The 143527-nt window shown below is 41.2% G+C and overlaps 4 protein-coding genes, 2 long non-coding RNA genes and 1 other non-coding gene across 18 annotated transcripts in view; 4 read left to right on the forward strand and 3 right to left on the reverse strand.

Moving 5' to 3' along the window:
* Positions 1 to 12013: 12013 nt before the first annotated feature.
* LOC141553800 (uncharacterized) lies at positions 12014 to 14634 on the forward strand. The gene is made up of 3 exons (XR_012485646.1): positions 12014 to 12197; positions 13130 to 13232; positions 13515 to 14634. It is a non-coding gene; the product is annotated as an uncharacterized LOC141553800 (long non-coding RNA).
* A 2395-nt stretch (positions 14635 to 17029) lies between these two features.
* On the reverse strand, positions 17030 to 63507 carry CHUK (component of inhibitor of nuclear factor kappa B kinase complex). 5 transcript variants are annotated; one of them, XM_074296300.1, is made up of 21 exons: positions 63405 to 63507; positions 51037 to 51131; positions 49488 to 49602; positions 48616 to 48685; positions 47882 to 47970; positions 43494 to 43583; positions 43218 to 43342; positions 42956 to 43063; positions 42459 to 42594; positions 37999 to 38193; positions 37371 to 37473; positions 29029 to 29152; positions 28234 to 28385; positions 26789 to 26850; positions 25989 to 26098; positions 25177 to 25226; positions 22359 to 22455; positions 22040 to 22187; positions 21403 to 21539; positions 18669 to 18768; positions 17030 to 18102 (listed from the first exon to the last, which is right to left on the reverse strand). In XM_074296300.1, exons 1-21 carry the CDS (start codon positions 63471 to 63473, stop codon positions 18076 to 18078), a joined length of 2202 nt encoding a protein of 733 aa, XP_074152401.1. In that variant the 5' UTR covers positions 63474 to 63507; the 3' UTR covers positions 17030 to 18075. The 5 variants fall into 5 exon arrangements, 4 of the variants coding, with proteins under 4 accessions (XP_074152401.1, XP_074152402.1, XP_074152399.1 ...); XM_074296301.1 differs by lacking the exon at positions 63405 to 63507 and adding an exon at positions 55066 to 55185; XM_074296298.1 differs by lacking the exon at positions 63405 to 63507 and adding an exon at positions 54704 to 54905.
* A 1752-nt stretch (positions 63508 to 65259) lies between these two features.
* Positions 65260 to 69600, forward strand: BLOC1S2 (biogenesis of lysosomal organelles complex 1 subunit 2). The gene is made up of 5 exons (XM_074296305.1): positions 65260 to 65405; positions 65813 to 65929; positions 66227 to 66346; positions 67027 to 67131; positions 69183 to 69600. The coding sequence occupies exons 1-5, from the start codon at positions 65351 to 65353 to the stop codon at positions 69212 to 69214; spliced, it is 429 nt and encodes a 142-aa protein (XP_074152406.1). The 5' UTR covers positions 65260 to 65350; the 3' UTR covers positions 69215 to 69600.
* A 239-nt stretch (positions 69601 to 69839) lies between these two features.
* On the forward strand, positions 69840 to 97311 carry CWF19L1 (CWF19 like cell cycle control factor 1). Of its 3 annotated transcripts, none has more exons than XM_074296303.1 (14): positions 69840 to 69978; positions 70908 to 70992; positions 72229 to 72307; positions 72940 to 73041; positions 76130 to 76344; positions 78567 to 78685; positions 80758 to 80842; positions 86666 to 86806; positions 88588 to 88696; positions 89108 to 89187; positions 89776 to 89985; positions 90919 to 91038; positions 93553 to 93650; positions 96824 to 97311. In XM_074296303.1, exons 1-14 carry the CDS (start codon positions 69956 to 69958, stop codon positions 96966 to 96968), a joined length of 1611 nt encoding a protein of 536 aa, XP_074152404.1. In that variant the 5' UTR covers positions 69840 to 69955; the 3' UTR covers positions 96969 to 97311. The 3 variants fall into 3 exon arrangements, with proteins under 3 accessions (XP_074152404.1, XP_074152403.1, XP_074152405.1); XM_074296302.1 differs by lacking the exon at positions 69840 to 69978 and adding an exon at positions 70010 to 70143; XM_074296304.1 differs by lacking the exons at positions 69840 to 69978; positions 93553 to 93650 and adding an exon at positions 70012 to 70143 and having other exon boundaries at positions 96824 to 96981.
* Positions 90609 to 90753, forward strand: LOC141559278 (small nucleolar RNA SNORA12). The gene has a single exon (XR_012487340.1). It is a non-coding gene; the product is annotated as a small nucleolar RNA SNORA12 (small nucleolar RNA).
* Positions 97312 to 104416: 7105 nt separating the features above from the next.
* LOC141558710 (uncharacterized) lies at positions 104417 to 105467 on the reverse strand. Its single transcript, XR_012487118.1, has 3 exons — positions 105382 to 105467; positions 105161 to 105211; positions 104417 to 104520 (listed from the first exon to the last, which is right to left on the reverse strand). It is a non-coding gene; the product is annotated as an uncharacterized LOC141558710 (long non-coding RNA).
* A 19451-nt stretch (positions 105468 to 124918) lies between these two features.
* The window catches only part of PKD2L1 (polycystin 2 like 1, transient receptor potential cation channel), an 81318-nt gene continuing 62709 nt past the window's right edge, over positions 124919 to 143527 (reverse strand). For 5 of the 6 annotated variants that reach the window (XM_074296311.1, XM_074296307.1, XM_074296306.1 and 2 more), the window contains 13 exons: positions 140950 to 141077; positions 140267 to 140520; positions 138483 to 138707; positions 138058 to 138286; positions 134320 to 134490; positions 133823 to 134004; positions 132830 to 132950; positions 131715 to 131813; positions 131435 to 131556; positions 129108 to 129234; positions 128883 to 128983; positions 125577 to 125700; positions 124919 to 125345 (listed from right to left, as the gene is read on the reverse strand). In XM_074296311.1, the coding sequence (XP_074152412.1) occupies positions 125136 to 125345; positions 125577 to 125700; positions 128883 to 128983; positions 129108 to 129234; positions 131435 to 131556; positions 131715 to 131813; positions 132830 to 132950; positions 133823 to 134004; positions 134320 to 134490; positions 138058 to 138286; positions 138483 to 138707; positions 140267 to 140520; positions 140950 to 141066 (2082 nt within the window). In that variant the 5' untranslated portion in view covers positions 141067 to 141077 and the 3' untranslated portion in view covers positions 124919 to 125135. Of the gene's footprint in view, positions 125346 to 125576; positions 125701 to 127383; positions 127682 to 128882; positions 128984 to 129107; positions 129235 to 131434; positions 131557 to 131714; positions 131814 to 132829; positions 132951 to 133822; positions 134005 to 134319; positions 134491 to 138057; positions 138287 to 138482; positions 138708 to 140266; positions 140521 to 140949; positions 141078 to 143527 lie in introns of those variants that run through there. The other variant, XM_074296310.1, reaches the window with a different exon arrangement.

A 143527-nucleotide genomic window follows, 5' to 3' on the forward strand; every position in this document is an offset into this window, starting at 1 on the left:
CCCTGCTCCCCTGCAGCTGCAAATTCTAGCACTCCTGTTGGCCTTGGATCTTTGACTACGGCCCCTATTCCCTTGTGAATAATCCTGGAACTGCAACTCAGACATAAAGTTGTAAAACAGTGCCAGAAGTACCCACAAACAAAGGATCCCCTATAATCTCTTCACCAGTTGCCTGACCCCCTTACTGTTTCTGGGCTGAAAGCTCTCAAAACTGCTGTTGCTACTTCCACCACTGTCATACTTTCAAGGCTCACTGCCTCAGCTCCTACCTTACCATCCCATTGTCACAAACTTTTCCTGTCAGTGTTCTAAATTGTCTTTGGTTAGTAAAAAGTCTCACACTGACTTTTTATTGTCTCTGCCATTTTAGAATTTGAATTAAGGAATTACTTTTTTTAATGCAGGAAAGATTTATTTTACATGCTTACCGGAATAGGTACTTAAGATTAGTAGACACACCTTTGAAACTGCTAAGGCTGTATTTTATTTCCTATCCTGAAGAAAATTAATCCCTCCCCTGATTTCCCATTAATTGACTGTTACTTCAAGATAAGAGTTAATGTTTGTTTTGCTTTCTTGCCCCGGGGTAAATGATGAGAACTGTCCCTTTGGGTGGAAAGGTCTCCCAGCCTGTATGGGTGGAGTCTCTGGAGACTCCTCAAGATAAAAGTCAAGGATCCTTAAAAGTGCTGAAGTTAAGATAAGAGTTACTTAAAAGTTGTTTGAAGGGAAATGTTGGATGTATTCTGCCGGGCTGCTGCCAATACTCTTCCATCTTGGCTCTGCTTCCACCTTCCTTGGCTTCTTTCCAGACTCAGTTCAAATCTGACCTGCTTCAGGAAGATTTTTCCGTCTTTCTTCCAGATTACATTCCATTTACTTTGTATATATTTTATATATACACAGTTATTTGCATGTTATTCTTTCCATTTGAATATGAGCAAAGACTGAGGTTTGGTTGGTTGGTTTGGGGGTTGAGGTTTGTTGTTGTTTTTGTTTGTTTTTGCCTTTCCTTATATCCCAAGAATGAGCTAAGTACAGTGTGTAAACATAGTAGGTGCTTAATAAAATGCTTGTTGACTGCCAGTGTCAAGCATACATAGGTGCTTAATAAATGAAACTAGAACTCATTTACAAAAAGATTCAATAAAGGAAAAATAAACAGCCTCTAATGCATTTCAAGGCCATCTACCTGCTCAGGAAAGTTTTCTATGATTAGCTTCAAGAAATCATAACTATTCCTTAAGTCCTCTTCAAAGAATGTTTCCAAACACCCTGCAATTTTTTCTGGAAATTATTATTCCATATGTATAAAGCACTAAAGAATAGGAACATACAGTTTCTGCCTCATTGGAACGTGCAAGAAGCTGCCTTTATTCTCCACAAATCCCTGCAGGTCAGCTCTACTAAGAGCAATGGGCTTACTCTGGCTAACCTAACTATGGAATCAACCACTAGCTTTGACCCTTCCCTACTTTGCAATTTGTCCTGTCACCTTGAAAGCCAAAAGAGATCCATAGCATGCATTTAATTAGTTAGTTCAACAATAAATAGGATAATATTGAAAGAATAAATTCTTGAACTAATTCTTTTTTAAAATTATATTGATAGCATTTGTTTTTATATCATCATTTTCATTTCCAAATATATCCTTCCCTTCCCCTTTCTAAGCTATCCTTTGAAACAATTAATTTTTTAAAAGAAAGAGAGAGGGAGAAGCAGATTAGCAAAACTAATCAATTTGAAATTTCACAGCACAAAGAGTCTTTCACACCAATGGTCCCCCACAGCTGTGAAAAAGAAAAGATGTATTTTTTCAACTCTTTCAGAGAGCCAAGTTTAAACTTTGTAATTAAAGTCTTAAATTTCTTTTTTTTTTTTTTTTGGTTCTTGCTTGTTGTAACCTTTTAAAATTCTGTTTATCTAGTTCTGTGGCCTTTTTTCCCCTTCATCCATTTACCTAAATTGGATTTACTTAAATTAAATCAATGTCTCTCTGAATTCTTCATACTGATTAAATTCAAGTATAACTGGTGTAAGTAATATATTGTATCACAGGTACTAGTAGTGCTGAAAAGCAGGATAAAGAACTATATCTGTGAAGAAAAGTGGATTTTTCTAGAATATTTACTGAGTAGTTTAAGGATTATAAAGCATATACTTGTCTTCCAATAACCTTATGAAATAGTGCAATTATCATCTCCATTTTACAGATGAGCAGAAGTGAGGGGTTTCAGAGATGTTCAAAGGCTTTTCAGGGCTCATAAACAAATGTCATGAGACATTTAGCCTCGAATCATACTCTTTAAGTTTTCTTTCACTGTACTCCAAAAGAAATTCCCATATTGAGACATATATGATAATCTTGGATTAAAATTTCTCATGAGGCATCTCAATATAATGATAATATTAAAACTATGTTGATATAAATTATGTTTTTCCTCCATTTTCTCCTGCTTCAGCACTCTTAAGGATCCATGACTTATCTTAAGCAGTCTCCAGAGACTCCACCCATACAAGCTGAGAGACCTTTCCAACCAAAGGGACAGTTCTCATGATTTACCCTGGGCAGGAAAGCAAAACAAACATCAAAACAAAGCAATTCATCACCTACTGACCACCCTTCTACTTATTTATCTCTGCTAAGGTCTTCAATTTGAATTCTTTCCAGTTGGGTAGAACCTGGCAGATTTTATACTTTGCTCGTATAGACTTTTGGGGTCACCACTACACCAAGGATTTTCAGTGGAACAATCAAAAGAAAACAAACAAACAAAAAAATCTTTTGGTCTCTGAAAGGAAGGGACCATGTGCTTAAGAAAAAGATGCTTAGGATGGAGACCAGGTGATATAAGTTTCATGTCTTTTCTATTATAAATGGTAAATTTTGGCACTCATATATAAAATACACTTTGCTTTAGAAAATGCTGTGTTCTGGAACTATAAACCAATAATCTGGTTGACACAAGTAAATAAATTGGTATTTCCCCATTTTTATCTTAAAATCCAGCTGAAATCTAACCACAATATGTTAACATCTGAATATAATTACACAAGATAAAGAATACAGAAAACATTGATTTAAAAGTTTACTTGCCTACTTTTAATTCAGTCCAATTCAACATGCATTTATTTTTTTAAGAGTTTTAGGATTGTTCTTTTTGTTTCTTCCCATTACTGGGCCTTTGACATCATTGAATAAGAATCTTCCAATGAAAAAGTTATTTCAATTAGTGCTGATCTACATCTGTTTTCTGCAACTTTCTAGTCTTAGTGGGTAACCTGGGGCATTGAGAAATTGTGACTTGTGTGGGCAGCTAGGTGGCACAGTGAATAGAGCACCAGCCTTGAATTCAGGAGGACCCGAGTTCAAATGTGATCTCAGACACTTAACACGTCCTAGCTGTGTGACCCTGGGCAAGTCACTTGACCTCAAAAAAAAAAAAAAGATTTGAGAAATTGGGACTTGTCATCAGGAGCCAAATGTTTCAATCCTTGAGGTTCCTTCTTGATTGACTGACTCTCAATTTTTATTGTTTTTTTGTTTTTGTTTTTACATATCCTTCCTTCCCAGATATATTCTTTCTCTTTCCTGAACAAAATAATTCATCTTTGTGACAGAGAAAGAGACAAACACAGAGAGAAAGAGAGAGGAAGTGAGATGGGGGGAGGAAGGAACAGAGGGAGGGAGAAAAAGTGAAAGAGGGAGGGAGGGAGAGAGAGAGAATGTTTAGATTTGTATTCATACATTCAAATTATTAAGAATCAGAGGTGGGATTTGAACTCAGATTCTCTTTCTTCAAAGCCAGTGTTCTTTCCAGCTCCCTCATTTCATTTCACAAATTCCTAATTCATATTCTATTGAAGCCTTTTTATGTATTGGAATGTGTTCCCAATATTCCTCTATTCCACTATTGAATCCCCTCCTTGTAACAAAGAATTTAACCAAAAAAAAAAAAAATTAACAAAATATGGATAAGTGTATCCATCATTCTGAATTCATCAATATATATCCTTGTGCCTTATACATGGTAAACAATCAAGGTATAATTGCTGAAGATTTACTGATATTCCATATACATAATTCAAAGCATATACTCCAGGGAGATCTTTGACAAAAAGAAAGGTCTCATTTGTAACAAAATGGTCATATTAGTAGCTAAAAACAGGAAACAAGATGCATATCCTTTTTTTGGATAGTAACTGAATAAATTGAAGAATTGTATATAATGATGTATTAGTGTACTTTAAGAAACAATGAATATGAAGAATCTAGAGAAGCATTGGAAGGCCCTAAAGGATCATGGGAAGACCTTCACAAACCAAAGTTGAGTGAAGAAAATAGAATCAAGAGAAAAATATGAACACAGAGAAGCATAAGATATAATCCTGTGCAGAAGGAAAAGATTTATAATCTAGCCTGGAAAATTAAACTAGTAATTGTTCTTTAATTCCATGTAAGAGCTAAAAATGTGTGTCATGAAAAGAATTCAGGAAAGAAAAGGATGTGTGTGGGCTAGAATAGTTGGAAGAGATGAGATTTAGCTACTCTAGTTTCACAAAGTGAAACAGATGGAAGCAAGAAAAACCTTTATCAGAGACTGAAAAGGCTAGTCTGACTCTAGCAGAGCTGATTTGGGAGTATAAGAAGCAAGATTCCAGGGGGAAAATGTAGTCGGATTTTGAATACTATATTATAAATAGTCAGTGCAATAATGACTTTATGACAGGTGGTCTCAATTTTCACACCTGCTTCTTTCACCATATCACTAGTATAGAAATAGAGTTCACATGATTGCACAAATATAACTTATATCAAATTACTTACCATCTCAGAGAGAGGCTGGGAAGGGAGGGAGACAATTTGGAACTCAACATTTTAAAAAATTAATGTTAAAATTTGTTTTTATATGGAATTAGAAAAAATAAAATATTATTCAAAAAAAATCTTGCTACCTCGACCCAATCCACTGCTTTGAAATCATCCAGTATCTATAAAGGGTATTTGAACTCATTCAAGAAAGAGGAATTAGCAAGGAATTAAAATTTGTCTCTTTTTAATAGTATCAGAAACATGAAGTCTCTGTAAGATCCAAATTCTTATTCTAGTGGTATGAAGAGCAACTTCTCTGAGTCTTGTAGAATAGAGTGGCTTACTCTGTCCCTAATTACTTTGTAATTAACCCATCTGTCTGCATGTTTTGTTTACCAATGCAAGGTAAGATTCTATAGGACAGGAACATCTTGTGTGGGTACTCTATGCTCCATGGGACCTCCTAGCTGTCCCTTTTGATATACATCAGATTTCTTTTTCACTCTTTGGCCTCCTGGGGTCTATACCCAATAGCAGTAATGTCAGTGGGTCAAAGTCTATGAACAACTCGGCCACTTTTCCTGGTGTTTTCAAGATCCCCAAGTTCAACACAGTTTACACATTATCATCTGCAAACAGGATATTGGAAGGATATAACAATAAACCATAAATCTTTCTTTCTTTCACTTGGCTGCTTGCAACAGTCTTCCATGATGCTGGCAAGTTGTGAGAAAAAAATAAATCAAACTCCACTTTATAAGCAAGAACAATGAGCCACGAAATTGAAAGCAATGCATAGCTCTTTATGGGAAAGTATTGTGTAGTCTAGGGCCTGTGTCCAGTGATTCTCATTCTCCACTTTTAGACAATAGCTTTAATAGCTTAAAACTACACTGAGAATTTTGGGACACTATGTCTGTGTTGGAGAAAATGAGTTCACATAAAAACATAGCCCAGAGTATTTGGCCTGCTGGGTATTTCTTTAAAAGGGATTCTCATTTTTAAGTGAAGGATTAAAAAGCCTTATGGTTCTGGAAAAAACATTTGGGTAATTCTTTCCTTAGTTTATCAGATAACAGAAGACAGGATGTACCTAAGAAGCATCCTAGGAAAACATGAGATTTATTAAAGGGTCTAAATGGGAGACAGTTCCCCAGGCAAAGTAATCATAGATGCTTTTTCATTAGGAAGCTAAGATTCTTGCTGACCTTGTAAGATGAAAAATACATTTGAATGTGTCCAATTGGAGTGTCATACATGGGCCTGTTTCTAACACCTGGATCTTCTGCTCTCCTAAAACTTATCAGAAGGCCTCTCACAGACTGCATATTTATGGGAGAAAAAAAAAGTTTTTAAAATTCTCAGGGGTGGGGAGGAGAGTGGTCTTGTTACCTACGCTTCCTTTCCCAAGACTTTTGTTTAGGCTTTCAGAAAGCAAAAGAAAAAACACAAGGGTCAGACTTCTATATAAACACAATTATAAATCAACAATTGCATATTTGGCCCTAGGTGAACAAAGATTGAACACTTGCAAATCATAAAGGACAGAAGGGTGATGTTTTTTGAGGGATCAGCTAGTGAGATACACAGAAATAAGCAAAAGATCAATTGAGATTTAGGGTGCAAACGTGTTTTTTAAATTGAAAGACCCTGTGAAATGTAAGAATCTTGAGGGTTAACTTGCTAGAAAAATTCTAGAATGCATTTTTAAAGGAATGATTATAGGTACTTGGAGAGTCCTAAAAAAACTCATTACTGTGATGATGGAATAGACTACTAGTATCATATTGAAACATGATCTAAACTTGAATCTTTTTGTTTGTTTGTTTAACTGCCATTTTTAAACCCACTCCCAATATTTTTGTAAATAATTTGTCAAATCTCTTTTATTTTAGCTTTGGTTGAATATTTTTTTTCCTCAAATGCTTTGTAGAAAAACATAATTCATTTCTTATTCCCATTCAAGCAACCTCAACTGTGCAAAGTCACCCAAATTGGAAACTTCTGAATCAATGTCCCTTTACTCCATATATTCAGTTGAGCATGAATTTTATCCATTGTACCTTCCCAATAGAGCCCCTAATGAGCACCATAGCGCACAGTGCTGGACCTGGAATCAGATTCCTCTTGATGAGTTCAAATGTGACTACAGACACTAGTTGTGTGATCCTGGACAAGTGACAAAATGAGCCATCTGAGTCCAGTGGCAAAATATCAATCAGGATAACTGAATATGGCCCTGGATGCAGCGGGAGATCTGAATCTTTTTAAAGTCCTGTATATAGATTGTTTTCCCAATCAAGTAACAAATTCTTAATAATTAGTTATTAAATTTTTATTTAAGATTTTTTATTTTCAAAACATATGCAAATATAATTTCTCACCATTGACCCTTGCAATACCTTGTATTCCAATTTCCCTCTTTCCTACCTGGTAAGTAATCCAATATATGTTAAACATGGTAAAAAAAATTATGTAAATACAATATAGACATATGTATTTATACAGTTCAGTTTTGACTGTTTGTATCTGACTCTTCAAGACCCAATTTGGGCTTTTCTTGGCAAAGATACTGGAGTGATTTGCTATTTTTCTTCTCCAGGTCATTTTTCTAATGAGGAAACTGAGGCAAACAGCATTAAATGGCTTGAGATCACATTCGAACTCAGGTTTTCCTGACTCTGAGCCTGGAGCTGTGGCACCTCAATGCCCAAAAATATTACTTACTATTCTTATAATCATTATACTATTATTACAAAAAGTACTTGCTAAATAAAAGAAGTCCATCAAGGTAAATCACAGCACAAGAGATGGGCACCTGAATTAAGTAGCAACAGCAACGGAAATGAGTCAGATGCAAGAGATTTTGCAGCTAATAGGGTAGATTGTGCAGAAGGCATGATGACATGGCCAGCTTTGCTCTGTGGCTTTGGATTTGTATGGAACACAGATTTAGAACAACCATATCTGGTGCTCAGAATCTAAATGCTTCCAATTACTATTAAAAACAGCCATTTGCCTTACATTTGCAATCTTAATACTCTCAGGGTTTTAAGGAAAAAAGAGCTAAGTTAAAGTAAGTCCTGAATCTTATCTTGCACGAAAGAAAAGTAAATGTAACCAATAGCACTGAGAGGGGACTGTTTCTTTACTTAGTGTCATGGCTTTTGGGGGAATCAGAGCATCTTAGCCCAGGTGATTTCAAGGTCCAGGTCCCAAAAGCTATGAAGTTGTTAGAAAATGAGTCAGATTACTAAGCATTACCCACAGAAATGGATGTAATAGAAAGAGCTACATGTACTGACCTGTCACCTCATCCTACTAAAGAACTGGGTCATGATGTTCTGTTCTTGAAGAATCAGTAATCATTATGAAGTCTGATGATAAAGGCAGCCATTCTTGTGTAGCTGGTGGAAACAAGAGCCATGCTCATTCATATATAGGAGGGAGTCACAAAATGTTCATGATGGGGCAGCGAGGTAGCACAGTGGATAGAGTATAGGTCCTGGAACTAGGAGGAATTGAGTTCAAACTCAGTCTCAGACACTTAACTAGCTATGTGACCTTGGGCAAATTACTTAACCCCAATTACCTCAAAAAAAATTTCTGACAGGGACTTTATAGATTATTTATTCCAAACCCTTTATTGGAGATGACAATCAGAAAGTCCTGAGTTCAATGATCTCAGACATTTACTAGCTTTATAGCCCTGGGCCTCAGTTCCCTCATCTATAAAATGGGAATAATAATAACACCACCCCAAGGTTGCTATAAGGATATAATAATCTTTATAAAGTGCTTTATACACCTTAAAATGCTATATAAATGTCAACTATTAGAATTGTCATTATTATTATTACAGAGGGGAAACTGAGGCCCCAAGAGCTAGGTTAAGGTAAAACACAAATCTTGGCCTTCTAACTCTGTTCTTTGCAAAATATCTTACAAGTAACTTTTTCAATTTTTTTGCAGCAATTATTCTCTCAATATTAGCCAGTTCCCTCTGGTGAAGAGCAGTACGAACTATCCCTTGGAATCACAGAATCTCCAATTTGAAAGGGACCTCAGGGGTCAGCTAGTTCAAACCATCCCTTTATTGGGAATTTCTCTACAATATCCCAATAAGTGGTGATCCAGTCCTGCCTTCCCCCTCCTAAACTTGAATAATTGAAAAAAAATTTAAATCCAAGAAGAGAACTTTCCATCTCTTCAATTTCATCTTCTTAGATGGCTTCAGCTGGTTTGCATCTTTTTTGGATCCTAATTCTATAATCCAGTGTAATAGCTCCCCCACGTCAGTTTCATGCAGACCAAAAATTTGTTAAGATTGTCTTTTATTCTCTCATCCAAGTCGCTGATTAAAATGTTCAATAGAGTGCAGTCAAGAACGGAACCCTGGGGCGTGCTACCAGATACTATCTTCTAGGTTTACAACATAATCACCACTCTCTGAGTCCAGACATTTAATAAATTCAGAATCCAATCAGTGAACTTACTATATTTGTTAAATTTAATTCTATTGACTATATATACTCTTTTCAATTAGTCTTCTGGCAAATGCTTTGCCAAAATACAAGTTTACTGTGTCTACAGAATGGCGTACGGTATGGGGTCAAAACTTTGCTCAGCCAAGCTCAAAATGTGTTTTATGAATGTTATAATTCCCAGGGGAGCTCAGAGGGTGTTCTAGCTGTATTACGATATTATTATATATACTATATGTTATATAATAGAGCTCAGTCCTATTGAGGAGCGTTGGAAAACACGCTAATTTTTTTTTTTTTAAATTTCCACAGCCCTTCTTAAAATGACATACCTTTCAAAGGGCACAGAATTCTCCATTAGGTGGTTCCAAGTGCACCTTCCTAATTTTGCTCAAACAACATAACAGAGATATTTAACCTGGGGTCTATGGATTTATTATTTTTCAAAATATTTTGATAATTTTATTTCAATGTAATTGATTTTCTTTATATTCTGATATATTTTATGCATTTAAAAACATTATTCTTAGAAGGGATCCAATGGTTTCACCATTGAGACTACTGTCTTTCCTTATCAAGTATAAGTGGGCCTATTAAAACTTAGAGGGTATTACAAAATATTATTTCTAAATAAAATTACAAAGACATTTCAAGGCCATAGTTTTCTCCTGTGGGATTTTTCAAGGACATGTTTCCCTGGTTATTCTCAGGGAAGCTTTTGGAGGTCTGGCCTTCCCTAGAAGGGTACAGTTGATTTCAAAGACCACAATTTCTTTAGTCTGGATTAGAGAGACTGCTAGGGACATAATCTTAACCTAGTAATATTGGGATCTCAGGGATAAAACCTTGGGGTCAGTCTCTGAGTCTCATTTGTAAAATATGAGTAATAATAATATCTATAATAGTATTTCTCTTACTGAGTTGTTGTGAGGACCCCAGGATATCATGTCATAAAGCCCTTTTACAAACCTCCCGGTGCTACCTAGGCACATGTTATGTATGGCTTGTACGGTGAGGGCCATGACTTTCCTCAATGGGGCCAGCACCTTCTGTTCTCAATGAACTGTCCCAGAGTCACAAGCTGAAGGCTACCTGAAAGACCATCAGTCATCATCCACCCTGGAATAAGAATGTTGCCCCCAACAAGCCCATCAAATTCCCTACTCTTCCAAGGGACTGGGTTTTTATTTTTTTGTCTTTGTTTTTTTAATGAAACTTTATTAACCAAACAAGCATCGATTAAGAGCCAACATGGAATGTTTTTTTGGTGTTTTTTTTTGGGGGGGGGCCAAATAAGTTCTTAGAATTTTTATTGATAGCTCTTGGTTCTGCCTCTGGGGTTAAACAATGACCAAAACCTTTGACAGTCTTTCAAATACTTGAAGATACTTCCATTCTCTTCCCAAGCCTTATTTTCTCTAAGCTAAGAAATCTTATTTTCTCCTATTGATCCTCATTCATTATGACTTCTTTAGCTGAACTCAAGAGGTTTTCCTCAGGACCACAATATTCCACCTTAGTACCCAAAGGGAGCTCCCCTCTTCAGAGGTTCTGAAATTAGACTCAGAAGGCATTCTAAGGGCACAGAGCAGGCTAGGTACTATGGGACTAGCGTTCCTGAGTGATGAGGAAGGGGTAAGACAGATTTCAGGGTCCCAGCCTCTCCCACTGAGTTCTAGTCTTCTCCAGTTGGGCTCACAGGTCACGTCAAGGGCACAGCCTCTCTCAGTTGGTCTAGGAAGGTCAGTGGAGACAATGAGCACCCCAATAAAATGAGGGTGTGAAGACATGAGTTAAAGGTGCACTAAGGACCCAATGAGGATGCAAGAATTCATTCACGGAGGTGACAGGCCAAAGAGGGAGGTACTTTGAATAAGCACTGAGGACAGAGACAGCTATGCTCCAAATAACAGTATTTTTTGGAAGGAACTCCACTACCAGATTCATTTCTGACTCTCTCTCGACTTTATCACCATGCCTCAGCTGCCTTCTTACCATAGAAGATACTTCAACTTATTCTGTGTCTGTCTCTCTCTCTCTGTCTTTTCCCCACCCTCACCCTTTCTCCCTCCCCCCTCCCTCTCTTTTCCCTTCTCCCTCCTCCTCCCCTTTTCTCCCCCACTTCCCCCTCTCCTCTCTTTCCCCTCTCTCTTTCTCTCTCTCTCTCTGTGTCTCTCTCTCTGTCTGTCTCTCTGTCTCTGTCTCTCTGTCTTTGTCTCTCTCTCCTGTCTCTGTCTCTCCCTCTTCCCCCCCTTTCTTCCTTCCTCCCTCTTTATTCTCTCCTCCTCTTCCTCCTCATGTGTCTGTTTCTCTGAATCTGACTCTGAATGTTTTTCTCTCGGTCTGTCTCTCCATCACTGCCTCTGTCTCCATCTGTTTCTCTGTCTTTTTGTCATATGACCCTGTGTGCCTCAGTTTCTTTATCTGTACAATGAGCTGTCATGGAAATGGCAAACCACTCCAATACCCTTGCCAAGGAAACACAAAAAAAGGCATTCCCTAAGAGTCTGAAACGACTAAATAGTTATAAATTTACATACTTATACATGAGCATATCTACTTATGCAATTCCCTTTTCCTCCCTTTAAAATTCAAAATCCTTCTGATTAGATTTGTGAGACTCTAGCCAATTTATTAAGTGTACTCTGTCCAATGCAGGCCTGTCTCTGAAATTTTAAGCCTCGGTCCAGAAAACAAATCCCACCCACAGAAATCACAGTTTAACTTCTCAAATCTCATTTTCTCTTCTGAATCCCTTGTTTCCTCTGCACTGCAGGGATGAAGAGAGCATCTTAAGGTCTCCAGCTTCCTAAGACTGCAGAAGCAGCATATATGCTACCTGCCCAAGATCTTCCTCGAATCCCTGTCTAGCCCTGTTTTTGTCCTCAAGGCTTCTCGGGGTACCCGACTTTATTTATCAATGTCCTCGCTGTTACGTTTCCATGGTCTTCACTGGTTCCTGAGACTTACCAACTTAGTCTTCACCCTGTACCCTCAGCAACCTGACTTTATCTTCACTGCCTGCTCCAAGTTCTCCACGTTGGCTTTTCTCAATGTTTTCTTACCCAGTGTCCACTGCCTTCTATTCATACCCCCCTATGTCTTTACCAGACCTCCTTGTCTTCCCCCAATCCTCAATTACGCTTATCTTCAACATATAATGGTAAACTCAAGGTACCTGCCTATATGTGTGTGTATATGTGTATACATACACACATATGTGTATATGTCTGTGTGTATACATACATCCGTGTACATGTATATACATGCATTGTGTGTATGTAATTGGCATGTCTGTATAAACCTATGTGTGTGCATGCATGCATGCATGAGTATGTATATGCAAGTGTGTGCAGCTTACTGACCTGCCTTCCCTTTGCCTTCAGTGTGTTTCTCGTTTTCCAAGTATCCCCCTCTATTTGTTTTCAGGGTACCTATGGTCTCAGTGGGGCTATAAGTGTCTATGTTTTTTAAGAGAAAGGATGCCTTATTATCCATGCTCTTCTGTGGGCAATTATCTCTCCCTATCTTCAGTGTGCCCGTCTATAGCCACAAAATGCCCTATATTCAATTAAATACTTTATACAAAGCATCCATCTGGGTTGGGGGGCCCAAAGTTCCTGGGCTCAGGGAGACCCCAGGGCATGCTCTCCCACAAGCACACACAAAGTGCATTACAGGAAGCAGACCACAGTAATAGCTGGTGGTGAGGGGCAGGAGGGACACGAGCTAAGGCAGGAGGAGGGAAGTTAGGGCCTTCTGGGTGTGAGGGAGAGCCAGGGTAAAAACATGGAGAGGAAAGGAATGTTTTCTCCTCCTCCTCCCCCCCCAGGTCACTTTGGCTGGAGCCCAGTAACCAAGGGTGAATTTTGTAAAACAAGTCTGGAAAGTCAGATTGGACCCAGATTATGAGAGCCTGAACTGCCTTCCTGGAGGTAATGGGAACTGCTGAAGCTCAGGGCCCTGGGGGGCAGTGGGTGCAAGTCTGGGAGTCAGGAAGGTCAATTCTGCCCTGGTGTGGAGGGTGGGCTAGAGAGGGGGAGCAGGTCAGGAAGTAGTGAAAGCCTAAACCAGGAGTGGCTCTGCGGGCAGAAAAAGGGATGGGCTGCTTCTGTAGGAGTCAAGCAGACTCCAAGGCTGGTGGACAGGGACAGGGACGGGTTTAGAGCGGGGGGCTCCTAATGTGGTGCTATGAACTTTTTCTTTTACTGTCTCAGTAACTGGGGAGAGCTGCTTCAGTGAGATCCCTGGTCCTAGAGTCAGGACCCAAGTTCAAATCCAGCCTCATGAACTTGAAGCTTGTGTGATCCTGGGCAAGTGGCTCAGCCCCTGTGGCTCCTCTACCCATCCCCCAAATTCTGATAACTGTACCTTACTACAATTTGGTTCCTTTTGTAATCCTTTATTTTACACATTTAAAAACATTATTCTGATAAGTGATTCTATAAGCTCCTCCAGAACGCCGAAGGAACACGACCCAGACCCAAAGAACTTAAGATCCTTTAGGGGATATTGATCAGAGAATTGCAAATGAAGACAACTCTGAGATACCACTACACACCTGTCAGATAGGCTGAGATGACAGGACCAGATAATGATGAATGTGAATGTTGGAGGGGAGGTGGGAAAACTGGGACACTGATGCATTGTGGGTGATTTTGTAAACTGAACCATTCTGGAGAGCAATCTGCAATTATGTTCAAAGGGCATAAAACTGCATTCCCTTTGATCCATCAGTGTCTCATCTGTGTCTGTATTCCAAAGAAATCATTAAAATAGGGAAAAGGACCCAAATGTGCCAAAATGTTTGTAGCAGCTCTTTTTGTAGTAACAACGAACTGGAAATTGAGGAGATAACCCTCAGCTGGGGAATGGCTGAATAAGTTATGGTATATGCATATTATGGAATATTATTGTTCTGTAAGAAATGAACAGAATGAATACAGAGGCCTGGAGAGACTGACATGAACTGACGCCGAGTGAAATGAACAGTCAGGAGGTCGTTGTATATTTCAACAAGAAGATTATGTGATGAACTGATGGACGTGGCTTTCCAACAAGGCCAGTTCCGATGACCTTGTGATGGAGAGAGCCGCGTATACCCAGAGAGGACCGTGGGGGCTGAGGGTGGATCACAACATGACCTTCTCACTCCTTTTGTTCTTGTTTACTTACGTTTTCTTTTCTCGTTTTTCCCTCTTTGATCGGATTTTTCTTGTGCAGCGCCATCATTGTGGAAAAGTGTGCATTAGAATTGCGAGTGTTTAAGGTATACTGGGTATCTAGGGGAGGAGGTGGGGGGAAGGGAGGAAACAAATTTGGAACACAAGGTTTTGCAAGGTGAATGTTGAAAATTATCCATGTTTTGAAAATAAAAAGCTTTAATAAATAAAAGCTCCCTTGGGGGAAGAGTTTATCTCCCCTGGGCTGATCCATGAATGTTCACCAGTTTCCGTTCGGTGTTCTCATCCCCCCTCAGGGTTATGTCCCAGTCTCCCAGCCGAGGCCGCCCACCACCCCCCCCTCCTCGCTGCTCCTTCGAAGGCGATGGCAGACTTGCTCTCCCTGGCCTCCCACGTGTTGTCAGCCCCTCCCTTGGTCCATGGCCGAGCTTCAGCCCGAGGGGCGCCCCTCGTGCCCACCGGTTCCATACTGCCCTCAGCGGCCCGAGGAGGGCGCCCCCTGCCTCCTCCGCGGTCGCCTTTTCCCAGCAGTCGCGGGCGCCTTCACGGTAGCGGCGGTGCTGTCCGCGCGCTCTCCTACTGCGCTCTCGGCCCGTCTGCCGCTCCTCCCCCCCCCCCCCCGTCTTTGCCCGATGGATCCCGCCTATCTCGGGGTGCACGTCCCGCCCCGTGTGGGTGTACCTCCGTGGGCCCCTGGCCTCGGCCTTCACCCCCACCTCCATTTTCCGGGCTCCCTCCCGCTCCCCGCCCGCCCTCACTGCGCCCCGCGTTCTCTCCACATCCCTGCCTCCCTCCGGCTGCCCCGCGCCCACGCCGCCGTGCGCCAGGAGGGGGCAGCATCAGCTGTGTGCTCCGGCTCTTCAGCTCCCTCACCGTGAGTTCTGAAGGCTCGCATTGCCCGCCCCCCCGGGGTGACCCATCTCCCCCGATCCCAGTTTCCCCGGGGCCTTGGGGTACAGTTCCGCATTCTCTGCTCTGAGCCGCCTTCGGGGCTCCTTCGTCCTCCTCTCAAGGCTGCCCACACCGTCACGACCGCGGAGCGCCACCGCCGGCCGCCGGGTCCTGGCCCGTCCTCCACGCCCCTCCAGCGCGCGCACCCGCCCCGCCCACGCGCTCCCCGGCTCCCCTTTTTCTCCTGCACCCTCAATGGCTGTGGCGGGGCCGCTTTCCAGGCCCAAGGGAATCTTCGCTTTGGGAGAACTCTTCGCTGCTCATCGGCCCCTCGGCTCCTTGCTCCCCGACTGTACCTCTTTACCTTTCCCCCACGAGCCCCAGGAAGCCGCCTCCTGCCATCATTACCCATTCTCTCCCCCGCGATAATTCCCTAAGGCTCCCCGCTCTCCCCTTTCTGGGCCCCCTTCCAAACACGGGCTGTGCATCATTCCTGGCCCTTGAAGGGCATAGAGCACAAGCCGACCCATCAGGAGGCGTCAGAGTCCACACTGGCCACCAGGAGGCGTCAGAGACACAGGGGAGTCCACACTGGCCACCAGGAGGCGTCAGAGACACCGGGGAGATCACACTGGCCACCAGGTGGCGTCAGAGGCACCGGGGAATCCACGCGGGCCACCAGGAGGCGTCAGAGACACAGGGGAGTCCACACTGGCCACCAAGAGGCCTCAGAGATACCGGGGAGTCCACACTGGCCATCAGGAGACACCGGGGAGTCCACATGGGCCACCAGGAGGCCTCAGAGACACAGGGGAGTCCATACTGGCCACCAGGAGGGGTCAGAGACACCAGGGAGTCTACACTGGCCACCAGGAGGGGTCAGAGACACGGGGGAGTCCACACTGGCCACCAGAAGGCCTCAGAGACACAGGGGAGTCCACACTGGCCACCAGGAAGGGTCAAAGATACCAGGGAGTCCACACTGGCCACCAGGAGGAGTCAGACACACAGGGCAGTCCATACTGGCCACCAGGAGGAGTCAGAGACATCAGGGAGTCCACACTGGCCACCAGGAGGGGTCAGAGACACAAAGAAGTCCACATTGGCCACCAGGGGGCATCAGAGATACCACACTGGCCACCAGGAGGTATCAGAGACACAGGGGAGTCCACACTGGCCACCAGGAGGGGTCAGAGATACCAGGGAGTCCACAATGGTCACCAGGAGTCAGACACACAGGGCAGTCCATACTGGCCACCAGGAGGGGTCAGAGACACAGGGGAGTCCACACTGGCCACCAGGAGGGGTCAGAAACACTACACTGGCCACCAGGTGGCATCAGAGACATTGGGGAGTCCACACTGGCCACCAGAGGGGGTCAGAGACACCGCGGAGTCCACACTGGCCACAGAAGGGGTCAGAGACACCGGGGAGTCCACACTGGCCACCAGGAAGGGTCAGAAACACCAGAGAGTCTACACTGGTCACCAGGATGGGTCACTCCATTGGCTCACCAATGGCTGACAGAATCACCCCTCCACTTCTAGGGGATCAGTCACCAAAGAGATCTCACCTTCTCTAGCAGAACTTAGTTTGCTGACCTTGGCAAGCAAAATTTCAAAGGGCAATTGCTTATACCAACACAAGAACTTGACTACTGAGACTAAAAATCATTTAATTCACAAAACATCATTTAGTTCACACGTAATAAAAAACATCTGTCTTCTTTGTACAACCATACTCTCTAGATTTCTGAAATACTGTATGGAATTTATACAATAAAACCTATTAAGACTCTTGAAAACATTGCTGCTTACCCAATGACATTTGTAGGAACTGAAAAAACACATCTCCAAATTCCACATAAATTACAGCAGAATATGACATCATTAATGTACATTTTAAACACATATACATGTCAGTGTACACAATACATTTACACCACCAGTCCCACTCTTTGGAAAGGTTGCCAACTCTCCCGGGTACCAAAGGTATTGGTAAAGGAATGGGAATAAACCTATGCCCAGCTCACTCTGAAAGAACTTGTGTGCTTCAACATGTGTTTATTCTCACTCCTGTGGCAGTGTCTTTGGTGCCGGCGCACATGTGAACAAAATCTGTATTTCTCGGCCAAAATAAATTGTCTAAATTTCCTGGAAAATATTCTGAAGTCAGGAAAAATTAATACAGTCAAAGGACAATGTGAAAAAGAATTGGGGCTTCACCTCCATAGACTGCATTTGCTCCAGTCAAATCTCTCATCAGCTGCCGCTGAATCACCTATAATTGGCACCCAAAGCCCCAAAAGATCCTATTCTCAAAGGAAAGCCAGTTTATGAAGGTTATTGGAAAATTCTTATTCCCAATCCCCCTTCTGCCTTTTTCCACTTCCAGAAGGCTGCCCTTGACCTGTATCTTTCTGTAGTAAAAATGCCTAAAAGAGAGGACAGTTGGCTAAGGAAGGAAAAAAAAGAGAGTGAGCTTTAAAGCATTAAAAGGATGGTTCACAGTGCTCCCAAGTATCTACTTGGTAAATGGTATTATGCATTTTTGTTTTTTAAAGCCAATGACCTTCAGATAATTTAACACAGGTTAAAATGAGTGGAAACCAAATCCCCATAGACATAACCCTAGAGCAGATTCTGGTCTGTAGGATACATGAGAACAATATCTTCATGGGTTTTAGGAAAGTCAGAGGTCATCATTACTTCAGCCAACTCCAATCAAGACTCTAAAGCCAGACATAAAAAAGAAAGAAAAGACAAATGAAGTCAGAAACGTCTATTTTTTTGTTGTAGTGCTACAACAATTCAAAAGAATTTGCCAATGATCTCCTGCATTTTGCAAATGAAAAAATGAAATGCCAACAAGTATTTAGGGGGGAAGTTAACTGAAGGCTCAAGTGTAGCAAAATTGGGGCAATTAGGGTTACTTCAGGCTTTCTAAATTTTATCATCACAGTATTTTTCACACTAACCTAATATCAGAATATGTAAAGCAACAACTGCTTTTCAAGCATCCCTCCCAAACACAAATGTTAACTGCTGTGTTAGGGGATATAATCTACCCAGCAGAAAGGCCAAAAGGAACAAAGAAAAACCAGAGAGAAGCAAGTAAACGATCACCCAAGTATTCCAATCAAAAATAGTCATGAAAGAATGCTCAAGAATCCCACATACCAGACTACAGAGAGCTAAGTAATTAGCTACAGAAGTCTCCTACCTCTCTCTCTCTCTCTCCAATACACTGACTGCTCTAGCCCAGGTAGGGCAAAGAAGAGAAAGCATGAAGACTTACCATCAGACTCTTACCCTGTTCCTCTGTTGCTTCACGAATAACAGTACTCAAACAGCCAAGATAATTCAGATTTTCCTCTACTATTTGTGTAAAAGTTTCTCTGTAGAATGAAATAGACAATAATTTAAACTTTGACTTGGGAACATGATGTTTTCTTCTATTTTACCTGTCTGATATCAAATTGCAGATCAGATGTGTGCTAACCAAGTGTCTTTTTGTTTTGTCCTTTACAAGGACACTGGCAAATCAGTAAAAAGACATACAGTCATCCCTCAATATTCACAGGGGTCAGAAGGGCAGGGCCCCTGCAAGTATGAAAAACTGCAAATAACTGTAGACCCCACCCCAAACCTCTATTTTTGATAATTCTAATATTTTACACACAAAACAAGACATACACCCATTAAAAAGTTGCAATTTCTATATGAGAGATTAGTATCTCACACACCATATAGTCTTTGCAGCCACAGGTGTAGTTGCAATTTTCTTCTACAAAAATCACAACATACAATGATCACTGAGAAAATTTCATGCTCGAGTCTGAATGGTAGACAGAGATGTTCCCAAAGAGAATGTTTACACTGTAGTTCTTTAACACAATGAAATATTTAACAAAATTTAACTGCTTGGAATAAATTCACATGTGTGTGCTTAATGGTAGTAAATGACAAAAACATATTAATAACATGCAGCATTTATGACATTTTTTTCTAGTTTTCTTTACATACAAGTATTTTCTGTGATATTCTGCAGTACACTGCAAATCTCCAAAAATTCCCATTTAATTATAGACAATGAAGCCATGAAAAACCCAAACTGTGACCTTCTCTTGCTTGACATGTTGAAGACTTGAATTTGATTTGAAGGAAAAAAAATGATTAAACTAATATATGAAATAAAAACATGGGAAATGCCAGCCAATTGAATGCAACAATGAAATAATTTTTAGTCTGCAAAAGTACCAGTTACCTTCAATAAATCTGAGGAATGAAATGCCCTAACTACATCTCTCCATACAATGAGCCACGGGTCCCTGTGCTATTTACACTGTCATTCTCTTCTACTTAAAGATCACAGACCAAAATAGGATTGGGAGGGATCTTAAGAGACCATCTAGTCCCACCTTCTAGATTTATAGATGAGAAAAATGAGGCTAAGAGATTAGGCGTCTTGTCCAGGGTCATACAGCCTTTAAGTATCTAAGGTAGAATTTGAACCTAGAGCTCCCTGACTCCAGCTCATCCCACTTCCCATTCCTCCCTGACCACATGCACCTCAAAAGTGCTTCACTTGGCATGAATCCTGCTAATCAGGCCTCAGAGAGAACACAACAGAGAACTTCCTTCATAAAGCCTTCCCAGATAAACCCCACCTGCTCTGGTCAATTCACAGTTTATTTTTTATACAGATAATCAAATGACAAGTTAATTAATTTGGATTCTGTCTACACTTGCAACTCCAATTCTAACTGTCTGCTTGCACTAAAATGTCTCATTCCCAACTATATGGAGAACTGTAGTGCATCCCATCACTTGTGGCCAATCATTACCAAGCAGACTGACCACAAAAATGACCTTAATTTGCCACCTGTCTTTGTCCAATGGCTCAAGAAGCCATTTAAGGAAGGCCCTGCATGGATCCTGAGCCTCAATCCTTGTCATGCTCCAAACACCCGAAGAAGTGCTGACTAGGAGTGACCCTGGGAGGCAGCGGCAGGGGCCAGACAGAATCTCACCCAGGAAGTGATCGATCCTCTGAAAGGGACCCCACTGTGAAGCATGAAGCGCCAGCTTGGACATGTAGGTCAAGGAGGATATTATGAAGGATAAGCAAGACTGCTCAGTGGTCTGCTTATATAGTTCTACTTGGAAGAATAAATGAAATTAGGCCTATTCTTCAGTATTTCAAAAGCTCCAGCAGTGGAAATAAGTTGCCCCACTATGCAGACTTCACCCTTTCATGCCCTACTAGTTACTGTGGTCAAAAGAATAAAATCAGGACTTTCTTGTAAAGGACTTTCTCCACCTCAGTTAGAGCCATAATTCATCACCAGGACTGAGAAAGCGAAGATTTCCTCTGATAATATAGTCTTGGGAGCTTTTTATATAGTAGTGTGTATTTCAAGTGCTAAATATGAAGAACCACAGAATCTGAGCTGGAAGAATCCCCACAGATCAGCTAGTTCATCTCCTTGTTTCATGAACCTAAAAAGCACCTTTAATGAAGGCAGAAGAGGCTATTCAGCCTTTAAGCACCATAAGTTTCTTGTTCAACTTGTCTAGATAGACATTTTCCTATACCAGCTCTGATCAATTATTCTACTGTACTACAGAATTAACAGTGGGATTTGATGCTGAATATTTACTGAATCCAGAATGAACTGCAGAAATTGCTTTCTTTAAAAAAAAATTTTTTTATCAGTTTTCTTTCTTATAATATGACTCTCATAAGAGTAAGATGCAACTCTCTGGTTATATGTGATGTGGCTCCACCCTTTTCCCTGATTAACTATGGGTTGGGCCTCTGATTGGTACCATTGAGTTTTCTAAAAATTTGCATTCTGGAACTGGCTGGGGTAGGGGAGGGGGTAGGGGGGAGCAAGAGAGGAAGAAATTCAAAAAGAAATGAGGACACAATAAATTAAAAGAGAGAAGAATTCTTGATTTCATATGAAGAGCAAATATAAAATATATTTGTATTTTTCATTCTACAATTATGTAAAAAGGAAACCTACCCATCCTGAGCATTTAGTACACATGCCAGAGAACGGGGTACAGGAGCTGTCAAAGTTGAAGGTAGACCTGCAGGAGTTGGAGTAGTGACTGCACCTTCTAGACTGGTTCCAACAAGGGATCGAGCAGAACTCTGAGTCTGAAAAGATGAGGAAGAAATGGCAAATATCATTACCTACTCCTAATTTTGCTACTTTAACTTCTAAAACTTATCATGTGGATAACATCTGAGAGTCTCTAGGTCTTTAAGTGTCTTTGGCCCACTGATTCACTGAGTCTAAAGCCAACATCCTCCCCCAGTACTCCGAGGGCCCTTTGGATTTTCCTGCTGGGCAGAGCAGACACCTACACAAAGAGCATCTACTGGGACAAATATGGCAGCACAAAAGGAGCAGGTTAAACATCTTTGTGGGACCTTCAGCGCTCTCTCAAGTTTCACATACTACAATGGACTTCGGGATAAGCAGCAGGACAGCGGAGGAAAGATGATGAGAGGGGAGGACTTTCAAAGATTGTGAGCCAAGAATCAAAGAGCAGTTTTAAAGCCTATTAGGAAACACACTTAAAAAAAAGGCCTAGCTCATCCCACCCTTACTCACCCTTCAACAGGGACATCTGTCACTACAAAGCATGACTTACACAAGCAATTTTTAATAGATGCCAAATTTCCCTCTGCCTCTTTCCCTGCATCAACATGACCGTGTTGTCAGCTTCTTTGATGTTATTGAGGGCCACTTCAATCTTGGGGAGCAGGTCGATAATCTTCTGCTTACAGCCCAACAACTTGCTGGAGAGAAGAGCCAGGGTCAATGTCAGAAGGAAGGCCCATTCCCCTGAAGAACATGAACAGATACAAGCACAGCACCATGCTGCTCTCTGCTGAGCATATGTGCCATTTTGGAAGGGACTGGCTTGGAACTCCTTGGGTTTAAAATAGGGAGATAAAGAGAATTTCTACCTAAGGTGACCAAACAACTCTTTGAGAACACGATCCTGGTTCTGCACGGTCAGCACAATGATCTTCACCATTTCAGAGCTATCACTGTAGGAATGATCTGTAACAAATCACAAAGAGCAGGACCAATTACTCTTCAGCAATAGCCTTGAGAAAGAATTTTTCCTCAAACTTTGAAAGCACTACCATTTAAATTCAAAATCTGATTTGGTAAATGAATGACTATTAGAATAGGCCAAATAATAAATGCAACAGTAATTCAAATTAATATTGCACTTCAAGGTTTACAAAATGTTTTCTTCACATCAATCTGGAAGATCTGGATAATAAATTTAAAAGAAGTGGAAACTGGACAGGAGAGAAGTTTGGTGACCTACTTGTGGTAAACTGGTGTCAGGTTTGGGACTAAAATGCACATTTCTCAATTCCCAAGGTAAAGGTCCTTTTCACTGCATCATGCTGCTTCAATAGACATTATTGTTATTTAGTCATTTTTCAGTCGTGTCCAATTCTTTGTGACCCCATTCGGGGTTTTCTTAACAGACACTGCACTGGTTTGCCATTTCATTCTCCAGATCATTTTTCATAGATGAGGAAACCAAAGCAAACAGGGTGAAATAACTTGCCCAGGGTCACACAAGTACTAAGTATCAGAGGCCAAATTTGAACTCAGAGTCTTCCTGACTCCAGCCCAGCACGCTTATCCACAAAGCCACCTAGATGTGCCTTCAGGAGAAATTAATTAATCTATATCTAAATCTGGAAATCTGCCACACCTGGGTAGCCCAGATAAATGGATCCAAGGTTCAGGGGCTCTGATCCTGTGAGTCTGCATTTCCATACTTGGACGTGACAGAGAAATTCAATTAAATACAGCAATGTTACTGAAATGCTTATCATGTACAAGGCATAATTGCAAAGACAAAAATCCTAACAGTTCTTGTCTTTAAGGAGCTTACATTCAACTTAGTATAGAAGAACACAAAAGATATATGTAGCTAAGCATATGTGGCAGCTCTGCTTCTCGAGCATGGGGGCTGTTTCATTCTCTTTCAGTGTATACCAGTGACTGTGACATGGTAAGTTCTTTAAAAATGTTTGTGAAGGCAGAGTGCATTAAAAGCACTTGAGGAAGGAACAAACACTGCTGGCTCAGGAGCTTGGGAAAGGGGAAATATGCCAATTTAGCAGGACAGCCGATGCTCCAAAGGCAGCGGCCCTAGCTTTAGTTTGGCTGCTCAGAATGCCATCTGTACATTCCATGATTTTCTAAGTTGGAAAAATCTCACCCAATGTGGTAAACTCATCAAGGGCACAAGATATGCCTTAAGTTTTAAGGGATCCACACAGCTCTGCTATACTGCTATCAAAGAGCAAGTATTTTTCAAATCCCATTTCACTTCAAACATCCCAATCACTTCATGTCTCAAACTCTTTCTGTTATAGTCATCAGTTCTGAAAATTCCATAAACCAAGGCTTCTTGATTATATGTTTTACATAAATAAATATGTTCATAAATGTTTTCTAGAAACAGATTACATTTTGGACTACCTGTGGGAATGGGAGAAAAGTGATTGAACAGTGGATGAAATGAGAGAAACAGCAGATAAATGATGCCTGTAAATGAAAAAGTGGCAGCAAGAAAATGTGAAACAGAATTATACCAAGTCATGAGTCATATCAACTTCATCTCAAAAATCTGACCTATTAACTAATCAAACCGGTAGGAAGAGCTTCAGCAGACTGACTGGCCTGGTCTGCTAGGAGCCTCACAGTGAGAGTTGATTTGTCCTGGGCCAGAAGGAGAGCAGGGGGACAAAGAGGAGGCCCAGAAGGACCAGCATGGAATGTGGTTCCATGGCCAGAGTTTTCTATATAAACTGTACAAAACTGGAACTGCACAGATCATCTATGTCACACAGAAACAGCTTACTGAACTTAAAACAAGTGGGCCTAAGTAGGGCAAGGTTCTGCCAACTTGTCACTAAGAAGGGGTACAGAGCAAGAGAAAAACCCCAAACGCGGGGACAGGGGCAGCTGAAGAACCATCAAAACCAGACAGTGTAAGAGGCTGGCGCACCATCACCTCCCAAGCCCCTCTATACGCCCACGCCACAAAGCAGCGTCATTAACCAAACATTCAGAGGCCCAGAGGAAGGAAGCAGGGCAGTGAGTACATGGGATCCTCTTTCCTTCTGGTTTCCATTTACTGCTGTTCTCTCTGTTAACTACCTACAGGCCATTGGCTCTTAGTAGTTTCAGTTGATGAGAATGTGATTCTCAGTACCACACTAATCACTATAAAACCTTCTATAACCAAAATCAGTTTAGAGTCAGATGTGTAGCGATTTGCCCTTTCCCATTGTAATGTTATGTGCTATCTAGTTTGTAGCAAACGTTGTCTGGTTGGCCAAACAAGCAGCGAACAGCAGATGTAGTCACACGTGAGCAGCTTTCAATGTCCTGCCCTGTCCCATCTGAATGTGTATCTCCACTCTCTAGAGACATAAAGTTTCTGCCAATGTCCCTAAACAGACAATAGATTTTAGTGCTTTCTAAAAATTCTTGCTCCCATCTTCCTTCTAAGACCTCATCACTTCATGTTTCCTGTTCGTCTTCCGTCCCTAACTTAGCTCGAGTTCCCCAAGATAGGAAACTTGTGACAAGTCCTCTGCATTGTAAACCTTACGTAACCCCAGCCATCACTAAAAAGATGCGTACGGCAGCCCCAGATTTCAACTCAACCCTCCCAGGACAGCCAGTGAAATTGGCCACTAGCCTTGAAAAGTTTTTTCCTGTGCTAGGATTCTAGGGTCCTACCTGGAGACCTAGGCTTCAATTGCTTGTAGAGATCAATGGCTTTCTGTTCCCTACAAAAGAAAAATCAAGTTGTTTTACAGCCATGCTATGATAAATGTCATTAAATAATTCTAATAATCCACAAATGAAGGCAATATTTACTAGTTTTAGTCACATTCCACATTTTTAAGAAGGCATAGAACTCTACTTGCCAATTACAGAGCATTTTTTAGTGTTTATTTCAGAAAACATAGAACTAAAAAAGCCAAAGTACAGTACTGTATTTTATTCCAAAATGCTGATTTACAACTCCACTGCATTTCTTCATAAGGGCAAAAAAGCTAGAATTCTTAGAAGACAACTCATGAGCAAATCTGAAGTTCCCCCTAGAGCACCCCAGGCTATATAACCTAGGGTAAGGGGCATGGAAATTGAAACTCACACTTAAAGAAATTCACCTACATCCACCTCACAATAACCTTTTGAAGTAGAATGTTTAAAATATGGAAATCTCCATTTCAAAGATGAGAAAATGGGGGCAGAAAGTAAGTCACATTGTCAGGAAGTGTTGGACAAATGTTCTGACTCAGAAGAGTCCAACATTCTTTTCATTTATGAAGTAAAAAACCTACTACAGATCATGGGGGGAAATTTTTGGAAATATTGGAAATAGCTAAAAATCCACACATCTAACAGAAGCAACTTCTCAACAATACTGTCACTTATCAAATGAAAGTCAAATAATCAGAAAAGAATCTAAGTACCTGATAATGTCAGCCACCCCCAGCTCATGGTCCCAGCCCATATAGACCCAGAGGAGAAGGATTTCTTACAGCGACTCCATGACATCTTCTTGACGCCTCGCAGAAGGGCTCCTCTGCAACTCCACAATTTCAGTATGCAGGGACATGATCTGCTCATCCAAGTATCCAATATCACCAGCCTAATTCAGACAAATGGGGATATCACTTACCCATCTCAGTTGTGCCCACAAAGCACAGTAGGGTTCACAAAGGACAACAGGTCTAAAGAGAGACAGAGGGCTTGCTGCTTTAAAGTTAGAGATGAGAAATGTTTGTTTATAATATAAAAAGACCTCTTTCCTGACACACAATCTAATCTTCCACATAAGAAGATGTTTAATTTCTCACTTAGTTCTTTGCCCTCCATTTGTCCATCTCAAAAATAATCTGATCTGTCACCCAGTTTCTTCTCTGGCGAGGAACAAATAGAGAACAATTTTAATACTGAAAGGAAAAGGATGTGCAGAAACGACCAGTGCAGCCTTCATTAATGGGACTCTGACATGAGAGATGGTGGCGTGAAGTGGTACTGCAAGCCCTGCCTTCATTCATCAGTGGAGGTTCAAGGCAAGACATAGGAATGGCAGGAAGAACAATGTCAAGGGTTCTAGAGAGAATGAAGAGATATGACAAAAAGCTTCAGGTTGTGGTCAGCTGAAGAAGTGACCTGTGCCCACATGAATAAGTAACTATCTAAAGCCAGTCCAGAACATCAGAGAAGATTTCTGGGCAACCACAGATGTGGATGTGTTAAGCCGATATTCTCTTACTCAGAAATAAAGCTTAATTGCTAGAGAAGAAGCAGAAATCAGCCTCAAAGAAGGGCCTACCTGTGCACATTGAATGGCCTTTTCTTCCATTTCTTTCCAGGCTTTTAGCATTTTTTCTGAGGCTGAAACAAAAATCAGGGTCATCTTAGAAATAGCCATGAACAAAAAAATAGGAGAGAGGCTTCAATGACCAATATGACCACAAATTACTTTAGGTAATTGTATTTTACTATTATCAGAATAACTCTTATCTCCTAACTGGGTGGATTCTATGTGAAAAGGGACCTTACATAGTGCAGTCCCTCACTGGAACAATGACAGTGCCATATGTTATTTACATACAGAGAAGAAATTATGGCAAGAGTGCTGGTGATCTCTAGTTTATTCAAGCTTTATTAACTCTGCAGTTTCATATTGAACTTGAAGGATAGTAAATCCTGAATAACATGCTACAAAAGATGCTGACAGCTGATTTCAGAAAGGCCTGGAGAAACTTACATGAATTAAGTCAAGTGAGTAGAACCAAGAGAACACTGTACACAACAACAACAGCATTATAGGATGATCAACTGTGATGGAACTGGCTCTTTTCAACAATGAGGTCAATCAGGCCAATTCCAATAGACTTGTGATGGAGAGAGCCTTCTGCATCGAGAGAGGACTATAGGGATCAAATATGGATCACAACAAAGTATTTTCACCTTTTTTGTCTTTTTTTCTTTCTCATTTTTCCCCTTTTTTGGTCTGACTTTTTTTGTGCAGCATGATAAATACAGAAATATGTTTAGAAGAATTGCACATGTTTAATCTATATTGGATTACTTGCTGTCCAGAGAAGGAATGAGGTGGGGAGAGAGGGAGAAAAATTTGAAAACATAAGGTTTTGCAACAGTGGATGTTGAAAACTATCTTTGCATATATTTTGAAAAATAAAAAGCTATTATAAAAAAAATTAAATTTTGATATGTGATTTTGGAAAAAAAAAAAAAAAAAAAAAAAAAAAGATGCTGGCTCTGGAAAGCCACAAATACAGCAAGGCTATAATTTCTACTTCCAGCAGTGAGATCAGAAATATAACCCAAAAGGTGTTTGTTTGGAGAGGTCAAACCACTGCAGATACATGGAGAAAGACTTTATGTCTATTAAGAGCAGAATCTGAAGTCCATAGATCACTGGTACCCTTACCAAAAATCATACAAATCAAAAAATTTGAATTCCCTATAAAAAGCATCAAATGGCAATTAGTAGACAAGAATTAAAAGATCACCATTTTTTAAATACCCTAAAGTTCAAAACTTTAATAATAAAAATAAATGCATCTTATAGTAGACAGAAACAGAACTTAATAAAGGAAGCAACTACCAGTATATGTATATAGAGTTCTCTTTTATTATATTCTCCTAATAATAAATAACAGCAATAATAACTCCACTTGGAGAAGGCTTTCAAAACAATCTCAAAGTGCTTTCCACCCTCACTCTCATTAGACAACATGAAATACTTACATATCCCATAAGTCATCTGGTCACTGTATCTATCCAGGTCAAGTTGAATGCTCTGATGAAAAAATTGCAATTTTGCTTTCAGTTGCTGAGATGCTGAAATCATAGTGTTCTTCATTTTTGTTAAGTTAGCATTATAGCGAAGAAGACTCAACCTAAATCAGGGGAAAGATACAACAACATTTTGGCAGAAGAAACAAAGGATTGATGTAAAAAATATCAACTTTACCCCCACACTTTGATATTCAGGGTAAGAGTCACACTTAGTCAGGATTCAGGTTTCCCACTCAATGTTATCTGTCAAAATAAAGACCTTGTAATATTGCCACTAAGTACTTACTCACAATGTTTTACTTGGTAGGTTTCAGAGGACAAAAACAATGCCTATTTAAATTGTGTTTTAGGGTTTACAAAATACAGTGAGCATTACATAAACATTAGAACCCCCAACTTAAAGCTGGAAAAGCTGGATGTTTGAGTTACCATCTTGGTGAAGTTACAGGACTTGTATAAGATGCTACTATTGTGTTGCAACCTGAACTCAAATCTAGGTCTTAAACACCAAAGTGCTTTTTCTACTCTTGCACCTCTCTGCTTCCATGTGGGCCTTACAACTTGGGAACCGATGCCATGGGGCTCTGGGATCAAGTCCCAGCAGCAGTGCCCAGAGCCCTCACACCTCAGTGTCTGGTGTCTCACTACCAGATGGCACACTGGTTTCTAAGGCCTGAGGTAACCCCCAAATCCTGAATCCCCTGTGCTGTGGCGTCCCTGTTTGGAACCACAAGGCCTGCTTACATTGCTGCTCTCTGCCCCTGGAAGAGCCTGCTGTAGTCTTCCTTGAGCCCAGACACATAATGCACAGCTTCAGCCCATACTCTACGCAGCTGCATGACCGGCAACTGGATTTTGCTGTCCTTTACTGTGGGGGAAAAAAGGCTTGGTATAAGCAGAAGCAGTATGACACAGAAGAAAGTAAGCAAAACTAACAACTACAATAATGACAGTGAAAAGGCCATTGAAAGGAAGCTACAATAGCCTATCTGGGTTCGAGAGAAGTTATCAGGAAATTTATCTCCCTCTCTCCCTCCCTTAGTACCAAGGCCAAAGACTACAGGGGCAAAATCCTGTCAACTCTGACAGGCAGGAACCCTGCTCTGAGGAGCACTGAAATGTGGCAGGATAGGAAAGAGAAGGGTGCTCGATTCTAAAACAAATGTGATGTAGAAATGAAGAACTATCAAATAAAACTTTGTTTAGGAAGAGTGAAATGATTTTCCAGTTCTGACTGCCAAGAATCCTCTCATGGCTTGACTTATTCCAGAATTAAATATTACCTATCATGTTCAAGGCCCTGTGGAAGATATGCAAGTAAAAGTGCCTTCTGATGGGGTGAGAGAGCCTACCCTTTACATGCTGTACTCATTCTAACAGAATGAGCAAATGTTTGAGTCTTACAGTCCTTATTACTGCCCAAAAAAAGATTTAAAATTGGGAACTATTAGGCTAAATCCACCTCTTCAAACTCCTTTAATAAGATATCACAATTTTATACAGTTTTATGCGTTTAAGTATTCTCAGGGCCTTTCTCTCAATTTTCACAATAATCCCATAAGGTAGGTAAAGCAGAGATTATTTTGCCTCTTATATAAATGAAGCAAGTGAGGTTCAGTCAAGTGACTTAGCTAAGTCAGAAGACCCAAAACAATTCTGGCTGTCACCCAATCTAATTCTCTTCCCAGTTTAATTCTCTTTCCAATGTGCTTACATTTTTGCAAATGAAGATTCCACAGCAGCCCTAAAGTAAAACCCTGCCACACATAAAATTCCATCAGGGAGTTCCTATTCCTTTTCCTCCACTAGATACATGCTTTACATTTTCTCTATGACCCATTTCCTGATAAAAATCATCTCTGAGTCATGGACAATGATCTTTACTAATTTTCCCAAAGGGATTTCTAGGAATCATAACTCTCCTCAAGGAGTCAAAGAATCTTAGCAGCAGAAAAAACCTTCCAGTTCACACTCTTTGCAGATGATATGATGGTATACTTAGAGAACCCCAGAGATTCTAATAAAAAGTTATTAGAAATAATTCACAACTTTAGCAAAGTTGCTGGATACAAAATAAATCCACATAAATCCTCAGCATTTTTATACATCACCAACAAAATGCAACAACAAGAGATAAAGAGAAATTCCATTCAAAACAAATGTCGAGAGTATAAAATATTTGGGAATCCATCTACCAAAGAAAAGTCAGGAATTATATGAGCAAAATTATAAAACACTTGCCACAAAAATAAAGTCAGATTTAAATAATTGGAAGGACATTCAATGCTCATGGATAGGCAGAGCGAATATAATAAAGATGACAATACTCCCCAAACTAATCTATTTATTTAGTGCTATACCAATCAGACTCCCAAGAAACTATTTTAATGCCCTAGAAAAAATAACAACAAAATTCATATGGAAGAATAAAAGGTCGAGAATTTCAAGGGAATTAGTGAAAAAAAAGTCAGATGAAGGTGGTCTAGCTGTACCTGATCTAAAGCTATATTATAAAGCAGCAGTCACCAAAACCATTTGGTATTGGCTAAGAAATAGACCAGTTGATCAGTGGAACAGATTAGGTACACAGGACAAAAAAGGGTACAACTATAGCAATCTAGTCTTTGACAAATCCAAAGATACCAACATTTGGGATAAAAATTCATTATTTGAAAAAAACTGTTGGGAAAACTGGAAATTAGTATGGCAGAAATTAGATATGGATCCACACTTAACACCATATACCAAGATAAGACCAAAATGGGTCCATGATTTAGGCATAAAAGATGAGATCATAAATAGATTAGAGGAACAGAGGATAGTCTACTTCAGGCCTGTGGAAAGAATTTATGACCAGAGGAGAACTAGAGACCATTATTGATCACAAAATAGAAGATTTTGATTACATCAAACTAAAAAGTTTCTGTACAAACAATACTAATGCAAACAAGATTAGAAGGGAAGTAACAAATTGGGAAAATATTTTTACAGTTAAAGGTTCTGATAAAGGTCTCATTTCCAAAATATATAGAAAACTGACCCTAATTTATAAGAAATCAAACCATTCTCCAATTGATAAATGGTCAAAGGATATGAACAGACAATTTTCAGATGATGAAACTGAAACTATATCCACTCATATGAGTGTTCCAAATCACTACTGATCAGAGAAATGCAAATTAAGACAACTCTGAGATACCACTACACACCTGTCAGATTGGCTAAGATGACAGGAACAAATAATGATGAATGTTGGAGGGGATGTGGGAAAACTGGGACACTGATGCATTGTTGGTGGAGTTGTGAAAGAATCCGGCCATTCTGGAAAGCAATTTGGAACTGCCCAAAAAGTTATCAAACTGTGCTACCCTTTGATCCATCAGTGCTACTACTGGGCTTATATCCCAAAGAAATACTAAAGAGCGGAAAGGGACCTGTATGTGCCAAAATGTTTGTAGCAGCTCTTTTCATAATACCTAGAAACTGAAAAATGAATGGATGTCCATCAATTGGAGAATGGTTGGGTAAATTATGGTATATGAATGTTATGGAATATTATTGCTCTGTAAGAAATGACCAGCAGGATGAATACAGAGAGGTTTAGAGAGACTTACATAAACTGATGCTGAGTGAAATGAGCAGAACCAGAAGATCACTATACACTTCAATAACAATACTGTATGAAGATATATTCTGATGGAAGTGGATATCTTCAACATAAAGAAGATCCAACTCACTTCCAGCTGATCAATGATGGACAGAAACAACTACACCCAGAGAAGGAACATTGGGAAGTGAATGTAAATTGTTAGCACTATCTATCCTGGTTACCCTGTCTATCTACCCAGGTTACTTATACCTTCGGAATCCAATACTTAACGTGCAACAAGAAAAATGGATTTACACACATATATTGTATCTAGGTTATACTCTAACACATGTAAAATATATGGGATTGCCTGTCATCTAGGGGAGGGAATAAAGGAAGGGAGGGGAAAATTTGGAAAAATGAATACAAGGGACAATGTTATAAAAAAAAAATTACTCATGCATATGTACTGTCAAAAAATTTTTTTATAATTATAAAATTAAAAAAAAAAAAATCCAGTCCAATCTCCCACTCTGTTACTTGACAGGTGACAGTCACTTGGTCTTTTTCAGTGACATGGAGCTTAGAGAGACAGCCTGGACTAGTGGATGAAGACTCCAAGTCCTGCCTCAAACATTAGCTGTATGTCTATCCATAAGCAAGTCACTTAACCCCATCTCAGCCTGCAAAATGGGAATAACAGTGCCTAACTGCCATAAGGATTAATTGAAACAATATTAAATACTTTCAAATCCTAAAATACAATAAAGATCATACAATACAGGTCACCTTACATGGGCCATTCCATTTTTGATTTGCTCTAAAATTCTTTCCTATACTGAGCTGAAATTGGCTTTATTTTAATTTTTATCCACTGATATCAATTTGAGGATCAAACAAGAGAAGTATGCAAATAGTTATTAAAGATAGCAATCATGACCTATTTAAGTTAATAGGCAATGTCCAGGCTATACACCCATGGTATCCCCAAACAAACATCATATGTCAAAAAAGCCTGCTAAATTAAACCTGCTTATTATCCTGACCATCCTCCTCTGAATACAGTTCGATTCATCAATCCCTTTCAAAGTACAAAACACCATCAATAAGTAAGATGTGATCACACAGTCACAGAACACAGAAGGCTAGTTCTCTCCCTTGTCATAGTCCTCTACACTTTTAACATAAAGCTCAGGAGATAAAAGGTACCCCTTTCTCTGTACAGGTAGAAAAATATGGGTGTGGACCACCATATATTACCCAGAAAATAGATGATGTTCTTGTTAGTTGTTATTTTCCTGATTCATTATAAGGTCTATCTCTCTGAGAAGGAGGAGAACATATTAGGACATTCCCCTTTTAGAAGGTAAGAAAAGACTGTTTCATTCTTTATTCTCCCAAAGCCTACCAAAGGTTCAGGCACATCACCAAAGTTTAATAAATACCTGTTGATCAATTGAGAGATGGAAGTGATGTAAACAAAGAGTAGACAGATCACATTAGCTTTGAGGACAGTAGTATCAGTTTATTCATATTGAGGTTATAGTAACTAAATCCCCAAAGTCGCCTTCATAAGAACTGATCCTCAAGCATCAACAAGTATTAATTAAGTACTCACTGAAGTAATCAAACATGAATTCCTGGGAGATGACAGATGACTATTCAACAATCATTTTATTATAAATATCAAATCAAGCGTAAAAGAGACGTTCTCTATCAATGTTCTATGGAGACTGAATGTAGAATATTCTGCACACTGCCTCTCACAAGAGCAGCCTAGGAATGCACACAGGAAAACCTAATGGGTAGATAAAGATATTCAGCTGGAAGGACAACTCATTCATCAGTCCATCAGTCTATTAGTTTTAAGGATGCTAACTCCAGAACTGAATGGGAAAGGAGATTGTATTTACCCAACTAATAATTTCAGACTGGTCCCAAACACAAAGCTCATTTTTTTTACAACTATCTTGTTAGTGTAAACTATCAATGATAGTTCTGAACCACAGAACAACAGAATCTAAGAAGAATCAAAACATAAGGTGACCAAAAGGACAATGGAAAAATGCATGTTGGGCATAAGCAAGCTGCAGCATGTAACCAATGATCATTTACACACATATAATAGAATTAAAACATATCAGCTGGGAAATGTAATCCCCCAAAAGGGGAATGGACCAGGCTGATGTCAAGAACAAGAAATAACAGACAGACAGCTTGAGCATGGTACTGGTACCAAAGGAAAATCCTTTGGGGGAATGGCAAAGGAGGGGATGGGGATGAACAAGACTCAAATGTGTTAGGAAGTCATGAATGGATAATTACCTGTACAAGAAGAATATCCATACTGATGACACTGCACAGTTCCATTGAAGCATCAAAGTATAAAAGAAATCTATTCAGTTCCAGACTGAATGAAATAGAAACTTTCAAAAGGCCTAGCAAGGTCCCATTCAATTCTCAGAAGTTCAGGTTAGTTAGCCTTCTCATATGCCACAGAGAATAGTTTCTTCACACCTGATTATCTCCAACTTGAGGTAATCAACTCATTCTTTCACTCGAAGGCTTAGTCTCAGCTAAATCTGGAGGCTTCTTAATGACAATATAAGTGCAAGTGCATGGCACTTTAGTTCTGTTCCTTAACTAAATTCTCTCACCTCCCACCTTCTAATAGTAGCACCAATCTGCATTTATATAGCACTTTAATCAGTCTGCAAGGACTCTACAAATGTTATCTCACTTTACCCAAACAACAACCTGGAAAGTAGGTGCTATTATTATCCCCATTTTACAGAAAAGAAAACTGAGGCACACTACCAGCTACATTTTTAAAACTGGACTCCAAGACCCTAGAAAACATCATCAATAGGAGACTCATCATTTTGTGAAATTGCATCAGTCTAAATATAGAAATATATATAGAAGAATTACAAAGGTTTAACATATATTGGATTGCTTGCTGTCTAGGGGAAGGGAGGAGGAGGAAGGGAGGGGACTTGGAACACAGGATTTTGCAAGGATAAATGTTGAAAACTATCTTCACAAGTATTTTGAAAATTAAAAGCTATTATTTTAAAAGTTTTTTAAATAGGAAAAAAAAAAAAGAAAGAAATTGCATCAGTTTTTGTCATTCACATCTCCTCAGCCTTCTCAGTCCCCTCTGCCCTGCAACTGGAGGGCTGAGCAAAGCACTCCTTCCCAAGCCTGTAGAAAGAGTCCTCCCAGGCCAGTCATCTCTCCATTTCCCACCAACTGCCCTCTTTAGGATTAGAATCCATCTTGCCCACATAAGAATACCTTTCCCACCCCAAGCCTTTTCAGCTTTCTTTTGTTTTCCTCCAGCAGACTGCAAGCTCCTTGAAGGGAGGGACTAAATTTCTTTTTTCTTTTTGTAACCCTAGTGTAAGTACACAGTTGTAGCTGTAAGCACACTGCCTGGAACATAGTAGGCCCTATTAAAATATTTAATGACTGACCAACAAGAAGGCTTAATGATTTGTTCAGGGTTAACAGCTAATAAGCAGCTGAGGCTGGATTCAAACACAGAATTCTTACTTCCTAATCTCACGTTCTAGATGTTGTACCACCTAGCTGCCTGAGAAAAACAAGGTAATACAAATCAAATACAGTGTCCCACGGATGGGATTCTGATTGTTGTCCCCAGCCCAAACCTATTCCCTCCCCAGGTAAGATCAAATTGGAGAATAATGGTCTTAAAGCCTTCAGTAAATTTGGTTGGTGCTCAAAATATCAGCCAAGTTTTTCCTTAACTTGGGAAAGGTCAGACACTGAGAAAGGGATATGAGCCCTGACTATTTCTCCTGAGAAGATAGAGGTCAGAGGGAGTAAACTGAACTGAAGCTCTGAGGAGAGAGAAAAAGGCCCCTGGTGTGGGAGGGACTGAGGAGTGGGGATCTCCAAGATCATGGTGAGAGTCCAGGGGACAAGAGAGAAGGGAATTCTGATGGATACAGGGAAGAATCCAGTAGGAGGTCATGAGCTTCCTAATTAAGATTATTCAGCTTTGGTTGGGAGGAGGGAAGAAAGAAAAAAGCAGGGACTCCGGGAAGGAGGAGGTTGTGAGGAAGAGATCATCAAGAAGATCAAACTTTTACCATCTCCTTTGTCTGAAATCTCTTTGCCTGTAGTAAATTTGGTTAGGAATATCCTGCACTATTGCTGAAGTGCTGTATCTTGAGAGAGTGCCATAAAGACCTGGACTATGAAACTTCAGTCCATTTCTCTTTGCAGCAGCAAAAAACAAGCTAGCTGAAAGATGGTGTCATAACACACTTAACACTTCCTAGCTATGTGATCCTGGGCAAGTCACTTAACCCCAGCCTCAGAAAAAAAAAAAAAAAATGGTGTCATAATTAAGGGAGCCACTATTAAGCTACCTCTCCTGGTCGTCTAGATTATATATGGGCCAGATTCTATTACATAATATACAAGGTATCTCCTTTTAAGGTCCTGAATGCTAATTTTGTAAGAGCAACTTAAAAGCTGTAAACCTAAAAAATTCTCACTTTAAGCCATTCACCTCCACACACTCTTGTATAAAGAGAGAAAATGAGCAAAGGGCTTATGCAAAATTCCTAGACAGAGCATCCTCTGTGCAAAGGGAATCTGCAGGGCACAGAGGCCCCCAAAATCCCCCAAAGTCTTCCTAGGTACTTAGAGGATACCAGCTAGAGTGAGGAAAGGGGACTTTAATTTGGGTGGGAGAGAAACTGGGCTAAGCCTTGGTCCCCAAAGCGGACACCAGAAATATTAAGGTATTAGATATCTTTGTGGTGTCACCTCAGAAAGAATTGAGGCACAGTCTCCAACTCAAGCAAAGGCATTTTAATGAGATGTAGACCAAGCTCTCTGAAGGAGTCAGCATCCTAGCAGAACAAAACAAGGATTGTTATGAACTAAATGGTGCAGATTACATCACCAGATACGTAGATTTTGAGATTATAGGAGTCCTAAAGCCTGAAACTGGGTATGTAGTTACCCAGAATGCACACAAAAAAGGGGGAGGGAAGAGAGAGGAATGATTAATGTATGGTAATGATATTATAATCAGTCTTATTATTATTATTATTATAACTCACCATCAGTTCACCCAAAAATACAGCAATGAATGAGAGTACATAGGCAATATGTCAGAAAAAATATGAATTAAAGTTTTGGTTTAATGTCCTGGTGTATATCCTGTTGATGCTACTTTCTTATTGATTGATGTCTATATTTGATGGATGATGGAATTATAGAATGTATAGACCAGTACCTGTACCTGTATGCTGGTGACTGAAGGTTTCTTTGGAGTTTGGGCTGGAGGTAACAATCAAAATTTCTTCATCATCACCTTAAAAACAGAATTCAACTCTACACACATGTCATCCCTTCCAGGTCACAAGAGATAAACCTTTCCTTTATAGTTAGGACCATTTAAAACCAAAGGACAATTCCAAACAAAACTCAAGTCAGTAACAAAAAACATATTACTTACCAATATAATTTACACATTCAGATAAACTTCTGGAAGCAAAGGGCCCCTCATAGACGATCTTGCTTTTATCAAACAAATATACCATGTAGCTATCACAGCCTCGCTGAAAGAAAAAAACAAAACAACAACAACAAAAAAAAACATGAGTGCCTATTCCAAGAGCCCTGATATCCCAGATTCTCTCTTCCCAAGTAACTTGAAGGCACTAATGTCAAGATACTTATTACTTTAATACATAAATGAGAAGTTTTAGTTTCAATTGCTCAGCAGAGTCACATCTTCCACATAAATGTGGCACATTTATATGGTACATAAATCTTAATTAAACTCAGGTTTTGCTTTCAATGTTACCTAAAGCATGGCCTTCTATGAACTCAAGTGCCTAACTACCTAATTTCATGGTATTTCAGAATAGATAAGAGAATAAAGCAGGGCTGGTGGGGTAGGAAATGTGTATCTGAATGAGGAAGGTAACTCAGACAAAATATAAAACATTCATCATTCTATGTTATCTTATTGAGGAACTCAAAGAGCCAAAAAGACAAAGCTAAGAGGAATTCGAATGAGTATGCAAACCCTAAACACAATCAGGCTCACACATTTTCTAGGGATATCAGAAGTCTCTTACTACTCCATCTAGAACACACTGAGAGGCAGGTTTCCGGGGATCCAGGGAAATGCCCATCTCTAAGAGCAGTTCTTGAGAAGCTGTACTTATTCCAGTTTCTTGCTCAATCCGAGATTGTAGTGAATGAAAACTCTCCTCAGGTAACAACAGGAAGGAAATTATCTTCGCAGAAGTCATATTTAATATATGTGCTATCTGTATAAATGAGAAGATAATGATTAATTACTGTGTGTAAGAGACTATGGAGCACACAAAGTATATGCTATAGAAAGTATTTTGTCCAATTATATGTCAATAAAACTACCAGGTTCTCTACTAATATTCTTATTTATAAGATTACATATATTCAAATTAGTAAGAGGAAGAGTCATTCTACATTGACTAAATAGTCAAAGGATGTGAACTGGAAGTTTTCAAAGGATGAATTCCAAGCTATCAAAAGCAATATGAAAAATTCACTAAAGAAAGACAAAATACAGAAACCCTGGGGCTCTACCTGATACCCATCAGATTGAAAAAGTTGGCAAAAAAAAAAAAAAAAGGAAAATGACAAATTATGGAGTTGTGGAAAACAGGTACTAATATTAACTGGATCTTGGTGGAATTATGAGCTAGTCTAACTGTATTAGAAAGCAATATGGAAGAACTATGCTCCCAAAGTTACCAAACTGTGAACAATCTCTGAACATACCACCACTTAGGTTTATATGTCATAGAAATCAAATAAAGAGGAAAAAGGCCCGTACAAAAATATTTGTAGTAGGGTTTTTTTGTTTTGTTTTGTGGTAGCAAAGTATCAGAAACTAAAGTGTCAATCAATTGGGGAATGGCTGAACAAATTATGGTATAAGAACGTGATGGAAGACTTTTCTGTTATAGGAAATCAGTTAGTGAAAAGTGAGGTGAGCAGATAAGGAGAACAGTTTTTAAATTACAAAAAAAAAGGTTTTAATCTGATTTTAGTTCATTCAGAATCAAACAGTTACAATATAAATAACACCCATACAATCTTTAAAAAAAACAAACCACAGAATCCTAGGATTGGAAAGGTTTTTCAAAGGCCATCTCATCCATCCTCCTGCTTCCAAGATTATATCTAAATTAATCTTGCCAGCAGGAAAAAGCCACTGGCCCCAAAGAAAAAGGGCCATAAAGATCAAGGTTGCTGTGTGACAAGCTACAATGTCCAGCAAATGATAGAATGGAACCACAAGTTCTCAGAGTCCAATCAACCACCACAATTTGCCAGCCACAAAAACAACAAAGGTGTCCACAAGTCAGATAATCTGGCCAACATAAAGGGATTCGTGGGTTTTCAACAACCCAGTAAATCTCTATCAAACCAAGGCACCAAACTATCTCGGTTTTACCCTAAGGTAACATGTTCTATGCACACAGCTAAACTCTGAACAGAAGAAAAATATGGAATGCATTGCTTCTGTTACCAGGGAATAGGAAAGACTTGAAGTTGCACTATTAAAACAATTCAAGACTAAAAGTACAAACTAGACGTAGTGGGGAGCTAATATACTTTCGATGCAAATGGAAGCTTTGGGTGTGGGTTCTTGCTCAGCTCATCTGTTCAACTTCCACTTCACCACTACTGGTGTGTGAGATCACAGAACCTATGGGCTAGAAAAGTGGTCACTGATTCCAACCTCTCCTCCTTCACCCCCACTCCCAAAAAGGAGCCATTTAGTCTCTGCTTAAAGACTTCCATAGATGATTTATTCTAGACATCTTAATCAGGTAGTCTTCCCTTCAATCTGTCAAAATCTAGCTCCTTGAAACTACTAGCCACTACTTGTAACACAGATCTCTAGGGCCAAGCCAAACGGGTTTATTTTAATCCTTTTCCTATAAAATAGCTTTCCAAATAGTTGAAAACAGCTTCCCACCCCTCCAATCCCCATCTTTCCTTCCAGCTACAACTACAGCTTCAACCAGTCTTCATTACAGAACAGTTTCTATTCTCTTCACTTTCTCAGTCCCTCTTCTGAGTAAGTCACAGCATGACTATGTTCTGCTTAAAAAGTCATCCTCAGAAACATAGATACCTTATTCCTGAGGTGACCTCACTATGGAGGAGGGTCCAGGGATTATCACAGCCCCTTGTTCTAGACTCTCCCCTTTCCTTACTGCAGTCCCCTATTTTACTGGCTCTTGATCAGCCTCCTCATACTACTGGCCCATTATGAATAGGGAAATGGGCCTCATTCTCCTGAATCATGCTGAACTAACTGTGTTTGCCCTTGGCTACATGACAGTGGTACATGGATGGAGTGCCAAGCACCTGGGCTCAAATCCTGGCTCTGCTACTTCTATCTGTGTGACCTTGGACAAATCATCTCTCCTGGTCCTTGTTTCCTCATCCTCATATAAATAAAAATGTTTTTTTAAGTTTTCAAATCATATTTCACAAACTTAATCATTTCAGCAGTACTAAAAAACTAATAGCCTTAAAAGGAGTCCTTAAGTGAATTTCTTTTCAAGATGAAGAATTTCACTAAAAGCAAATAATAATATCCCATATATGTTCTGTAAATTAAGATTTCTGAATGTAAGCATTCTTAAAACACCCACATCTGGGTGCAGTCATGCTTGAGAATGTGCCATGTAGGGAGTATGGATCAGACTAATGTAGTTTGTGGCCACAAGCAGTGCTGGGAAGCTGCAGACAAACAGGGCCCAAAGCTACCAGAACCATCCCTTCACTAAGGGTCGGCCCGCTTTGCCAGCATACCTTTCAGTCACCTGCTAACTCATAAAACCAAACAAAGTAGAAGAAATTCAAAGCCCTTCTGGGAAGGGAATGACTCTGTCTACCAATCTTCTATATCATTTAACTGACAGTAAACATTTGCTAAGTGCTGAAAATATAACTGCCCTTGTGTTGGACACTGTGGAGCATACAATAAGACCAGAAAATACTACCTTGAATCCAACCAATCAAGAAACAACAGTAATTTTGCAATAATTAACTGCTAAATTATGTGACACACTGACAACAGGGACCTAAGTGGCTAGGTCAGAGATGAGCACGTGCTCATTATATACTTTCTTTTTAGACCAACAAATTATAATAGGGCTAAAAAAAATTCATAGAAAGGATATTTCCACATGCACTGGAGAAGGGGGAAGGAGGAACTGAGACCTGAAGAAGGGGTTGGATTTGGAGAGGCAAAAAAAGGAGGTTATTGGAGGAAGATGGGGTAAGGAGCAAAGAAAGATACAGAGCAGAAACAAACACCATATGTTGAAAGAACAATGACCAAAAAAAAAAAAAAAAAACAGTCCATCCTGGGAATGGAGGCCATGTCCATGTCAGTAGTAGGAAACAGCTTGTGGTAGAGTAAGGATGGGCAATGGATGGCCTTGGATGGCCTTCACTTGGTTAATAACAAGAAGTCTCAAAAACTTCCTGAAGAACTAAGGAAAAGGGGCTGAGCTGGAGCAAAGACAGACTGAAGCAAGGGAGACCACTGAGGAGAAGACTGTGGGAAACCAGGTGTGATGTGAAAACCCCCCTGGTCTGGGTGAATGGCCTCCAGAATGGAAAAGAAGCCACAATGTGATGAAGACATTTTGAAGGTCGAATCAAGAGTGATCTCTATAGGGACAGCTAGATGGCACAGTGGATAGAGCACCAGCCCTGAAGTCAGGAGGACCTGAGTTTAGATCTGTTCTCAGACACTTAACACTTCCTAGCTGTGTGATACTGGGAAAGTCACTTGACCTCAATTGCCTCAGCCAATTAAAAAAAAAAAAAAAAAAAAAAAAAGTGACTTCTATTATTTCCACAAAATCTAAGTACTCAAAATCTGTTGTTTTTCAATTATATCTGACTCTTTATGATCCCATTTGGGATTTTCATGGCAAAGACATTAGTTTGTCATTTTCTTTTCCAACTCATTTTGCAGAGGAAGAAACTGAGGCAAATAGAGTTAAGTGGCGTACCCAAGGTCACATAGCATCTGAGGTCAGATATGAACTCAGGTCTTCCTAATTCCAGGCCCAGCACTCTACCCACTGTATCACCTACCTGCCTAGGTACTGAAAATAGTCATTAAATGATTGCATATACATGTGGCACTTAAAATGTTAACTCAATTGATCCTCACAACCCTACAAGGCATAGACCATTGTTCTCTCCATTTTATAGATGGAGAAACTAAAGCTGAGAGAAATCAAATGCTAAGTCGTGGGCCACAAAGCTATTAGTGTCTGAGGCAGGACTTGAATTCAGGGCCTTCTGACTCCAATTCCAGCACTACAGTTGTTGTGCCACTAAGCCACCACGAGAAGAAAGAACAAAAACACTAGTAGGCAAACAGGGGGGTGGAATTAGTCTTGGTGCTATCATTTCCATTAAAAATAAAAAGATAATTTCTTATGGTCATGCCCTAAAGAAGCTTTACCTGGACCTCAATGAGTTCCAAGGAGAATATAACAAAACTCACCTTCAAGTTCAGGATCTGGTCCATCAGCACAAAGCATCCCGGCTGCTTCAGCGTGAGATCCAGACTTCCCCCTCTCTGCTGAGGATCCCAAGTCAGCATCAACTGTAACCACTGCTCCATAGGCTCCACTATGAAGCTAAAACACAAGCACCAAGGGAGCTCTGTGACCAAGGGAGGCTTCCTGCGACTATGCACTTCCTATCTCATTGCTTGGCTCTGCCACCACATACGGTAACTTCTGAATAACACTGAGGCAGAAAGGGGCTCAACTACAATTAAGTTGGAGAAGCAAGAGACTCCTGAGCCCTGTGCCAAGTGTTGTCTGCTAGCAACCCCCGTGGGAGATTCTGGCTCTTTTCTGAAGCAAAACCATTTAACTTATCCTTCAGATGATTCTCAGAGAGCAGGCAGGGAGGATCAATGTGGGGAAGTGACTATTATGAATAATCAACCCTGGTAAAAACTGAGGCAAAGTATCTCAGTTACAATGCACTTACCTAGAAAGGCTGTTCGGTTGAGGTAAGTGGCTACTAAATCTAACCTCTCCAGTCATCTCTTCAAATGCAAATATGTGCTTAGGATCTTTCTTCTTAATCTTTTCATGCCTAGAAAATAAAAATTAACATTATGTACACTATATACAAACACTTTAAGGTATAACTGATAGCTTACATTTCAATTTAATTCTATTTATAAAAGACAGAATTATTAATTCCCACTCTCAGGAAATAGAACAAAAATTCTGTCTTCATTTCTTACCAAGTAAATGGCTGTAGATGATGTAGAAAAGGTCTATATCCCACAATACATTCAAACACCATTGTCCCAAAGCTCCAATAATCAACAGTAGCAGTATAAGGCTTGTTCTCAAAGAGTTCAGGGGCCTTAGAAAGACACAACATTTTAATTGTCAAAAAACTGAAGAAAGAAAGAGCGTTTTGCATTATTTGTGTTGTTCTTGGCCTTCAGGAATATATAAAAAAGAGGAATGAAAGTCCCTTATTCTCTAAGTGAAAGAAAATGAACAGTCCTTACCAGATATTGCAGAGTTCCCACAAAAGATGTGCACAAACTTCCCTGATCAAGGTCTTTAGCATATCCCAAATCAATTATCTTATGAATTATCTGTAAATTAATCAGATATATTATATTTAGTAGTTGAAAATGGTTTCAAAATTGCACTAATATTAGAAAACAAGGGCAAGCATAAATTTTAAACTTTAAAAAAACCTACCACCTAAAAACATAACTCTATAAATGACCTAAATGAATGACTGAGTGACCGGCAAACAGGAAAAGGGAAGAACAACCAAAGACTTAAACACTCCAAACTTTTTTCCTTAGTACTGATTCAGTACTGAATCTAACCTAAAGTTCAAAATTACATTCTAAAGGCTTAAATTATATTGGGTTCTGAATTCCAGAAATGTCAATCTTTTTTAACCTCCCAGCAAGTATCTGTTTGATTAGTTTTTGCTGCTTTGTCTTTCACCAATTTACCAACACTGCTTGAATCAAAACCACTGTTTTTTCTGATCTATAAACTATGGAGTTATCTTGTAATCCTCCTCCTTTTCTCTTATATCTAATCATCCAGTACTACTGTTATAAATTCTCTGAAAACCATGTCTTATTAAAGGAACCAAGAGCATGCAAAAACAGTATTCAGTTGCTAAGCCTAAAAATGAGGAGAATCAATAAGAGGTGAGTGACAGGCCTACCTGCTAAGAAAGTCAAACACTAGTTACCTAAAAAGAAAGCCTTCGCTTTCCAAACAAATGTCTCATTTGTTTCATTATCTAATTATCATTTTCTGCATGTGTTTATTTTCATCAAAATATTCTATTAAATCCACTCCAAGCTAGTCTACAAAGATCATATCTTATTTCTGATAAGTCACTGGACTTTTTAATTCTCTTCTGAAATGTAAGGGCCCTGAAAATGCCATCTGAGAACAAGGCAGTCCAATGTGATCCATTTAACCCAATGCGCTGCAACTGACAATGGCAGAAAGGTGCATTGTACATTGTATCTGCCCACCATTATACAATCTTCAAAAGAGAAGAGATACCCCCAAATGTTCCTCCATTTTCTTTTGAATATAACCCTTTCATGACATTCTAGATCTGTCCACTGATCCAGCTAAACCTTTCTTAAACCTGTCTCAGGCAGTATCACATGACCTCACAGGGTAATCTGCTGGTTAGAATAAAAGGAAGTACTATTTTTATTTAAGATACACAGGTGTTCATCTAGTTGTACAACCCTGCTTTGTGGACCATAAAATTAGAAAGAACCTTCAGAGACCATATCAGACTGAGAATGCCTTCCAGGAGACCCCAAAAAGTGACCACTCATGTAACCCCATCTCTAGTGAGGGAGACCCTACCATCTACTTCCCATAACGTTTATCCTGGTTTGGGCTCATTTAATTGTGAGACAGACTTTTTTATATCAAGCAGTATCCTTTCATTGCTCACTGTTCTGTGCTAGATCTAACAGGACAAGCAGAATCTCTTTGCTAGAAGTTTTCTTTCCAATGTTCTCATGTGAGGCCCTTCTCCCCTATTCTGAATGCTTGCCAGCTGATCTGTGTCTTATCTAAAAGATGACTCCCTGCTCCTTCAGGCTAAGGGTTGTTTTGCCTTCTTCTTGGCTTATCACACTATCTAACACACTGGATGCTCTCAATGAAAGGTGGGGAACATGCACAGCCAATGGATTTTGTTAAGGCAACTACAGGCAATGATGAGCTAAGTACAACCTCCCACTGCTTGAGTTCTAGAAGTTGATAATTTTGTATGACCTGTGAATGATGTTATAAATATCCAAACAGCCCTTGGCAGAAAAAAAGGTCCCCCACACCTACTCTAGATAAAAGCCTGCAGATTTCATGATGTTGCCTGGCCAAGGTAGAGGATAAGAGTCCAGCAGGACAACCTATGTTCTAAATTCCAAAGGAGCCAGGTGTTCTTTCATTTTTGCCACTAAAATCTCTAGATATTTTTTCAGGTGAACTATCTAAACAAATATCCCAGTCTTGATCTTGTGAAAAACTTTTTTTTTTTTTTTTTTTTTTTTAAATTTCAGAGTAGGACTTGATATTTAGCCCTATTACATTTCATCTTACTTATGATCCAATGAATTAGCTATTAAGATCATTTGGGCTCCAGATTATCATTCCACTATATTTCAACTCAGTTTTACATAAGTCACATTTATTAAGCACTTCCCATGGACGGTAGCATTGGGCTAGGGGTTCGGTACGAGGGAGACAAAAGACAAAAGTGAAAACCCTTGCCTTCAAGAAGCACTACTGGAGGGAATCCATGTAGACAGAAAATACAAAGTATGTTTAAGTAAAAATAAAGTAATTTCAAAAGGAAGAGACTTCTAAATAGTAGAGTTAAAAAAAAAAAAAAACAAAAAAAAAAAAAACAAAAACCACGTCAGGCAGGGAGTGGCAGCAAGCTATAATTTGGAAGAAGCTAGAGATTTTACAAAGTATAAGAGAGAATGGGGACATTCCATACAGAAGGAATCACTCATATCAAGACATAAAGGTAGAAAATAAAATATCATGTATGGGGAAGAGCTAGTAGACCAATATGACTGTAGCAAGGAGAAATACGTAAGACTTGCAAGGGAGATTGAAGCCAGATAATAAAGAGCTTTATGTGTCAAACAGAATTTTATCTTAGAGGCAATCTGAACCACTGAAAATTTCAATAGCAGATCAGATTTTTCTTTGGTATTAATTGTATCTCCTTGCTTTGATCACCTGCAAATCTATTTGACAAATTAGATATATCTCCATCCAAATCACTGATATCAAGGCTAAAGTCAAAGCCCAAGGGTATGTCAAACTGCCATCAACTTATTATAGCCTATTTTGGGGTTTTATCAATCAACCAATTTCAAAATCACCTAAATATATTCATCTAACCCAAATCTCTCGTTGTCCACAAGGGTAGCACCAAAGACTGTGTCAAATGCTTTGCTGAAATCTAGATGAATAATATCTATTGTAATCTCCTGATCTAAACCTTTCAAAAAAAAGAAAATGAGGATAGTCTGGAATAACCTGTTCTACATACACCAAATCCATATTCTTAAAAGACTTTAAGAAATCCAATAATATCCCTTCAATTGCTCAGTCTTTCCTAACTGACATAATCTTTTTAGTCTATCTCTGTATCACAGTTTCTCTTCTATCTTCCTGATTTCCTAATTCATTCTAGATGTTCTGCTTTTAGACTTTTGCCAACTCTTTTTTTTTTTTTTTTAAAGATAGGATAACCAGAATTGCAACTGGGATTCCTAGGATATATACACACTGTATGTTTAAAGAAGAAGAAATATATATTTTAAATGATGTTTCTGCCCTTCCTAACAAAGCCCATAAGAACATGCTAGGTTGATATCTTTAAGGAAGGGTTTGGAGTGACAGACAAAACAACTGAATCCAAGACAATTACAAGTCTACTACTTTACATTAGCTTTTATGCTACTCTGTACCAATTCCAAAAATTGGTTCAGATTTGAAGCATTTAAAAAAAAAAGGAAGAACAGGGGCAGCTAGGTAGGTGAATAGACACCAGCCCTGAAGTCAGGAGGACCTGAGTTCAAATCTGGCCTCAGCCACTTAATACTTCCTAGCTATGTGAGTCACTTAATCTCAATTGCCTCAGAAAAAAAAAAAAAAAAGAAAGAACATTGTCTTTCCATCTATGACACAGTCTAACTAATGCAACCTCTTTGAAGAGTACATGGGCTGGGGCAAGCAGGTGGTGCAGTGGATAGAGTCCCAGCCCTGAAGTCAGGAGGCCTGAGTTCAGATTTGGTCTCAGACACTTAACACTTCCTAGCTGTGTGACCCTTGACAAGCCACTTAATCCCAACTGCCTCATCAAAAAAAAATAAATAAAAATAAATATTTCTTACAAACAACATATTTTTTAAAAGTATATGGGCTATCATACTACACTAAAGAGTGCAATAAAAGTTTTATGCATTGAAAAAAAGAAGTTTCAAAACACAAAGATGACAACAGAGATAGCTTTCCTCAGAAAAAATATATTTTTCCTTAAAATGTATCCAGAATATGAATCAAATTAACATTACTATTCACAAAACTATGTGTATTTATTACAAATCTACACATCTTTTCAAAGTTGCTTGTTTGGTAAATATAGAATGAAAAAGCCCACATTTAACTAAGGTCTTTGGATCATATTTAGAATTCTGAGAGTATACAAACTTTTCTTAAACTAAACCTAATATGAAAATGTATTAATTATGCTTTATTTTTCCCCCAGAACAAAAATCAAATAATTTAAAATACCTTGATCCTTCCCTAAGCGCAATAAGCTAGATGTGCTACACTTAGCAGGCATGTAAAGGTCCTTCAGCATTTTACCTACCTTCCCACCAACATCCTGAAGAACTATATTTTCAGGTTTTAGATCTCTGTGAATAATTCTATTTTCATGCAAATATTGAATCCCCGACCCTAAATGAATATAAAAAATATATTTTGAGGGACTAACAACAACTGACTTTTATATAGCTAATTAAGGCTTTCCTCACAACATCCCTGTGAGGTAGGTAGTGCAATTATTATATTTTATTATTCCCATTTTATAGATGAGGAAACTGACAAAGATCAACTACTAAATGTTAGAGCAAGGACTTGAACCCAACTTCCCCTGACTTGAAATTCTTAATTACATATTCTCAGGAGCGAATTCTCCTGGTTCACACACATCCATAGTCATGGCTGCTCACTTGAGAAGCCAGACACAAAAATTCAAAATCATGTTCATCAAGTCAAATGTACAAAGCTGTCATATTAACTGGAAAAGAATTAAATTAAAATTACAAAAGACTTATTCTATGTAGTTATTAGTCAAATAAGTTAGAAAGTTTCCTCTATTAAGCTGGGTATCTTCTAGCAAGAAATCAATACTTTATCAAAAGTCCAGCATTCAATTTTGCTTTGGCAATCACAGAGATATTTGAATTCCAACTCATGGTTTTTGGAAGTAGAGTAACACATCCTCAGTGTGTATGAAGTATTAACATTGTACACAGCTCTTATCCCCTCATCAAAACCCAAAACCAATAATAAATAATGTTAATTTGATCAATTACATACCAATATCACTAAGAAGAGAAAGGACTTGACTCTCTTTAAGTCCACAGCAATTCTCTGGTTTGTTGAGTAACTAAAGGAAGAAAAACAGGAATTTAAAAATCTGTGCTCTCAAATAGATAACCATAACCATAGACATACTCACTGGTAACTTAAACCTGAAGTGATACATACTCACACGAGAAAGCAAATTATGACTAAAAAAAAAAAAAAAAAAAAAATCAGAAAAAAAAATGCCCAAAACCTATAGTGAGAGTATATAAATTCTATGAGAGTAGATAAAAAAGAAAGGGAATGGAGTATTTGTATTTCAAAGAAGTTTAAAGACCTCAAAGATACAAGTTCTACAGCAGGGGTTCTCAAACTAAGGCCCTCGGGCCAGATGCAGCCCACTGAGGACGTTTATGCGGCCCACCAGGTTATGGCAAATGGACTGAGGGGCTGAGACAGAGTGTGAGCTTTTGTTTTTACTATAGTCCGGCCCTCCAACAGTCTGAGGGACAGTGAAATGCCCCCCTATTTAAAAAGTTTGAGGACCGCTGTTCTACAGCCACATGGATATGATGTGAAATTTGAGATAAAGGAAGGAGGCAGAGTGGGAATATGTCAAAAAGAGAAAGTAGAAGTGCTACACATCAATTCCGCTATTATACAGCTAATACTTCTGACAAATTTATTCTGGGTAAGAGTCATAAATAAACCCCGAAATTCTAGTCAAAGTTTTTCACCATAAAAACACTATCACAAATCTAAAACTATCAACCCAACACTACTTGGCTATAAAGAGAATGGGATTCCCACAAACAAATCAGAATCAACTTAGCAAGTCAGTAACCAGAGTGATCCCACTCCCAATCCAAAGCAACCCCAGCTACCTTCCGAAGATCTCCCCCTGAACAGTACTCCATGGCTAGAAGGGGGACATCATTAATCAAGAAATTCATCTCCTCAGGAACATCACAGGCCTTGACAACACTGGGATGATTCAACCTAAACCGAAAAAAAAAAAAAAAAAAAAAAAAAAATTCTAGTAAAAATGTCCACCTCATTGTGTTTTAACACAGGGACCTACAAGTAAACATGCCCAGGAGGAAGGAAACAGCAGAGGGTAGCAGTGGAAAGACCGGCCTCTTGTTCTTTCTCCCACTAGTTAGGCATGTGATCTTGAGTTAGTTACTTTCCCTCAAAAAACCTCACGTTCCACAACGGGGAAGATTAGCTCAATAGTCCCTTCCAGCTCTGATAGTCTGTGAGTCTGCGCTCAAACCTGCCGCCCAAACAAGCAGGACTTTGATAGAAAATATACTTAGAACCACAGCCAATGTTACGGAATGCCAGATGCAATGACCCTTGTGACCAGCAGATGCCCTTACCAGATGGCTGGCCAAACAGTGTCCAGATTTGAAATGGAATTTTTCTCTGTTCAAAATTGCTTGGCTAGTATGGGCACTGCACCTTTAACCTTGGCCTTATCGGCACTGTGCACTCACCAGCTACTTCTTCACTCAAAGTATGCTGTCTGTTCCAATCTATAAGGGAAGGGATATTTAACTGCTATGACTTCTTCTTAAAAAGCCACAGTAAAAAGAACTAAGAGGAATCTTAAAGTTATTAAGTTCAACTCTTCTGACCAATTATAATGATGTAATAATGATAACAATAATAATAAATATAAATAATAGGGGATTAGGAGAATAGTCCTGGCTAACAATTTTCCCTTAGACAATTAATGAGAAGACTCTTCTAATGTTTTTCTAAAGTATGTTATTTTTCCGCAATTATAAGAATATAGTGAAAATAAAGGAATCGTTATGATTAAGGATACTGGAATGCCAAGCCATTATTTCTAACACCAATTAATAATATTCCCTTCAAGTGATAGGTTATATGATATTTAAAAAAAAAAACAAAACAAAAAAAAAAAAAACACTCAGTAACTAGGAATCAAAGACCTGAGTTCAAATTACCCTAGGATTTATTAATTGGAAAAAGTCACTCAGTCTCTCTAAGACTTCTTCCCATTCTGAAAACCATGAAATACTAAATGCTGATAAGACAAGCTCATATCAGGGACATTCCAAAAGAAAGCATGCATGACATGGAGGTGAATTACATAATTAGAAAATATGATTGTGCCCTCAGAGTGCAATTTACATACATAAACACATATACACTATACACACATATGTATATATACACACACGTACATATATATAGGTGACTTGTCAAGCTAAATCTCCTCAGCTACAGTTTCTATGCCTATACAGTCTATTCTCTTTTTTAATAGAAAAATATATATTTAATAATAACCTCTATCCTCCAAAAAAAGAGGCTAAGAGAGTTCTCAACCCTTCACTGACAAGCTTCACTGACCTTTGCACACACAAAGAGTAGGCAGAAATATAAGTCCCAAAATACACTTACTTCTTCATGATCTGGATTTCATGACACCACCGGTCTTTATTCTTTGCACTTAGCTCCAGGCGGCAAGATTTAATAGCTATTTTATTTCCAAGTTCCTGAAAAAAAGAAGAGAAGAGTTGAAAGGAAAAAGTGACATTCTTGCACAGGACAGTTTTAAATTACCACGCCTTTCTACTTTATCCATTTAACCCAAATCTTATGCTGTTTCTCCCTAGTTGGCTAAACATCTGTGGTACCAAATCTATCTAATCTTCAAAACTGACCTTCAAATAGGTAAAAGAATGTAAACCTATTCACTTAAATCCTTGCACTGATCCTCTACCAGCCCTAATCACAATGTTCTTTTACAAAAAATCTCAGCAAACAGATATATAACAGATATATCTTCTTTCCTCTTCAATCTTTTTCATTTATTAATACATAAGCTTCAAGACTGTCAGAGAGCCTGAGACCCTCCTACGATTGGAACAAAGGGTGCACATCAATATAACTCAAGTCTCAGCAAAAACATTCTAATCCTGCATTTCTAATGCTGGTAACTGACATGCCACACTTGTCAATGATAATTCTACAAGATCAAGTAGCAACTGTCCTCAATCATAGAAGCATCTTTCACACAAAGCAAGTAGTTGATATTTGTTGAACTGAACCGAAAGACAAAAATATCATCTGCAATGATAAGACACTGAAAACAAAACATCCAACAACTTGCTGAAAAAAATGTGGCATATGAATAGAAAGGACTACTATTTCATTACAAGTAACAATGAATATTCCAGAACAATACAAGAGTAAGAAGTGATGCAAATTGAAAAAAATGACAAAAGAACAATACGATGATTACAACAATATAAAAGATGACAATTTCAAGTCAAAAACAAGAGATAATATAAATATTAAATAAGTTAACTGCTAAGAACTGTTAAATTACAAAACAGGAAAGTGATATGTACTATCACTCATTCTCTTAGAAGGTTCTCCTTTAACTTTTCAGGGAATGAACTTAGTAGAGGATTTGAGTACTGGTGGTGGTCTTATATCAAAACAAAATGGCAACAAGAAGATTATATGTTCAATTCCGATGGACATGGCTCTCTTCAACAATGAAATGAATCAAACCAGTTCCAATTGTTCAGTGATGAAGAGAGCCATCTACCCCCAGAGAGAGGAACGTGGAAACTGAGTGTGGTTCACAACATGGCATTTTCACTCTTTTTGTTGTTTACTTGCATTTTATTGTGCTTCTCTCTTTTACTGGTTTGATTTTTCTTGTGCACAATAATTGTATAAATATGTATGCACATATTGGATTTAACATATTTCTACCATGTTTAATATAAATTAGACTACTTGCCATCTAGGGGAGAGTGTGGGGGAAGGTGAGGGAAATTGGAACACAAGGTTTTGCAAGGGCTAATGCTGAAGAATTGTTCATGCATATGTTTTGAAAAATAAAAAGCTTTAATTTAAAAAAATTGACGTTAAATGATTTTAATTACTCAGATTTGTTAAACATCATCATCAATACCATAATTAATAAAAACAAATGATTTCCTAAATAAAATGCCTTTTTTAAAATTTTTTGTGGTTGATTTTTTTTTTTTAAACTACTATACAAGAGACTGTTTCATGGGTTGGAACTGGGTTTCTATGTGATCCAAACCAAATTTTGAAGAAAGAAAGGATGACCTCAATTTAAGCTATATTAAATTCAGAGATGTAGTCACAAAAAAGGGCTACCAGCTTCTTATGGTGTTAGTTGAAATAATATAACTATTTAACCTCTGAGAAAAGTTTTATAGATAGAACAAAGCAGAAAAAAAAAAGTATCCTGAAGATTTTGAACAATGCCTGGTGCACGGTAAATACTTGACACTTGATGACTGCTTAATGACTGGACTATAGTATAAAAGACAAAATTGTACATAAAGTTCAATCTTCATCTCTCTTCTGTCTGGAGAATTAATGGTTCACTATAGTAATACTTATGGTCAATGCTTAGGGCAGTATCAGGTGTTAGTTGAAACTATGGGAGTCCACAAAAATCAGCAAAAAGATGTAAAAAGAAAATGGGGCCAGAAACAAAATCAAAGGAAATCTGACACAGGCTCCTGCAAGATTTGGAGCCAGAGGGATAGTGATCCAATCCTACCGGTTATTTATTTACTATGCTAATTTTAGGCAAATTACCTAAATTTCAATAATCTGGAAAGGGGGAGTAGGAAGGGGCTTCCTTCCAGATCTAAATTAATAATCAGATAAAAGGGGACCCAGAAACAAAACTGAGTAGAGACAAATGTAGAAAGAAGACCAGGACATCTAGTGTCACAGAAATCAGAGCATTTGGTGCAGTTGCTTAATCCTATACTCTCCCATCTACCTCCTCCACCAATTATAGTGTGGACCCATTCTAATTTTTATAGCCACTTTCAGATTATAAATAAAAATCTAGAAATACCTCATGCCCCCACTGATGTGAATACTTTCTCTCTTCCCTTTTACTTCCAAAGTGCTTGAAAGAGAAATCTACAGCACTCAAAGCTTCCATGCCATCAATGTCTAGTTGCTTACCCCCTTTCCAATGTTACCATTCCCAATGCACAAATGACCGATCTCTCCTTCCCCATCCATAACTCAACGTTTCCTTAATGAAATGAACTGCGGAATGGGAAGAAAGGTTTGGAGAAGAGCTTCAGGGAACGATGGGAGAGAATAGGAGGGAAGGATGCAGGGAGAAAGTTCAGGATCCCAGCGGCAGAACTGCTGGGTGACGCTGTGAAGTCTGAGGGGACCATCATGCGCTGCGGTAGAAGTTGGGATGGAAAAGGGCAGAAGTACTAAATGCAGGAGATGACACGCACCGAACATTTACTCAGCGCTTTAAAGTTTGTAAGAGGACTTTAACTCATGGGGTCCCCACAATCACTGTCATGGCTATGATTATCACAATTTTACTGATGAGAATTTAAGCAAATTCAGGCCTTCCCGAGTCCAAGCTCAGCCCTACACCACCCAGCTGTCTCCACAGCGTAATCTAGTATCACCTGTCCTAACCGTTCCAGCCACTTCGCCTCTTCCTTCCTCACTCGGACACTTTAGCACGGCCCGGGCGCGCTGCAGGAGCCAATAAAGACCCGGACCCGGCCCGCTCAATTCTCTGCTCTTCCTCACACTTTCCTCTCACACAGACGAGGGCAGGCAGCGGGCTAAGCGCGAGATAAAAACGGGGAAAGGCGTCTTTGCTCTCCTGGAGCTCCAACACGGCCTCCGGCTAACAGCAGCTCCGGAGTCCCAGAGCCCGCAAACGGCCGCGGGCGCACACACGCACACGCAGCCCCCATCTCCTCGCTGTCAATCAGGGCAGCAGTGTGGCGCCAGATGGGGCCGTGTCATTCATACGGGATCACAACCAGTGTCACACCAGATGGGTCACACGCGAGATTCCCGAGACATCAGTGGCCACCAGGGTCCCCGGGCCAGCCGCGCTCTCCCTAAGTGGCCACACCCACAGGGGCTCACCTGCAGCACCCACATCCCCCAACATGATCACAAGTCGTGGATCACACTCACACACACGCGCGCGCGCGCACACATACACAGAGCTGCTCCCCCCCCCCCAAAAAAAAAACACGCCACCCCCCTCCCGGCTCCGCTGCCGCTGCCTCACCCGGTGCTGATAGAGACAGACGTTCCCGAAGCCGCCAGTGCCCAGCCGCTCCCGCATCTCCCAGGGCCCGCCCGCGCCGGGCCGCAGCCCCGGGGGCCGGTCCATGGGCGGGAGCGGGGTCGGCCGCAGATTCGGCCGCCGCTTCCAGGCCGGCTCACGGCCCCCGCCGCCGCTCCCACCAACACGACCTTCTCGCGATACTTCAACGTCACATCCGGCGTGGAATGAGAAGTCTACAAGATTTGGACTGGGACTCCGGTTCTATTCGCCCCGCCCCCTGCCTCACTTAGTTGAAGCCCCGCCCACCTTCGATTTCTCCCCGGACTCACAAGGATTCTATTCCGGCGCCCTCTGCTGCCTACCCTTGAGTCCTGCAAGCGTTCCCAGGAGGCGGGTGCGGCTTTCTGGTAGCGGAGACCACGGGACCGCCGATGGGCTGCGGGAGGTGTTGGGATGCAGAAGTCACCAAGCCGCCTCCTAGCGCTGGCATCCTACCCAAGATCAATAAAACCCTAATGGAGTGTGCAGTCTTCAGCGCCCACCCTGATGAAGCTGCTCCCCTCACTCCCATCAAGCACAGCTGGCTTAATGTCCCTGCAAAATAAAATGCCGGCTTTCTTTCAGAACATGCCTTCAGCTAGGCAAAGGTTCCGGATCTTTCCGGGGTCATGGCCCTCTCCCGCAGTCTGGTGAAAACTCTGGACCCTTTCTCAGAGTCATGTTTTTAAATAATGGAAGGAACTGCTGAATTGCACGTAGAGGTTGGTGAAAATGAAGTTGTTTTTGCTTTTTACCCTATCTAAGTTTATAGTTAGGTCCCCTAAAATATATCCAGAGTTATGTCCACAGACCTAGACCTCAGATTTTAAAAATCCCTTGTAAAACTGAGTGGATGTCCATCAGTTGGAGAATGGCTGAGTAAATTGTGATACATGAATGTTATGGAATATTATTGTTCTGTAAGAAATGACCAGCAGGAGGAATACAGAGAGGCCTGGAGAGACTCGCATGAACTGATGCTGAGTGAAATGAGCAGGACCAGGAGATCATTATACGCTTCAACAACAACACTGTATGAGGATGTATTCTGATGAGCGTGGTTCTTTTCAACAATTAGATGATGCAGATGGCCTTGTGATGAAGAGATGAAGAAAACCCCTTTCCCTGACTGAGCTTTTGTGGACAGGGGAAGGAAAAACAGGAAGGGCATTGGGGCCATCGACCGGCCAGTGCTGCCATCTTGTCCTCCGATGCCTGATTACAGGAGCCACTAGTTAAGGCAAAGGAGGAAGGCCGGGATATGTTTCAGTTGAGAAAGGAAGCATACGCTGTAATTGACAAACCGGACCCCAACAGGTCTCCAGGCCAAATCAGCAGAAGACACACTCCTTTTGATCTGGAAATTACCAAAGATCTGAAAAAGGCTCCCACCCTCTATAGGCCTGTGTCACCATATGTCAGGATGTTGTTAGAGAGTTTGGCTTATGAAATCCTAACCCATAATGATTGGAAGTCCATATCAAAAATATGTTTAGAACCTGGACAGACCCTGTTGTGGCTTTCAGAGGATAGTGAACTCTGTAGAACACAGGCCTAAAGAAACAGGCTACCTGGAGCAAAGGTATAAGCCTCATTGGAGCAACTGGTAGGTACGGGACCTTATGGGGATGCAGCAGCACAGATTAAGTTTCCAGTGGCCACATAGGAACAGATTTCCAATGTTGCCACTAAAACATGGGAACACTTCCAGGAAAACAAGACAAAGGGGAAGCCCCAGTGAAACTTTTGCAGATTTCTGGGGCATCTACAGACTGCAATTACAAGAACCATTGAAGAAAATGTAGCATTGAGAATTATCACAGTAAGACAAATTGCTATAGAAAACACCAATGAAGATTGTAGGAAAGTTATACTAGGACTGAAAAAGGAAATTATCGCAGTAAGACAAATTGCTATAGAAAATGCCAATGAAGATTGTAGGAAAGTTATACTAGGACTGAAAAAGGATGCCCCTTTAGATGAGATATAAGGCGCTGTACCATGTAGGCACATGTACCTTATATGCCCAGGCTATGATGCAGGCATGGGAAAATAAGGACCTCCTGATGCAGAGCATTCAAGGAGAGCCATCAATGCATTCAATGTGGTAGGGCAGGGAATTTAAAAGAAAAAATATTGGCAGACAAATAATGTGAAAGAACAGGGCGGAGGAACAAGACCTAAAGCTCCATGTCCAAAATACAACAAGGGTTTGCACTGGGCATCAGAAAGCATATCAGGACAGGGAAATGGGAAAATGGGGCTCAGTTCCAGGGCCCCAGATGCAAAATACTGCCCTTCCACCCAGGGAATACAATATGATCAGTCACAAGAGAAGATGCTGGTGGGGGAAGGGGGTTACAATTAGGACAAATAGAGTTACATTCGGACTACCGTGATACCCCTGGGAGAATTGAAACCTATGCCCAGCCAGCCTAAGATCCCTTACCTCCACACACAGTAGGCTTGACCATTTCACCTCCTGACTCTGCTTACAAAACAGTGTCCATCCATACTTTGATCAGGAGACTGGAAAACAGGTGAAGAACATCCCGGTCACTAACATAGGCAGACAAATAGTGACATATCACCATGGAGAAGTAGTGGCCTCAAGTCCCCTGATATGCAATTTGATGATGTTTAGAATCATGAGTGATTGAGGCTGGAGCCTGTTCCTAGCCTGGTTTATTAGAAGCAGCAGATGGCCCAGATACTGATCAAAGATTGCAGCAAACACCCAAATGTCTGGCATAGGAGGATCTGAGTCAGCTGAACTTAGTGTCACTCCTTTGAGATGGAAATTTGAAGACAAAATGAGAGTGTTTACTCCTTTTGTGGTCAAACAAGAGACATTTTGCAGCAGGTAGGATTACAATTGAGCACTCTGGGCTTTTTAGGCTGACCGCTGTTGAAGGCCTGCCAGCTCTTACACCTAATTCCCATCCCATCCAATTGTGTGAGTGGAACAGTGGTCCTTAACTAGTGAAAACATCCAGGCCTTATTAGATATAGTGCAGGAGCAACTAGACCAAGGACACTTGCAACCTTCGCTGAGTCCATAGAATTCCCCTGTATTTGGTATAAAAAAGAAATCTGGGAAATAGAGGATGTTGACTGATTTGAGGAAAGTAAATGAACAATTGGAGATAATGGGAGCTCTTGAGCCTGGTCTTCTATCTCTACTCAATTGCCTAGAGAATGGCCTCTTTGGGTTATAGACATTAAGGATTGCTTCTACTCTATCCTCTGGATAGAGAGGATAGGAAAAGATTTGCCTTTTCAGTGCCCAATGTGAATTTAACTGAGCCTTATAAAAGATTTGAATGGACAGTTTTACCACAAAGAATGAAAAATAGCCCCACTGTGTGTCAGATATATGTAGCTGCTGCTCTTCCTCCAGTAAGGAAAGTATTTCTACACGTTATGCTATTATACCACGTGGATGATATATTGGAGTGTGCCCCTGAGGAGTAAATGTTAGAAGCAAGCCTATAGAAGACCATAGAAACATTAAGGAACTACCTATTGTGCACAGCCCCAGAAAAAATTCAAAGACATGCTCCTTTTCAATATTTAGGATATGAAATATACCCTAAGGTACTTACTGTACAAAAACTTTCTTTAAGAACAGAGAAGCTTGGAAAGACATTCAGTGTTCATGGATAGGCTGAGCGAATATAATAAAGATGACAATACTCCCCAAACTAATCTATTTATTTAGTGCTATACCAATCAGACTCCCAAGAAACTATTTTAATGACCTAGAAAAAATAACAACAAAATTCATATGGAAGAATAAAAGGTCGAGAATTGCAAGGGAACTAATGAAAAAAAAAGTCAGAGGAAGGTGGTCTAAGTGTACCTGATTTAAAGCTATATTATAAAGCAACAGTCACCAAAAACATTTGGTATTGGCTAAGAAATAGACTAGTTGATCAGTGGCATAGGTTGGGTTCACAGGGCAAGATAGTGAATAAAAATAGCAATCTAATCTTTGACAAACCCAAAGAGCCCAAATTTTGGGATAAGAATTCATTATTTGACAAAAACTGCTGGGAAAACTGGAAATTAGTATGGCAGAAACTAGGCATGGACCCACATTTAACACCACATACTAAGATTAGATCGAAATGGGTCCAAGATTTAGGCATAAAGAACGAAATCATAAATAAATTGGAGGAACATGGGATGGTTTACCTCTCAGATTTGTGGAGGAGGAAGGAGTTTGTGTCCAAGGGAGAACTAGAGACCATTATTGATCACAAAATAGAAAATTTTGATTACACCAAATTAAAAAGTTTCTGCACAAACAAAACTAATGCAAACAAGATTAGAAGGGAAGTAACAAATTGGGAAAACATTTTTACAGTTAAAGGTTCTGATAAAGGCCTCATCTCCAAAATATACAGAGAATTGACTTTAATTTATAAGAAATCAAGCCATTCTCCAATTGATAAATGGTCAAAGGATATGAACAGACAATTTTCAGATGATGAAATTAAAACTATTTCCACTCATATGAAAGAGTGTTCCAAATCACTATTGATCAGAGAAATGCAAATTAAGACAACTCTGAGGTATCATTACACACCTGTCAGATTGGCTAAGATGACAGGAACAAATAACAATGAATGTTGGAGGGGCTGTGGGAAAACTGGGACACTGATGCATTGTTGGTGGAGTTGTGAAAGAATCCAACCATTCTGGAGAGCAATCTGGAATTATGCCCAAAAAGTTATCAAAATGTGCATACCCTTTGAACCAGCCATACTACTACTGGGCTTATACCCCAAGGAACCACTAAAGAAGGGAAAGGGACCTGTATGTGCCAAAATGTTTGTGGCAGCCCTTTTCATAGTGGCTAGAAGCTGGAAGATGAATGGATGTCCATCAATTGGAGAATGGTTGGGTAAATTATGGTATATGAATGTTATGGAATATTATTGTTCTATAAGAAATGACCAACAGGAGAAATACAGAGAGGCTTGGAGAGACTTACATCAACTGATGCTAAGTGAAACGAGCAGAACCAGAAGATCATTATACACTTCAACAATGATACTGTACGAGGATGTATGCTGATGGAAGTGGATATCTTCAACATAGAGAAGAGCTAATCCAATTCCAATTGATTAATGATGGACAGAATCAGCTACATCCAGAAAAGGAACACTGGGAAATGAGTGTAAACTGTTATTTTTACCTTCTGAATCCAATTCTTCCTGTGCAACAAAAAATTCGGTTCTACACACATATATTGTATCTAGAATATACTGTAATATATTTAACATATATAAGACTGCCACGCATATGTACTGTCAAAAAAAAGTTATAATTATAAAATAAAATAAAAATTAATTAAAAAAAAAAGAACAGAGAAGCTGAACATTTTGAATGACTTTCAGAAATTGATAGGAGATATCCAATGGATGCATCTAGTGTTAGGCTTAATTACTTATCAATTATAACCATTGTATGACATTTTAAGGGGAGACAGTGCTTTAGACTTACCCCACCAGCTTATAAAAGAAGGCCAAGAGGCTCTGAGAAAGGTTGAATTGGCTTATCCAATGTGGTTGAGAGAGTCTTCCAAAAACACTTGGAAATATCAGTTTTTGCTACAAAAGAGACACCTACAGCAGTCCTCCATTAAGGAAACAGTGTAATAGAATGGGTAATCCTCTCAGCACAACCAGACCCAAGTCTTACCCAATGCTTGCGGACAGAATTTTGTTAAAGGCCATTAAGCGAGTAATACAATTACCTGGAAAAGGAACTGACAAGATATATGGATTTTATACCAATGTACAAATTAATGTATGCTATGAAACCATCCCAGAGTGGCAAGTTTTATTGGCCATGGTTCCAAATTTTGTGCACGGGTCACCCTTAAAGGGTACAGTCTGGCCACTACATAGTTGGCCATGGGTTTTTGAAAAAAAGGTTTCTAAAACCCTTCTAAAAGGACCAACCATTTTTACAGATGCAACCAAACATAACATTTGTGCTGTATATACTCCTGGCTTAGCTATAAAAAGAATAGTCAGAATTTCCTTTCAGTCCACTCAGCAGAATGAGTTATATGCAATTATACTAGCCCTTACCTGTTAGTTAGATGAAGTAAATACAATATCTGATTCGGTTTATTCAGTATGGGTAGTAATGCCATAGCCCAGATAAAATTTGTAGCATCTAACATATATCAGCTTTTTAAGGAACTTCAGGAGCAAGTGCTAAACCATCTAGGTAAGTATTACCTTTTTGCATGACCCATCTCATACAGGCCTTCCTTAGCCTTTTTTTTTTTTTTTTTAATGGAAACTCAAAGGCAGATTACCTTTTCATTATGTTAGCCAATACTCCCCTATTTCAGATCACCCAAAGATCTCATTCTTAATATCATCAGGCTGCACAAGCTTTATGTCTGCAGTTTGGGATAATAAAAGAAACTAGGAGCATAGTAGAGTCTGTACAGCTTGCCTCCCTTTTCACGCTTCTACACTGTCTCCAAGAACGAATCCTCATAGTTTGAGGCAGATGGATGTGACCCATTAATCTTTTGGCCATCTGTCCTTTATCCACATTATCATGGACACTTTCTCAGGATTTACTTTTGCAGTTCCGGTGGCAAAAGAGATGGCCCAGATGGTCACTGAATTCCTTACACAGGCCTTTGCAGTTATGGGCATGCCACAAGCGATAAAGACAGATAATGGACCTACAGATACTTCCAAACATTTCCACGATTTTGTGCACAGTATCAGATTTCACACACCACTGGCATACTTTTAATCCTTAAGGATAGGCAATAGTAGAAAGGAGGAACAAGGAGAGTAAAATGATCCTCCAAAAACAAAAGGGGAGCTGTGGGTAACCCCAGAGAACTCCTAAGCCTTACCCTATACACCATCAATTTGTTAGGTTTTGGTGATGATGCTCTAGCTCTGGCAGGCAGGTTTTATAACCTGCTGGAAGGGGCATGCTTTGTGAGAGTGACTCAGTATCTTTAGGTAATCTCCAAGTGAAGTGGCGAGATCTGGAGAGAGGTGAATGGAAGGGGCCAGACAGATTAACAGCTTGGGGCAGAGGGTTTACTTGTGTATCTCCAGATGGAAAAGAAACTCAATGGGTGCCAACACACTGTATCCACTTCATCCATCACAGAGAAAGAGAACACCCTCAAAATGAAGATGGAGAAGAAGATAGCTTCGGATAGCATCCTCTTGGACTGCATCCGCAATTGAAAGAGCACGACTGGGGTTTGTGTGTATGGCAGTTGACACTAAGACGGAGACACCTCTCAATTGTCTCATTTCTGGGGTGGTGCTTTTAACAGCCCCATCTGTGGTAGACTGGCAGCAAAAATTCCTTGGTCCGCTTGGGACAGGTGGCAGCTAACACCAGTGCAAGGGAGTGTTGGGTGTGCCAAGTTCACTCACAAGTGAGATATGGGCCCCCATCATGTAAGGGGTTGCATTACAATGATGTGTGGCCAATTCCACATCCCTCCGCTAAATATGCTACTCCCTTGTTTCAGGTGCAAACTTTCACTCTGTGCCTTGTTTCAATGGGGGCCTTTCCTTTTCTAACACCTCATATACTGAATCCCAATATTTTGGTCCCATACTGATTAGCTTGGAGGGAACAGAACAAATAGGAGCATTTATATATTCATGTATAAATGGGAATATCACCAATTTTACTTCCCTTAGTATACCCACATCATGTACAATAATTGTACAGACCTCCACCACTTTCAATAACACTGGCATTATTCTACATATACCTACAAACTGGCATCCCTTTTACCTACCAAATTATAATTTGTTCACCCCATGGATCCAGAAAATAACATCCTTGTTAAACACCTTCTGATTGAATTCTGTATGTGTTCCATCTATATATATGTTTGTCTATGGCAGGTCAACTGATATTTTCCTGATATACAAACAGTGGGTAAACAAAACCCTTTGGGAAATGATTACTACTCTTACCGCCTTCTAGCGTCTGAGCCTCTATAAAAATTATGGTCAATGTACTTTGGGTGTTTTCAACCTTGGTTTGCAGGTTTATAATTACATACCACCCATTAAGCACAGTTTACATTGCTCCAAATGAAGCTCTTGGGACAACTTCCTGTGATGGAGCAGAAAGATCAATGCATTCCTTGTGCCTTGGATAGGCTAGGTTGAACATGAGGCTATCCTAACAAAACTACTATGACTATAGAAGTAATTGCTGAGACTGCTGCAGGCCTCCAGAATCTACTGGAGTCTTTGAATTCCATAATGGCACATGAAGTGATGGACAATAGAATAGTATTGGACTATCTATGGCTGTGAATTTCTTTTGTTGCCTGTACAGTCTGTATAAGTCACAGCAGGTGAGTACAAATGTTCATCACCTGCAAGAAGCAGCCCAATGAAGGATACTAGACTTCAGTTCCTTCTGGGGCTCTTGGAAGTCCTTTATAGCATTTTGTTTACTTAAATTGCTCGTTATATTACTACTTGCCTGTGATTCTCCCTCCTCCCCTGTTTCCCCCCCCCCCCCCCGGGAAACTTATTATCCGCTGCTTTATAGATCTGACCACTGATGTATATCTGCTCCAATTAAAACAAAAGAAAAAGGGAGATATTGAGGGCCACAGATAGTGGGTTACCTTAGGCAAGACATAAAACTCTTTAGTCCAACAAGAAACTCTGCTGATGTGACTGGCTTGGCTCCCCATTCCCCTATGGGCGACCAATACTTCTGAGAAGTCGGAGGACGTGGCAGCCTGGGGTGTACTTGGAACAGTGTGCTGATGTGGCTAGAAAGCACCTGCGCAGTACTCGGTGGTCTTTGGAATAAATGGACTCCTGTTTGACTATCTTCCTGAGTCCTGCCTCTTTTTTCCTCATCCAAGATCAGGGCTCTGGCTGTACCAAAGCCTTCCCATGAACAGATCTGGACACTAGGAGATACATTTTCACAGACAAGCAAAAAATAAATAAATAAGTAAATAAATTGGCTGGTGTAAAAAGGTGAATTTAAGAGGGGAATGAATTGATGTGAAAAGGCTAATGAAAGTGACAACATCTTGAACTAGGTTTTAGGTTGTATGAGCTGAGAGAAGGGGAGAGATGTGAGATGTTAAGGAATCCTGGTGGAATTGACAAGACTGTCATTGATTGGATATGGAGGGAAAGTCAGAGCCAAGTCAAGCATGACTCCTGATTATAAATCCAACTAACAGGGAGAAGAAAGCTGAGGGCACCAATGTCCCAGTCCCTAACGTTCATCATCTCAGACTCATCCTCCCAAACATCAGTTGCCAGGTCTTATTAACTCTGCCTCCACATTTCTCAATTACTCTCCTGCTCCTCCTGCATGCTGGCCCTAGATCTGCAGATGCAGAGCAGGAGTCAGACTCAGGAAGAACTGGGTCCGAATCTCATCTCATGCATTAATCAGCTTCAGTGAGCACAGCACTAAACTTCTCCGGGCCTCAGTCTCTTTATATGTTAAATGAGGAAGCGTAAACTGCTCTGTTCTGTGCCCCCTTAAGGTCCCTTCCACCTTAAATCTTTGTTCTAGAATAATTATATATTGCTCTTCTGTTCCCACAGCCAGAATCTTTTTAAGTACACAAATCTGACTCAAACCATTAGTGCTCCCTTTTCTTCTAGATAAAATCCCAACTACTCAACAAGGCTTTTGAAACTCTCCACAATCTGGCTCTCACCCCCCTTTCTATCCGTATTTCATATGATGTCATATGTGTATTACACTTTAGTGAAATGAGGGCTTTTCCTAAACTTTATATTCTACCTCCCGCCTCCATCAATTTGCACAGGCTAGGAACAGGCTCCAGCCTCAATCACTCACGATTCTAATTTGCGCCAACTAAGAAGCCAGGGAAGGTCGGGCAGCAGCTGGGGGCTTCGTGCCAGCCGCCCTCCCGCTTCGGATTTCCCCTACAGCTCCCATTTGCCTCGTTCGGGCCTTCTTTGCCTATAGCTGTTCACCTCCGTTGGAAGGAGCTCTAAAGGCGACAGGAACTGTTTTTGCCTCGCTTTTTATACAACGCTTAGCGGAGTACCTGGGGAAAGCAGGTGCTTAATACAAGTCTGACTAGGGCAGAGCCAGGAAAAACGATGCAGTAAAAGTGACCACCAGATGAGAATGATGGTCAACAAAGGGGGCAGGAAAAGGGTGAAGGCCGAGAAAGGCAGTCAGCAACCAAGCAATGAGCCCCGCAAAGGAGGAGGGAGGTGGGGAGAGCAGGGGGAAGAGAAGGAAAGAGACACAGAACAACAGAGAAGGGAGAGAAACTCTCAAGGTAGACTGACAGGGCCCGGCAGTGGAAGTGGAGCCGAAGAGGAGCGAGGAGAGCGTTATGGGGCGGGGCCAAGAATGGAAACGGGGGCCTGAGAGACCTTGAGAGGCGGGGCTATGTAAAGCAGGGCCAGAAATTTCAGGCCCGAGGTGGGGCCAGAAAGAGAAAAGCACCGCCTACAGACTAGGGTAGGCAGGGCAAGTGGGGAGCCGTCGCTCCCCTCCGGCGCATGCGCGTAATCCCCGGAAGGCCTGTGATCCGCTTACGGGGCCCAAGAAGGCTCTGGCATGGCGGCGACGGCCGAGAGCGTCTCTGCGGCCCAGCGGGAGGGTCTCGGCCGAGGTAAAAGAAAAGTGGGCCTTGGGGAAGGGGCGCCTCTCGCTCCCCAGTCTTTGGGAAGGAGCAGGGGGAGGTGTTCGAGGAGGCCTGGGGCGGGGCGCGGCGGGGCGGGGCTGGTCGGAGCTGAGGTGGCGGGGCGGGGCGAGCAGGCCGGAACAGGAGGGGCGGGACCCCTTTCCCTGCTTTGCCTCTGTCTTCTTGCTTCGCTTCTTCCCTCTCCTTCCCCTCTTCTCTCCTTTCCCTTTCCTTCCCTTCCCCTTCCCTCTCCTTCCCCTCTCCTCTCCTTTCCCTTTCCTTCCCCTTCCCTCTCCTTCCCTTCTCCTCCCCTCTTTTTCCCTCCCCTTTCTTTCCCTTCCCCTCCCCTCCCCTCCCTTCTTTTCCTCTCCATCCTTTCTCCTTCCTCGGCCTAGACGATGCAGTGGTGGAAACGGCCGAGGAGGCCACGGAGCCCGCCGAGGCGGACATCACGGGCTTGTGCCAGGACATGTTTTCCAAGATGGCCACGTACCTGACGGGCGAGCTGACAGGTGAGCCGGGGCCGGGATGGTTGTTCCACATCGTCAGCATATATCTAGGGAGGGGTGGGAAGGGCCCGAGTCTGGACTCGGGCTCCCAGGCTTCTCATCCAAAGGGCACCCAGCCCCCCTCCAGCCACCATCCCAATCCTCCCTTTCCTCCCTCTTACCATCCCTTTTCCCCTTCCTTCTCTCCGTCCTCCTGGAGGGAGCACTGCACCATGACCCTGCACCAGGGTCCCGGGCCTCTGGCCTCAGTTTCCTAAAGGATGCCTTCCGAGGTCTCGGCCTCTCTTCTTTGTTTTAAAGCCACCAGCGAAGACTATAAGCTTCTGGAAAATATGAACAAGCTGACCAGCTTGAAATATCTGGAGATGAAAGATATCGCGGTCAACATAAGCAGAAACCTAAAGGACCTAAACCAGAAATGTAAGTGTTTGGCGGGGCAGCGGCTTCTGGCGCTGGAAGCTTAGCCGTGAAAACAAGCTGGGTTAGGATGTGCTGGGGGAGGGTCACCAAGGCTCTGAACACAAAGTCTGGGGCAGGAGTGGGATCTAAACCTAGATCTTGACGGCCCTTCCCTAATAGCAAGTCTCTTCTGGGCGGAGCTTGAGGACTCCGCCGGGCTTATCTCCTAGAAAATCTAGTATGTAAATTTCTTTCCTGTGATATCTTTCTGTAGCCTTACACCCAAGGCTACAGAAACTTTGTGACATGATTCCTGGTTGGAGAGGAGTGGGCATAGATCAGCTACTGTTTTCAGTGTTTTGCTGATGATTAAACTGTAAATCACTTGCTCATGCTCTTATGGCTAAATATAGATAATGACGGTACTCAAACTTTCCCATTCTGAGTCTGGTACTCTCTCTTTTGTATTCCCGTCCTACGAGTCTCTATAGGACTCTTACCTATATTCAGCATCATAGGTGGCTTCCCCTTTCTTACCTCTCAGTGATTTCTCATGTCCATATAAAGGGAAGTCCTCGTAGCTGCTGGGTGGCTTGTTGATTCTGTTTTTTAATAAGAGTACAACAAGGAGAGATCAGTTTCTCTTTATGGAGGGTGGTGCTCTCTTTCCATAGGCTAAAAGATCTGGGTTTTGTTTTTAGATGCAGCACTTCAGCCTTATCTGGATCAGATCACTTTAATTGAGGAGCAAGTCGCAGCTCTTGAGCAGGCAGCCTACAAGTTGGATGCATATTCAAAGAAACTAGGTAATTATTTCAGTTTTGTGACTTGCTTGGAAAGGACGCATACACTGCTATTTTAATAAGTATTTTTCATGTACGTATTTAATGGAATCCCATATGAAGACAAAATAAAAATCATTCTTACATTCTATTGGGATGAAAGAATATATAATGATTCTTCAAAGGAGACTAAAAGGAAGCAATCACAGAGGCAGAAGAGAGCCATGAGATACTAGGAAAAAGCATCTAGGAGGAAGGGAGAAGAGGCAGTAGATTGGTCCTCTGGGGAAAGGCCATCAGTTTTGGTTATCTTGGAGATCGCTGGCTTTTGAAGAGACTATGTTAAGGTTGGAAGTCAGATTGCAGAGTTAAGTGGAAGGCAACACGTATAAATGATGTTTTTTTCTAGAAGTTTGACATAAGATTGATGGGAGATATAAAAAAGTAGTTGGAATGAATGTGAAATTTAAATTTTTTTAAGGATAGAAATGGACCTATTTTTAAGTAGTTAAAGAGACAGTGAATAAAGAGAGATTCAGCATTTGGGAAGGCTAGGGAATGATCACAGGGATAAGCTCCTGAAGTCTATGAAGAGGAATTGACACCTGCAAGGAAAAGGACCACTTCATCTTTAAATATTTTAGTGTGATCTAGAATATGTAGTTGGGGGTTTTTTCAGTGAAATATTTAGCTTAATTCCCTGCTGAAAGGGAAAGCAGAGGGCTATTGGTGTAGGTGGCAAGAGAAGAGAGACAGAAATGATTCAGTTACTAAGGTAAATTGGACTAAGTAAATCAGGAAGAATTAACATGGAGTAGTGAAAGACCCAGTTGGAATTATGTAAAATTAATTTGTAATGGATTCAAATTGTTTGACTTCATTTAGTGATATATAGCAGCGTGAATTTAGGAACAGGTAAGGTTGAATGGAAAAAATAATCTAGGATTATGGTTTGGAAAAGGTTGGACCTCAGTGATCTCATGGGGTACGAATAGCAAGGGACCTGGGGTAGAAAGGGTAATGTTGAAATGGTTAAACAATAGGGCCAATATTTTGAAGGAAGAAAAATGAAGAAAAGAACATAATAGATGACAAGGCTTTTATAAAGTTACTTTTAGGTAGCTGACTGTCCTGGGGCCTAAACAGTTATATGGAAGTCATGTAGTCAACTTTACCCCAGCTTAAGTGACTTGTTCAGGGTCACACGGCTAGGAAATGTTAAGTGTCTATGGCCACATTTGAATTCAGGTCCTCCTGACTTCAGGGCTGGTGCTCTATCCACTGCACTATCTACCTTTCTGATAGAACCATTTTAAAGAAAAGTTATTCTGATTTTTTTCTTGTATGTTTGCTTCACGAAGGATGCTAATAATTTAACTTCTCATTAATTAAACATTCTCATTAATTAAATTAATTCAAAAGTTAATTTGTTTAACTACTCTGTTGTACCAGAATGTTTGCTTCATATTCTCACCTTCTTGAGTGACCTTGAGTGGACAGATAATGGGTCAGTCTCTTTAGGTGTGGCAGGGAGGATCCAAGTCCTATACCTGAGCCACAAGAAGTCTATATAATCAAAGCCAAAGGACTAGCGAGGTTGGAATCCAGAGAGATAATACTTACATATTAATTTTACAGATAAAAGGTACATAGGAGACTGAGTTTTGTAACCCTTAAAAGCTACTTTTTGTAGCTATTTTTATTTCAAAATTCCATAGCTCCTTGGAATGAGGTTTGGAAATATGAGGCCAAAAGGTTCTCTCTAGGGTGCTGAAATTCCAGCTCATTAATGACAAAAGTTCTCTCAATGCCCTCTCAAAGTGCCTTGTCCATGCCCAAGGTGGATTCCAGATCTTTGGTCAAAGAGCCACAGGAGCTTGCTTGTGACAGGGCCAGAGGCGGAGGCCTCAAGTCTCACACTGGGATCCAAATTTATTCCTACAGTAGCTCCCTCACTTTAAACTGCAATTTAAGTAATTTGATTAGATTTCAAATCAGAACTGAGATACATTTTGTTCTACTTTTGCTTAAATTTGTCTTCCAACAATTAGTGTTGTGTGTTTTTTTTCCTACAGAAGCAAAGTACAAGAAGTTAGAGAGGCGATGAAAATATTTTAGCACAAAGACTTTTACTCCAGGAATGTGTCATTAGAGCTGAAATGAGTGAGATGGAACTTATCAGACTGGTATGCTTCAGTTCCAGCAAAGGCCATGGGCCCACAGGTCCATGGAGGGCTAGCCCCCTTTTGGCTAGATGTATAACTTTGGCCACCCCTTGATGTCTTCCTATAACCGTCCCCCGTGGAACTTCTTCACTTTATTGTGTGCTTCCTTGTGTGCCCTGGACCAAGGCTCAGAAATCAGGATCAACCCCCTCCCCCGCCAGAGCAGACCCAGATGAGCTGCTCTGGCATCCTTGTTTCTTGCCCTTCTCTCTCTCTTTGACTGTTGCAAATGCTATCTTGAACTTAAATAATAAATATCGATTTGTGACCCCTTGTGGTGCATCTTTTGCTAGTCAGGCACTTCCAGGCCCTCTGTGGGCTAGAGGCAGGTCTAGACCGAGCCCACGCGGGAACCTAGCCAAACGCCACGAGTATAAGTCCGCGAAGCGGCTAGCTCCACCCCCACGGTCGGTCTGCTTTGCTAGCTCGGCACCTCCCCGGCTTCCCCAGATTCCGGGGAAGCCCTTTTTTGGAGGGAAGGCGAAGGGTTTTGTCCTTCCGAGCTCTCCGTATTACGTCAGGCGCGCATTTTGCGTCTGCGGCGCATGCGCTCTGAGTCCTGGCGCGAGCGACAGGCTCTCTAGCTCCTCGGTTCGCTCCTTGTCTAGAGCCGGCTGGGCGGAATGGCTCAGAAGCCCCTGCGTCTGTGAGTGACCCGGAACCGGAAACATTTGCGGAGGGCAGTTGGGGGAGTGGGACCTGGGGTCCTGAGCCTAATGAAAAGGGGGGCAGTGCCCAATGTGCTTGGGGGTCCTCTCCCGATCCGGCCCCACTCACAATCAGCCTCTGTTTCCATCTCCCTTCCCCAGCAGTGCGCCTTTCATCTCGTGTTTGCCCTGCGCCTTTCGTTCCGTGTGCCAACCCTCAGATCCATTTAACAACCTTTCCCATTTTGGACATTTCTATGACAACCCCCACCTCCTTGTCTCCCCCTCAGGAGCTCCCCAATTCGGAACCTCCTCAGGATTCCACTCAGCCCCGCTTCCTTAGGCACTCTTCAGATTCCCGCCCTCTTTACAACTCCCCTCATTCCAGCCTCCCCTCAAGACTCCCATTTTCCTTTTTGCCCCCCTCCCTCCCTCAGCCTCCACGTGCCAGGCCGGCTCCCCGCCTTGCTGGGGATCCGGTTCCTTTGTTCTTAAGTGGATCTATCAGGGTGGAGAGCGGCTCAGTTTGGGGGCCGCGGGATTACTGGGGACACAAGTTAGGAGGGAGGAGGCTGGCCGAGGCTGGCCGTGTGCCCTCTCTCGGCCGATCCCCTCTGCAGTCCTGCTTGAGGAGGGCCATCCTCAGTTTGTAGTGGAAAAAGCAGGGGCCTTGTCTGGGGTCCCACAGCTGGGGGAGCACCGGGCGGGACGGTGGACGGAAAGGACCCTGGGGGTCGGGTGGGACACGCCTGTTCCGGACTTGAAGCCTGAATTTGTGGAGAAGGAAGGAAGGAGGACTTTTAGAGACTTAGAGGGGACAGCGGGATTCTTGGGACAGATGAGTCCCCAGAACTAGCTCAGCCACAGCGGGGTGCCGACAAGCATGAGGACTAACCACAGAGTTAATTAACTTTTATCTCCTTTACAGATTAGCTTGTGGAGACGTGGAAGGGAAGTTTGATGTTTTATTCAATAGAGTCCGAGCAATTCAGAAGAAAAGTGGAAACTTCGATGTAAGATGATGCTTTTCATGTTGAAAATCAATGCCATTGTCCCAGGGAAACATACAAAGTTCTTGGATTCCTAATTTAGTAATTTTCTTTTGTGGTCAGAGTGAGTATCTTGTAAGCTCAGACTCGGTACAGATTGAATAAAACGTATGAAACAGACAAGCGCCTCCCAGCCGTGTCCTTGGCAACGGGGCACTGACATAGACTTCCTTGTTCCGCTTTGGTGATTTTTGACTGAGTATTAGAGAATGGAATTATGGGAGGGGGCAGTCTGTAAATAGATAATTTAAAATATAAGGAATATACCAGATGAAGCAATAGTTTGGGAGGAGGCGAGTCCTATGGCTGGGAGAATCAGGAAAGATCTCTTGGAGAGGGTGCTTGGGCTGAATTTTGCAGGGAAACAAGTGTTCCAAGAGTATCAGTGAGGAGAGCAAGCAGTCCAGGGTCAGGATAGAACCTGCACACGGGTGTTGGGGAAAGAAGATAGAATGTCACATCTGGGAAACAAGAAGTAGGACAGATTAGTGGTAATAAAAGTTCTGCAGAGGTTTTTAGGGTAGCCATGCGCCATGTAAGCAACTATTTCATATATATATATACACACATATAATCTATAACTATAATTGGTCAATCAACAAAAAGGTTTAAAAACTAATACTGGAGATTTAAATATTCATAGCTTGACTTGTAATGTGTTTCCTTCTTTGACTGTTTTTAAGGAGAGAGAACAGAGCTAATTGCGTGCCATAAAGGAGCTATAGGACTGATACCTGAACTTGTTTGAGGAGAATATCTTCTCCTAATTTGCATTATACTTGAATAATACTTAGTTTATGGAAGATAGTATAAACTTCTGCTTACTAAGAATCTGAATAGTTTATTATTTGTGATTTAAATTCCTTTGTTTCCTTCTTTCTTTCCTTCTTTCTGCTGAGGCAATTGGCATTAAGTGACTTGCCCAGGGTCACACACTAAGAAGTGTTAAGTGTCTGAGGCCAAATTTGAACTCCGGTCCTCCTGAATTCAAGGCTAGTGCTCTATCCACTGCGCCACCTAGCTGTCCCTCAAAATTCTACAAAACATTTACAAAGTTAAACTGCAGTCACAGAATCATTTCTTGGGTTGTGCAGATTAGGGAGGAAAACCCAAATTTGATTGTTTGGTATATATTAAATATAAAGATTGTAAGTTGATCATATTTGTGTTATATTTGTCTGCTTTCAAATCTCATTTTAGCTGCTGTTATGTGTAGGTGACTTCTTTGGCTCTACATCAAGTACTGAATGGGAGGAATACAAGACAGGAGTCAAGAAAGGTACAGAAATTTTTGTGGTCTTGGTATGTTGTCTATGTATTATTACATAAGAATTCCCTCCTTGTGCCAGCTCAACTCAGTAGGCATTTAAGAGCCTATTATGTGCCACCCACAGACAAAATGAAACAGCCCTTCTTTTCAAGGTATTTACATTATACTTTGTCCTGAACATTGGAAGGGAAAATGCTCAAGTCACAGATTAGTTGTGGATTTTATGTTGTATACTTCTCTCTAAAGTCTATTCCAGAAAATACATTGCACAAAATAACCATCAGTTGGACAAATCAAATCTATGGCTCTGCCTTCTTTCAATTTTTGTCCTTCTTATTATGTCATTTAGGACATCCATTTTTATTACATAAAGGAGTTACCTCTATTGTCCAATAATATGTAGTGATCATCCATAAGCATTTATTAAATAGTGCTTATATGCCCACTGTAGTTATCAAATGTTAGGCACAGGCTATCCCCTGAAAGACAGTTTGTATATCACGTAGGCTGTTAATGGGATGATGATGCAGATTTTTTGCTTTTGATAAAAACATTACAGAAATGTGATAAAATCTTCTCATTCTCAGAAGCACATTGACTAATTAAATGATGTTTCTTATTCTCTCTTTTGCTTTCCAAAGCACCTATTCAAACTTATGTGCTCGGTGCAAATGACCAGGAAGCTGTCAAGTACTTCCCAGATGTTGATGGATGTGAACTAACTGAAAACATTACTTACCTAGGTATGGATCAGAAAAGGGCTGTGGTAGTGGACTCTGTGGGAATGTGGTTTGATAAAATGGGCCTATAGCAGCTCCCACTGTCATGAAAGAAAATAAGTCACTTCACTGCCAAAAATCATGACCTTTGGGCCATGACCTTCCTCCTTTATTCCCTTTCCTTTTCTCTACTAATATTCCCTTTTTATCAGATTTGTCTTTTCCAGATTCCCATGCTATTTTTATTTTTTGTTTTTTCAGTCTGATCCATTTTCTTTATCTCTAATAATTTTCTGTTTACTGGTCTTTAACTTTGCTATGAAGTTTTGGAATTTCCTTTCATCATGTGTTCCCCTAAGAACTACCCTCTGAGTCTCATCTCATCTGGATACAGAAGCCATTTACCAAACAGTTGTGCTTCATATAAATTCATATGTATATAAAATTCAGTTTAGATTATAATTATTCCTGTGCCCTGGCACCTTAACAGTGTCACTTTGAGTCCATATAAGATTGTTCATATGGTATGGAATCCTTACTTTAGGTCCTATCTTATAGTTCTCATTCGAATTCTTATTGCATATAATTTCTTATTTTAAGGAATTTGTGTGGCAGTGCCCACTTTAGTTATTACAATCTAACTGAGAATAAGAGTCCAGTCCTATGTGATAAAACTGTTCCTACAGACAGTCATAGTAACTGTGACAGAGTAATTGGAGCTTGTAAGTGATTCCAGTGAAAGTTGAAGGACTTCAAAGTAATGATGGAATGTAGGTTTTTTTTTTTTTTTTTAATAACATAAGAATAATTGAATAATACATGAAATAGGCATTAAGTGAAGTAACTGGAAAGAGTTCTTAGTAGGACCCATTGCCAAACATGAAATAATCAAATTATTTTTTTAAGATAGCAAGGATCTTTGATTCCATCCATGTGTATACTCCTTCCACAAAAGCAGATCTGTAACTGACAATTTCTTGTGTTGGCTGTTGGCTAAAAAAAAGTTGATTACCCTAGTGACTGAGGTCTTAGTGAGGAGTATTTCTGCCTGTTGAATAATAGTCACACAATTTGTTACTAGTTCTAAACTTAAGATTTTTTTTTAGTTTGCTAGGATTTGCCAAAGTTAGCATCATAATCTTTGGGAACCAAGTGCCAAAAACTTCCTCCTACAATTTCTCCCTCTCTGCAAAAAGAATTCTTTCTATTGATGAGCTAGGGAACCTAAGCTCATTATTTTATTTTTGTCTGCTTCCTCTCCCTTATCCCATATCTCCAGTTGCCCAATATGGGGTTTTTCTCTTTGTCCCTTCTCTCTGACATCCATCTGTCTGTTGAAATATCTTTTTTCAAATTCATCTGGAAACTAGAGAAAGGAAGAGCATAGTTCCAGAAAACAATTAATTTAGTGTAATGGAAGAAACAGCATATATAGGTAACTAGGCATGGTCTATAGTTACCACAACTCTAAAAAAAAAAAAAAAAAATTAGTAAAATTTACTTAACTAGGGGCAGGTAGGTGGCACAGTGGATAGAGGACCCGAGTTCAAATCTGGTCTCAGATACTTAACACTTCCTAGCTGTGTGACCCTGGGTAAGTCACTTAACCCTAGCCTAAAAAAAAAAAAGTTTACTTAAAAAAAAAAAAAAAACTTAAGAATTGATGAGAACAGCAGTAAGAGTTATACAGGATGCAAAGGCCTGGAGATGAGCACTCCTGCAGAATTCTCATCAGTGGGAACCCAGATCCATGAAATGAAATGACACCAGTTATAATTGTAGGTATCTAGTATATAACTTTCAACTTTTATAATGTTTATAATACATTTTTTATAATACATATTATTTTTACCCCTTAAATTTTCCAGGGTAGGTACCTCCCCTTTTTTGTCTTCCTCTAACAAAATATAAAAAAGATTTTTTAAAACTGTTCAGCCAAAGTAGCCAACACTTTGATAAAGTTTACCATTATCTCTCAATTTCTACAACCATAATTCTCTACTTCCTTAAAGAAAAGAGGGAGATCTCTTCTCATACAACTTCTTTGGGGCCAATCTTAGCCATTATAATTTCACAAGATTCTATTTCATTTGTTTGATTCTTATTCCCATTATTGTTTCCCCTAAGTCTTTTTTTTTCCCCTTGAGGCTGGGGTTAAGTGACTTGCCCAGGGTCACACAGCTAGGAAGTGTTAAGTGTCTGAGATCAGATTTGAACTCGGGTCCTCCTGAATTCAGGGCTGGTGCTCTATCCACTGCACCACCTAGCTGCCCCTCCCCTAAGTCTTAACATTTATGTTTATTGAATCTTAATCATGTCTTCTAGACTTCCTAGGTCAGCTTGGGAGACCTGACTGCTTTCTGCATAAGATCTGAGCAATCTGAGTCTCCTTCAGAAGAGCTTGAGTTTGTGACAGTGAAATATGCAAATACTCTTTGGGAATTTATGGTTGTGATTGAGATAGGTCAGCTCATTTTTTGCCATTGTCCACTGACTATGAAGGATTCTAGTGGCCTTGTCAACATGGACTTCTCTTTTCTCCCTATTCCTTTCTTTTTAATTAACCAATTGTAGCAAAACATTGAGACAAGTCTTTTGTTATATAATATAGGCCCATATAATATATTTATAATCTATCATAAGAAATATGCCTTAAAAATAATTTTTTTTAAAAAAGAAAGCATCTCCCAAGGATAGCCCCTTCCAAATTGGATTGTGCCCTAGTTTCCAGAGAAGAGTAGTCTTTTTGTAGTTCTGATCTGCTTCTTTTCTCCTTCTAGTTTGTATTTGTCTATCTGCCTAATTGAGTAGTACATCTTTAATGGTCTCTGGATTTGCCTATTAAGTTCTTTTATTTACTTCCTTCTCATCCATGTATTTGGGATCCTCTCAGATCTGTTATTCTGTCAGGCTTAGTTTTTCTGATATTTTCTAGAGAAGAGGCCCCCTTTCTTATTTCTCAAAAAATGATTAATCGAGTTTTTTATATTGTATAACAGCCATGTTCACAACCATGGTCAGATGCTTGAGGTAGGTGGGCCATTCACTATGGTAATCCTGCTTTTTTTCTAATAGTCCATCTAAAAGTTAACATTTTTTTTCTCCTACTTAGGTAGAAAAGGTGTTTTCACTGGAGCCTCTGGATTACAGATTGCATACCTCAGTGGGACAGAGTCATTAGCTGAGCCTGCCCCACCTTACAGTTTTACCTCCAAGGATGTATGCTCACTGAAGGCAACTCTGCAGTCTACATCACATTTTAAAGGTGTTGATATCTTGCTGACATCCCCATGGCCTAAGGGTGTGGGGAACTTTGGAAATGCTTCTGTAAGTAGTTCTTTTCCAGTTGAGATTTTTAAAAAAACCTTATGATGATGATGTCTGCCATTATTGACAAATATCAACATATGTAAATGTTTCCTCTTTATAAAGAATTAAAAAGGAAGACTGAATATGAAACTGTGGATCTCACAATATACATTTTTTTTTTTTTTTTGGTCCAATTGAGATTTCTAGACCCAAATTTGTTCTGTGATTAGTAATGGGTTTTATGTAGTCTCTATTGCATTTTCCAGATTTTAACATATTTTAATTAACTCAGACCCTCCTTGGACTTTTTCAGGAACCTCTTATTTGTGGGGTTCCCTATAAATCTCTACTTGGACAGTTCTCATATAATATTATAAAAGATCTCAAAGAAGGCATACAAGTGAAATCCCCAGTGTGCCAATGGCAGATCTTACAAAGAATGGAATAATAACAGAGAAGAATTTGACTCTTGTGTGGTCAAAAAAGTGACCAATGAACTTCAGTATAGGGAAGTAGAAGATGCTTCTGTGCCTTAAGAGTCCATAGTTTTTTTCATATGGGTACTCCTTCCACTGATATAAATCCCAGCCCCTCTATTCTCTATATGACAGTCTTGATGAATTGTTGGGACTGAAAATTCTTTACCTTTCAGCTAATCTTATGATGAGGCTCTGAATTTAGGTAGTCTCAACTTTGGGTGACAAACACAAAATGCCTGAACTTCTATTTGAAGCCTTTTTACCTTGTCTAGGATGGGCCAGAGCTTCTGCTTGGATGGCAAAACCATTTAGAAGCCCAGCTCTGTACTATTTGTAAGGCATCAGGACAAATTGAGTCATGGGCATGGGAGTACTTTAAGAAGAAAATCATTCAAACTCTTTACATAAAAGAAGATTTGTAGGTATCAGTAATGGCCCCATAAAATTAGTTATAGATTGTGCCCTGAATATATCAGCAGTAAACTGCAATTAGCTCAGCTGCCTCAGCACTATAAATTCGAAACAAAGCAGCATTTTTCTCTTCCCCTTGTATAAACCCACAATGTCACCAAACTTCAAAGCTTTTCAGCTAGTCACTACATATCCTAGAGAATGGCTTGAGACTTGTGAAGAGCCAGTGAAGGTACCAAAAATTATCAGAGGGAAGATAGAATGCTCATGTGTCGAAAAAATGCCAAAAGTAAGATTTCTTCAGCCCACAAAGGGGAAGACAAAAAAATATTAATGAGGTGGATAAAATCATGTAGAGTGTTCATGAATATTAAATGGATTTGTTCACTAGGTCTTGAACATGAAAACTAAACAGCCTTATCCCTAAAGCTTGAAAAAGACACATTTACGACAGATCTTATTTTATGTAGAAGTGCACAGACTTTTATGTGCTAAAAAGTGGTATAAGCTGCAACTATGTAGGACTTTTAAAAACTTAAGAGATGATTGTTCCCACAATGAATTAAAGGATATTCTGACATTTGAGGTCCACTCATACTACTATATTCCATAGATAGATAGATAGATAGATAGATAGATATAGATATATATAGAGAGAGAGCATTTAACTGATTTGTATCATTTGGTTGTTAACAAGTCTGTGAAGAAAACAGAAAAAGTATTATCACCCAGAAGAAAACTAATACAAAAGAATTAAATGTAGCAAATGCCAGACTGGCAAGTGTCACAGTATAGATTGGAACTCAGGTCTTTAGACCTCTTTACTCCTACCATCCTCACTCATTTCCCATTCAGTGCCTTTCTCCCCCGCCATCACCCATTTCCCAGGTTTATTAATTATTCTGTAAATATATCATACAAACTATTTCGAAAACATCTGGCACCTGAGGAGCTAACTTGATTTTGCATTGACCATATCATCTTCCAAATCTGTTATCATCATCAATGTAATGAGATCTGTGCTTATTCCTCTGTGAAGAAAATTATACCAGCATGCCACATTAATTATTTAGAGCTAATTTATCTTCTAGCTTTGCTTTTAATGGTCAATTTTGCATGCAGAGATTGAGGTGGGGCCACCTCCAAGTCTTGAGCTTCAAAAAATATTCTGATTTGTGATTCTAATATGATCCAGTTCTCTTGTTATTCAGAATTATATGATTACTCCATGTATAGACACTTAACAGCATGTGCTCGTATGATGCATACAGGTATACACTTATGAACATATTTGCATCTTTCTCAAGATCATTAAGATCAATCACAAAGGATGCTATTTCTCTTTTATAGGGAGATGTGGATACCAAGAAAAGTGGCTCCTCTTTGATCTCCCATCTTGCCTTGGACTTAAAGCCCAGATATCACTTTGCTGCCTTGGAAAAGACTCACTATGAGAGGCTTCCTTATAGGTCGGTATCATTTTTTCTTTTTTTTTTGCTGAGGTAGTTGGGGTTAATTGACTTGCCCAGGGTCACACAGCTAGGAAGTGTTAAGTGTCTGAGGCCAGATTTAAAACTCAGGTCCTCCTGATTTAAGGGCCAGTGCTCTATCCACTGCACCACCTAGCTGCCCCTCATTTTGTCTTTTTTAAAACATAAGTAAATTTTGTTTTTAATGTTACTTTTCTTTCTAAATATACTTTACCTTTTTTTTTTTTTTTGCATATCATAAGGCTGCTTTGGCAGTCAGGTAAAGTCTATAGACCCTTCTTAGGATAATGAGTTGAGTGGAAATAGTGTTATAATTTGTTTCTTAAGCAAGTTCATAGACCCTCTGAAATTTATCCTGAGAGCCGTTGGTGATTTGTAAACTCTAGTTAAGAACTTCTGCTCCAGAGTTTGGAGCAAAGCCATATACAGTTACATTAACTTACTCTTAAAATTTTAGTTAAAGTTCTCTGGATCATACTGTAGCCCTTTTATATGGATTTGGAAACACATCCTTAGTCACTTCAGAAGCATATTTGAAGACTTCAATATAGAAGATAATAGGAGAAAGACAGTGCCAGTGTCTTCTATGTGAAGTGTCCAGTTAGCTAAAATTATGTGTAATTAGTGAAAAAGCTAAATAAAGTTTGGATAATCTTTGAATTTTGAAATTCAAAGATTTTGTTCATATGTGGTATGTATGTATGTGGGGGGAATGTCTTTCACTTCAAATAATAATTCTATATTGTGAAAACTTGCTTTAGGGATTACTAGGACCTAGAAAGACAAGAGCTAGTTAAACTGTATGTTTGCTGTGCTCTTCTTTATGCAGTGGATATAAAATTTTTTAGTTCATTGTAAAATTGCCCTAGCTTGGAGTTGCTTCCCCCTGACTGTACATAAGAGCTCTGGTTCATTAGCAGAGAAGTGAGAATTGATTGTATTATTTCCAACTTTCCTTTGTCTCACACTAAAATTGCTCTTCTTCAGTGCTTCCTCCTTTCAAGAAAGTTGTTTTTCAGAGTTTCTTCAAATCTAGGTATTATCTATGGGCAGAAAAAGATTATGGTAGAAAGTAAGATCAGAACCAGGAAATGAATTAAACTGAGAGGAGTTTCCAGTTCTTTTGCTACCAGTGTATCCTTCTGACTATAGTTCTCCCGGGGAAAAGCTTAGGTTTGGCTCAAAGTGCCTTTAAAGCTCTTAACTTTCCTAGAAATAGGGAAGAAAAGGGATCAGTAAATTACTCAAACTGTTTTTGTAAAGCTCAGGAGTTGAGGATTTTTTTTGTATTGTAAAATAAGTTTTTGTTGAATTTTAAAATGTGAAAACTAGTCCTAGTTCTCTGTTTTACAAAAACAGGTGAAGGACCAGAATTATCCAACTCCTGGTTTAGAAGGAGATCTTGGAGAAGGTCTGAAACCAAGAGAAAATTTTAGGAAAGAATTTGAAAAAAAGAGGACTTGCTGGGAAAATGGCAATTATTTCAAACTAATCTTATACATCAGCTCATAGCCAGGACATGGCCAAAAAATGTATTGAGTAGAACACATTGGGTAATTATAAGGAAAGATGGCATTTGGAGTCAGGCCATATGGCAATAGGGACTGTTTCCTTATTTTTGGGGGACACACTGGAAATCACAAAGGATTTCATGTCATATTTATAGAAGGAGGCCCTGCTTTTATGTTCTGTGGACAATTAAATTTTAATAAGGGGAATAATGATAGCAGCAGCTAGGTATCATAATGAATATAGAGTATATAAGTATAGCCATGGGACACTGGCAAATCACTTAATCTCATATGTAAAATGGGGATAATAATAGCATTTGTCTTGCAAAAGTTATTGTATTTATTGAATCTACATTAAGGATTTTGCAAATCTTGAAAACATATATTATTATTGTATTATTCATATACCTTGAAAAAAAGTCACTTCTGAACTCCCTATGCTATAAGAAGAAAAGAGAGCTTTCACTGATAAAAACCATTTATAGAATAATGAAAAGTTGAATATAAAGATTGTTTGTATCTTCTTGAAATCTGTTGTAGAAACCACATAGTCCTCCAGGAAACTGCTCAGCATGTTACCCGATTCATAGCTCTGGCAAATGTTGGAAACCCAGAGAAAAGAAAGGTAATTAATTTAATCACTGATATTGGACCTGATAGGTAATCCTCCAGACAGATACCCACATGCAGGATAACAGCATCCAGATACTATCCTTGGAGAACTACTGGAAGTTGATCATCTATTCTCACCACTAATACTGTCTTGGTCAATTTAGCATGATAGCCTCAGTGAGTCCTGAGTACTAATTCATTACCTGGAGTCAAAAATGGGATTATAAAAGCCCAGAGTACACTGTCCTTCAGAGGAGCCAGCTTTGATTCCCAAATTCATTTGTTAGCCTGTCATTTATTGCTGCTGTTTCCATCTTTCATATGTTTATTCACTTAAACAAAAAGGTGGTAGGTAAGGATTTGGGGGGAAAAAAAAAAAAGCAACCAAATGAAGCAAAGGTCTCCATTTCAGAGTGATTTTATGCATGTGCATACATCTATGCAATAGATAGTATAGAGTGTGTAATGGAAAAACAAGTACTAAATAAGCTACTTTTTGTTCCATTTTAAAAATATTTATTGTATTTTAAAATAGAAAAAAAATATTCTTAAGGCTTGATCTGCACAAAAACAGGAAACTAGTGAGATTTGGGGTTGGGAACTGCCTCTTAAAGACTAAGTTAATAGTTAGAATCCCTGAGAAGAATGTTTTTCTCTGGTACAGAAGTGAAAAATAAGATATTTGTGAGGTCTTCCTGGGAATTCAGTTGGGATAGACTGCCTTATTCCACCAGGCCCTGTCTTCAGGGCCTAACTCAGAAGACTCTGACAGACAGGAATGTGTCAGAAATTTTCTAAGATTTTTTAAGGTTTAAAGGAAAAGAATCTTGGCCTAGAGGCAGAGGCCAGCCCACTGATAGTGACCTGAAAACAAGCCTTCTACCTAGTCTGAGCCTAAGGCATCTCATCATAAAAAGAGAATAACAATCACACTATCAGTTACACAGAGTGCTTATGAGGGAAATGCTTAATAATTCACTTTATAATTGTGGATTGTTGTTATTGAGTCCTATGAGATTATGAGTTTTAATGGTTTTTGACCATGGGGCTTTGTTACTTTTATCTTCAGTAAAACCATGGTTTCATTGAATGGCATACTTCTTCCAGGTAGTGTGGTTCTTTTGCATATCTTTTTATAAAGCTTTCAGAGAGGACCAGCTTTTTGTCCTAGAATTATTCTGTTTTGTTTTTGTTTTTGTTTTTGTTATTGCTCTCCATTTTCTTTTTTTTAAAAGAGCTTTTTATTTTTCAAAACATATGCATAGACAATTTTTTTTTCTTTTTTTTCTGAGGCTGGGGTTAAGTGACTTGCCCAGGGTCACACAGCTAGGACGTATTAAGTGTCTGAGACCAGATTTGAACTCAGGTCCTCCTGAATTCAGGGCTGGTGCTCTATCCACTTTGCCACCTAGCTGCCCACCCCCCAGACAATTTTGTGTTCCAATTTTCCCTCCCTTCCCCCACACCCTACCCTAGATGACAAGTAGTCCAATATATGTTAAACATGGTAGAAATGTTAATCTAGTATATGCATACATATTTATACAATTATTGTGCTGCACAAGAAAATCAAACCTAGAATTATTCTTTAGTGATTTTAGTTAATTCATCAATATTTTTGTAACACTTTAGTTTATCCTTTTTTTTTTTTTTTTTTTTGGGGGGGGGGAGGGAGGCATTTGAGGTTAAGTAACTTATCTAGTGTCACACAGCTAGTAGTTTCTGTCCTGACTCCAGAGTTAGTGTTCTATCCTCTGAATCACCTAACTGTCCCTGTTTATCCTTCTTACTGCATTATTTGACCATACTCTTTTCTTTTCTTTTTTTTATTATAGCTTTTTATTTACCAGATATATGCATGGGTAATTTTTCAGCATTGATAAATGCAAAACCTTTTGTTCCAACTTTCCCCTCCTTCCTTCCCCTCCACCCCCCAGATGTCAGGTTGACCAATACATGTTAAATATGTTAAAGTATAAGTTAAATATGATATATATATATATATATATATATATATATACACATGTCCATATAGTTATTTTGCTGTATAAAAAGTATCAGACTTTGAAATAGTGTACAATTAGCCTGTGAAGGAAATCAAAAATGCAGGCGGACAAAAATAGAGGCATTGGGAATTCTATGTAGTGGTTCATAGTCATCTCCCAGAGTTCTTTCACTGGGTGTAGATGGTTCAGTTCATTACTACTCTACTGGAACTGATTTGGCTCATCTCATTGTTGGAGAGGGCCACGGCCATCAGAATACATCCTCATACAGTATTGTTGTTGAAGCATATAATGATCTCCTGGTCCAGCTCATGTCACTCAGCATCAGTACATGTAAGTCTCTCCAGGCCTCTCTGAAATCATCCTGTTGGTCATTTCTTACAGAACAATAATATTCCATAATATTCATATACCACAATTTACCCAACCATTCTCCAATTGATGGACATCCACTCAGTTTCCAGTTTCTGGCCACTACAAAGAGGGCTACCACAAACATTCTTGCACATACAGGCCCTTTTCCCTTCTTAAGATCTCTTTGGGATCAAAGGGTATGCACAGTTTGATAACTTTTTGAGCATAGTTCCAAATTGCTTTCCAGAATGGCTGGATGTATTTACAGTTCTACCAACAATGTATCAGTGTCCCTGTTTTCCCACATCCCCTCCAAATTGTGCATTAGCTTTCCCTGTCATTCTAGCCAATCTGACAGGTGTGTAGTGGTATCTCATAGTTGTCTTAATTTGCATTTCTCTCATTAATAATGATTGGAGCATCTTTTCATATGGCTAGAAATAATTTCAATTTCTTTGTCTGAGAATTGTCTGTTCACATCCTTTGACCATTTATCAATTGGAGAATGGCTTGATTTCTTAGAAATTAGAATCAGTTCTCTCTATATTTTGGAAATGAGGCCTTTATCGGAACCTTTGTAAAAATGTTTTCCCAATTTATTGCTTCCCTTCTAATCTTGTCTGTACAAAAACTTTTCAATTTGATATAATCAAAATTTTCTATTTTGTGATCAATAATGATCTCTAGTTCTTCTTTGGTCATAAATTCCTTCTTCTTCCACAGGTCTGAGAGGTAAACTATCCTTTATTCTTCTCATTTATTTATAATCTCATTCTTTATGCCTAAATCATGAACCCATTTTGACCTTATCTTCTTGTATGGTACCATGCTCTTTTCTATGCATACGTATCTTTCCATTTTGAGCTATTTCTTATATATTTAGAATATCATTACTAATAATTTGTAGCCAACTTTTTTTGTAAATTGTATTTTTTTTTTCAATTACATGTAAAGATAGTTTTCACCATTTTTTTTTTTTGGGAGGCTGGGGTTAAGTGACTTGCCCAAGGTCACACCAACATTCATTTTTTTTAAAAGATTTTAAATTCCTATTGAATGGATACCCATCAGTTGGACAATGGCTGAATAAGTTATGGCATATGAATGCTATGGAATATTATTATTCTATAAGAAACAATCAGCAGGATGATTTCAGAAAGGCCTGGAGACTTACATGAACTGATGCTGAGTGAAATGAACAAAACCAGGAGATCATTGCACACAGCATCAGCAATATTATATGATGATCAATTTTGACATGGCTGTCTTCAACAATGTGATGATTCAGACCAGTCCAATGGTCTTGTGATCAAAAGAGCCATCTATACCCAGAGAGAAGATTGTGGGAATTGAGTGTGGTTCACAACTTAGCATTCTCAGTCTTTTTGTTGTTATTTGCTTGCATTTTGTTTTCTTCATCATTTTTTTTTTCCTGGTTTGACTTGATTTTTCTTGTACAGCAAGATAATTGTATGCATATGTATGCATGCATTGGATTTAATATATATTTCTACCATGTTTAACATATATTGGACTACTTGTCATCTAGGGAAGGGGGGAAAACTGGAACATGAGGTTTTGCAAGGGCTAATGTTGCAGAATTATTCATGCATATGTTTTGAAAAATAAAAAGCTTTAATAAAAAAAATAATAACATTAAAAAAAAAAGATTTTAAATCCCAAATTTTTCTCCCTTCTTCCTCCAAACAGCAAGCAATGTGATATAGGTTATACATGTGGAATCATGTTGTGAAGAAAGAACCAGAACAGAAGGGAAAATCCATGAAAAACAAATAAACTAAAAAAAAAAAGAAAATAGTATGTTTCAATCTGCATTCAGACTACATAGTTCTTTCTCTGGATGTGGATAGCATTTTTATCATGAGTCTTTCCGAATTATCTTGAGTCATTATGTAGTTGGGAAGAGTGACGTCACACAGTGTCACTGTCACTTTGTACGATATTTTCCTGGTTCAGTCTAGCCAAATGTTCATACTCATGAGTCTTTCTATTTTTCAATCTTCCATGAATTTGATTCTCCTTAAAAAAATGATATTTCGTGATTTGCAACCTTGCAGACTAGAAAAATGTTGCTGTTAAAAAGATGGACTTTTGTAGCCATTTAAAATCATTTTGAGAGTCACTTGGGATCATTAAGAACCCAGCATATACACAAAGGTGATCTGACCTAGTCTCTCCTCTTCAGTTTTGGGCTTAGTTCATTGTTCTTCCACAGTCCTTCCCAAGTTATATATGGAGGCAGACAACACCAGAGTCTCCCCTTCCAACTGTATGTTTTCATCTGAGCAATATATATTTTTCATTTTGTTTTTCCAGTGTCAATCAGTAGTTGTCAATTAACAAACAGTTATTAAACACTTATTAAGTGCTAGACATTAGGGATATAGAAACAAAAATGAAGCAATGCTTGTCCTCAAGGAACTTTCTCTCATTCTCCTGAGCAAAACAGAAAGTGCACATGTAAGTAAATACAAGCATAGCAAATAAATGAGTTTCAAAGGTTGGGGAAGCACCAGCAATTGGGAGGATCCGGAAGATCCTCAGGTAGTAGTTGGTACTAAAGCTGAGCCCTAAAAGAACATAGAGAGTCTTCCTCCATAGAGCAAGTACATTCTAGGCAGAGAACATTCTGCTTGCTCTGTGGCACTTTGGCTAATGTTGTTAATAATAATAGGTTCACCACCAAAGATTGACTGACCACTAGATCATGAATTTTTAACCATAGCACCTATACTAACACTAACAGGTAAAGAGGTTCTAATGAACAACAGTGGAAGGGGTGAATGACAGATCTCTTGAAGTAGTAATAACATGCTTCGTATGTAGCTTTCTAAAAATCATATACTTAAGGGTAAATTGGATTTCTATTAAGATTAATATTCAAAAAGTCATGTATAATTCCTATAGGTTATGTGTAAGGTTTTATTTTTATGTGTACACACACACACACACACACACACACACACACACACTCCTTTGGAACAGTGCCTGAAAACTCTGTAAGAAAATTTCTGTAAGAAAATTAGTTAGAAACAATCTAATTTTACTTAATTGTCATCCAACTTCTATCAAATTCCCTTCACATGATCAAACAAGATAATTTGTGACGTACTTTGCAAATCTTGAAGGACAATTATATTTCCTCATATCTTAGGAAAGTTTTGCAGAGTTTAATGACAGATAAGTTAGTCAGCATATTAGGAAAAGAAGAGACAAAAACAATGGCAAAAAATGTCACATGTAGCAATCCAGAGTTGACAGTCTGAGTAAGGTATTTTCTTTCTTTCCCTTTTTTTCTTGTTCTCTAAATAATATAATTGCAGTGTTCACGTTTGTTTGTTTGTTTTACTTGCTATTTTACTAATACTAATACCCTCCTAAGACAATCTTCATAAAGAATTTACCGTATGTTAATTATGCTAATTTGAGACTATTTTATTATTGTTTCTTTAAAGTACCTCTATGCATTCAGTATCCTTCCACTTAATCTGATGGATGTGGCAGAACTAGTGAAGCAACCACCAGATGTCACCGAAAACCCATACAGAAAATCTGGGAAGGAAGCATTATCAGGAAGACAGGGCCTGGCTCTACAGGTATTCTCCTTTGAGTGACATTTGGGAGAGCAGGCAGGGGATTCCCATGAGAGACTTTGGGCTAAGAAGACAGGGCAAGGTCAAATGCAGATAAATTTTATGTAATCCATATCTCACTTCCCAGGAACATTTTTGATCATCAGTAAGTCTCAATAGTTTGAATAATTCAAATTAATTTAATATTCAATTTCATTGTGATTTAGTGCTGGGATATATAGAATTATCAAGCCCCCTCTGAGTCACTCTAATTTTCCCTGAGTCAAATCCTATTATTTATGTTCATGGAAACATTCAATTGTCTAGTTGTGAAAGAAACAGAAACATGAATAAGATGTGGTCCTTGCTTTTAGAGAACTTAAAATTTAGTAGAGAAGATAAAATGCACACAACCATAATACAAAATCCAATGTAACAGCTGCATAAAAATATTCTAATAGGTAAAATGAAATTTCATGGGAGGGAGATGGTAATTTCAGTTTTCAGACTACAGGGAAGGATCAGGAAATGTTTGCTGCATGTGAATGGCATCTGAATTAGCTCTGAGGGATGAGTAATAGAGAAGCATCTTTTAAACATTTACTTTGTTCTGGGCACTGTGCTTAGTGCTAAGCAGAAGACAGTGTCTGCTCTCAGTAAATTTATAGAGACAACATGTAAATGAGATAAAGACAAGAGAGATTGGAGATACTGGGAAGAAGGCACCAATGTTAAAAGGAATTGAAAAAACCTTTTTGTAGAAGATGGGAATTTTAGCTTGTACTTGAAGGAAGCCAGGAGTTGGAGGTGAGAAGGAAGAACATTCCAAGCAAGGGGACAAGCAGTGAAAATATAATCAGCAGATAGTGTCTTGTGCATGGAACAGCTAGAAAATGAGAATAGTAGTGGAGGCTGAGGAGAATAAATTGTAGGAAGACTACAATGGGAGGAAGAAATCAGATTTTAGTGCATTTGGATGACAAATGAGTTTTCATTTGATCTTGGAGCTGATAAGGAGCCAGAGGAGGTTACTAAATAGGAGAATAACTAGAAAAGTCTTGAAGGAGGAGGATTTTTAAAATGTCATTCAATTTGGCAAGTAAGAAATTATTCATAATTTTGAATATAGCCATTTTAGTTGAATTTTGAGTTCAGAAGCCAGGCTGTAGAGAATTAAAAAGAGAGAGAGAAAAAAGAAAGTAGATGCATTGATTATAGATAGTTTCCCCAAGGAGCCACAGCAAGGAGAGATAATAGGACAAAAGCTGATGGGGATCGAGTGAAGGAACTTTTGAGGATGGAGAAGATATAGGAATACTTATAGGCAGTAGGGAAGTAGCACACAGGGAGAGATTGTGGGTAAGTGATGAAGTGGGGTGACATTATAGGTGATCTTCTGGAGAAGATGGGGTAGAACAGGATCATTTGTGCACGTAGACAGGTTTGGCTTGGCAAGATTAACCACCTCACTATCTTAGATGGGGATGAAAGAAGAGAGTGGCAGATTTGAGGCAGGATTTCAGTAGGTAGAGATTTAGAGAGTGGCGTGGTAAAAGATGGAAGCATGTGACGAACCACAGTGGGTTACAGGACATGTGTTGGTAACTGTTTATGGCTGGAGGACTAAGATTGCAGATATCTGCATGGATGGGCATGGAAGGGCAGATAGAGAGTGTGGTAGCTAGAATAAATAGTACAGAAGACAAAAGAGGGAAGGCAGCAATATCTTTATAAATGTCAAGGCCAAGTTTCATTTTAGAGCTCTACTGACTAATATCTGTTTTCATATTTTTTGGCCTTCACAGGAAGAACCAGCCTGTCAGTTTTTCTTTGATTTAAGCAAAAAGCAAGGAAAGAAACGTCAGTCCACCGGGGGAGACAAGGGTGTTTCTCCCAAACAACCCCGGAAGCCACGTAAGTATCACACCATACAGTAGCATCCTGCTGTGATACACAAGGGAATCACTACTGTGCAACAGTGGTATATGAAGGTGGAAAGGAAAGTCATTGCCAGACATAGAAGGGACCTTCCAGTTCTTCTGATCCAGCCCCTTCATTTTGCATTTAACTAGAAGGAAACTGAGGCATGCACTGAAAGTCCTGCCCTGTTATTTAAATAAGAGCCTGCTCTGGCAACAAATAAAGGCCTGGGTTCCATGCCTTATGCAGGCCACAGCATAATATAAGTAATCTCTCCACTGTGTGGAGTAACTTGAGATCAGACCGCACTGACCTCTATAAGATAATAAGGTACTTCAGTGTTTGGACCATCATAACAGTTATGTTTGGTTTGCTTTTGTTTTTTTTGTTTTTTTTTACATGAAGCTCAGCCCCTGGGGCCTTGTTGGTTCTGTCTTGCCAGTCCTGAAGTGGAAAAACATTTGGTAGTCAGCATTGGCACACATGTGAGTTCCTTCTCTCTTCAGTCTTTTACAAACCCTGTAACTTTCTAGGATTTAAAGAGTTATGTTTCACATGTTCTTTTATATTATATGGTCAAATTTGACTATCTTTTATGACCTTTGTTTCTATAATTTCTCTCCGATCATAAATAGTCTCTTTTAATCATTTTATGATATCCTTCATGGTAATTTTTGATCAAATAAGAGAATATATGCAAAGTACTTTGCAAAGCTTGAAGCATATAAATGTTCACTATTACTTTTATATTCATAGCCTACATCCCTTTTGAGGTTATTAAGGTATATTGTGCAAGGTCTTGGTCTAGCTCTAGTTTCCGCCAAACTTCTTTTTAGTTTTTTTAAGCAATTCATTTATCTGAGGTGTGGTTAAGATTTATAATCCAGGACAGACACCCACAGTCAGAATTTTAAATTCTTGTGAGTTTTGATGAAGGAGTCTTTAAGGCACAAGTGGCCTGCTTATTTCTTTAGTGTTGGTCTTTCCAGCTACTGACTTGAATGGTATCTGTACAGATGCCAGTGGTACAGAATTGACATCTTAACTCTTGTGTTTTTGTCCTTCCTTTCCAGTGCTACCTTGCCTTGGCCAAGGGCGGATTATGTGACGATCATGTTCTGATCTTGCCCATTGGACACTACCAGTCAGTGGTAGATCTTTCAAAAGAAGTGGTGGAGGAAGTGGAAAAGTACAAGTGTGCTGTGAGACAGCTCTTTAAGAGCAAAGGGAAACGATGCGTTCTGTTTGAGAGGAATTATAAGAGTCATCACCTCCAGCTACAGGTGGGGAAGTATGGTCTAGCAACTCAAAGGGAATCTCAGACATTCCTGGAGGGACCCGTGTGTATTCATTGAGCATATGGTGTGTGCTTTAGCCCTATGCCAGGCATCCTGTAGGAGATAGCCAGTGCCTCCTGAGCTTTTGCTCTGTGATAGAGAAATCCTCAAAGAAAAGGGACTCTCTGCTCTTTTGGCTCACATTCTTTTGGGGGAAAGAGGATCAGATACAATAAAAGGTCAACAGTTATGAAGTAATAGGAAAGATGTCATAAAATGGTATGAGCTAAGTGCTAAATACAGAATAATACAACCAATAAAAGTATTATGGGAAATTTTTAGAAAAAGATGGAATCATTATGGACTAGAATAATCAGACTTTGGAAAGGGGGAAGAGCTTGAGCTGAACATGGAGAAGAGTTAAGATTAGACTGGGAAGAGCATAGTGAGCGAAGCAGGAAGATGAGAAGGCAAATGGAAGCTCAGACCTGGGGGTGACTGAGCTGCAGACTTAACCAAGATAATACTGAGCAGCTGTTAGTGAGGAAGGCAAAATTTGCAGGGGAATACAAGATGCACTCTACCCTTGTGGAGGTCACAGACAACTAGGAGAAATGAGACCTTTCTAGCAATGTGGTAGTTTTCTTTTTGGCCCATTTGTTAAGTATCAAATAGGCCTGACTCTGCCACATAAATGACACTGGAGCAAGAATCTTGGGATGTTGGGCCTCATCTGAGCCCTCCCCACTTGAGATTATTTTCGCTCCCACATGCAATGTTTTATCTCATAAGTTTAAGTCTTTACAGAGAAGACATGAAGTGTGTATTCTCTGGGATGAGGAAAACCAATACTGAGGGGTGTTCTTCACCCCTGTGATGTATTTGTCTGTGGCCACCTTTCTGGGATCAGAGCCAGTGGCAACTGTTCTTCCCATCCAGGTTGTCCCCATACCTCTCGGCTGCTGCACCACTGATGACATCAAGGAGGCCTTCATCGTCCAGGCCCAGGAACAACAGATTGAGCTGCTAGAAATCCCAGAACACTCAGATATTCAACAGGTAGGCCCTGGGCCCCTCTCCCTTCATGTGGCTGAGGGCTGCCCTGCACTTGGGTGCCCTTTTGTCCGTCTTTGAGAAGTAGGAGGAGAACAGAAGCAGGTATGATAGAGCTCCAAGAAGTGAACTCAGTGAGGTGAAGGGGGACACCATAGTTCTAGTCTCGGGACATGGCTGCCACCTGGGTGTCCCCAGCTGGGTCACTGTTTGATTTACTTTTGTCAATTATCTCGACTTTGCCTTTACTGAGGGGAAGAGGAGTTGTAGTGTTGGAATGGGAAGAGGAGCCAATAGTCAAGAAAAATATACCAAGGCCTACTACATGCAAGGTAATGTCCCGAGGACTCTGGGGACATAAAGAATTTAGTAAACAATAGTACTGTGTATAAGAACCAAAGGAGAAAGGTATGCTGGAGGTCAGAGAAAGATTCTTAGAAGTGGGATCTGATTCAAAGGGCCCTGAGATGAATAGCATTCAGATAAGGAGTGGGAAGGACCTTCTAGACAAAAGGAAAGGTTAAAGCAGAGCTGTAGAAGTTTAAAGGTATTCATGATGTATTTATGTTGGATCCTTTGGAAGCAAAGATTCATAAGGTATGATTATGGGATAGATAGGAGTCTAACTGTAGCTGAGGATAAAAGATTCAGTTAGAAAGACAGGAATTTGCTTTTTATTCTGTATGTACTAGGGACTCAGTGAGAGCTCTTAAGCAGGGGTATAATAGGAAAAAAGTCAGTCCCCTTGAGGTTCATATGGACATGAGGATCACATATATAAAAATCAGCAGTTATGAAGTCTTAACTTCACAGTCGGAAAAATGTCAAAACGGTATGTGCCAAGTGTGGAATACAAAATAATACTTAAGAAAGCTTCCCTTTTCTCTGTTGTCAGCTACTATATCCTGATCACTGATAGCAGTAATTCTATCCCTGCTTCCTCTTCTTTTTTTCTCAGTGTGGCTTTTAAAAAGCCCAAACCCCTTTATTGTCCTTAATTTCTTGAGGCATCCTCAGCTTGACACTCTGGACACTATTTTGATAGAGCTTATATTCATATCTTATATTCATCCTCTGTCCCGCCCTTCTGCAGGTGAGGCTTGAAACCTTTGTATCCCCTTTGATCCTTTCCTCTTGCACAGCTTCCACAACTCTGCGAGGTCCTCTGTGCCCTTTCCAGGATGTCTCTTGTAGTTACCCCTTCAGGATTCCCTATCCTAGGCCCTCCTCTCTCCTTTTGCTCTCACCAGCTCTTCTCCCTCTCCGTGCTCTCAGTCCTTCACATGAATCCAGGGCAGTGTTACAGAAGTCCTGCTGCTCACCCCTCCTGTGCTCCTGAATCCCACTAAATCAAGCCAAAACCCACGCCTGGCATTGGGGGCTGACAGTCTAGTTCTACTTGACATCCCAACCTTCTATCTTCAACCTCTTCACATGCCCAAAGTTTAGGCTACAAGTAAGAAGTGACCCAACAAGGAAACAGGAGCATCCTCTGAAGAAGCTAATGTAAAGGAGCAAGAACTCACCAACTAACTTAGATTTTAGAATGATGTTCAGCTGTCAGACTGATCTTCCTAGAAAACAGGTCTGACTGTATCACATGTGTATACACCCATTCAGCAAATTCCCATGGTTAAATATTATGTTTGAGAACAAACATCAAATGTTCTGTTTGACTTTTGAAGCTCTCTAGAACCTGGCCCTCTCTACCTTTCCATCCTTTCATTCCCTGCACCCCACTCTCCTGCATATTCTTCTATCAGTGATTAGAAGTAGCCGCTAAATGGCACCATGGATAGAGCCTTGAGCCTGGAAGCAGGAAGCCTCATCTTCCTGGGCTTGACCTGGTCCCTCTGGGCAAGTCATACACAAGTTTGCCTCAGTTTCCTCCTCTGTAAAATGAGCCGGAAAAGGAAATGACAAACCCCTCTAGTATCTCTGCCAAGAAAATCCCAAATGGGTTCCAAAGAGCCAGGCAGGATCGAGTAAACAACAGAGTACACAGCAGCAGGGACGGTGATTTCTTGTCATATCTTATTTGTCTGCATCTGGTGACTTTTCTTCTCCTGTACTAGACTGTGATCTCCTTGAGAGAGAAGCCTATTTATTCCCTTTTTTTCTATGCCTGTCATAATAGATGCTTAATTGATGCTGTTGGAGTATCTGACTGACATGAGTAGACACAGATGTGTAAGTGTGTGCAGTGTGGATAGGTTGTGTGAGCCTAGATTTCTGCAGAAAGATGGGCTGTGGAGAGAGATGATTATCATTTACCTTGTGCTCTACTGAATGACAGGCAAGCCGTCCATTCAGAGTTCAAAGAAAAGATCTAGTCTTCACTGGAATTGAGCTCTCTGAGGGAGCATGTGAGAAGTGGGAACCCCATTCTGTCAGCAGCTTCACAGAAATAACCCAGGAATGGCCGTCCTCTCTAAATGAGTAGAATTCAGCTTCCAAGAGCTATGTGTAGGCTTGTCTTAGCTATCATTGCACATCTTTAAAGAACTCTCTTTGTCATAGATTGCACAGCCTGGAGCACCATATTTTTATGTGGAGTTGGACACAGGAGAGAAGCTTTTCCACAGAATTAAGAAGAATTTTCCTTTACATTTTGGAAGGTTTGTCCTTTTTCCCCCCATTTATTTATCACCCTTTCATTGAGTACATTTATATGTTAGGCACTCACTGTAGAGAAATGAATAAGACAGAATCCTTCAGGTCCTTTCTGGTTTAACAGGAGAGACAGTATATTGGCTAAGAGCTGTACGCCACAGCAGAAAGATGCTGTGGTAAGATCCTTGTATCAGATATATCAATCAGGCAACCAAGTAGAAAATGGATTGGGGAGATCATTGGAGAGGCTATTGCAGTAGTGCAGGTGAGAAGAAATCAAGTAACAAGGGTGAGTGGAGGAGAGAATCGGGAACTGATGATGAAGTACAGCTGAATTTTTTTAAAGGGTGGTGAGGGCCTGATCCGAGGCTCCGGCCAGAGGAGTGGAGAAAAGGGACGTACAGGAGAGGGTTTTTTGAAGGTAGAATTGACAAGATCTTACAGTGGCTCAGGAGATAGTGAGGAACTGAAGAGTTACTGTAAGGAAATTTGGAGGCAAAGAGAGGGCATGAGCCCGGTCTGGGGCGGGCTGAGTTTGAGGTGCTGAAGGCCATCCCAGCTAACAGTGACGAGGGCTGGCGTCCCTGCTCAGACCAGCCTGCATCAGTGGCGAGCAGAGATGTCTGGGAGGATTGCTTAGAGGGGCCTGGGGCGAGTCTATGCCCTTTTTCTCTCTACAGGATGCAATAGTGTCTATAGAATATTCTATAACCAAAGATCAGCAAATAAATTGTTCTCCTTTCTAATGTGCTAAAGAGCACAATAAGTGTTCAGAGATGAGACTGTAGGTTTAAGATTTCTGCCAGAAGCCAGGGCAGCGCAGGTGAGTGCATTGAGAATGGGCTTTGAAGTCAGAAAGGGGAGGGCTCAGATCCCGGCTGAGATGCTTGCTGGGTAAGCCTTTCAACCTCTCTTGTTCTCAGTTTACTTATCTGTAAAATGGAGGAAATATATGTGGTTGTTGTGGGGGTCAAATGAGTTCATGTAATCTACAAATCACTTTGCAAACCTCAAAGCACCATATGTAAATGTTAGTGATGATGGTGGTACAGACCTGCGAACACCAGGGAGAGTAGCCACCAACTGCCGTTCCTTAAGCATTTATTAAGAGTACGGCCCTGTGTACCTCTGGGATACAGAGGCAAGAACCTCACATTTGGCTGAGGACACAGCACGTAAACAGAGAAGTCTGTGCCCAAGGAAGGAAAGAGCACGAACTCCAAAAATACTTTTTTATTAGAAAAGGGGGGAAGAGAAGGGAACAAGTGTTTATTTTGTACCTACTACACATAGGAGTTATACTAAATGCTTTATGAAGATCTTAGCAACCTTAGGAGGTAGTTGGCTGCCATTATTGTCCCTACCTTATAGGTAGGGAAAACGGAGACAAACAAGGTGACGCTAATTTGCCTGGAGACACAGAGCTGGTAATTGAGGCTGCACGTGAACTTAGGCCTTCTTAACTCTAGGCTTTTTACCCCCTTGCTGCCTCAGAAGATCCTGGAGCCTTGGAGGAATTAGGGATTCCCAAAGTTGGGGGGGGGAGAGCATTTCAGGCATGGGGAACAGTCCGTGTCAGAGCCTACAAGCCAAAATTGGGCCATCATGTGAACCATAATGTGGCCACTTGCGCTGGAACATGCATGAGGGAGAGGGATATGATGTGGCTGGAGGTGGTTGGAATCAGGTTGTGAAGGACTTTATTTAAATAAAGTCAGAGAAGTTTGTATTTTCTCCTGTGAAATGAGAGATCCAGAGTAGGCAGTGACACAGTTGGCCTGTGCTTGAGGGAGGTTATCTCAGCAGGTCTGTGGAGAAAAGACTAGAAGCCAAAGACCAGTTGGGAAACTGTCAGAGCAGCACAGGAGAGAGGGGAGGCTGGTGAGGATGAAGATTTTAGCTCTGGGGACGGCAGAGAGAGAGAATCAGCACAGGCTGCCACTGACTTGGAAGAAGAAAGAAGTGGAATCGAGGGAACTTGATAAAAAGGCATCTTAATAGTTCCCACTGTCCTTGAAAAGAACATCAAGCCCTGGATTTTTACTGCAGCTCTTCAGCAAAAACTGTGATCTGTCCACAAGAATTGGCCTAGCCATATACAATGGAAGAATAAAGCAAATGAAAAGCAAATAGTAATCAAATTATAGTATGTCTTTGGATAGTTAACCTGTTCAATACATTTATTCATAACAGGGCATCAGACCCCGGCTTCAGGGATTTAACCTCAGGATTTTTCCATTGCTTTCTTCTTACCTGATAAGATGGGCTGTAGATGATGGTCCTTTTTAAAAATGCTATCCAAACATCTGAGAATTGCAAGCTCTAGCTAGAAGTTAGGGAATGTTGGGTCAAAAAAGCCTCAACCCCCCTTCACTCTGCTAATTCATTTAGATTCTTTACCCTTCCCTTTAATCCTTTGCAAACATCTTCCCTGGACAGCCTCCACTGTCAGACTCCACCCTGCATTTCCAACTGTCTTCTGGACAGTTTTCCAACTGGTTTTTCCCCCAACTAGTTTTTCTGCCTCTATCTCACCATCCCTGTTATCAGAAACTGGATTCAGCCTCTTTCCTCCCAGAGCTGCTCTTTGTTTCCCTGACCCTCTCAATGTCATTCACAAAGATATACAAGGGACCCTGGGGCTGACCTAGTCCAACCCCCACATTGTACAGATGAAGAAAATGAGGTCCCCAAAAGGTCCTGGCTGGCTGAAATCCTAGCTGTCTTGACTCTCAGTCTTGTGTTTTTTCCCTACTGGATGACATCCTGCTCTCATAGCTGAAATTATCTCCTCTCCTCTTTATTCAGCCAGCTTTATCAATTCTTCCTCCTCAGTCTGGCCTAATTGTTCCCATAAAATCTGTCCCTCCTGTGAATCTTCATAGGACCTTGTTTATACCTCTTGAAAACACTCATCGCATTGTTTTCTGCTGTAGTCTCTTATCTCCCCTAGCAGACCAAGAGCCCCTTTCAGGGCTAGGGAGCAGGTCTGATTTGCCTCTGCCTTCTCCTTGGAATCCCACCCTGGGCCTTAGAAATAATCCTTTGTGTTGATGAAAATGGCTCCTGTAGGCAAAAATGAAGCCAGAGTGGGTGGAGGGAGAGAGTTTACATTGGAGAATAATTGCAGGAACAGTCTCTGGGCTGAGGTTGCTCTGACCTGCCTTGTCCTTTGCAGGGAAGTTTTGGCGAGTGAGGCCATCCTCAACATTCCCGATATGTCTGACTGGAGGCAGTGCCCTCGGAGCCGAGAGGAGGAGGAAGCTCTAGCTCGCTTGTTCCGAAAGCATTTCGAGCCTTTTGACTTTGCCGAAGAGGACTGACCGATGAGGAGCCCTCCACAATTCCAGAGAACCATCAGTGATCTGTTAGGCTCTGTTTCTAGAGGGGCTGTTTTCGTGGTCCTTTGAAGCCTATTCTCTATACCATAGGCCCCATCTTCTGCACTTCCACCATTGAGAGTCATCTTGTGAGCAATGAGGATCAGAGACATGAGGTTACTTCTGGCAGAAGCAGCAGGTTTGCTGTTTGTAGGAGTGAAGCAGTTTCCAGAACAAATATCCTTGCCTGCTAATAAACATCTTTTTTATACTTTTAGTATAACTAGCTATTATTAATATTTGGATATTTTTTAAACTACCAAAATAAAATTCTGCTTTACTCAAAGGGTGCTCAGTGTTACATTTGACTCATTGACCGAGGTCATTCTAAATGGAGCATTGAGAAGGTTCTTGCCACAGACTAATTGGGGCCCTGGGTTGAAGTCAAGTAAATCACCTCATTTTCAGGGCCTAGCAGGGTGATGTCCAGGGTAAAAGGAAAAGGTGGTGTTAGGGCAGCAAGGGAGGCCTTTTAACTTACTTACCAGACAAGGAGGTTTTTAGTATAGAGCTCTGAGCACCATTAAATGAGCTGGAAGGTTGGCCTGTGATAAGAACAGGCAGCTAAGAGGCCAAGGGTGTGCTGTCCAAGAACATCCTTAATCACTTAGGGAGGGCTGTGAGGGTTGTGGTTCCATTCTCTGCCTGCCTAAACTTTCCAGAGCAGGAAATGTGGCACCAGTATATCAAGGACTCAGTGCTGGTTGTCTGGGCCTAAGAGGGCTGACCTAGAAAATTTAAGCAAAGCCAATTTGAAAAAGAGTAAGCAAAAAGTTGTTACTGATGTGAGATAAAGGGAAATACAGCTTTAAGGAGTGAAGTAAAGATTGCAAAATAGATAATGGTAGCCTTGAGATTTTTTGTGGTGTTACTGTTGTTCAATAGTATTTTATTGGGGGCAGCTGGGTGGCATAGTGGATAGAGCACTAGCCTTGAATTCAGGAGGACCTGAGTTCAAATCTGGTCTCAGACACTTAACACTTCCTAGCTGTGTGACCCTGGGCAAGTCACTTAACCCCAGCCTCAAAAAAAAAAAAAAAAAAAATTTTATTTTTCCACTGACATGTAGTTTCCATCATTCATTTTTGTAAGATTGTAAGAAGTTCCAATTTTTTTTTTCCCTTCCTTACATCATTTTAAACCATTTTCCCATATTATTAATCAGGTTGTAAAAGTAACATCAGAACAAAAGAGAAAAACCACGAAGAAAAAAAAAAAAAGGTGATAATAATATGCTTCTATCTGCATTCAGTCTCCATAATTCGCTCTTTGGATGCAGATGGCATTTTCCATATCAATTCTATTGGAATTGCCCTGAATCACCACATTGCTGAAACTATTACAGTTAATCAACACATAATCTTGCTGCTTCTGTGTACAGTGTTCTGGTTCTGCTCACTTCATCCAGCATCAGCTGTTAGAGTGTCTCTCCAGGCTTTTCGGAAATCATAATGCTCATGATTTTTTTTAGTTTTTTCATCATTTCTTAAAGAATAATATTCCATTACTTTTCATATAGCATAACTTACTCCAGTCATTCCCCTATTGATGGGTAGCCACTCAATTCCTAATTCCTTGCCACCACAAAAAAAGAGCTGCTGCAAATATTTTTGCACCTATGGGTCCAGAGGAGAGGTTTATTATAAAGGGAGACTTTTGGGGAAAGGACTAGATGGGAGGGTGTGTGCACCCAGGAAAAAGGGGCTTGCCTCTGCCTCCTTAGTCTCTCTTATGTTAGGACTCCTGTGCCATTCCCTGGCTATGGGTTTATTTGTGGTTCGTAAACAAGCCACCTTTGCTTCAGGGACACACTTCTGGGTCCTTGCAGTTCAGAAATGAAAACATTCTGCTGTCTTATGCAGGTGTATGAGGGAAAACTCTTTTTACCACACAAAAACTTCAGGAGTGATCCATGCGTGAGGTCATTCAGAACTTGGCAAAGGATGTCAGAAGATACCATTTCAGGCCCCTTGCCTGGCAGAGATTTCTGTCTTGGGGAATAAATATTTTCACTAAAAAAAAATAAAATCCTTAACTCCTTGAGAGCAGTGGCTGTTTTTCTTGTCTTTGTATTCCTTGTGCCTACATAGAACACAAGGTAACTTGTCAGGTAAAATCGGCAGAATCTTCAGACTTGGAGGCCATTCCTTTGTAGGTACCTTGGAGGAGAGGCTGGGAGAAAAGGCCAGATCCCCAGAGGAGATTTCCAAAACCTTGAGGGAGGAAAAACAATGGCGGTGAGAGAATGTCTCTGAGCCACAAATGTAACCTGGAGGGTGTTAGAAGGGGCCGAAAGCTGAGTAAGTGCATAATAAATGCTGGTTGACTTACAGACTAGTCAAACTGAAAGGAGCTAGAGATAGCATCTGGTCTAGATTTTCATCTAGTGTGGTTACTACTAACCTATAAAAAATGAACAAGCTGATTTTAGAAAGGCCTGGAGAGATTTACACGAACTGATGCTGAGGGGAATAAGAACCAGGAATACATTGTACACAGTAACACCAAGAATGTGCGATCAACTCTGAAAGGCTCGGCTCTTCTAAGCAATTCAATGATCTGGAACAATCCCAATGGACTTTGGACAGAAAATGCCATCTGCATCCAGAACAAGATCTAAGGAGACTGAATGTAAAGCACATGCTATGTTCACTTTTTTTCTCTTTTGCTTTGGTTTTTCTCTCCCAACATGATTCATAAAGCAATGGGTGTTAAAAATTTTAAAAAGACCACACTTAGCGGGTTTTATGGCATATGACCAAAATAAATGTGGGTATTGCTGCAAAGAGGTTGTACCTTTTCAAATTAGGCTGGCCCAGAGAGTCCATTGCTATGCCAGAAGGTAATGTGCCAGACTTCACACACACACATCTAAATAGTGTGTATATATACATAAATATATTGCATAAGTATTTATGTATATTGTATAATATAGCCTTTGAGCATCATCCACCCACAAGAGCAAGAACCAAAAAGAAAAGGGAGCGTACGGGAGAAATGCTACAAAGGAGAATCGACAGGATTTGGCAACTTTTAGAGGTAGATTTTAATTAATGGGAGGTAGAGTGTGAGAGCGACACCTGATTTGTCAGGTGTGAATAAAAGGGTGGTGGCAATCTCAAGGCTTGGAGGGGGGATACACCGACTTCTGTTTTGGACACATTGAGTTTAAGATGAAAAGACATTTTATATGTCCAATAGAGTTGGGGATTCAAGACTAGAGATCAGGAGAGTGGTAAGGGCTAGATAAAATTGAGAACCATTTTATGATTTAAGAAAATCAGTTGATAATCTTACCACTTCTCTACCAAAAAAAAGGAGTTAGTTCCAGATTCATTCGTTGGGAAATTTTTATTGTGGGTTATTTCAGTGTTATATCGTCTCGCATAGTTCTTTTTTCCATTTCTAAATGTATCTTCATTTCTTCTGGTACAGTAATAGTGTTACATACATATCGATTTATCCAGCCATTCCTGGTTTGGTGGATATTTACTTTGCATATACAGTATTTCATTGCTACAAAAAGTTCTACTGTAAATATTTTGCTGTATCATGGGAACTTAGTGGAATTGCTACATTTTAAGGGGTGTAATCAATTTAATGTTCATAGTTTCAAACAGCTTATCTAGAAGAGTTGGATCAATTCATAGCCCTTACCAGTAGTGAGTTAGCTTGCCTATATAATGATTTGGTTCATTCTTCTTTGCCAAATTTCCTCTTAAAATGTGCCTATTAAAAGAACATTGCAAGTACAATCTGATCAACACAAAGTGGAATTATCAGTACCTTTCATTGGGGCCCTTTTAAAATAATTTTTCTTATGAACTTAGAAATTAGCACAATTATGTCTGTATTCAAAATTGTATATGAGCCCTAAAATTTTGTGCAATTTTTAAAGTATAGATTGTTCAAGAAGACTAATAAAATTGCTTCTTTATCCCCTTCTAAATTTTTAATTTTTTTTTCGCCATTCCTCTTCCACTTGACAAGCAAAATAAAACATATTGGCCTTATCTAACCAAGATTGTCTCATTCTGCATCTACAGTCCATCACATCTCTAAGAAATGGGATGTTTTTCATCAGTGCTCCAAGTCTTGGTCACTGAATTGATTCTTAAGTTCTTTAAAAGTTGTTTTCCTTTATATTGTGGTCATTGTGTAAATGGTTCAGTGCACATTTTTCATCAATCTCTATGTTCACATTTGTGTTATTACATTCCCCTATGTTTTACACACCAGTTACACACCATTTCACAATCATTTTGTTTCCAGCTCTTTGCTACAGCAAAGTGCTAAGATATTTATGTGCATGGTGTCCTTTCCTCTGTTTTTGAGCTTTGGCCAAGTAGTGATATTGTTGGATTCAGAGACTATAAAGTCTAGTGACTGAGAGCATAGTTCTACATCTCTGTTGAATGGCTGAATGTCAATTAGTGTGCCTATCCTACAATTCCACAATTTTCCTCTTTTGTCATCGGTCAATCTGTCAGGTGTATGGTGAAATTAGTGATTGGGAGCATTTTTCAGGCTATACTGTCCAAAATCATGAATCTGTTTAGTACTTGCATAAACTATTACTGATGTATTGTAAGGAACGAGGATACAAAGACAAGCTGATCCTTTCCCTCAAGGGGCTTACACTTTTATTTTCAGATTATCTCCTGTATAGATGCTGGAGTGAATTTCCATGACACCCAGTGGTGCTGCCAGACTACTGAAGATTCCCTCATGGCAGTCACCCAAACCCTACAAGTCCTGGGTTAGGCTTAAACTTCTATATATACAAAGCAAGTGCATCCTCCTACCTTAAGGGTCTGCAGGAGAGGGGCAGTTCTTGAGAATGAGTTTACTGAGCAAGGGAAGAAAGATTATCAGGTAGTGGTGATGGTGATAGGTCACAGAATCCAAATTCTCTGCAAAATTACTCGATTGCTCCATTCCTGCCCCAGTGCTTAGTATTGGACTCTTCAGAACTTGGGAAGAAATGACTTGCTTGGCATAGTACTGCTGGTTTTCAAAGGCCAAAAGTGCATCAGAACTTGTTCTCTTTTCCCTAGTTCCCTCTGGGCCTGGTTTTTGAACTCCAAGGAACTCGGCTCATTCTTAGGCCTGCCAGATCATTTCCTAAATATTCTTTTATCTTCTCTGTTGAGGAAAGGTCAGTTTTTTGAAAAGTAAATCATTCTAAAGATTTGAGATTAAAGTGAATATAATGGAACTCATGTGGCTGAAGCTTCCACCCTGACACCAAGAACCCAGGCTCTCCTGAGATTCAGAATCCAGCTAGATAGCGTGAAAACATCAAAATTAAGCACTTTTCCCCAGCTCCCAGAACCTCTTCAAAGCATTTAAGCTCACAAGGCTCAACACATCAAAGTTTATTTGCAAACTAAGTGATGCACAAAGCTTGCATCCAAGCCTGAAGACAGTCAATACAGCCCTTACCCTCCAGAAATCTGAGTAGTTTCTGTGACTTACAGTACTGCCCTGGGTGGGGATCCAGAAAATGAGGGAAGCTGGGATTTGCTTCTCTACCCTAGTGCTCCTTTCAAGAGCCCCTTTGTGCCATAGTGCTCTTTTGTGGGCAGCTCTTGCTAAGTATCACTGTTTCCCTCGGAAAAATTCAGACTGCTTTACACCATAACAGTTTTCTCTAATAGGATGTTAAAGGCCTACATCCTTTCCCAACAGAGCTCCAAGGATGTTATAGGGACTGAATTTCTCCCAAACACTGAAAGGTAGCACCAGTAGGGTTCACCCATACCCCCAGCCAGAGCTTCCCCTTATAGGGCGCAGCCATCCCAATCAGGTCTTAGAGGCTTTTCCTAACACCAGGAAGCCTTCAAGAGCTTGTGAAGATGGGGTCCCTAAGAGGGATAAAAGGGACCTTCAGATTCACAGATTTCCTCATTTAGTGCTCAGAGCGCTGTGGAATTGCTTTAAGGCGACAGCAGTTTACACTTTTGGTCATAGTAATCTAGAGGACTTTCCTGCCGGGCTGGGTAAGAGGGTTGTTTAAGAAGCTGATTTCCCACCTGTCCCTGAGGTTCTTAGGGGATGGGAAACTGCTAGGTTATGCTATTCCCCCACCCCATCCCCAACCCACCAGCTGCCCAGTTCTACAGGGCAGAGACTCTGGGAGTCAAAGCCAAACACTGCACATCTTTGTTGTCCCAGACATGACTCAGGAGACAGTGGAATTGGACCTAGAGCCACACGCCCCCACATCAAGCCAGCGTTTCCCTTGTAGGCCCCAAGGAAAGCAGCCTGGTAAGACCCATCAGGACCCCAGCCCACCAGCCCAATCCATGGGCTCAGGGACAATTGGCCACTTTTTCAATTTCATCTGGGGAGAACGTGAAGAAACAGCACAATGTTTGTGAACCACCATGGTCTGTTGTTGCTGCCTCCAGTTCATTTGCCCACAAGCGCTACACAAGTGGGAAATGCAAACAATGAACCAGAGGGGTCCTGCTTGGGAGGAAATGTCAAACCCGGAGCGATAATAACTTGAGAAACCAACCTTTTTTGGAGCCCACTTCCCCAACTCCTTCACCTGCCGGAGGCCCCGGGGAAGGAACACCATCTTTAAAGTTTCTCACCATCTTTACAATGTTCTGAGGCACCCAGTGGATTGCCAGTTCAGTGAAACAATTGACCACAAGAAGAAGCCAAAGTCCCATCAACTGCATTAGACTCTGTGCTTGGATTGTTAAGAAAGTAAAGCCCCATGTGATCTAAGACTGCCCGAAGAGAGGCACAGTGTCCAGAACTAGGGAGGTGAAGGCCCAGCCCACATCATTGTGAACAGCAAATAGCCACCACATTTTAAGAAGGATATTGATAAGCTAGAGGGTGACATAGGAGGGTCACTGGAATGGTGAGAGACCTTAAAACCATGCCATAAGAGGATCAGTTGAAGGAACTGGGAGGTATTTCACCCAGCAAAGAAAAGACTTAGGGGAAAACATGATAGCTATCTTCAAATATTGGAAGGACTGTCATGTGGGAGGAAGAGGAGGTAATGCTAGGTACCGGGATGGGCGTGGGGACACACAATTAGGAGCAGTGGGTGGAGGTTGCAGAGTGACTTCTTTCAACTCCATGGAGGGCTGTCCCAGTGCCTTGAGAAGGAAAGAATTCCCCTTCATCAGAAGTCTTTGAAACCAAGACTGAATTGGGGATTATGGTAGAAGGGATTCTTGCTCCAGCACAGTTCTATTCAGTGGTCTCTGAGGTCCCTTCTAAGCCTGAGAAGTCTGTGAAAAGGTGAAAAGCTTGGAAAAGCAGGGTAGCTAATGAGCCGTTTCCAGGGGGGCAGAAGCCCACTTCGGGATGCTTTGGAGGGATATTGTGGCACTGGCGGATCTGAGATTTTCACCCTAGATTTCTCCAGTTCCCAGCAGTCCAATTGCTGCTCTCTGACTCAGCCTTTCCACTTATATCAGTAGCTGAGCTTCATGCTAGGGATCCAGCCATCCACAGTGATGTTTCTCTGTTGGAGAGTAAAATCACATCGGCTTAACCACACGGTAGCTATCATTTATGGGGTAGTACTTCACAACTATTCTCCCATCCCAGAAGGTAGATGCTATGGGTACCCATTTCACAGGGGAGTAAATGCTGAGAGGCAGAACTAAAATTTCTTTCCCAGAGTCAAACAGCTGCATTTTGAATTCATGTCTGACTCAAGTCCCGTCGTACCGTCCACTGCGGAGCTGCGTGACATAGAATTGCACCGAATATTTGGATCATTTTCCTTCTAAGAAGTTCCTAAAATCTTGTCAAACCCAGAGCATTTCCACGTGCACTTCCTAATATTAGAGGTCATTCTCGGGTATCTTTTTCCGAGTAGCTTGTTAGAGCAACAAGAATAAACCTCTAGTAGGTCTCTAATTACTGGATAAAGAACTGGTTTGGGGTTCAAATCTTGCCTCATATATACTGGCCGGGTGAACCCATCAGCTAAGACTAGAAGGTAAACAAAAGGTGCTGACATTTGTTCTCCCACTTACAGATCTGGTCCCTCTCTGCTTGGTCTCTGAGAAATGGGGGAAAGTCAGTCAGTCCGTCTGCCAATATTCATTATGTGCCAGACACTGTGCCACTGACACATACCCTGCCAAGTCACTTACATTCATGATGCTTGAAGGAAATCTTCTAGGACAGGAGTTATTGACTTGAGTCTGTGGATAGATTTCAGGAGGATCCAATGAACTTATTTGGAGAAACAAAACAAAATACCTTAATTCTTAATATATATATATATATATATATATATATATATATATATATATATATATATATATATATATATCTTTTTTTTTGCTGAGGCAATTGGGGTTAAGTGACTTACCCAGGGCCACATAGCTAGGAAGGGTTAAGTGTCTGATGTCAGATTTGAACTCAGGTCCTTCTGATTTCAAGGCTGGTGCTCTATCCACTGCGCCACCTAGCTGCCCAAAAATAAATATTTTTAACATTCTGGCTATAGGGGTCCATGGCACAAAGATGGTTAAGTACATCTGCTTTGAGACTTCTTGTTGCATGCAGATTAGCCTGGATGACAAAGTTTCATCCCATCATGTCAGGAGTTACCTGTTCTGAAGGCATCCCCCATCTCCACTGCGCTATTGCCCCATACACTGCCTAGCTGCCCCCATCCCCACATATTTATGTTCCATCCCTTAATACTTTCCTAAGTGAGAACTCTAGGAACGGGGATATTAATGTGTTCTGATAAAAGTTTTGGAGTTAAATCAGCATAACATTTGGAAATGACCCCTAATAAGTTCTCATTCCACTTAAGAAATAAACTCTTGACATTTTGGGCAAGATATAGAAAATAAAGGAGAAGGAAGAGAGGGTCAGGCTTGTCCCAAGTTCTTCAGCAATAGAGAAACAGTGTCTACTCTCCTTGTATCCCACTCGCCACCTCCTAGGAGAAGCGGAAAATAATAGACGGTGACCTGGGAAAGGTGACAGCAGATTGCTTAGACAGCTTCTGGAGGCCTGGACTCTCCAGTGCCCTGCTCCAGTCCTGGCAGACGACCCTTATCTCTGCAACTCAGATAGGGCCATCTCCATCTCATCTGTAGGCAGACTCGAGCTGCTAAGGAGTATTCCCGTGTTGTGTCCTGCCTCATGTACTGGCCATCAGGTCCGGAACCCCTAATTATTACTGTGTGAACAGCCTTTGCAGTGTTTAGTTTAAAAAAACAAAAAAACTAGACTCCTATGAATTCCCCTTCCCTACTTTTCCTGCATGTACCAAGCCTGCCAGCTCCTTGAGTCACCAAATCTCCTTAAGCCAACTGTGGAGGAGCCAGGTGCCTCTTGCTCCAGAGCCACGTGAAACTTCTGGTTCCTCCACCCAGTACCCAAGTGGAGTTTTGAAGTAGGATTTCTGATCTTGTATCTCCTCGCGGCCTTGAGGGCATCCCTACTTCCCCCTTCCCTGACTCCACCAGAGCTGTTAGTTGATCTACCAAGTTTGGCTCGAGCTGTGACAACTCTTTCCCCCTCACCTCTCCCTAACTAAAGTTTGGGGAAGCGCTCACTGCTCTCCCCCAGACTTGAAGGATCCTTCTCCTATCTGAAAATCTCATCTAGAGTTTGAGAAATCTCTGGTTCCCCCACCTCAGAGCCTGGCTGACTCTTTAAGAGGATCCCCTTCCCTCTGCTTTTGCCCGGCATTGGGGGCTTTCCTGATGCTGAGTCTAGGATGAGCTTAAGCAGCAAATCCTCAAATCTGCCCACCCCAAACTCCTGAGCCTAAGCCAACATTCTCCATATCCTGAATTTAGCCCAATCTAGTCCTAAATAAGCCCATAAACATGCCATATCTACCCCTCCCCCACCTCGATACTCTTCTGTTCAGCAAGCTCATCTTCCCACAGGCTACAAGTTAGCACATTTTTCTTCCTGCCCCAGGCTTTGGAAGTCCTTGAGCAAACCCAAACCTACACTTCCAAATCCAGTAGTCTCTAGTGCCCTAGGATGGCAATCTCTCACCACTGTGAGCCTATAGGCCTTGCCAGACTGAGCAGCCCACTCCCCCAGCTTCCTCCTCCAGCAGACCCCAGGCCAACTGACTACCGCAACAATTCTAGAATCCACCAGTCATCAGACCAACGGACCACCACTGTAGAATCCACCATCCTAGTCACCAATCAGAGGGCGATAATACTTCCATATGGAGTGGAATATATGTCTGCATGCGTATATGGGTGTATGTATACATATATATATGTATTTATATACATAAATACATTTTATACCTGTAAATACATGGGTGACATCTATGTGTAATAATGATCATAACTGGCATTTATATGGCATTTTAAGATTTACAAAGTCTCATGCTTTATTTCATTTGAGTTTTGCTACAATCCTGTTGAAGAGGTATTATCACAAGGATTATCATCTCTGTTTCACAGATGAGGAAACAGAAAATCAAAGTAGACCTCAAGTTAAAATATGTATTATAATTAACCCGAAAGGGTAAAGGGCACTAACAGATATCCCTCTCCTGATGAGTTGTGTGTGTCCTTGAGCATCATGTGGCCAGACCTAACATGACCAGTCACACCAGCCCCAGTTATTCCATTTACGGTCTCCACACAAGCCGCTCTCCAGAGCCTTCAATTTCCTGAAGAGGATTGGGGGACCCCCAAAAGATCCAAGGAGGGTGATTTGCCAAGATCTCCAACTGAATGAAGCTACTTAACTAACTTGCCTGAGAAGATATGCTTTCTCAGATTTTTAGTGTCTGAGACTCTCCCTTCTTTTACAGATCAAAAGGGATACAGTTTTAGAGTTCACCCCCATTACTTTCCCCCAAAAGTCAAGGGGGACAGTGTCAGGGTTCACCCCCCATCAATATCACCCATAGCCTCCCTTGACTAACTCCAAACAATCCTTTTCACTCAGTCCATGGAGGGCTGGTCCCTGCAAAGTTAGGAGATTCAAATTCAAGTGAACAAGAATTTATTAAGTACATACTATATGCCTGATACTATGTGTAGGGGACACAAAAGACCCCTACCCAAAATGACTACTCAAAGTTCACTCAAAGTAGAAAGCAGAAAAGGTTGTTTATTACAGTGACTCGTGAGTGGTGTGGCAATCCCACTGTGAGAGACTCGCTGCAGGAGGGCCCAAGAATCAGGGGTACGTACCGTTTTTATAGGTTTTGTTATGAGAGATTACAACACAAGTTAGATAGCATTAAGAAGCGTGGGGCCTCCTAATGGGATATTGCTGCCAAAAGAAATGGGAATGGAATGTTTTAGTTTCCTTGAAATTATCTGCTTTCTAGGAAACCATAAATCAGCAGATAACTAAGCTGACAGGGTTTAAACTAATAGGCTAAATAATGTCAAACATTGATAAATGTCAACATTTTAGGTTAAGTAAATATGTCTGTAAGTGGCCTAGGTTTAAGTAAATAGAGGCCGGCATACATTGTAAGTCATAGGGAGATACAGAAATAATGAAAATAAAATAAAGAAAAAGCATTCACATCCCTGTAAGTTCTTCATCTCATTTTCCCCTTCCACACATACACTAAGCACTGAGGAGGCAGGTGAAAGCAAAAAGGACAGCTCCCTGCCTTCAAGGAACTTCCATTTGAAATGGAGGAACACAAGGCATAAAAGGGAGTTGAAAGCCAAATGTCCTTTTTAAAGTGATTGGATTATAATTGTCCCTCGGGAACCACTGTCCAAATCCATCAGAACACTTTACATCTTCCATCTTTATTGTCATTTTTGCATGGCATCTCACAAGACTAAGTGGAAGAGATCTAGGAACACTTGGTAAAAATCGGGTAAGAGTGGCATAGAATGCTGGGCTGGAGTCAGGAAGACCTAAGCGCATATTTAGCCTCAGACACTTCTGGGTGCCCTGGGCAGGTCATTTGACTTCTATTTTCTTCAGTTTCCTCACCTGTAAAATGGGAAAAATAATAGCATCTACCTCTCAGGTTTCTTATGAGTATCAAATGAGATAATATTTGTAAAGCACTTAGCATAATACCTGGTACATAATAGTAATTACTATATTAATGTTAACTATTACCATTCTCTCTCATCCTGTAGCGTGCTGTTGTCTCCAGAAGCTGCCGATCGCTCTCTGGGAAAAGATCTGCTGTGTCAACTCAAATCTCTCGGACACATTCTTCTTCCTGTAGAGAACCGTTGCCTCCAGACAGTTGCCATTAACTCTTGTCCAGAGAAGTGACTTCCCTTCCTGCAGAGAGCCGCGTCAAGCCTGAGGTAGTGCAGAGACTTCTCCTATCTCTGGAGTGCTGTCCTCTTTTATCCTCCCAGAGAATGGGTGTGGGATAATGCAAGGGCTTCTGGAAAGAAGTACTCCATCCAATGAGCTTGCTCCTCTTAGAATTCCTAAGGTGTAAACTCCCTTTAAAGGCCCAAACCAAAGGTCTGAGCCAGAGAACTGTCAAGTCAACCTGAGTTCTCACCTTGTAATTGTCCAGACAACCTGAATTCTCACCTAGTAATCCTAACATCTCCCCCTTTCTTTTGATTAAGAACATAGGGTAGTCATGACCTTGAAACATAAATCCATCAATATGGGAGGCATTACACATAATTACATAAATTACATAAGTACATAGTAACATAGTAACATAATACATGCTAGAAGTATATGACAAATAACATGATCAAATAATCATAAATTGAAAATTTATAAATGTCCATATTGTGTGAGGAAGTCCAATGATTCCTGCTGGTTTTTAAAGTTCTTTAACAGTCTTCTTATTAGCCATGCTCTTTCAGTGTCAGATGTTTCTTAGATTTTCTCCTTTGTTTTGAGGTCTTTCTCTTTTTCTGTCTCTCTCTGATGGACAAGGCGAATACGACTCATTGGCACCCATCTGATTCCTTCTCCTGCTGAAGAAATACAAGCAAACCCTCTCCCCCAGGCAGTTAACCTATCTGGTCCCTTCCATTCACCACTTTCTGGATCTCTCCACATCACCTGGTGATTATCTAAGGACAGTGGAGCTGCTCGCACTGGACACTGCCCTTCTGGTGGGTTGTAAAACCTGTCTCCCGGAGCCAGTGCATCTTTGTCAAAAATTAGAAAATTAATGGTATAGAGAACTAAATTTAGAAGTTCTCTAGGGCTACCTGTGGCTCCCCCTTTCTTTTGTTTTTGGAGGAGTGTCTTAATATCTCTGTTTCTTCTCTCTACTATTGCCTGCCCTTGAGGATTAAAGGGTATGCCCGTGGTATGTAAAATCTTATACTGTGCACAAAAGTGTGTAAAATGTTTGGACGTATATGCAGGTCCATTGTCTGTTTTTATTGCTTGTGGCACACCCATAATTGCAAAAGCTTGTATAAGGAATTCAGTGACCACTCGGGCTGTCTCTTTTGCTGCTGGCATTGCAAATGTGAATCCTGAAAAGGTGTCTACCACGACATGAATAAAAGATAGATGACCAAAAGATTTATAATGCGACCCATTTGCCAGATTTCATTGGGTCTCAAACCACAAGGATTATTCCCTAGAGGGAGTATAGGAAAGGAAGACAAGCTGTACAGCTTTTTACTATGCTCCTAGCTTCCTCTCTTGTGATTCCAAATTGTAAATGTAAAGCTCGAGCAGCCTGATGATATTTAGAATGAGATTCTTGTGCTTCCTGAAATAAAGGACTACTGGCTAACATGGTTAGAAGGCTATCTGCCTTTGAATTTCCATCAAAAATAGGACCTGGGAGTCCACTATGTGAGTGGACATGCAAGATATAAATCTTACCTGGATGCTTTCTCACTTGCTCTTGAAGTTCCTTAAAGAGCTGATAAATATTAGAGGCTGCAAATTTTATTTGGGCTGTGGCAATTCTTTGTACTACACCTACTGAATAGGCTGAATCAGTAATTATATTTACATCTCCTGGGTAATAAGTAAGAGCTAGCATGATAGCAAATAATTCATTCTATTGAGTGGACTGAAAAGGAGTCCTGACTACTCTCTTTATGGTTAAATCATGAGAGTATACAGCACAAATATTTTCTTTGGAGGCGTCTGTAAAGATTGTTGGTCCTTTAAGAGGAACCTTAGAAACCTTTTCTTCAAAAATCCATTGCCAATTATGTAGTAGCCGGGTTATTGTTAATGGAGATCCATGTGCAAAATTTGGAGCGGTGGCCAATAAAATTTGCCATTCTGGGATGTGTTAGGATTACTAAGTGAGAACTGAGGTTGTCTGGATAGTGACAAGGTGAGAATTCAGGTTTTCTGGACAATTACAAGGTGAGAACTCAGGTTGACTTGATAGAGGGGGCAAGCTCATTGGCTGGGGTGGTTCTTCCCAGAAGCCCTTGCATTATCCCACACCCATTCTCTGGGAGGATAAAAGAGATAGCACTGGGCCCAGAGAGCAGATCGGCCTGGAGAAGGATAAGAGCTGGAGGAGATTCAGAGCCAGGATTCAAGAAGAAGACTCTGAATTGCATCAGGCTTGACGGGGCTCTCTGCAGGAAGGGAAGTCACTTCTTTGGACAAGAGTTAACAGCAACTGCCTGGAGACAACGGTTCATTACAGGAAGAAGAATCTGTTGGAGAGATTTGAGTAGAAGACACAGCAGATCTCTTCCCAGAGAGCGATCCAGCAGCTTCTGGAGACGACAGCTCGCTACAGGGATGGTCTCACAGCATACATTAATTTGTGCGTTAGTATAGATTGTGTATATTTTTTCAGGACTTATTCCAGATAATTGTGTTACTCTCTTAATAGCCTTTAATAAAATCCTAGCCACAAGCACTGGGTAAGGAGTAAGGCTTTGTTCTGGTTGTGCTGGGAGGTTCACCCACTCTATCACACTGTGTCCTTGATGAAGGACTGCTGTGGGTGCCTCTTGTGTAGCAAAAACTGATATTTCCAAGGGTTTTTGAGTGACTCTTTCAACCACATTGGATAAAGCCAGTTCAACTTCTCTCAAAGCCTCTTGTGCTTCTTTTGTAAGCTGGCGTGGTGAATTTAAAGCACTGTCTCCCCTTAAAATGTCATATAGAGGTTGTAGTTGATTGGTAGTTAAGCCTAACACTGGAAGCATCCATTGGATATAATTTTTGAAAATCATTTAAGGTATTCAACTTCTCTGTTCTTAAAGAAAGCTTTTGTACTGTGAGTGTCTTAGGATATACTTCATATCCTAAATATTGAAAAGGAGCATGTCTTTGAATTTTTTCTGTAGCTATATGCAGTTTATAGTACTTCAGTGTTTCCATGGTCTTTTGTAGACATGCTTCTAACATTTGTTCCTCAGGTGCACATCCCAAAATATCATCCATATAATGTAACAATATTACTTTTGGAAAAGCTTTTCTTACTGGAGCAAGAGCAGCAGCAACATACATTTGGCACATAGTAGGGCTGTTTTTCATTCCCTATGGCAAAACTGTCCATTCATATCTTTTATAAGGCTCAGCCAAATTAACAGTAGGCACTGAAAAAGCAAATCTTTTCATATCCTTCTTATCTAGAGGGATAGAATAGAAACAATCCTTAATGTCTATAATCCATAGAGGCCATTCTCTTGGCAACTGAGTAGGAGATGGAAGTCCAGGCTGAAGAGTTCCCATAGTTTCCATCTGTTCATTTACTCTTCTTAGATCAGTTAACATCCTCCATTTTCCAGATTTCTTTTTCACCACAAATACTGGGGAATTCCAAGGACTTAGAGAAGGCCGCAAGTGTCCTTGGTCAAGTTGTTCGTTCACTATGTCTAATAAGGCCTGAATTTTATCACTTCTTAAGGGCCACTGTTCTACCCACACTGGTGAATCAGTCTTCCACTGAATAGGAACCGGTGAAAGTGCAGGTAGGCCTTCAACAGCAGCCCTGCCTAAAAAGCCGAAGTGCTTATTTGTAATCCTATCTGCTGTAAAATGTCTCTTCCCCACAAATTGATGGGGATTTTTTCAACCACAAAAGGAGTAAAAACTCCTGTTTCTCCTTCAAATATCCATCTCAAAGGCCTAGCACTAACTTCTGCTGCTATTGATCCTCCCACCCCAGACATATAGGTGTCTGCTTTAATCTTTGGCCAGTGACCGGGCCAATTGGCACCTCTAATAACTGTACGATCTGCACCCGTGTCTACCAATCCTTCAAATGGTGTTCCGTTTATATAAATAGTAAGCATAGGTCGGTCAGCTGTCACCACTGCTGTCCAATATATTCCTGGATTTTGTTCATTGGAGTCAGAATCTAGGCGACTATCACCAGGTTGCTTATTAGGGGTACGTAACAATAAGCCTGATGCTACTACTTCTCCTGGTTGATAAATCACACGTTGTCTACCTGTATTAGTGACTGGGATATTAGCTACACGTTCTCCAGTTTCCCACATCAGTGTATGGAGGGACACTGTTTTGTAAGCACTCTCAGAAGGTGAAATGGTCAAGCCTACTGTGCCTGGAGGCAAAGGATCCATAGGCTCAACAGGAACAGATTTCACTTCTCCAGGGAGTATCTCAGTAGTCTCTACTGCACACAACTCTATTTTTCCTAATTTCAATCCCTTTCTTCCATTTGATTGCCTTTTGGCTGATTGATCATGTCTTAAAATTCTCTGGATGTAACCTCGGCTGCCATCATGCCCCATTTGGGGGGCTGAAGCTGAGGGTCCTAACACCTAACCTGAGTAATCCTAATACCTTCCCTTTTTCTTTTCTACCTATATCTTGTCTATCAATTATCTATTTAGCATTTATTTACCTGTCTATTGTCATCTATATTTACTATTCAATCTATCTATATATGTTTCTACCCACTGTCTTATCTATCCATTTACCTATCTCTCCAGCTATCTATCTTTCCATCATCTTTCCACTATCTTTTCTATCTATATACAATCTTATCTTTCTGTTCGCTTATTTATCCATCTATTTATCCAACTAATTTATCTAGCCATCCATCCATCCATCCATCTATCCAGTTATCTATCTTTCCCCTTATCTTATCTATGCACTGTCTTATCTGTCTTTCTATCCACTATTCTATTTGTCTATCCAGTTATCTAGCTATGCATCTGTCTATCCTGCTATCCAGCTATCTAACCACTATTATATCTATGTACTATCTCTCTTATCTAGATAGACAGGCAGACAGACAGACAGATAGATAGAAAGATAGATAAATGATAGGTGAATGGATGGATGGATAGTTGGTAGATAGCTAGCTAGCTAGCTAGCTAGCTAGATAGATAGATAGATAGATAGATAGATAGATAGATAGATAGATGGATGGATGGATGGATGGATAGTACATAGATAGATATCCATCCATCCATCCAATCCGAGCTGTCCAAAAGTGGAATGGCCTGCTGGGTTATATTGGGTTCTCCCTCGTCATCAATAACGAGAGTGGCTAACCACTTTTGGGGTGGGTTATAGGGAGGATTCTTTGTCAGGCAGAGGCTGAGCAGACATTCTCTGAGAACATCTTCACCCTGAAATGTAGTTTTGGGGTTTCACTGCCTTCTATAGGGAACATGATTCTGCTTAAGGCCACAAGATGGCAGCATAGGCACAGTCTGGGTTAGTAGTAGCCTGGGGTCCAGGATACCCATTAAGGAAAGGGGTCTGTTTTTACACCTGGCAGAGAGATGGAAAAGGAAGGACTGGATAAAGCAGGGGAGGGAAAGGGTGTCCTTGTGAGCCAGAGCCTGCAGTATCCTTGGAGCTGTTTGCGAGCTGCCCAGAGCCCCAGCCAGGACTAGTTCAGCAAAGGGAGAAGATGAGATGTTCTATAGCTCTGGGGCCTCTTTGTTTTCCAAGCAAGGAGGCAGGACAGGAGAGAATTGAATGACCATTAAGCACCCACTGTACGTGAGGTACTATCATAGAGTGAAGGGAGGTGGTAGGGAAATGGAGGCATTAAGAAAAATCTTGGGGCAGCAGTGGACAGAGCACCTCCTTGGAGTCCATGGCCTGAGTTCAAAAGTGACCTGAGACACTTAACACTTAATAGTATGGAATTACTGAACCCAATTACCCCCCCCAAATAATAATAATAAAATCTCTAAACTAGTTCTCAATTATGAGGAAAAGAAATAGTGTGAGTGGGCCCTTAAGTAATTATTATTTACAAGATACTGGAAAGTACAGATAAAAAACATAGTTAAAAAGACAAGTCACTGTCTTCTGGTTCATCCCCTGCCAGGGCTGTAGGACATAAGCATAGGAGAGTAAAATCATATTCACTGAGTGGGATGGAGGAATAGGGGAGGTCCACAACCCTCACTTCCCAGGCTTCCTAGAGAATTATTACCCCTGAGCTCTCACGGTGAAGGAGCAGAATTATGAGGTAGATGTAAGGAGGCAGCTGGCACCGTTAAATGCCCAAAGAGGACACAGAATGTGCAGATTGTGGAAAACAAGCTGTTGTGGGAAATAGGGCTCCACAGGTAGTTGGAACTAAGCTAGGGAAAGCACCCGTGCCAGGCTAAGGAGTTCTGTGCAGTGACAAATCATTCTAGTGCCCGTTCCCTGGCTCTGTGCCCTTATCTCCCTCCATTCCTGGCTTAGCTCAGTTCAGTAACCACGCAGCTTCCAATGGATGCCTTGGAAGGCAAGGCAGAATCACTATAGATCAGGGCTTTTTAAACTTTTGCTAATCGCAACCCTTTTTTACTGAAAATGTTTACACAACCTGGGGTATATTGGAATATGAAATAAATATATATAGGCATATAAAGTATTTTAAAATTATAAATTCAAACATTTACTGATAATTTTTTTTTTGGCTGAGGCAATGTTAAGTGACTTGCCCAGGGTCACACAGCTAGTAAGTGTTAAGTGACTGAGGCCAAATTTAAACTCAGGTCCTCCTGACTTCAGCTCTGGTGCTCTATCCACTGCACTCCCTAGTTGCTTCTACTGATAATTCTTCATCATAATTTCAAAACTCCCAGATTCAGTTACAAGACTCCATATGAGGTTGTAACTCACACTTTAAGAAGCTGGATCATAGACTAGCATCAAGTCCTCAATTCAGTTCACCAAGTTTTTGTGGCTACTAAGGGCCAGGCATTGAATATACTAAGACAAAAATGAAAGCTCCTGCCCCTTCTCATGCTCTGTTGCCTTGGAAATTATTTCCAGTGCTTTAGACACTCTGGCATCTTGAGATAGACAGGAGTGAAGGTGGCCAGGTTTGGTAGAGACACCAGGAAAGGACTCCGCAGAGATGGATCAGTTCTGAAACGCTATGGGAGATTTTCCTCCTGAGGACTATCAGCCATTTTTCACCATCTCCTTGAATCAGAGCAGGTGGCAGCTTCAGGGAAGACGTCTTCACAGCAGCCTGGCGGGATGGAACTGGGGTCTAAGGCTTGCATTTAAAAGCTGGCCCTCTATGATAAGACGCCAAAGCACATCATAATAAATCAGTTGTTCACTATGACATTGCCTAAGCTATCCAAGTTTAAGAGGCTCTTGTAACAAGCGTTGAAGACTTCAGCCCAAGTATAGAGAGGAACATGCACACTAATGTACACAGGTCAGCTAGACAATTTTCTGAAAGTTCCTTAGGAGACAATAGGGAGCCCTTGATTCCTTTAAATCAGACCTGCTCCATCTGCTGGAAAGGTTGCACTGGCAACTACATGAGGAGTGGGCAATAGAAGAGAAAGAAGCAAGAAATCCTGTTTGTAGGCTGATGCCCTAGGACTACACGACTTTTTATGGACGAAGCCAGGCTAAAATTTACAGAACGTGAATTGACAGATCAGGGAGCGACTACAATGATCATCACATTCAATCCTTCATTTTACAGGTAAGGAAACTGAGGCTCAGATGAGGGGAAGTGAGTTGTGCAGGATCACACAGTGAATCAGTCACAGAGCCAGGATGCACAACCGTGCTCTTTTCATCCAGCCACAGTCTTTCTGGTATAGAAACAACTCCATTAACTAAATTTAATTATTAAAGCTCTATCCACTAACCTGGATTCATATATTACACAATTTGGGGCCCCATCTTGATTTTTTTTCTCTATAATATCCAACTGTTTTTTGTAATAATGAAATGAAAGCTGTTCTGTTCTATCTTCAAAGGCAATTTATGGAGGAGAGATGAGGGGAAGGGGAAGGTGAGGAAGAAGAGGAGGAGGAGAGAGAGAGAGAAAGAGAGATAGAGACAGAGAGACAGAGAGAAAGAGACAGAGAGAAAGAGTGACAGAGAGACAGAGACAGAGAGAGAGAGAAAGATATTCAGATAGATAGAGGAAGGGAGAGAGAGAGAGAGAGAGAGAGAGAGAGAGAGAGAGAGAGAGAGAGAGAGAGAGAGAGAGTTTTTCATCTCAGGGTCACATGATCCTTTTGATTTTTTAAAATTTTACTTAGTTCTCCCAAAATATTCCCAACCTAATCTCCCCAATTTAGTCTCCCAGTCTGTGTCTTTCCAAAGACAGAAATGTGTTTAGTACACTGTAAGATCAGGGATAGACTCAATGTCCCGTGAGGTCCCAAAGATAGGTACTGGCCCAGTGCCATGTGAGCTCCCAAAAGTTAGAGAGGAGTAAAAAAGAAACTCACAAGAGTAGAGAGAGCCTAAACTTGGCATTAGAAACACTTGGATTCAGATTAGGTCCCAAAGGGCTAAGAGCTTAGTAAGGGAGATAAGAGATAGACAAAGAAAACTAAAACCAGAGGCAAAGTCCAAGACTCCTTTTATGAGAGGTCTCAGGTGAGAGCACTGGCTCAGGAGGCAGAGGTCTGTGTTCAAAACCTTCTTCCATAATAATTGGTCTTGGTCTCCCATACTACTTGTGTGGTCTTAGGTATGTCATATATCCTCTAGAAGCCTCAGAGAAATCCTTGAATATTTACTTTCCCATGATGATGCTACAGTTCCAGAGCGCAGAGAGGAAGAGGTAAATGGAGTTTAAATTGAATATTTCCTTTTGGATTTGTACAAGTGTGGCCTACAAGATCAGTCTTGTCTCCTCCCTTCAAGAAACCATCAATCTTGGTAAATAGAGAAAATCAATGCATAGGAAATAATGATACAAGCAATGTTTGATTTTTGATGCTGGTGATTTGGTTTTTTCTTTCCTTTTTCTAATCAAATTAACCAAAGGTTTATCTATTTTGTTGGGTTTTTTTTTCCATAAACACCAACTCTTAGTTTCATTTATTATTCAATAGTTTTCTTAGTTTCAATTTTGTTAATCTCTCCCTTCAGTTTCAGAATTTCTAATTTGGTATTTAATTGGGGTTTTTTAATTTTTTTTTCTAGATGTCTTAGTTGTATACTCAATTCAGTGATCTCCTCTTTCTCTATTTTATTCATGTAGCTATTTAGAGATATAACATTTCCCCTAAGAACTACTTTGATTGCATGCCATAGGTATGTTGTCTCATTAGTGTCATTCTCTTGAATAAAATTATGGACTATTTCTGTGATTTGTTGTATGACACACTCATTTTTTTTAGAATTGTATTATTTAATTTCCAATTGGTTTTTAGTCTATCTTTCCCTGGATCTTTATTGAATAGAATTTTTATTGTATTGTGATATGAAAAGAAAGCATTTACTATTTCTTCCTTTCTGCATTTGATTGTGAGATTTTTATATCCTAATACATGGTCAATTTTTGTGTAGGTGCTATGTACAGCTCAGAAAAAGGTGTATTCCTTTCTCTCTATATTCAAATTTCTCCAGAAGTCTATCACATCTAGGTTTTCTAGGTCCTATTAGATGCTCTCATTTCTTTCTTGCTTATTTTGTGGTTAGATTTATCTGATTCTGAGAGGGAAAGGTTGAGGTCCCCCATTTGGTTAGTTTTGTAGTCTATTTCTTCCTGTAACTGGCTTAAAATCTTCTCTAGGAATTTGGCTGCTCTACCACTTGGTACATATACATTTAGTATTCTTATTCATTGTTTATGGTACCCTTTATCAAAATGTATTTTTTTTTTATGTGTGAAGATAGTATTCTCTGTTCAGTTTTATTGAGTATTCAGTACTTTGTGAGAAATCTCATTGGGATATAAAATAACTGTTCTTTTTTTTTTTTTTTCAAAGGCCTTACAATGTTAGTGAAGATATCATATTAGGCATATACAAATAATGATGTTTAAGTTCCTTTAAAGCACAGTCTACTGATAGAGATCTCTTCCCACAAACTATTAGCTTGTATTTGTTTTTTTTTTTTTGTTTGTTTGTTTGTTTTATTTATTTTTATTTTTTTATTTTTTATTCATTTTTCCAAATTATCCCCTCCCTCCCTCCCCCTGATGACAGGTAATCCCATACATTTTACATGTGTTACAATATAACCTAGATACAATATATGTTGTGTAAATACCTTTTTCTTGTTGCACATTAATTATTAGCTTCCGAAGGTATAAGTAACCTGGATAGATATACAGTAGTGCTAACAATTTACATTCACTTCCCAGTGTTCCTTCTCTGGGTGCAGTTATTTCTGTCCATCATTGATCAACTGGAAGTGAGTTGGATCTTCTTTATGTTGAAGATTTCCACTTCCATCAGAATACATCTTCATACAGTATCATTGTTGAAGTGTACAGTGATCTTCTGGTTCTGCTCATTTCACTCAGCAACAGTTGATGTAAGTCTCTCTAGGCCTCTCTGTATTCCTCCTGCTGGTCATTTCTTACAGAGCAATAATATTCCATAACCTTCATATACCACAATTTACCCAACCATTCTCCAACTGATGGACATCCATTCAACTTTCAGTTTCTAGCTACAACAAAAAGAGCTGCCACAAACATTTTGGCACATACAGGTCCCTTTCCACTCTTTAGTATTCCTTTGGGATATGGGCCCAGTAGTAGCACTGCTGGGTCAAAGGGTATGCACAGTTTGATAACTTTTTGGGCATAATTCCAGATTGCTCTCCAGAATGGCTGGATTCTTTCACAACTCCACCAACAATGTATCAGTGTCCCAGTTTTCCCACATCCCCTCCAACATTCATCATTATTTGTTCCTGTCATCTTAGCCAATCTGACAGGTGTGGAGTGGTATCTCAGAGTTGTCTTAATTTGCATTTCTCTGATCAGCAGTGATTTGGAACTCTTTCATATGAGTGGAAATAGTTTCAATTTCATCATCTGAGAATTGTCTGTTCATATCCCTTGACCAAAATGTACTTTTCTAACAAAATTATAAATAAATTGGAGGAACATAGGATAGTTTACCTCTCAGACTTGTGGAGGAGGAAGGAATTTGTGTCCAAAGGAGAACTAGAGACCATTTTTGATCACAAAATAGAAAATTTTGATTACCCCAAATTAAAAAGTTTCTGCACAAACAAAACTAATGCAAACAAGATTAGAAGGGAAGTAACAAATTGGGAAAACATTTTTACAGATAAAGGTTCTTATAAAGGCCTCATCTCCAAAATATACAGAGAATTGATTTTAATTTGTAAGAAATCAAGCCATTCTCCAATTGATAAATGGTCAAAGGATATGAACAGACAATTTTCAGATAATGAAATTGAAACTCTATCCACTCATATGAAAGAGTGTTCCAAATCACTATTGATCAAAGAAATGCAAATTAAGACAACTCTGAGATATCATTACACACCTGTCAGATTGGCTAAGATGATAGGAACAAATAATGATGAATGTTGGAAGGGCTGTGGGAAAACTGGGACACTGATGCATTGTTGGTGGAGTTGTGAAAGAATCCAATCATTCTGGAGAGCAATCTGGAATTATGCCCAAAAAGTTATCAAAATGTGCATACCCTTTGACCCAGCAGTGCTACTACTGGGCTTATATCCCAAGGAAATACTAAAGAAGGGAAAGGGACCTGTGTGTGCCAAAATGTTTGTGGCAGCCCTTTTTGTAGTGGCTAAAAACTGGAAAATGAATGGATATCCATCAGTTGGAGAATGGCTGCATAAATTATGGTATATGAAGGTTATGGAATATTATTGTTCTGTAAGAAATGACCAACAGGAGGAATATAGAGAGGCCTGGAGAGACTTACATCAACTGATGCTGAGTGAAATGAGCAGAACTAGGGGATCATTATACACTTCAACAATGATACTGTATGAGGATGGATTCTGATGGAAGTGGATATCTTCAACATAGAGAAGAGCTAATCCAATTCCAATTGATCAATGATGGACAGAATCAGCTACATCCAGAAAAGGAACACTGGGAAATGAGTGTAAACTGTAAGCATTGTTTTTTTGTTTGATTGGTTTTTTGTTTTTCTTCCCAGATTATTTTTACCTTCCGAATACAATTCTTCCTTTGCAACAACAACAACAAAATTCGGTTCTGCACATATATATTGTACCTAGGATATACTATAACATATTCAATATGTATGGGAATGCCTGCCATCTAGGGGAGGAGGTGGAGGGAAGGAGGGGAAAAATTTGGAACAGAAGGGAGTACAAGGGACAATGTTGTAAAAAAAAAAATTACCTATGCATATGTACTGTCAAAAAAAAGTTATAATTATAAAAATTAATTTAAAAAAGACTATAAAAATGTACTTTTCTTCCTTATCTCTTTTAATAAGATCTATTTTTACTTTTGCTTTATCTAAAAACAGAATTGCTATGCCTGCTTTATTTTTTTACTTCAGTTGAAGCACAATAAATTCTGTTCTAGCCTTTTATCTTTACTCTGAATATGATGAAACAGCATAGACCTACATCTCACATCCTATACCAAAATAAAGTCAAAATAGTTACATGATTTGGGCATAAAGGATGATATCATAAGCAAATTAGGAGAGCAAGGGATAATTTCTCCATCAAATCTTTATAGAGGGGAGGAATCTATGACCAAAGAAGAACTATAGAACATTATGAAAGGCAAAATGGACAACTATGATTGCATTAAATTTAAAAGATTTTGCACAAACAAAACCAACAGAAATAAAATTAAAAGGGAAGTACAAAGCTGGGGGAAAATCTTTACAGCCAGTGTTCTGATAAAGGTTTCATTTTTAAAATATATAAAAAACTGTGTCAAATTTATAAGAATGTTCAACATTTCCTAAAGAACAATCGTATTCCATTACACTCAACAATTTGTTCTGCTATTCCCCAATTGATGGACATCCCCTCAGTTTCCAGTTCTATACCACAAAAAAAGAGACTTGCTATAAACACTATTGCACATGTAGAGCCTTTTCCGTTATTTATGATCTTTTGGGGATAGAGACCCAGTATTACTGGATCAGAGAACAGGTACAGTTTTATAACTCTTTAGATATAGTTCCAAATTGCTCTCCACAATGATTGAATCAGTTCACAACTCCACCAACAATGGACTAGTATTCTAATTTTCCCATATTCCCTCTAATACCTATCATTTTCCCTTTCAGTCCTATTAATCAATCTGAGAGGTGTGAGGTGGTACAATTGTTTTAATTTGCATTTTTTCTAATCAATTTTCATGTGTCTATAGATAGCTTTGATTTCTTCATCTGAAAACTACTTGTTCATATCCTTTGATCACTTCTCAATTAGGGAATGACATATTCTTATAAATTTGACTCAGTTCTCAATATTATTTTAGAAATGACAGCCTATCTTCTTTTGTTCCTATACTACTATTATGATGTTCTTTATACAATTTCCCAATTTTTTTTTACAATGTGTTATAACCTCATAACCAGCATGTGTCTCTCCATTGCCTATTGGGTGATCCTCAATTTTCAAATACCAGAATATTCCATGGATCACAGCCATACAACAACACTGCGTGATTGTTAGCAATAAAGTGATACACCTTTGTTTCAGAGATACTAAAAGAACTTTGGCTCTTTCCAAAGGAACTACAGGCAACTCTCCTCCACCCATCAGTTCTACGCTCAACTTATTGTCAAATGAGACAACATGAGAGCACTTTGTAAACCACAAACAACTACATAAATGCTATTATTAATATTATTTCTGTCTAAAGTCTAACGTGTCAAATCTGAAGTCAAGAAAACTCATCTTCCTGAGTTCAAATCTGATCTCAGACACTTAACTGGCCGTGTGACCCTAGACAAGTCACTTTACCCTGTTTCCCTCGTTCCTCATCTATAGAATGAGTTGGAGAAAGAAAGGACAAATCACTCACATATTTCTGCCAGGAAAGCTCCGAATAGGGTCACAAAGTTGGACATGACTAAAAAAACAACTGAACATTGGGCCTATCTCTTAACTAAACAGATACACTTGCTTTTTTTCTGTATAAGGACAAACGCTTTAGAGTTTGGATCTCATCTAGGTAGCTCTGCAGTAGTCTGGGACTTGATCCCTATTTAACTTGGAGTCCACACTAGATCTCTTATCATAATGGCGAGCATTTTAGCAATCATACATTGTTCCATTTTATGTCTCACTTAATATAAATAATCAGAGGGTCTTTGAACAAGGTTCTTTCAAAGAATCATATAATTCTCTTAACTTCAAAGAAAGTAACTTATTATAGAAGAGCCTCTAAGGTAATATTTTATTTTATTATATAAAATGTTTTTGAGCATCAGAGGTAATTGCCTATTTTCCTATCTATATAAAAGTTTTATGAGCATAATCTAATAAAGGTATTAGAGGAGAACATTTTCTCAAATGACATCACATAATAGACCTAAATTTACCATCACACAATTGGCTGAAATGTTTAGAAAGTATAAAATTCTTCCCATAATTATATCTTCTTAATGTTTCCTTTTTATCTATGATATTCTTTTTGAATATGGTATACAAGTCCAAAGTCATTTTTCTTTTTTTCTTTTTCTTTTTGTTTTGGTCAAGGCAATTAGGATTAAGTGACTTACTCAGGGTCACATAGCTATTATGTGTTAGGTGTCTGAGGCCAGATTTGAATTCAGGTCTTCCTGACTTCAGGGCCAGTACCAGAGCCATTTTTTCTTTATTTCTTCTTTCAAAATTATATTCATGCCATTAGTTTTTACATTACAGTCAATTTTCTTTATGCTTATTTCAAATCCTATCACCATCATCCAGGAGCCATGTTCCTAACCCTATGATTCCCAGTGATACCTATGAAGTCAAATTTATTTTCTCAGACTAGAATCTCTCATTCAGTTTGATTGTTTGAATTTTATGTGTTTGTATATCTATACATCTGAGGACATGGCTCTTTTTGCTTGGATATTGTCTCCTGTGAATTACTGGACTATACTACCTTGATTATGGTTGCTACTTTCTATATCTAGCAGTAAATATTCATAGCTAGCTTTTATCCTTCCCTTTCCTTTCTAGTTTAAAACCCTTTTGAACAGATTTGCAAGATTTTAGGTAAATACACACACACACACACACACACACACACATACACACACACGTGTATTTTTTAGCCAGCCCTTGTAAAGGGTTGTCTATTCTTCCACAAAAGCTATGGCCTAAAATCTAAATTCTGTGCTCAAAGACCATTTGAGAACACGCAGCCAGGTGGCACGGTGGCTAGAGTGTTGAAACTAGAGTTAGGGAGATTCATCTTTATGTTTTCAAATCTGACCTCAAATATTTCCAAGCTGTGTGATCCTGGGCGCATCACTTACCCCTTTTTTACCTTAGTTTTCTCATCTGTAAAATGAGCAGAAGAAGGAAATGGCAAAGCACTTCAGTATCTTTGCCAAAAAAAAAACCCCATTTGAAGTCATAGAGTCAGACATGGCTGAAATGCTTGAACAGCTCCTATTGTAGTATTCTGTTATTGGTGATGATTGCTGTAGACCTTTCCTGACAGCCCCACAATCTTTTCTCTGCTTCCCCTTTTTCATCCCTACATCAAGAGACAACATTAAGGAGATTTATCTTCATTTTATTGTACATTTTATTGATTCTTTTCAGCTAAATAGAATAGAGGATCTTTTCCAAGATGTGAACCATACACTCAGCTTAGGATCAGGAACAAAGCATAGAAGTTATAGTGGGGTGGCCCCTGCCACTTGGTTATATATGGAAACATGGAGACAAGAGTCAGACTTACACTAAACACTGTTACCTATAGACACAGGACACTACACACACACACACACACACACACACACACACACACACAGGCCCAAGGAGAGACCATTCATGAATAGGGATGAAAAAATTACATTAGAAACGGATAGTGTCTTGAGAGGGGTCCTCTGAGAAGATCATTTGCAGGGGGGCCTGGGGTGGAGACAATTTCTCTGAGGTCCCCAGCTCTCCAATGTTCTCCCTATCCTGGATTGCCCAGGGGCCTAGTCCAGGAGTCAAGGTCAAAGTTGGGGTCAGGGCCAGCATTGGGGGTGACCGAAGCTGCTCCCAGACAGACTGTTCTTCCTAGGGAGAGAAGGTCATTGTGAGGGATACCTGGGACAAGGACTTCATATGTCCCTGTCCCCCCCATTCCAAAAGCAACAAACTGACCTTAGATTAAGACACTCTAAGCCTCCAGTTATCCCCTCTTTGAGATGTGATAAGGGGAAGAAAAGCATGGACCTATTGACACTGATGAGCTGTATAACCTGATTCCCAGAAGCATTTTCAGTATGTTGAGGAAGGGTTGCTTACTGTGCCAGAAAGGGAAGGATATGGCTCCTTCCTCTCCTGAGCCTTCACCTTTGAACCAGCCGCATCCACCTGGGACATGATGCTTCCCAAGACATTTTCAATCTGCAGGACCCGGTTCTTAAGTCTGAAGAGTGGGGAAGAACAAACTTATGTGATTCTGAAGGAAGACAATCTTATGCATTAAAATCAGGGAAAATCCCTGTTTGCCTGGGGGTGGGAGGAGAAGGAGCGGCTTGTGTTCATCTGTGGAGTCCCATGAGCCTGTTTGGGGGCTGACGTTTCTGGAGTTGTGGGGGGAGGCGAAGTCCTGAGGTCAAGAGAAGCTTGTATGTATTGGGGACAGAGTGGGGATGAAGGGTCAATAGTATCAGAGTGTGTGAGGAGGCTACTCCCTGACTATCTTTAGGGACAAAGCTATTTAGGTTTCTTAGGGAATGACGAAGGGATAGGAGGGTGTGTGACTGGGGAGCAGCGTCCGGGTAACAGAAACACACGGGTCTGGGACAGAAAAAAGACTTGTCTTTATGACTTGGAGGGAACAGAACTGTGTATCTGGAAGGGAGAACACATTTGGGGATGACCCGGATGGAGAGTAGGGCACAGGTCTGTATGTGTCTAGGGAGGGGGAATAGAGCTATGTCAGCAAATGATAATCATTTGTGTTGGAGGGAGAACAGAGTTGAGCATTTACATCTGGGATAGTTTTACTGGTGGGGGGACATATTCTTGTGAGTTGAGGAAGGCACGGATTCTTGTACGTCTGGGGTGGAGGACTTTGGGATTGAAGACAAGAGTTCTTTGTGTATTGGTGAAACAGATGCTTTTGTGACTGAGGAAAGAGTGGATAGATTCATAGATCTCTAGGAAAGACAGAGCCTTGAGTGTCTGGGGCTAGGGATGGAGCCCTGTGTCTATGCAGTCCCTCTGAACTCTGCCCCATCACACTTTATCTGGAGTATTCTGCAGTCAGTGCCTTCGGAGGGCACTGAGAATATTTAGAATGATGAGGAACTTCAGACACATGCATGTTAAAGAAGAGATAGCTCTGAGAGGACGTGGTAACTAACTGGGTCCAGGATTTGAAGTACAGAACAAGAAGAAGGCATTTTCTGTGTGATCCTGGAGGATAGAACTTGGAGCAACGAATAGAAGCCGTAACGGGTTCGGCTGGATGTGAGGGAAAGCCATTTCTCTCATTCTTAGGATTATCCAAAAGTGAGAAAGGCTGTCTGGAGAGAGCGGACTCCCCTTCCCCGGAGGGCTACTGGCCAAAGCTGACTGGCCACCTGACAGGTAGGGTGTGGAAAGGAACCCTTTTGGAAGAGTGTGTTGGATTAGGTGACCATGGGAGCCCCTTTCAACTCTGAAATTCTCTGAGTCTGCATTTCACATCCATACAATGGGAAAACCCCTGCCTATGACTTGGGGGTCAGAGGGTTGAGAGAGCTGGTTATTTCTACAAGGAACAGAGCTCTAGAGGTTGGGGATGGGGGAAAATTATGAGAGCCTGTGAAGGGACACAGCATGTGAGTCTAGGGAGGTGAAATCCCAGAGACCCAAGAAGAATCAGTTGAGGGAAGAAGGGAGAAAGAGATGGAGGAAAAGATAATAGAAGGAAAGGAGGAAGGGAGGCAAGAAAGGAGGGAGGGAGGAAGGGAAGAAGGAAAGAGAGAGAGAAAGAGAGAAAGAAAGAAAAAAGATGGAGAGAGAGCATAGAATCTTGGGGAGCTAGAATGAGAAGATGGGGGGCATGAAGAGATGGGAGTATTATATAATGCCCTGTGGTCCTAGGGTAGGATTCCGGATAGATGGGCGAGCAAAAGAGGCAGCACATCCTTGTGTATGCCAGAGGAAAAGGGTTAGAACTTTGTGTATCTGTGGGAGGCAGCGCATTTAGTAGCCATTGTGCTTGCACCTGAGCCTGGGCACGAGGGGACCCAGAGACCTGTGTGTGGTGAGCGGCTCAGACTTATGTTTATCAACAGAGAATCCTGTGTCCTTTCTGTGGACGAAGTCTTGCATGTCGCTGTCTGGGAAGGGGCAGAGGGCAGGGCAGCGTGCCTTCATCAGGTACGGCGCTGTCTCCATTTTAGATGGAACAAAGCCTGTCAGGAAAAGCCGAGTTGGGGATGCTGGGGGAAGGGTCTCTAGGAGGATAATGGCCTGTGTGTCTGGAGAGTACAAACCTCCACTTGTCAGGTTGCAGGGGGAGGGAGAAGATGACAAGAGTCCCCTGGGTCTGGCTTGTGCGGTTCGGGGAGCGGGGCTCAGTCTTTGTGTCTGGAAGGGCCATGGGACCACGCAGGAAGGGGAGGGGGAGGGAGGGAAGAAAATGCACAGAGAAAGAAAACTGAATCCTGTGCGTTTGGGAAATAGGTCCAGAGTAACGTGAGCATGGGAGGGAGGATAACAAAGTGCTATTTGTCTGGGATAGAGAGCCACTGGGAGAGGGACATGGGGGAGGAGGGGTGCTGGAGGGAAGGGGGGAACAGGGGCCCTGTGGGCCTGTGAGTGGGTGAGTGGGAGTAGAGCAAAGTCCTGGGAGTGGATACAGAACTGTGCGTGTCTGCAGTGGGAGGCAAAACCCCATATGTGCGGATGGACAAACACGGGGGAAGCTGTATGGGGGCTGGGGTAAGCAGGACCTTGTATGTGGGGATGAGGGAAGGGTGCAGGGAGGAGAGCAACTTATGGTTAGGAAATGGCTGACGTCTGAGTAAATGACGGAGAGCTCCAGGGAGGAAGGGGCGGTGGTGGCAGAGAGAATCCTGGATTTCCCTAGGATGGAGAGTGAGGGGCAGGATCAGAGGCTGATGTGTTTAGTGGGGGGAACAGGAGGCCACATGTGCCTATTCTATGAAGGCTCTGTGTGTGTGTGTGTGTGTCTGTGTGTGTACAAAACCCCTGTCTCAGGGGTGATTCACATAGGGCTCTTCTTATGCCTTGGGAACAGAACTACATCTGTCTTAAAGCAGGTGTAGACAGAATTCTGTGTACCTATAAGGTAGACACTCAGTGTAAGTGAGTGTGTGTGTGTGTGTCCGCGTGTCCGTGTGGGGGGGGGGGGGGGAGGGGACAGAAAAGTAAGGATGGTGGAGAACAGAGTGGAATGGGTGGGGGGTGGAGGGGACTGGAGTGAAGGCCACAGAGTCAGGGGACCAATGGTTATTTGTGACCTGAAGTCCAGGGCCCTGAGTTTCCTGGAGCCCAGAAGTGGACATAGCCTTGGGCCGGGCAGTGATAAGGTTGGGGAGGGCTTAGTCTCCGGCAGAGACATCCCTCCCCCGAGATCCGGGGTTCCCGTACCTGAGGAACTCCTCTCCGGACACCCAGAGGCTTCCCCTCTTGTCCTTCCGGCTTCCTCTAAGGGACCGGCCCACGGTCTGGATCTCAGCGCTGAGGGCCACCTGGGAGAGACCCCCATGCTTACTGAGCCGTCATGAGCGGCTGCTTCACTCATGGTCACTCCTGGTCCCGAGAGGCCCCAGGGACGGTCTCCCGGGCCCCCCTATCCCCTCTGCAGACCCTCACCCGCTTCTCCTCCAGATCCTGGTGCATCCTCTCCTGCTCCTCTTCATCAAGTACACGATTGCCATCTCGGTCAAACCTGGTGAACGCAGCTGTGACCTCAGTGATTTCATGCTCAGCGTGTCCCAGTCTGGAGGGGAGAGAGAGGAGAAGAGAAAAGGGGCGAAGAGGGAAAGAGAGAGGGGGAGAAAGGGAGATGAGGAGAGAAAAGGGATGGGAGGAGGGAAGAGGAGGAGATGAGGGAGAGGGAGTAAAGGGAAGGGAAGGAAGGAGAGGAGGGGGAAAGGAGGGAGGAAAAGGGATGAAGAGAGGGAGGGAAAGGGAAAAGAAGGGAGGGAAAGAGAAAAGAAGGGAGGGGAAAGAAAGGGAGAAGAAAGAGAGAAAGGAAAGGAGGGGGAGGAGGGGAGAGGAGAGGAAGGAAGGGAAAAGAGAGAAGAGGAGAAGAAGGGAGGGAAAGGAAGACAAGGAGAGGGAGGGGAGGAGAGGAAAGGAAAGATCCTTGTGATCTATAATCATATACATATTACATCATAGATTTCAAGACCATCCAATCAAGCCTTCTCCTTTGACAAATAAAGACCTGAAAGGGGCTCAGTGGCTTGCTGGTTCAATGTGACACAGGCTGGAAGAGGCAAAGTTGGGGTTCAAATTCAGGTCTGGCTCGGAGTCTGAGTCCTTTTGCCTTCCTACTCCACTCCCTCTCCTTCCCCCTCCCCCTCCCGAGAGCCTGGTCCAGCAGGAAGTGATGGCTGCACTTCATTTTTCATGAAGGAGAGGGAGAGTGTGAATGATACAACATGGGAAGAAGGCTGGAGGAGCAAAGCCGTGTGTGAGTGTGAGTGTGTGTGTGTGTGTGTGTGTGATTGAGTGTGTGTGTGAGTGTGTGTGAGTGAGTGTGTGAGTGATTGAGTGTGTGTGTGTGAGTGTGTGTGAGTGTGTGTGAGTGAGTGTGTGTGTGTGAGTGTGTGTGATTGAGTGTGTGTGAGTGTGTGAGTGAGTGAGTGTGTGTGTGTGTGAGGGTGTGTGAGTGAGTGAGTGTGTGTGAGTGTGTGTGAGAGTGTGTGTGAGTGTGTGTGAGTGTGTGAGTGAGTGAGTGTGTGTGTGTGATTGAGTGTGTGTGAATGTGAGTGTGTGATTGAGTGTGTGTGTGAGTGTGTGTGAGTGTGTGTGAGTGAGTGTGTGTGTGTGAGAGTGTGTGTGATTGAGTGTGTGTGTGAGAGTGTGAGAGTGAGTGTGTGAGAGTGAGTGTGTGTGTGTGAGAGTGTGTGTGTGATTGAGTGTGTGTGTGTGTGTGAGAGTGAGTGTGTGTGTGAGTGAGTGTGTGAGTGAGTGTGTGTGAGTGTGTGTGTGAGTGTGTGTGAGTGTGAGTGAGTGTGTGTGAGAGTGTGTGTGTGATTGAGTGTGTGTGAGTGTGTGTGTGAGTGTGTGTGAGTGAGTGTGTGTGTGTGAGTGTGTGTGTGTGAGTGTGTGTGTGTGTGAGTGAGTGTGTGTGTGAGAGTGTGTGTGATTGAGTGTGTGTGAGTGTGTGAGAGTGTGTGTGTGATTGAGTGTGTGTGTGAGTGTGTGTGAGTGAGTGTGTGAGAGTGAGTGTGTGTGTGTGAGTGAGTGTGTGTGAGTGTGTGTGATTGAGTGTGTGTGAGTGTGTGAGTGAGTGAGTGAGTGTGTGTGTGATTGAGTGTGTGTGTGAGTGTGTGTGTGAGTGTGTGTGAGTGAGTGTGTGTGTGAGTGAGTGTGTGTGAGTGAGTGTGTGAGTGAGTGTGTGTGTGAGTGAGTGTGTGTGTGAGAGTGTGAGAGTGTGTGTGATTGAGTGTGTGTGTGAGTGTGTGAGAGTGAGTGTGTGTGTGTGTATGAGTGTGAGTGTGTGTAAGTGTGTATGTGTGTGTGAGAGTGTGTGTGAGTGAGTGTGTGAGTGTGTGTGAGTGAGTGTGAGTGTGTGAGTGTGTGTGTGAGAGAGTGTGTGTGTGAGTGTGAGTGTGTGAGTGTGTGAGAGAGTGTGAGTGTGTGAGTGTGTGAGTGTGTGAGTGTGTGTGTGAGTGTGTGAGTGAGTGAGTGTGTGAGAGTGAGTGTGTGTGTGAGTGTGTGTGTGAGTGTGAGTGAGTGTGTATGTGAGTGTGTGAGTGTGTGAGTGTGTATGTGTGTGAGAGAGTGTGAGTGTGTGTGTGAGAGAGTCTGTGTGTGTGAGTGTGTGTGTGTGAGTGTGAGTGAGTGTGTGTGAGTGTGTGTGAGTGTGTGTGTGAGTGCGTGTGCATTTGTGGGCACATCCGTGTGCAGAGGGACCCCCAGGTGCAGGTACAGGCTGAGAATGGGCGAGGGCCCTGTTCCTTACTCACTCCCTCAGGCTGTTGGTGAACTCCTGGAACTGGAGCTGCGGCTCCCCAGCCCGCAGAGCCCTCTGCACATCGGACACCCGCTCCTTCTTCAGGCGCAGCCTCAGCAGAGTCTTGTTGTAGCTCTTGAGGAGGAGAAATAGGTCAAGGGAACAAAGAATGGACCCGGCCTGCTGCCTCCCCACCACAGTCTGGGGGCCGTCCAAGGCAAAGGATGCTGGGACACTGAGCCCGGAGGTTGGGGGGCGGGGCAGGAGGTGCAGGTGTTGTCAGGGCCGGTCACCTGTTTCAGGATGTCCGAGAGCTGCAGCTCATCCTTCTGTCCAGCCAGCTCCTCCTTCACCTCCGAGTACGTGTCATTGATGATGGCCAAGAACATGTTCTAGGAGAGGGGGACCAGGACCGTGCTGACCCCTGCCCGCTGCTTACACTGGCCCTAATGCCGTGTGGACTCAGTGGGAGCAGCCGATACTTGGAGCCAGAGGCCTTGGATCCAGATCTTGGCTCTGCTTCTGCCCCTGGGCCCCAAAGGGCTGACCGGGAGATGACCACTCAGTAGCCTCTGCACAACCACTCCCTGGGGTCAGTGTTACAGGTGACACTTCCCCAGTTAAAGGGAAGACGGAGGCGTGGAGCACTTTGGTGACTTGCCCCAATCACACACCCCAGAACCGGGGCCGGAAGGGGCCTTGTCCCAGCCTCCCTTAAGTGTCATGCCCAAGGTCATGTGGGCAGAAGCTGCAGTGCCGGGACTGGAGCTCTGGGCCGGAGACTATCGTTCAGAGACATGATTCAGAACTCTTTCCTCTGCCTTCTCCTAGTTAATCAGTGTGGGAGACTGAGTTCCACTTTGCCTGCGAACTTTCCAGCTAATTATAACAATGGCTAACATTTACATGGCCCTACGAACCCATCACTGTGCCAAGTGCTTCACTAATATCCCCTCACTCTGGGAGGTGGGGGTGACTATCATCCCGGTGCCACAGAGGAGGAAACTGAGGCAAGCGGAGATTAGGCGACTTCCAGGTCATGGAACTAGTTAGTGTCTGAGGTCAGATCTGAACTTCCCCACTCCAGGCCCAGCGCTCCGTCCACCACGCCGCCCTCGGCTCTCCCGAGCTGGCTGGATAAATCAGACGACCCCACCGGCCCTGCTGACCACACTGACCCTGTGGAGTCTCACGCCCCTCCTACCTCACCGGCCCATGAACACCCAACTGACCCATCAGCCATTGCTCCTGAGCATGGACTCCATGCCCTGGAACCTCTCCCTCTATTCCAGAAATGGCAGAGCTTGAGTGGGCGCTCCTCCAGCCCCAAGCCCAGCTTCTGGGGACTTAATCCATGTTAACTAATAGCTCTCCCCCCCCCACTCTCGGCCAGGCTCCCCCTCCTCACCAGGAGCACGAAGAACACGAAGAAGACGTAGGTGACGAAGTAGGCCGGGCCCAGCACTCGGTTGGCCTTGTCAATGGCGTTGTAGTCAAAGTCTCCAAGGATGATCCGGAACTGAGTGAAGCTGAGAGGGCAAAGTCCTGCTCACGGCCTCCCACCGTCCCCCTCAGCCCGTTCCCAGAGCTGGGGGCCGGCTGCGGCCAGGGCGGGGGGGGGGGGGGGGGGGGGGCGCGAGCAGCTCACACACTTTCCTACGTGCACACGGGCCGCACTCCCGCTCCCACTCACGGTGACACATAATACACACACTCTCACACAATGCACACCTGGGCTCCTCGGGGAGTCCATGGGGCTCAGGGCAGGGCTGGGGGGCATGGGCATGGGCAGCTCACACACTTTCCTACGTGCACACGGGCCGCACTCCCGCTCCCACTCACGGTGACACACAATACACACACTCAGGCTCTCACACAATGCACACCTGGGCTCCTCCGTGAGTCCGTGGGGCTCGGGGCGGGGGTGGGGGGCATGGGCATGGGCAGCTCACACACTTTCCTACGTGCACACGGGCCGCACTCCCGCTCCCACTCACGGTGACACATAATACACACACTCTCACACAATGCACACCTGGGCTCCTCGGTGAGTCCGTGGGTCTCGGGGCGGGGGGGGGGGGGCGCGAGCAGCTCACACACTTTCCTACGTGCACACAGGCCGCACTCCCGCTCCCACTCACGGTGACACACAATACACACACTCAGGCTCTCACACAATGCACACCTGGGCTCCTCCGTGAGTCCGTGGGGCTCGGGGCGGGGGTGGGGGGCATGGGCATGGGCAGCTCACACACTTTCCTACGTGCACACGGGCCGCACTCCCGCTCCCACTCACGGTGACACATAACGCACCCACAGAGAGCGCACGGGCTCTCACAATGCACACGAGGGCTCCTCCGTGAGTCCGTGGGGCTCAGGGCAGGGGGCAGGGCACACTCACATGCACTTGACAAAAGTGCTGAAGTTTTCCACTTGGGTCCCAAAGAGCAAAAAGCCCAGCTGGGCATAAGCGAAGAACACGATGAAAAACATGACGGCAAAGCCTAGAATGTCCTTGGCACAGCGGGCAAGCGTGCTTGAGAGCTGCGTCATTGTCTTATTGAAACTGATGTACTTGAAAATCTGAGGAAAGAGTCCAGAGGGCCTGAGGGAGCAGCGGAGGCTGGGGGTTTCCCAGGGTGCTGTGGGAGGGGACTCACGAGGGGCCTGTGTGACAAGCCATTGGCGGATGGCGCCTGAAGGTGGCAGAAGATGAAGAGGAAGTGACCATGGGAGGTCAGAGGGAGGACCCCTGAGGGGATGATCCTGAAGGGGGGTCAGGCACAGCCTAGCCTAGAGGGGCCGGTTTTTGCAGAGAATGACTGGGGGTAATCTGCAGAAGGGCTCCAAAGGGAATGATGTCACAGGAGAGGGGTCCCAGGGAACCATTACAGATACCTTGATCCAAGCAAAGAAAAGGTTGACAGCATTCATATTGTTGTACTGGGTCTGCCAGAAAGCCAGGAACTCGAAGTCAGCGTAATCACTCGGCCGCTGTAGGAGGTGCCCCATAAGACGATTCACTTCTAGGGTACGGAACACGTGGAAGCCCACGGCCATAATGGAGAGCTGGGAGAGATGAAGGGGGCGGTCAAGAGGTCATAGCAGTGGGAGGGGACAGGAGGGTCAAATAGCAGGGTCCGGGCTCTTTGGTAATTCTACCCTACAAGGATAAGCTCATAACCAGCCTCTCCCTTACGTGTAGGAGCACTGTGGGTGGTCACCGAGCCCTTGCATAGCCCCTGGCTGCTTTGTGTGTTCTAGGGTGTGTATGTCTGTACAGAAGTCTCGTGTGCTCACTCGTGTCGCAAACTGCCTGACGCAGGTGACACAAGTGGGTTTGGCACGGGAGGGTCTTTGTCACAAGATCAGCAATGGTCATGTCTTTGAAGGATGATCCGGATTCCAAGGTGTTGGATAAATCAGATGATCCCACCGGCCCTGAACCTTCTCTCCTGAACCTTATCCCTTCTGAACCTTCTCTCCTATTCTCTCAAAAGTGTCTGTGTGAGAGGTTAGAGAACCTCAGGAGTCAGTTGGAGGTCAGGGCACCCTGGCAGTGAAAGATCAGGGCACCCTGGAAGTTGGAGGTCAGGGCACCTGGAAGAGATTAGAGGACCTTGCCAGTTAGATGAGATCAGGGGATCTCAGCCGTTAGAGGTCAAAAGACCTTTTATTAGTAACACTGGTACCAGAAAGTCGGTTATTTCCTTCTCCCATCAATCACTCTGAGTATGATAGAGCCTGGAAGGAGCCCAAGCTCTGAATAAAAGCGCAGTATAGTCAGGGAGATGTAGCCTTTAGTGATGGCTTTGACGTCTCTCCCCTGCCTTCCTTGTGGCCCCCCACCACAGGAATCCATGACTGTTCCTGCCCCCCTTCTAAGGACAATCAATAGTAAGAAATGTTCACTCTCCTTGGGCAGTTTCCAGCTGGGCTTTAAGACTCATTTTGGCACTGGTACATTGATGATTGGCAGCTTAGACATGTTGGGACTGTCTCTTGATGAAGAAAAGAAGCCCTTTGAGGACAGATACCGTCTCAAAGCTGAACTCATTTGAGGGGTTGCAACTATATATGTGTGTTATACAAACAGCAGGAAAGAGATCAGTTCTTAATTACGAATGAATGAACTACCAAGGAAAGCCTTTGGGGTTAGGAGAAGGCCCCAAAGAAGGCCTTAAGTTAGGAGTTCTGTGACCTGTTGGCAAGACTCTTTACCAGACAAGCCGGTGGTTTGAGGGACGTGATTGTCTTGGCTGAAGGCCTGGGAAAGGAAAGAGCCCGGGCTCCTTACCAAGAAGAAGGGGAAGGAAAAGTTTCAGATAGGGAAGACACCTTTAGCCTGTGCTGGCAAGGTCAGGTTTGGGCATATCATGGCCTGACTTCAAGTGCAGCACTCTGTGTGGCTGGTAAGTACAGAAGAGGAGCCAAAAAAGGGAACCCTTAAAAAACATTGAGAAGCAGGAGAAACCCAAAGGCCTTCATTCCTTGGGTCCAAAGCACCAGATTTATTAGAACCCAGGTTTTTGGTGCAGAATCACTGGCACAAGCATGTGGTAACTCTATCCCTGCCTGAAGTGGAGACCAGGACAGTGACTTCCCCCAGCCAGGACTTGCAAGGATGAGTTTTCTACCTTCTCCAAAGACAGGTAAAAGCCAATGTGAAGGCCCCCTAAGATGGGGATGGGGACAGGGAACCTAGACCTAGGTAAACTTTAGTAGCAATGATGTAAATTATGTCCCCTTTAAGCTTTGGGGGGCCTGGTGTAAACTGTGCCTCCTTTTGGGAGAGAGGTCAGAAAGGAACCTTTGGGAGAAGAGTGCTCCTGACTCTCCAACCCTCCTGGCCTCTGGGAGGGGCACACCCTTCCCAGACAACTCCTAAGACAAGTAATCTCTCTTCCTTCCTTCCTCCCTTCCTCTTTCCCTTTTCTCCCTCCCTCCCTCTTCCTTCCTTCCTTCCTTCTTCCCTTCCTTCCTTCCTTCCTTCCTTCTTTCCCTTCTTTCCTTCCTTCCTTCTTTCTTTCTTCCCTTCCTTCCTTCCTTCTTCTCTTCCTTCCCTTCCTTCTCTTCCTTCCTTCATTCTTTCCCTTCCTTCCTTCCTTCCTTCCTTCCTTCCTTCCTTCCTTCCTTCCTTCCTTCCTTCCTTCCTTTCTTGGCTCAAAAAATAAATGATTAGTAAAAGATTACTAAATTGCTGAATTGAAGTGATTTTTTGGTTTTTTACTGTTGTTGTTTTAAATAGAACAAAAGGAATGATAAATGACCCTCTGAAAGGACAGGAAGAAAAAAAATCCATAGAATGTTCAGGGGATTCTGGACAAGGAAAGCAATTAGGTAGATCACACAGGCTGTCTAAAAATTCTGGTCCACAAGAAAAATGCTGACCAACAAAAATGGCCACCATGTCCAGGATGTCCACATGAACATCAGGTGGGAAGTCAGAATCTGGGGGAGTGAAAAACGTCCTACTCTGGGCATCTGGAAAGGTTTTTAAGAGTAATCCTACCTCTGATACTAGCTATGCAATTTTAGTCCCTTAGATTTCTTGTTCCTTCATTTCCTTATTTATAAAACAAGACTGGATCAGATGAGGTTGTCCTCTCCTGCTCTTGACCTGTGGCCTATTGACGGAAGTGAACTCTATATTGTTGGCCACTGTTCTCTTTTATTGTCCTGCCTCAGTTTCTCTAATTGGTCCTGCCTTAGTTTCCTAAATTGTTCTGCCTCAATCCCCTTAGTTGCAAATCCCTCCTCCAGTTCATTGAGACTGGTATAACTCAGGGGTTATAAATTGTCAATGTGTAAACTCAAAAAGGGGGAGTCCAGACTTTCTGTCTCTAGCCAGACACTTTCTTACCTCCCAGTTTGTTAGAATTTATGGTCCTACCCCCCAACTTGTCAGAACCAGATTAATGGTTCCAGCCTGGAGATTCCAGATTACCAGAGTTTGGACTCCACCCCCCCTGCCTTTGTTTAGCTACTGTGTATAAATGTCACTGAGAACTCACATTTGCTGCTGGATGATAGATTCTTGGAGAGGATAGTCTCATTCAGCCCTGGGACCAAACCATGGATTTATTTGGTCTCAGTAAATATCTCCCTTTCAAATAAAATATTAAAAACTCTCTAAGCTCTATCTTGCCTCAGTTTCTCCAGCATTACAGTATGACCTGAGTGAGCACTGTAAAATTATGTAAAATCACAAAAAAAATGTCTCCTTTGAACTACAAATCCAAATGATCTTGCATCCTCTCAGAGCAAGATAAGCTTTCTTGGGGGAAGTCACATCCCCAGGCAAGATTTCACATTCAGTGGACACTTCCCTTAGACTCAGACATAAAATGGGTCTTCCAAAAATGACTCTTTGCAGATCACTTCTCCCCTGAAAATGATATGACCACCAAAAGAATCCCTCTTGATTTTTCTTTAACAATAAAGCTTCTTTTACCAGAGCCTTTGGGTTTAGTGAATTCTTTCTCTCAGAACTTAAAGTCTTAGAGAAAAGGAACCCCACCCATTCCTGCCTAACCTCTTCACCTCATACCCTCATGATCCTTTTCTATTGTCCCCCTGAACACAACACTTTCCTCCCACCCCACCTGGAGCATGACCCCCATGCTCCCTTCTCACCAGGATGACCACCATATCCAGGATATTCCAAACACTGCTTAGATAACGGAGTTTGTGAATCCTCAACTCCAATGCTTCCTCCACCACATAGTAAAAGATGAAAACGCAGAAGAGGATCTCACATCCCACGACGAAAAAGTCCCAGGAGCTCACGTAACGGATCAGCTTTACGGTGCGGATTTGCCAGGATGGAACAGCCCCTCCTGTGGCTGGGAACTCTACCACCAGCCTAGGGGACCACAAGGATGAGATGGGTGAGATATGGCTCCATGTGACTGGCAACCTCCTGAGTAGTGCTAACGTCCAGGAAGAGGAAAAGGCTTCAAGGCAGAGGACAGGACCTCTAGTAAACTGACAGACCAAGGAGAGTGAAAGGGCTTCAGGAAGATGTAGGATCTCAAGGGGGAGGGGGAATCTGTGCCCACCTCAGCACACAGAAGAGGTTGATGTTGGCATTATAGACAGAGAAGTCAATGAAGACAACGCGGGTGCCCCGGTCCAGCCACAGCCCATCTTTCAGGCCACGCAGGATCCTGGCACTAGCCTCCCGGGGTCCTGGTAGATCCATGTAATAGCCACCGCCGCTGTAGCTCGTAAGCTGGCCCCAGTGAGAAGAGCCCCCCAGTTCATCCTCTGAATGGTATGTCCACCTGCCAGGGGTAATAGGAGGGGGAAGGCCAATGGTCATACCTCCTATTAGTAAACTTCTCCCACCCCCCATTCCTGTCTACACCTCTTCTGCTATGGCCACTTCATCACCACTTCTCAAAGTGGCAAGAACTTTAGAGATTATCTAGTCAATCCTCTACCTAGGGTACAACATCCCTGCCAAGATTCTCCCACAAAAATTCTCCCACTTAACAACTCTGCAGTAATGGGGAAGTAACTATCTCTCAAAATGGCTCGTTCCACTTTGAAATAATTCCTGTGATTAGAAAACATTTCACTATGGGGCCTCAACTTACCTTTCAGAAAAACCCCTTCTCAAGTATTGCTCTTTGGAGCCAAGAAAAATAAATCTAATTTCTCTTTTCACTCAAATATCTAAAGAAAGCTACCATGCTTCTTTCCCCCCCCCCCCATCTCCTCTTCTTCAGGCTAAACATCCCGTTCTTTCAACCAATCTTTGTATGACATAATCTCTGGTCTCATCACTATCCAGGGCACCATCCAGTGGATTTGTCCTAGGTTTTTAATGTTCTTCCTAAAATCTGCTATCCACCACTAAACATAATAGTCTAAATATGTTCTGACTGAAAAAGAGAACACGGGGACCGCCATCTACCTAGTCCTAAAAATTACGCTTCTTAATGCAGATTAAAGATTTTCAACTGTCATTTCCCATTTTTGACCCATATTGAGCTTCCTTCAGTTCACTGCTGTGTTTTTCCACATGAATGCTTATCAAGACACACTTTGCCCATCTTGGAATTCTGCAGTTGATTTTTTGAATGCTAGCTTAAGATTTTATATTTATCCTTGTTGAATTTCTTTTTAGCCTCAGCCCATCATTCTAATTTCTTGAGATTTTTTGGAAAATCAATTCCTTCATACATATTAATATCCATCCCAGTTCTGTGTCCCCTAAAATTTATTTAAGCATGTCATCAATACCTTCATCCATTGACAAAGCTGTTGGACAGAACAGGATTGAGAAAAAGTCCCTATGATACTTCAATGGAAACTTTCTTCCAAGTGGACATTGGTCCATTAATCATTTTTCTTTAGGACTACTCATTCAACCAGTTCCAAATCTATGTAATTCTTTGCTTAAATCTAAGTGTACTATATGATAATCTCCAGAGCTGCTAGTCTACTGTGTAAAATGATGATGATGATGATGATGATGATGATGACGACGACGACGACGACGACGAAATGAGGTTTGGCTAACTTGATGAAGTAATGACAACTTCATTCCTCCATCTTTATCCTTTTATCCCTTATCTGGTTCTCACTCCCCAAGATTTCATACTTGTAATTCCATCCTATTCCCCCCAATCCCCTATTTTGTTCCCTCAAACCCAGGGTTCCCTCATTACTTTTGCTTCCCTAGCTCTACTCCTCTTGAAAGTCTCCAAAGCTCAAAAAAAAAAAAAAAAAAAAAAAACCAATTTGCTCTTTCCCAGCTCCCAGTTCTTCTTTCAGTACACCTGGACTAGACCCAAATCCCCTTTCTACCTGCTCAGGACATAAAGATCTCACTTACGCAGTGCCATTGAGGGGTCCAAAGGGGAGCCTCTCCTCCTTGTCTGGGGAGTAGACATCATAACAGCCCAAGATGTCTTCTCGGAAATCTTCATGAACAGCACATGAGTCATTCCTCACTTTGAGCTGCCGCAATCTTGGAACACCCAGGAGAAGGTTCTCATAGTAGATGAATGAGTGTGTGCTCTCGCTCAGGTTCTGGTTATTATACCACTTGTTCCAATAGAGACTGTCAAGCAGTGGGCCCTGGGCAAACTGGACCAAGGGCAAGCCCAGGATTGGAGGGATGGTTTGGCTTTATATTTCCCAATCTAACACCCATTCCCCAGGCTGATATTCTGTAACCCAGAGTAGTTACATCTAAGTATTACAGAATCACAAATTTTCAAGGCTAGAAAGCCCAAATAATCCAAACTGTGCCAGAAAAAGAATATGTATTACAATGTACCTGAAAAGTAGTCACTCAGCTTATTTCAAGATTCCAGTGGGGTAGCTAATTCCCCCATCTTACTCCTGCCCCCATCAGTCTGACTCCTGTGACCCATGGCTATCAAATGATCGAGGAAACAACTTGAACATATCCTGATCCTTCAAACCAACCCTATGTGACTCTTAAACCAACACCTTGCCTTGGATCTCTTCCCTGCTATCATCTTAGACCTTTGGAGAAAGACCCAAACTCACGCCCCAGAAGTCTTTCATGCTGCTGATGGTCTGAAAGGAGACTCCAGTAGCAGATGGGGTTTGTAAGAAGAGTTCTGACATCACTTTGGTGTAGTAATAAGCACTGGAGCTGGTCATTCCGTAAGTCACTGGAAAGCAACAGGGAAATTGGTTTCTTGGCCCCACCCTGGACCAGCCTGAATTTCCATCTATCCTTGAAGTGATGGAAGGGACCAGTAAATAGGTTAAGGAAACAAGGTCTTTCCGTTCAAGGATCCCTTCATACATTCATCAATAAAGCCTTATGATTTGGTTGTCCTAGAATTTCTTTCTACTCTTCCTGGAGCTGTCTCTTTTTTCTAGGCATTTCCATCTTAAGATTTGGCTCAATATTCTATTTGGTACTCTATTCTGTTGTAGAATGTGTTAGTTAGTTCTTGCTTGATCTGTATCATCCATAAATTTACTAAACATGCCACTTTTATAAAATCATTTTTCTTAAAATCAAAATGTATTATTATAAGGACAGGTTTCTGGGATATCTACTAGAAACCTTTCTCAAGATTAAAATCAATCATTAATTACTTTTTGGACCAGGCAAACAACCAGTTCTGAATCCCAACTTCACTGGGATTGAGTCCACATCTTTCCATCTTATCCATAAGAGCAGTATGAAAAATTTTATCAACTGACTCTTTGAAATCCAAGTATAACTTATCTATAGTATTTTCCAAATGAATCAATCCAGGACCCCTGTCCAAAAAGAAAGAAAAGAAAAAAGGAAGGAAAGAAAGAAGAAAGGGAGAAAGGGGAAAAGGGAAGAAAAGAAGGAAGGAAAGAAAGTAGGGAGGAAGGAAGGAAGGAAAGAGGGAAGGAAGGGAGGAGGGAAGGAAGGGAGGAGGGAAGGAAAGAGGGAAGGAAGGAAGGAAGGAAGGAAGGATGGATGGAAGGAAAAAGGGAAGGAAGGAAGGAGAGAAGGAAGAAAGGAAAGAGGGAAGGAAGGAAGGAAAGAGGGAAGGAAGGAAGGAAAGAAGAAAGGAAGGAAGGAAGAAAGGAAGGAAGGAAAGAAGGAAGGAAAGAGGGAAGGAAGGAGAGAAGGAAGGAAGGAAGGAGGGAAGAAAGGAAAGAGGGAAGGAAGGAAGGAAGGAAAAGAGAGAGGGAGGGAAGAAGGAAGGAAGAAAGGAGGGAAGGAAGGAAGGAAAAAAGAAAGGAAGGAAGGAAGAATGGAAGGAAGGAAAAGAGAGAGGGAGGGAGGAAGGAAGGAAGAAAGGAACAAAGGAACAAAGGAAGGAACGAAGGAAAAGAGAGGAAAGGAGGAAGAGAGGAAGGGAGGAATTATCTTAGTCTACCATCATCTATTCCAGGCCTGAAAAAGCTATGTAACCCCAGGTGCACTCCAACACATACATACACATGCTGCCTGTAAGTGATATCAGCTTTTCTTTCTAAATGTTCATTCTATTAACAATATATTGTAAAATGCATCCAGGAATCAATACCAAGCTCACTGGCCTATATATAGTTCAAAAAATCCACTCCCTTCCTCTTTTTGAAAATCAAGAATCTTTTCCCATATCCTGATGTCATGGGACCAGTCCATGGGCCACATAATTTTTTCAAAAATCATTGCCAATGACTCATTAATTATATCCTCAAATTTGGATCATTGTTTTGTTTTTTCATTGCTCTGGTGTATAATTTATCAAAGCCTGATGATTTGAATTCATTAAGGGCAGCTAAGTGTTCTCTAACCAGCTTCTCATTTATCTAAGGTTTCAAGTTCCTGTTAATTATTTTTATTCTCTCCATTCATTACATTCCCCAAATGGTTCTTCCTGGCAAATAAAAGCAAAATAAAAGTGAGGTAATTTTGTCTTCTTGTCATCATCCATTATTGTCTTATCTATCTTAATCATTTCTCAGACCTTTTGCTTGGCCCAGTATAATTAAGTCTAATTAAAGACTACCATAATCTGCTTTATCTATACTTAAAATAATTCCCCTCATTTTTATGGTCCTTAATGTTTATTACCCATTTTAGTGCCTTCTGAACTTTAACAGTTCTGACACTATTTATACTAAACTCTTCACTCTTTGAGTATATATCTTCCATCAATTGCCCTTAATTCCAAATCCTGTACACATTATTTTTAAATTAAAGAAAAGTTTCTTCAGGAGAACCCGAGTTCAAATCTGGTCTCAGACACTTAACACTTCCTAGCTATGTGACCCCAAGGAAGTCACTTAACCCCAGCCTCAGGGAAAAAAAAAAAAAAGAAGAAGAAGAAGAAGAAAAGTTTCTTATACATCCACATTCCTCTCTTTAGACAATTCCCCTTCCTTATCAGAACTGTTTGTTTTGTCAGAATTTAACTCTTTAAAAAGTCCCAGGCTTCTTATATAGATTTCCCTTATAGAATTATAGATCATGAGACCCTACTCATTCTTTTTCTGAACACTAATATTGGAGTCGAACTTTTCTCTTCTCAACAATTAAGGGCTTTAAAACATCATGGCCACTTCTTCCAAAGCTTATCAGTTTTATTTCAGTATCCCATTCCTCCTTATTGGTTATAATTGATAGCCAGGGAGATACAAT

This window comes from Sminthopsis crassicaudata, chromosome 2, assembly GCF_048593235.1.
Source record: "Sminthopsis crassicaudata isolate SCR6 chromosome 2, ASM4859323v1, whole genome shotgun sequence".
Taxonomy (NCBI): Eukaryota; Metazoa; Chordata; class Mammalia; order Dasyuromorphia; family Dasyuridae; genus Sminthopsis; species Sminthopsis crassicaudata.

Bases quoted from the DNA above. Each gene is read 5' to 3' on its own strand.
- CHUK (XM_074296298.1), bottom strand. From the start codon at position 54,808: ATGGACCGGCCCCCGGGGCTGCGGCCCGGCGCGGGCGGGCCCTGGGAG. The intron at 43,064-43,217 runs GTAAGAAATGAA...TTTATTTTCTAG, and splicing joins CATCTACAGCCATTTACTTG to GCATGAAAAGATTAAGAAGA. The intron at 38,194-42,458 runs GTGAGTTTTGTT...TCATTTATACAG, and splicing joins ACCAGATCCTGAACTTGAAG to ATAGCACATATATTAAATAT.
- BLOC1S2 (XM_074296305.1), top strand. From the start codon at position 65,351: ATGGCGGCGACGGCCGAGAGCGTCTCTGCGGCCCAGCGGGAGGGTCTC. The intron at 65,406-65,812 runs GTAAAAGAAAAG...TCCTCGGCCTAG, and splicing joins GCGGGAGGGTCTCGGCCGAG to ACGATGCAGTGGTGGAAACG. The intron at 66,347-67,026 runs GTAAGTGTTTGG...TTTTGTTTTTAG, and splicing joins AAAGGACCTAAACCAGAAAT to ATGCAGCACTTCAGCCTTAT.
- CWF19L1 (XM_074296302.1), top strand. From the start codon at position 70,049: ATGAAAAGGGGGGCAGTGCCCAATGTGCTTGGGGGTCCTCTCCCGATC. The intron at 76,345-78,566 runs GTAAGTAGTTCT...TCTCTTTTATAG, and splicing joins GGAACTTTGGAAATGCTTCT to GGAGATGTGGATACCAAGAA. The intron at 78,686-80,757 runs GTCGGTATCATT...AATCTGTTGTAG, and splicing joins TATGAGAGGCTTCCTTATAG to AAACCACATAGTCCTCCAGG.